Raw genomic sequence first — 140027 nt, 5'->3', positions numbered from 1 at the left:
AACTGCAACGTAGTTTCCATCGACTTCAGGAGCAGAACCAGAGGCTGATAGCAAATATTTTTAATTAAGGGGTCAGTGACCAGCCTAGCCAATAACTCACATGGAGAGGCCACCTGTAATGTATTCAAGGCTTGGTTTGAATGCACAAGAGTTTGACAATGTTAAAGTTTATTCCTTGTTTTTATATATATTTTAAACAACTTAATGCAACACATATATCAAATGACTGTTCACTTACAAAATTTTACTATGAAGTAGGTACTTTAGTAATAGAAGAAAAATATTATTTTTCATTGTTAAAATGAAAACAGAAGATTTCCAATAGAATCAAGATAACTTTTTATTACTATTTACTTATTTATGTACTTTGCGGTGGCCTTCAGACAGGTTTTATTATCATTAAGTTATTTCTGCTACCAATACCAATTTAAGTTTTAGTTAACAATGACTTCTAGAACTAGAACTATTTAAACATTTTCAGTTTGGCAGATGTTTTACAACCTCCTTATAATTGACTATAACCACATTGACTAGACACTTTATGTTTAAATAAACTTATTAAATTGCAATTACCAAAGAAATTTACTCTATTTATTTAAGAGAGCATATCTACAATCTTTTTCCTTTAGCCTAATTTCACTAATGTGAACTTACAATTTTCATTACTCTAAAGATTTTGTATATATAATGTTAATTTAGTTTATAAATTAACTATGGGAGATTACACTCAAGTTAAATAAAATTGAAACCATAATAGTTTATGCAAGGAATGTTCTCTTTTTTCCTTACAGGAAGCTAAAAACTTTTTTTCTTTAAGTTATAAAAATTAATAATTTAAAAGCATACTGACTACCAGGTTTTAAAACACATTACACAATTACTTAATTTTTTAAAATCATAACCCAGGAAAGATCTTTCCATAGTTTTTATGGACTTTACTTATTGAAATTTGTTAATAGAGCCACTAATTACCTTTATTTTGTTGGAAAGAAATCTTCTGGAAGAAAATAAGGCTCACCAGATTGTGGAGAAGAAAAGAATTTATTTTCAATCTTGCAAGAAGGGGTGCAGAGCCAGATATGGCTGGTGCCCCAGACAAAGAAAAATGACACAATTTATACCCCTAAGCCTAGCACGCAAGCTCTTCTGTTTTTCTATAGATTGGATACTTCAGAAGTTACATCTTATTTGAGATTTAACTTTCCCATGCAAAAGTTTGTGATTTAACTGCTTCCTCTATCACATTCTAACCATTTTAGTTTTTACCTGCTCCCCTTTGTCAAATAAGGAATACAGTTTAGTGCTGAAATGGCACTGACTTAGCTCCTTCTTGGGCATCCTTTCACTGCCCATAGGACTGGCCTAAACTGGTCTCCTCCACTGCTGTCCAACCCGGGAGTGGGAGACTGAGGCAGCAGGCCACGAGGTTACATTAACATTTTTCTTATGTGAAAATTAACCTAATCTTTGTTTTTTACATTTTATGGCTGACAAAAGGTTTAAACTGGGAAATTACCAGGCAAACTGATTCTTAATTTCCTAGGCTAGAAGACAGGTTTAATCTGCTACACCTAGTCTTGCCTTTAAAGCTCTTGCAAAGAGGAGGCCCTTTCCCGATTGTTTCTATAATCAGATTTCTATGACTTTTTCATCCTGCTTAGTTTAATTTGGGCTTTAAGAATATTTATTTACATATATAACTGCATATTTAATTAACAATTTGAATAGAGCTCTTTTAAGAATTTTCATTTGTTAATTTGATATTATTATCCCGATGTATGAAGACATACACTGAGCAAATGGGCAGACACAAAGAGTTAGACACAGAAACAAAACTCATTGATATTATTTATAATTTGCATTATTTTATATACTGTTTAGCTTAATTTGGGGTCCTGAAATATATATTACTTATAACTGCATATTTAACTTCAACAATTTGAGCAAATAGGCAGACATGAATAGTTTGACACAACAACATAACTTTAGTTACTTTAAACTTCTAATTCTTACAAAACAAGTGTGACTGCAAAACATTTTAAAGACTCTTGAAACTCTTAATTTGCACTATGACTGTGCAGTTTTATACTATGACTATGCAGTTTTACACAAGAATTTTCTTTTTTAATGGATTGTAACCAAAATGTTCTCAATGCTTTAGCACTATTTTTTTGTTTCAGAACTTTATATTTTACTTTGAATTTAGCAGAATTTTGGATAAGCAACAAGATTAATTTTATATATATTTACTGAGGCTATTTGAAGCCTCAGGGAGACAGACTGGTTTTCTCTCATGAATTGCCACTCTTAGGAACACTGACTGTCAAGGCAGGAGACTTCTCCCCCTCCACCCCCCTTTTTGATTTTGGAGATAATAAAACTCCAGTGGTCATTTAACCTTATTCCATCAAGCAGCAATTTATTTAGTTTACACTTGAATTCATGAGAGAAAGGGTTACTAATACCAGGAGAGGAGACAGTGATGTCCCAGCTCTTCTCTGGCCTATAGGGGCAGAAGCTATTATGAAATAACCATAGGCAAAGGCAAGGGGTGAGGTTAGACTTGAAGTAACCATAAACTAAGGAAAGGTAAAGTTTAGAGTTTACACTTAATAATTTCAAGCTAAATTCACCCAGCTATAATTTCAGTTGTTACTTTTCCACTGTTTTATAATATAAATGCATTTATAAATGATTTTAACTCTTAGTTACAGTTTTTATTAATTTTTTTAAAAAACCTATTAATTTTATAACACCTTTAAATACCTTTTATTCGACTTATAACCTATTAAATGGACTTAACCATTACTTTAATTTTTCCTTTAAAGTAAAAGAATAAATCTCTTGCAGTTAGTTTGAAATAAAAAACTATTTTTCAGGATTTGATTTCTAGAACATAAATGTTTTTTTAAAAGAGGTAAGACTCTTCTTCAAACACTGAGGAAATGATGAGGTTAAAGCACAAGAAGCTATTTTGTAAAAGATTTTCTTTGTATATTGATCTTATTCAATTTTAGTCATAAAAATTTACCTTCCACAAACCTTCTACACTTTCAGTATTCATTCAGGTTCTGTCCCACACTTTACTCTTTCCAATAATCAATCATTTTATCTTAGGACAAAATCATCTTCTGTTTCTTTAACAATAAAAGCACACTCCATATATTCCACATACTAAGTTACCAGGCAAACATCTTACAACATATAATTGCCATTAATACTAAACAAGCTTGTTAAAATAATGAACTTTTCTTCACTTTAAATACTTAGTAGCATGTAATACCAGAAACAGTTTTTTCAGAAGCAAGTTGGCAGGGGAGACTGGCTGCCGAATAAGTTTGTCATAAAATTGCCTTTTATTATTATTATTATCAATTAAGTTTTTGTTAAATAATGACCTTCTGCAATTAGCCATTTAAATACCTTAATTTAAACAATGCTTTGTAAAACTTTTATAATTATTTATACCCTTAAGACAAATTTAACCTTCACAGAACACATTCTCTTACTTAAAGTTACTACAATACCTTCTAAGAACCTGGGCAGAATGCAAAGGTTCTGCTTTTTACCCCCTTCACCACAGTCAGGTGCACAGCTTATGAACAGAAGGTGTGGACTCACTGGAAAGGGGCAAGCCACTCTCCCCTTCCCAGCTTTCAGGCCAAAATGGGCAGACAGAACCTACTTAAATTTAGCAACTCTCCCAGGGACCCAGCCACCCTGACTGGGGCAGCCTCAACAAACTTGGGTGCTTGGCGCGGACACAGATGGCCTCCAAGCCCCAGCAAAGGGCCAGACCAGAGACAAGACAGCAGAGCACAAACATCTAGACTCTGCAAATATCCAGACTCCTCAGTTTTGCCCCATAATCATTTCATTCCCTTGCCAATGGCAAGGGAGGGCTCTAGCTCAGCTGTAATTCTACTTTACATAAGGACACAACTCCAACACTAGCATTGAGCTGACACAGACAAAAGCACAAAGGTTACTAATTTGACCTACAAGTTTATATATATTTTTCCTATGGCTGCCTCCACAGCCATCACAAACCTCAGAACGCTTAACATTTGGTATAAAGTGAATTTATTCACAATTTAGCACCATAACAAAAGATTTCAGCTAGACTTTTTCCACTGTTTAAACTTTACACCCAGACCAAGCTCCACCAGAAAAGCCGATCCATTTTCTTGTAACCAAGTTTTGTTTTTCTTAATCTAGACTAATTTCCAGGACATTAGGACTTGAATCTATAAATAGCCCTTTTTACTAAAATCAAGACTTCACTCCTTTAGTGGATATAAGACTAGACAAACCCAAAACACCAGGGCTTTTTCCCGGTTTTTCTCCAGGACATTAGGACTCGAACCTATAAACAGCCCTTCCTATTAAAATCAAGACTCCACTCCTTTAGTGGATATAAGACTAGTACAAGATTCTAACATGCAGTTAGACAAACCCAAAACACCAGGGCTTTTCCCCGGTTTTTCTCCTTTTCCCAAGCCTAGAGAGAACGGCTTCCCCCCAGCCTTCTGGGGCTACTAGGGTTCTCTCGGGAGGTGATCAGCCTCCCCTTCCTACCAATTAAAGCTAGGGCTTTCCAGACTGTGCTCACCCGGGGAGTCTTACCTTCTTCCATGTTTGGAGTTCTTTTTCGTTCCCATAATCTTTCTCTTTAGACTTTCCATTGCCCTCGATTTTTGTCGGGAAGATTTTGGTGGAGCCCACATCTTTTTTGGATTAAATTTAATCCAGGGGCGCCCAGATTTGGGGTTCACCTGAGTCCTCCCGGCTTCCTCGGGGATTTGGAAGGGGCAGCAAAATGCTACCGTCTCTGGCCTTTGTTTGTTGTCCCTTCGCGGTCGCCAAAAATGTTGTAGAATTTGAGAGAAGTTTAATTACTTGCGTATAGAGAGGCCAGGACTCAGGAATGATTTTGAGAAGGAAAAATGGTTTATTAACAGCCGGCCGAACTCGGGAACTTTCTGCTTGAATCCCGAGCCCCGAACAAGATTTTTTAGTCCCTTTTATACAGAGAGGAAAGGCTAAATGATCCTTTTGTTTCAGTTCTCAATAGGCTTGAATTAGCATATATTTCCACATCTTAGTAAGCTTTTAGCATGGACCTCAGGCATTCGATAAGCTTTTAGCATAGTTGCTTTGCATTTCCCCTGAATACTTAAAGTTTATAGACCTTGCATTGTTAAACTGTTTCCTGCTTGCCAAGGGCAGGACTGCAACCTTTCATCATCCCACACCCACAAGTCACAGATAGTTTAGGCTACCTCTGGAGACAAAGAGCTTGCCACCCATAACCCACATCAGTGTGGTTATGTAAAGTGGTGGAATTTAGTTGAGCTGGAATGCTTCCTTGCCATTGGCAAGCGGGTGAGTTGATTATGGGGCAAAACTCTGGAGTCCAGATGTTTGCACATGCTCTGCTGCCTCATCCTTGGTCCGCCCTTTTGCTGGGGCTTGGAGGCCATCTGTGTCTGCACCACGCACCCAGGTTTGCTGGGGCTGCCCCAGTTAGGGTGGCTTGGCCCTGGGAAGGGTGCCAAATTTCAGTAGGTTCAAAGACTGCCCATTTTGGCAGAAAGCTGGAAAGGGGGGAGCGGCTTGCCCCTTTCCAGTGAGTCCACACCTTCTATTCATAAGCCGCACTCCTATTTGATCACTGTGCACCCTACTGCCTGGAAGGGGGCAGGTTAAGAGAATGAAAACCAGGATCAAAATAAATGCAGTAAAGTTCCTTCCCTAAGGTGCCAAAGGCTAAAATAAATTTGCATTCTGCCCAGGTTCTTCTACTTACCTGAATCTCTCTCTCTGTAAGACTGTGGAAATACTTTGAAAAGTTTTAGAACTGTAAACTTGTCTGAAGAAAGGAGGCTGTGGCTTGAAACAATAGACCTCTAATCACTTGATAGCCTTTTTAATGGTCTAACTGGGAACTTCAGGTTGTAAAACTACAGAGGAAGAAGGAAAAAAGGGAATGAAACTCCACTTTAAAAATCTGTGTTTGGCTTTTGTCAGTTGCTGGCGCCTAAGAATTTAGGTAAAAAGGTAGTTTAAAAATGAATCTTTAAATGCCAATACTCTCTTGCTCATGAATTAAATGCATAACTTGCAGATGAGAATTTGTTCAATTACTAAGAAAAGGCAGGACTTCACAGAATTGTTACTAATAAAATTCTTGTAGCTTAATAAAAGTATCCAATTCACCTTAAGGTTAAAACTTAATGAAAACTGTAAGAGTTAAGATCATTTATAGATGCATTTATATTACAAAACAGAGGAAGGATAATGACTGAAATTATAACTGGGTGAATTTAGCCTGAAAATATTATTGTAAGTGTAAATTCTAAACTAGCCTTACCTTGGTTTATGGTCACTTCAAGCCTAGCCTCACCCTTGCCTTGGCCTGTGGTTATTTCATAACTTCTACTGCCCATACGGTCCAGGGAGGAGCTGGGACATCCCTGATCCTGTCCTACTGGTATTAGTAACCCTGCTTTCTCTCATGAAATTCAAAGTAAAATATAAGGTTCTGAAACAAAAGAAAATTGTGTTAAAGCACTGGGAACATTTTGGTTACAAACCATTAGTTAAGAAACAAAATTCTTGCCCAAAACTGCATGAGCATAGTACAAATTAAAAAAAGGTTTCATGGGAAGCAGACTTGGCCCAGTGGATAGGGCGTCTGCCTACCACATGGGAGGCCCGCAGTTCAAATCCCAGGCCTCCTTGACCCGTGGGCAGCTGGCCCATGAGCGGTGCTGATGTGTGTGGGGAGTGCGGTGGCTAGCAGGAGTGTCCCCCACGCGCAAGGAGTACACCCCATAAGGAGAGCCACCCTGTGCGAAAGAAAGTGCATCCTGCCCAGGAATGGTGCCGCACACATGGAGAGCCGACACAGCAAGATGACACAACAAAAAGAAACACAGATTCCTGGTGCCGCCGGTAAGGATATAAGCGATCATGGAAGAACGTACAGTGAATGGACACAGAGAACAGACAACTGGTGGGGATGGGAGAAGGAAGAGAGATAAGTAAAAAAAAGAAATCTTTAAAAATAAATAAATAAAAATTTAAAAAGGTTTCAGGAGTCTTTGAAATGTTTTGCTGTCACACTTATTTTGTAAAAATGAAAGTTTTAAGCAACTAGGTTATGTTTCTCTGTCAAACTAGTCATGTCTTCCTATTTGCTCAAATTGTTTGGGTTAAATATACAGTTATATAAGTGATATGTATTTCTGGAATCCAATTAAACTAAATAGTATATAAAATAATGCAAATTATAAGTAACATGAATGAGTTGTGTTTCTGTGTCTAACTCTATTTGTGTCTGCCTATTTGCTCAGTGTATATCTTTGTTCATCAGGATGATAATATCAAATTAACAAATGAAAATTCTTAAAAGAGCTCTATTCAAATTGTTAAAAAAATTTTATTTATTTTTTTATTTATTTCTCTCCCCTTCCCCCACCACCCCGGTTGTCTGTTCTCTGTGTCTATTTGCTGCGTCTTCTTTTGTCCGCTTCTGTTGTTTTCAGTGGCACAGGAATCTGTGTTTCTTTTTGTTGCGTCATCTTGTTGTGTCAGCTCTCCGTATGTGCAGCACCATTCCTGGGCAGGCTGCACTTTCTTTCACGCTGGGCAGATCTCCTTATGGGGTGCACTCCTTGCACGTGGGGCTCCCCTACGCGGGGACACCCCTGTGTGGCAGAGCACTCCTTGCTCACATCAGCACTGCACATGGGCCAGCTCCACACAGGTCAAGGAGGCCTGGGGTTTGAACTGTGGACCTCCCATGTGGTAGATGGACGCCCTAACCACAGGGCTAAGTCCGCCGGCCCAAATTGTTAAAAATTAAATATGCAGTTATATATGTGAATAAATATTCCTGGAACCCAAATTAGACTAAGCAGGATGGAAAGGTCATATAGAAATCTGATTATAGGAACTATTGGGAAAGGGCCTTCTCTTTTTGCAAGAGCTTTGAGGGTGGGACTAGGTGTGGCAGATTAAACCTATCTACTAGGCTAGGGAATTAAAAATCAGTTTGCCCTGTAATTTCCCAGTTTAAACTTTTTGACAGCAATAAAATAAGGGTGGTTAGTGGTTTTGTTGCCAAATTTCAGTAAGTAAAGGAAGATCCATAAAAGCTATGGAAAGATCTTTCCTGGATTATGATTAAACAATTATGCTATTGTAATGTGTTTTGGGACCTGGTAGTCAGTATGCTTTTAAAATCATTCAGAGAGGTGGGGCAAGATGGCATCTGAGTGAGTGCACCTCATACTCTCTCCTGCAAAGAAGCGGCTGAGTAGGGTTGGAGTCCTGCTGGACCGGGCTGTTTCGGATGTTTGCAGGGCAGGAGGCGCATATATGTCGATTTGGTGGGACAGTGACAGCAGAGATTCTTGTAAGAGGTAGAATTTTGGGTCTCTTTCACGGAGGCTGGGGCTGTGCGCAGGACACTTCCCCCTGGGGCTGGCGGCCTGGTGGCAGCGATTCCTGGAGGCTTTGCTGTGCTGGGGAGTTCCCAAGCCCTGAGTGGGCTGTTTCAGGGTTTGCAGGGTGGGAGGTGCCTGGAAGTCGATTTGGTGAGACAGTGACGGAGGAGATTCTTGTGAGAGGTGGAATTTTGGGTTTCTGACTCGGAGGTCAGAGGTTCTGGCTGGAGCCCCTCCCCCTAGGGCTAGCGGCCGGGCTGCGGCGATCACTGGGATCTTTGTCCTGTGGGGGGTCCCCAAACCCTGAGCGGGCTGTTTCAGGGGATTGCAGGGCAGGAGGTGTCTGGATGTCGATTTGGTGAGACAGTAACAGAAGAGATTCTTGCAAGAGGTGGAACTTTCGGTTTCTGACACAGAGGTCAGAAGTTCTAAGAGGAATCCTTCCACCTAGGGCTGGCAGCCCATCTGTGGCGGTCCCTGAACTGTGTGTAGTGCAGCGGCACCCCCAGCAAGCTGTTTCAGGGGTTTGCAGGGCAGGGGGTGTCTGGATGTCGATTTGGTGAGACAGTGACAGAAGAGATTCTTGTGAGAGGTGGAATTTTGGGTTTCTGACACAGAGGTCAGAGTTTGTGGGCAGGACCCCTCCCCCTAGGGCTGGCGTCCAGCTGCAGGGATCCCTGAAGGCTGTGTTGTGCTGCGGTGCTCCCAGGCCCCCTGTTAACCGGATGCGTGGTTCCCAGGTCTGTGTCCCCTAAACCCTGGTGGCTCACGCTCCAGAGACACACACCTTGAGTCTGCAATATCACAGACTTCCCATCCCTGAATCCACCGCACCCTGAGGTCCATCTGAGGTCCTTGATTGTCCTAGTCCTCGGCGTTTGTGGTTTTTTTCTTTCTTTCTTTTTTTTTTTGTCTTGGTTGCTAATATTGCATTGTCTCCTGGTCTTTTCTCCCATTTTATCCCCCAAGGTCCTTTTTTGTTTATTTAGTTTTTTTTCTCCATTTCTTTTTCTTGCTTGTTTCCCTCCCTTTTCTTTGCCCACCCCCTTTTTTCTTCTCTTTTTTTAAATTTTCTCTCTTTTTCTTCTTATTTTCTTCTATTTTCTTTATATAATAGGTGCTGCAGGGAGTGCTTCACATTTGCTGTGTTTCCTCATCATCCATTTCCTCTTTTCTGTGTGAATTGATTTTGGCCACCTACACTATCCCCCATCCCCCACATCTCCTCCATCATCTACTGTCTCTTTTACATTCCACCTCCCTTTCTTTGGCCCCTAAATTGTCTGATTTTAATTTCTTATACCTTTGTTCTGTTTGCTGTCTTTTATCCACTCTTGATATTATTGTCTTTCTTTTCTCTTTCCCTCTCTCATGAAAACACTGGCTTTTTAATTCATACTATATTCCTCCCCATATTCAGTTGACTGTCTCATTATAGGTACTCTACTTACTGCTATAACTCTACACAACTTACATGAGTCTAATATCCATTCTCCTGGATCTCACATTGTTGCTCTGTTAATATTTATTACCAATACTACTTTGTACATTTCCTTTTCTTACACATTTTGCTCTCCCTGGCCCTAATATTTTCCTTCAAAGTGAACTTAGCCAGCAACAAGAAAATAGAGTAAGAAGAACAAAGTGACAAAGAGAAGACATAACACATACACAAGAACAACAAATAATTAATCCCCAAGACTAGACAAAGAAGTTAAGGAACTGATTAAACCCGTCAAGATAAAATGATGACCAGACAGCAACAAAAAACTGCAAACCAAACCAATAATCAGGAAAACATGGCTGAATCCAATGAACAAACTAAAAACCAGGAAGGGGAGCAGAATATCGGATAAGTAATTAAAGATCTCAAAACATATATTAGAGACCATCTTAATGAAGTAAAGGAAGAGTTTAACAATATGAAGAAAACCCTTGGAGAGGAAATTGCAGACATATGCAAAAAGATAACAGATATGGGAAATGGACTTTGGCCCAGTGGTTAGGGCGTCCGTCTACCACATGGGAGGCCGGCGGTTCAAGCCCCGGGCCTCCTTGACCCACGTGGAGCTGGCCCATGCGCAGTGCTGATGCGCGCAAGGAGTGCCGTGCCACACAGGGTTGTCCCCCGCGTAGGGGAGCCCCACACGCAAGGAGTGCACCCATAAGGAGAGCTGCCCAGCGCGAAGGAGGGAGCAGCCTGCCGAGGAATGGCACCGCCCACACTTCCCGTGCCTCTGATGACAACAGAAGCGGACACAGAAACAAGATGCAGCAAAAAGACACAGAAAACAGACAACCGGTAGAGGGGAGGGGAATTAAATAAATAAAAAATAAATCTTTAAAAAAAAAAAAAAAGATAACAGATATGATGGTGGTGAACACCACAGTTCAAGAAATCAAAAATACACTCTCAGCAAATAGCAGCAGATTAGAAGAGGCAGAGGAGAGAATTAGTGACATGGAGGACAGTACATCTGAAACCAAACAGATAGTAGAACTGATCGATAAAAAGATAGAAAAAATCCAGCTAGGACTTAGGGACCTGAATGACAATGCAAAATGCACAAACATACGTATTATAGGCATCCCAGAAGGAGAAGAGAAGGGAAAGGGGACCGAAGAGGTGTTGGAGGAAATAATGGCTAAAAACTTCCGAAATCTACTGAGAGAGATGGATGTACATGTCCAGGAAACACAATGCACCCCAAACACCATAAATCCCAACAGGCCTACACTAAGACATATACGTGTCAAATTATCCAATGCTCAAGACAAAGAGAAAATTCTAAAAGCAGCAAGAGAAAAGAAAACCATCACATACAAGGGAGGCTCCATAAGATTAAGTGCTGATTTCTCATCTGAAACCATGGAGGCAAGAAAGCAGTGGAATTGTATAGTCAAGGTACTAAAAGAAAAAAAAATTTCCAACCAAGAATACTTTTCCCAGCTAAACTAGCATTCAAAAATGATGGAGAGTTCAAAATATTCACAGATAAACAGAAATTGAAAGAGTATGCCAACAAGAACCTTGCCCTTCAAGAAATACTAATGGGAGTTCTGCAGGAGAAAGGAAAAAACAGGAGAGGCAGAGTTGGAGGAGAGTGTAAGAGCAACAAAAAAGACAAAAAGAGAAGGAAAAAAACAAAGAAAATATGACTAACACAAGTGCAAACAAAATATGGCTAACATAAATAATTCCTTGAAAGTAATAACACTGAATATCAATGGATTAAACTCACCTATCAAAAGATTCAGACTGGGAAATTGGATAAGGAAATATGACCCATCTATATGCTATCTACAAGAAACACATCTTAGACACAGGGATTCATGGAGGTTGAAAGTGAATTATTGGAAAACAATCTTACAAGCAAACAATAACCAAAAAAAGGCAGGAGTAGCTATATTAATATCAGACAAAATAGACTTTAAATGCAAAACAATTGTGAGAGACCAAGAAGGATACTACATATTAGTGAAAGGGACAATCTCTCAAGAAGAACAAACAATCATAAATATTTATGCTCCAAATACGCAAGGCAAACACTGGAAAAACTAAGTGAAAGAATAGATGCCTCTACAATTATAGCGGGAGATTTTAATACACCACTATCAACATTGGACCGAACATCTCAAAAGATAATCATTAAAGAAACAAAAACTTTGAACAGTATATTAGAGGAGCTGGATCTAATAGACATATACAGATCATTACACCTGAATACAGCAGGATATACATTTTTCTCAAGTGTGCATGGATCATTCTCCAAGATAGACCATATGCTAGGCCACAAAGAAAGGCTCAACGAATTCAGAAAGATCAAAATCATACAAAATAATCTCTCTGACCACAGTGGAGTGAAACTGGAAATCTGCAAGGGCCAGAGGGCCAGATTTCACACCAAGATATGGAAATTAAACAGCACACTCTCAGAAAAACAGTGAGTTAAAGTGGAAATCTCAAAATAAATTAATAACTACCTTGAAACTAATGAAAATGATGACACAATATACCAAAACTTATGGGATGCAGCAAAAGCAGTACTGAGAGGGAAATTTATAGCCATAAATTCATACATCAAAAAAGAAGAAAGAGCAAAAATTGAAGAACTAACTGTACATTTGGAGGAATTACTTAAAAAACAACAAAATAACCCCACAGGAAGAAGAAAGAAAGAACAAAGATAAGAGCAGAACTAAATGAAATAGAAAATAAGAAAGCACTTGAAAAGATAAATAAGACCAAAAGCTAGTTCTTTGAGTAGATCAATAAAATTGACAAACCCTTAGCTAGACTAACAAAGAAAAAAAGAGAGAAGATGCAAATACACAAAATAAGAAATGAGAAAGGAGATATCACCACTGACCCCACAGAAACAAAGACTATCATAAGAGGATACTTTGAAAAACTATATTCCAACAAAAATGACAATTCAGAGGAAATGGACAAACTCCTACAAACACATGAGCAGCCTATACTGACGAAAGAAGAATTGATGATCTCAACAAACCAATCACAAATTAAGAGAAGGAATCAGTCATTAAAAACCTTCCAACTAAGAAGAGCCCAGGACCAGACGGCTTCACAGGTGAATTCTACAAAACATTCCGGAAAGAACTAACACCAATCCTGCTGAAACTCTTCCAAAAAAATCAAAACAGAAGGAACATTACTGAACTCATTCTATGATGCCAACATTACCCTAGTACCAAAGCCAAACAAAGACACCACAAGAAAGGAAAATTACAGACCAATTTCTCTAATGAACCTAGATGCAAAAATCCTCAACAAAATACTTGCTAACCGTATTCAACAACACATTAAATGAATGAAACACCATGACCAAGTGGGATTCATTCCGGGTATGCAAGGATGGTTCAACATAAGAAAATCAATCAATGTAATACACCATATAAACAGACTGAAGGAAAAAAAACCACATGGTTATATCTATAGATGCAGAAAAAGCATTTGACAAATTACAGCACCCTTTCTTGATACAAACACTGCAAAAGATTGGAATACAAGGACATTTTTTGAACACGATAAAGAGTATATATGAAAAACCCATAGCCAACACCGTTTATAATGGTGAAATCCTAAAATCCTTCCCTCTAAGATCAGGAATAAGACAAGGATGCCCACTCTCACCCCTTCTATTTAACATTGTCTTAGAAGTACTTGCTCGAGCACTGAGGCAAGAACCAGATATAAAAGGCATTCAAATTGGAAAGGAAGAAGTCAAAATTTCATTATTTGCAGGTGACATGATCCTATACATAGAAAACCCTGAGAGGTCTACAACAAAGCTTCTAGAACTCATAAATGAGTTTAGTAAAGTCGCAGGTTATAAGATCAATGCACAAAAATCAGAAGCATTTCTGTACACCAATAATGAGCAAGCTCAGGAGGAAACCAAGAAACAAATACCATTTACAATAGTCAATAAAAAAATCAAATACCTAGGAATAAATTTAACTAAAGATGTAAAAAAAAACTTATACACCGAGAACCACACAAGACTGTTCAAGGAAATCAAAGAAGACCTAAATAAATGGAAGAATATTCCCTGTTCATGGATAGGAAATCTAAATATTATTAAGATGTCTATCCTATGAAAACTGATCTACACATTCAATGCAATCCCAATAAAAATCAAAACAGCATTCTTTAAGGAACTAGAAAAACTAGCTATGAAATTTATTTGGAAAGGAAAGAGGCCCCGAATAGCCAAAGACATATTGTAAAGAAAAACGAAATTGGAATCACATTACCTGACTTCAAAACATACTACAAAGCTACAGTAGTGAAAAAAGCATGGTATTGGCACAAGGAGAGACACACAGACCAGTGGAACCGAATTGAGAGTTCTGATATAGATCCTCATATACATAGTCATATAAATTCGATAAAGCCACCAAACCCTCTCAACTGGGAGAGAATGGCCTATTCAACAAATGGTGCCTGGAGAACTGGATATCCATATGTAAAAGAATGAAAGAGGATTACCATCTCACACCTTATATAAAAATCAACTCAAGATGGATCAAAGACCTAGATATAAGAGCCAAGACCATAAAGACTTTGGAAAGCAGTGTAGGGAAACATCTACAAGACCTTGTAATAGGAAATGGCTTCATGAACTTCACACCAAAAGCACGAGCAGCAAAAGAACAAATAGATAAATGGGACTTCCTCAAAATTAAATCCTTCTGCACCTGAAAGGAGTTTGTCAAGAAAGGAAAAGAGAGCCTACACAATGGGAGAAAATATTTGGTAAACATATATCAGATAGGAGACTTATAACCTGCATGTATAAAGAACTCCGATGTCTTGAAAATAAAAAGATAAGCAACCCATTTTAAAAATGGGAAAAAGATTTAAACAGACAATTCTCCAAAGAAGAAATACAAATGGCTAAAAAACACATGAAAAAATGCTCCAAATCTCTTGCTATCAGGGAAATGCAAATCAAAACTACAATGAGATACCATCTTACTCCCATAAGATTGGCAGCTATGAAAAAAACAGAAGACTACAAATGCTGGAGAGGATGTAGAGGAATGGGAACACTCATCCACTACTGGTGGGAATGCAGAAGGATCCAGCCATTCTGGAGGACAGTTTGGCGGTTTCTCAAAAAACTAGCCATAGATTTGCCATATCACCCAGCAATTCCACTGCTGGGTATATACCCAATAGAACTGAAAACAAGGACACAAACCGATATATGCACACCAATGTTCATAGCAGCATTGTTCACTATTGCCAAAAGTTGGAATCAACCCAAATGCCCATCAACAGATGAATGGATAAATAAAATGTGGTATATACATACAATGGAATACTACTCACCTTTAAGAACAAATACACTACAAACACATGTGATAACATGGATGAATCTTGAGAATCTTATGTTCAGTGAAGCAACCCAGGCATGGAAGGACAAATACTACATGACCTCGATGATATGAAATAAGTAAACCAAGCTGCCTCAGAGAGCTAGAGACTAGATGATAGGCTTACAGGAAATTGGGGGGTAGAGGAAGGATGTAAGCTGACACCTACATGGGTGAAATCTATGATAAGCTGGAGGTAAGTATTTGTACAAGGAAGGGATAAAATGGGGGCATAGGGTTACCTTTGGGTGGGGCTTTACAAGCTTGAGGGGGGCTAGGGATGGGAGGATGGGTAATATTGCCCAAGAAATTGGGGGGAGGGTGGGGTAACATACGAACATAGAAGATTGTCAGGTATTTGGTTGAGAGTATAATGCTGAGAAAACCTTTTCAAAAATATAATAAGGAAAGTTACTTGTTTAAGATGCTTAAAGGGGATAATCTAATGCAGGACAGGCTCCTAGGGAATATATGTGAATGCTCATTTTGTCGTAACGGGTTATATCATTGGATAGAGACCAATATAATGAAAGTGAAGGTATACCCACATCCTGGGGAGAACTGATGCCCTCAAACAGAGGCAACTGAATCTCTCAAGAGAAATGGTGGCTCCCAGTGCATTAGGACAGTTGAGCATGTCAAGCCCTCAACACTGTCGCAAGTATCTCTGAACATGGCCCTTCAAACAATAAAGATTGATGGTCACTGTGGGCCCTATAGGGAGGGGGAAAGAGGTATTGAATAGATGGAACCAATGTAACTGTGTGGGCAATATAAGTGTTCCACAAGAGTATGCAAGCATGGATAGAAGACATGTAAAATTACACCAAAAATATATAGGGGCTGATAGGCTAAACTGTCAATCATACTGTAAAACATAAGATAACTAAAAATTTAGAAAACTGTATAGTCTAAAATATAAACCACAATGTAAACGCAAATATTACCTTGTTTGAAAGCTATTGTCTCAATATCTATACATCAGTTTCAGTAAATATAGTATGAATATGTAAAAAGATTATTGCTGTGGAAGGGAAAAGGTTTTAGGTTGGATATGTGGGAGTACTGTATATTGTATATATGAATTACTGTGATCTAAAACTCTTGTGAAGATAAGCTTAATAATTAGAGAAAAGAAAAGAAAAAGATAGGATGTAGACACTGAGGAAAAGATGGAAGTAGTTGCCTTGCCAATTTGCATACAGGCAACACTATTGCAGTCATGGAAGGCAAAACATCAAAAACAAAGCTTTTGCATTTTTAAATTTTTTGATACCCCAATTAATTTTACCGTAATTTTTCCAAATTAATATGTATTCTATATCTAACCTTTAAACTCATCACTATATTCCATTTTACTATTAATGGAACTGGCAATATATTGGGCTTCACTTTTCAGGAAGTTTTGGATCACAGAGAGGTTCAACAATGGCAGGGGAGGAATACTGGTGTGGGATGTTATTGACGGGACACATGGTTGGCAGGGAGTTCTCCAGGGCATATATCCAGGGTCCATAAAAATGTTTGGATATTTTCATAGTGGAAACAATTAAAAACAACAACTGAGGGAATGCTGAGTTCCTAGCCAGGGGAGCTCTATCACAGTCCCTAAAGGAACAGCAACAATCCCCCAAGTGCAACGGCAAAGACCAAAAAAGAATGAAGGTCCAACAATGAGCCCTTGATACTAATGACTATGCTTGTGAGCCTGTGCACCTGAAATAAGAACAAGGCCTAGAGCTGCAGGGTGCCTAAGAGTTACCTCCTGAGAGCCTCTGTTGCTCAAATGTGGCCAGTCTCGAATCCAAACTCAGCATGTAAGTGCATTGCCTTCCCTGCAGCATGGGACATGACTCCCAGGGATGAGCCTGCCTGGCGCCAAGGGATCACTTCCAACTACCAGCTGATGATGGAACTAGAAAATGACCTTGAATAAAAGGGTCAACTTGGACCAGCAGAATATCTCAGTCTACGTATAATATCAGGAGTTAAAAATGCTTTTTGACCTGAATCAAGGCGGAAATGGAAAGGACAAATGAGCTTATATGGCTATGAGACTCCAAAAAGAGCCAGGAGGTTATCAGAGGGGTTGTCCTTATGCACACCTCAGCAGAGTCCCAGAGACAGATAAAGTAGACACAACCCCAGGTATTGGTTCTTCTGAGGGCTATAGAGACCCACAGGTTCTATGGTCATGGCAGATGGAGTTCAGTGCCATGTCAGTTGGCCTTTCTTTGGAGTTTGTGTTTCTGTGTGATGGAGCGGGACTCAGATGTGATCTTTTTTCACAAGCCTCTCCTGTTACTTTTACCGGAACTGTAGTTGGTGCTGGGGTTTAACGTATACCCAGGGTACCTGAATCTCTAGACTGACCATGTTATAGCCAGGCCCTGAGCCTCAACAGACTTCAGCTCCTACACTCTGGTTTATTGGACTTACCCCACTCAGCTAACATGGAGTTAAAGAAGGTCAACCACCACACCAGGGAGCCAAGAGTGCCTACAACTGAAAGCAGGAGAATTGCATCCTCATCCATGTGGAATCTAAGTCCCCTCTTGATATAGATGTGGAGTGGACACAACCATTCCACGGTCCACAGGATGGAGGAATAGAGTATGGATTAGAGTGGACTTACTGATATTCTATTTATGAACTATTATGATTAGTAATCGAAGAAAATGTGACATTGGTATGGAGAAAGTGGCCATGGTGGCTGCTAGGTGTGGGGAATGGGAGGAAGAGATGAGATGTGGGGGCATTTTGGGACTTGGAGTTGTCCTGGGTGATGCTGCAGGGACAGTTACCGGACATTGTATGTCCTCCCATGGCCCACTGGGTGGAACGTGGGAGAGTGTGGGCTATGATGTGGACCATTGACCGTGAAGTGCAGCGGTGCTCAGAGATGTATTCACCAAATGCAATGAATGGCTCATGATGACGGAGGAGATTGTTGTTATGGGGGGAGGAATGGGGTGAGGGGTTGGGGGGTATATGGGAACCTCATATTTTTTTAATGTAATATTAAAAAAATAAATAAAGACAAAAAATAAAATAAAATAAAGTCATTCACACTTTCAGAACTTAAACAAAAAAGGAGGTTTTGGCTTCCCGTGGAGAAAGGGGGGAGAGCATTCCTTGCATAGACTATAATGATTTCATTTTTATTTAGCTTGAGTGTAATCTCCCTTAGTTTATAATTTACCCATTAAATAAATTAACATTATATATATAAAATCTTTGTAGTAAAGAAAATTGTAAATTCATGTTAGTGAAATTAAGCTAAAAAATTGTAGGTATGCTCTCTATTATAAGCAAACTTCTTTGGTTGGTAATTGTAATTTAATAAGTTTATTTAAATGTAAAGTAACTAGTCTATGTGGTTGTGGTCAATTTTAAAAAGGTTGTAAAAACATCTTCCAAACTGAAAACGTTTAAATGGTTCTAGTTTTAGAATTCATTATTAACTAAAAACTTGGATTGATATTGGTAGCAAAGAATAACTTTGTGATAATAAAACCTGTCTAAAGGCCACCACAAAGTGCATATTTAAGTAAATGGTAATGAAAAGTTATCTTGATTCTATTAGAAATCTTCCATTTTCATTTTAACAATGAAAAATAGTTTTTTTTCTTTTATTATTAAAGTAAAATACCTACTATTGTTACCATGGTAAAATTGTATAAGTAAACAAAGTCATTTGATATATGATGTGTTGCATCAAAATGTTTAAAATATATAAAAGCAAGGAATAAACTTTAACATTGTTGAACTCTCTTGTGCATTCAAACCAGGTCTTGAATACATTGCAGTTTGCCTCTCCATGTGAGTTATTGGCTAGGCTGGTCATTGACCCCCAGATAGAAGTATTTGCTATATCAGCCTCTGGTTCTGCTCCTAAAGTTGATAGAAACTACACTGCAGTTTCAAGCTCCTGCAGCAGGCAATGATGACTTGGTACAGCCAAGCGTACAATGGATATCGCCTCCAGACTGGCACTGTTCCATAGTGCCAGAGAGCACTATTCACCAGGCTGGTAGAATACTGGAAACTCTCTCTAGGATCAACAATGCTGCGACTTGCTCACTGTGTGAAGAACATGCTAAGTGGAGCTATGATTACCAGGATACTGTGAGTAAAACTTAAACGCAATTGGCATTATGGCCTACTCCCATGGAGAGGTAACATGTAAAGTATTACAAACCTGAAACTTAAAACTATTAATTGCAACTCAGAATCCTTATGCATTAAGTAATACATTAATTAATATTAAGTGCTGTACTTTTATCCTGTACTGAATATATGCCTAATAATTAATAACGTTATCTTTTCTATTCTGGATAAGGTACAAAAGTATATTAGACATGTTAAATTCCTGGTAACTTCATTTTCTAAATAATTAATGAACATGTCTATAAAATAAGGCAGCGGTCTTAGCCAGGCCCAGTCAACTTACTATTCTACTGTACTCTACTGTGTAGCAAAAATGAGGCTTGCTTGATAATAGTGGGTCACCTATTGAACAGTCAAAATTACTGGAAATTGTACAATTAAAACCAAAAAAAAAAAAACAAACAAACTTTATTCTGTAGTTCTGATCACTCCCACAGCTAAAACTAAGAAAATTTCCAACTTGGTACACTAATCCTGAATGAAGCCAACTGCCCAAAAGGTGCCAGTTCACCAGGAGCATCTAACAGAGCACATGAGTGCCAATCATTAAACATCCTGAAATGCATCTTCAAAACAAAGCTAAGTATCTTTTGCAATTTCTCTGAAAATAAATAACTTAAAAAAAATTATATATATATATATATATATATATATATATGCTGTTCCCACCCACTTTTAAAAAGGGGTGCCATCTTTATAGGCATCTAACCTTGTCTACCTCTGTAATCCAATGTCCTCTTTTAAAACGGGTATTCCAAAATTTTAATTAAATTTGTTTCTTTCAGAATGAACATCTTATTAACCATGTGAAAACTTCATCCAGCTTTGTACAGAATGCCAGATCCATCTTCCTCCAGTTAAAATAAAAGTTTTACACCTTGTTAGGCAATGACTACAGCCCATGGCCAGCAGGAAGTAGTTACAGAAAAGAGATCATCTTCCTTCAGCACCCCTTTGAGATTAAAGGTGTAAACACTTTAAGAGTAAAACAAAATTAATAGATGGATCTGGAGCCTGACTGGAGATCCGAGTGAGCGCCGGTGGCCCCAAGGTAACTGCAGGGGGACCTGGCCCCAGGATTCTACTGTCCAGAATGAAAACTAAAAACAGCTTGAACCCCCCATGCTTTAACAGGAACTTTGTTTTTAGATCTTCACTAAAAATTGATAAATAGAGTAATCAATCAAAACAGCCACCCACCTCATACCTCCAACAATAATTATGCTGAAGCTTAAGCTTCCGCTAAGGGGGGAAATGATGTAGGCTCTGAGTGGGGGCTGTTCATACATTCACAGATAATCTGAGCGGTACGTTTTCTGTGCGGTGTGTTTGGGACAGTGAGAAACTGCAGCCCTGCCCTTGGTAACTATGACAACAACTCCAGTCCTGGAGAAACAATTTAGCAATGCAAATGCTATAAAAATGCAGACCAAATGTGCTAAGAGCTTATCTGGAATGTATGAAGTCCATGCTAAACGCTTACCTAGGATGTGGAAGATCTATGCTAATTCGAGTCTATTGAGCCTGAAACAAAAGGACCACTTGGCCCTTCCTCTCTGTATAAAAGGAACTCAAAACTCTTGTTTGGGGCTTGGGTTTGGAACAGAAACCTCCTGAGTCCAGCCAGTCTTCAATAAATCATTTTTTCCTTCTCAAGATCATTCCTGAGTCCTGGCCTTTCTATATGCAAATAATTGAACCTCTCTCATCTTCTACAAAAAGTCTTTGCTTTTTCTTGCGAACTATTTCATCTGGCTACTTCTTAGCCATTTGTTTTTTCCCTAACTTTGGACACAGCTCTTGCTATAATGCACCTAAAAATAAATACCCCTACTATTTATAGGGAATCCTAATCCCTACCCCCACCCCCTCAGTTGCAATTAATCTCTGAGGGCGCCAGGTTAATTTGAAATCCACAGGACAGCCGCTCACTGGGGCTGAAGCTAATCCCCTAGTCTGCTGTCGGGTTTTGCATCTTTCTCGAAGACGACCGGCTCGTCTGTCACACACCCCGGGCTTACAGTGACGACGTGGCCCCTCCTCCCTCTCCTGTGTGACCGTCGGGGTGAGCTGACCAGCAGAAGGGCAAGCGCCAAGAGAGGCGCCCTTCAGAGTCGATGCTGAGCAAAGGCAGAGCCGTGACCAGCCACCAAGCCGCGGGTGGCTGCGCGGCTCCCAGCCTTCCCTTCACTCTCCAGGCTGCCTTCCCGTCTTCCTGCTAAACCCCTCTCTTTTGTGTTGCAACCCAAGGCCCCAGAGGTGGAGGGCAGGCTGCACGAATGCAAGAGGAAGGGCTCCGGCCCCTGCTCCCTCCACTGACCTGCTGGTCTCCGTCCACGTCACTGAAAGAAGGGGATCTACCATGTGTGAAATCCAAATTCATGACAGCCAAGATTTCTTTCAGCCCAGAAATCTTAACACCCGGAGAATTTCAAGGACAGATTGAAAGTATCTTGAATGAAAAAGAAGATGGAAAACAAGACTTCTTTCAAAGTCGAGGGCGTGTGGGAGAGAAGAAAGGAGTCAGGATGTATTTCTACCGGAGCAGCCTCAGGGCCTGAGAATTGAAGAAAGCAGAAAAGGCAAACAGCAGCTGCTCAAAGAAAGGGCCCAGGAAGCTGCTCTGGAAGGTCCACAGAACCTGAGGCCAGCACCAAGGGGCTCCGAGGGACTCGCTGAGAAGGGGAGCCCGGCCTCAGGCACAGAACACGGAGGGGGCGTCTTAGCAACTGACTTGGCTGAAGATGGACGCTAAACTGCACCCTTGACTTCTCAGCTTTTCTAAACCTAGCATGGGGGGATGCACCCTATGTCCAGCTAACCAGACACCCAAACATAGAGCAGGAGCCTCGCCTGCAAAGAAACGGCCCTGGGGCTCGTCCTCCCTGAAGTGGGATTTGGGGTACAACATCCAGGCAGGCGGGCTGGCCTGGCCAGGGGAGGTGCTAAGAACCGGGGTGCAGCTGGGGGGCTGGCGCCATCCCAGTAAATGGGATCTGGAGAGTAATTATGGCCGTGGTCTGCAGTGCTGCTTCCTTTGTTTCCACCTATTTTCTGAGCCCGTTTCTCCAGGTTTCACAGAGGTTCTTCGGCTGCCCATAGCAGGCTCCAGGGACGGATGGGGACGTGTCATCCTGGCTCTCTGCCCGAGGTGGTGAAGACGGTCTCCCGGCTGGTGCTAAGGGAAGGGTTTCGGGGAGCCCGCGACACGCAGGGGCTAGAGGTCATCAGATTGTCATTGGGGGCTGCTCTGGAGAAGGCGGTCTGAGGACGGCAAGGCTTTGAGAGGACCAGGTGGCGACTTCCCTACGAAGAACGTGAGACTTAAAGGCTGTGGAGGGCGGCTGAGCCTTGGGGTCCTGCAGCACTGAGAGCGTCGAGCAGGACGCCTCTGTCCTCAGCCAGGGCCAGACTACACTCAGGACAGAGAGAAAAGGGAGAGAGGAAATTCATCGGGTTTTCATGTAGGTTGCCCAAGTACAATGTCGATCAATGCACAACCTTACTAAGTGACTTATGTGAAAATTGGGGTATTGACTGGGAAAGAGCGGGGCACCCAGAATTGGAATGTAAATATAGGAAGTGGTTGGGGAGACTCGGAATGCTCAGACGCCCAGGCCCCCAGAGCCCCCTTGATCTCGTGGGGGGCTGTCACCTAAAGAGGAGGAGCCCAGGCTGCGGGCCTGCCTGCACCCCACACCTGGTTACAGTAGAGATGGGTTTCAGCCAGCCCCAGTCTTTGCTAATATCAGCCAGAAAGTGGCTTGTATGTTTGGGAATACACTTGTAGGATGTTGAAGCAAGGGGAGAAAATAATTTTAACATTCTGAAAGAGCTGAATTTCTTTTTTCAAATATTTATTTTTATTTTTCTCCCCTTCCCTGCCCTCTCCCCACCCCCCCACCCCCGCCCCGTTGTCTGTTCTCTGTGTCCATTCACTGTATGTTCTTCTGCGTCCGCTTATATTCTTGTCAGCGGCACTGGGAAACTGCATCTCTTTTTTATTGCATCATCTTCCTGCATCAGCTCTCCATGTGTGTGGTGCCACTCCTGGGCAGGCTGCACTTTCTTCGTGCTGGGCGGCTCTCCTTACGGGGTGTACTCCTTGTGCGTGGGGTTCCCCTATGTGAGGGACAGCATTCCTCGTGCACATCAGCACTGCGCATAGGCCAGCTCATCACAGGGGGCAGGAGGCCCTGGGTTTGAACCTGGACCTCCCTAGTGGTAGGTGGACGCTCTATCAGTTGAGCCAAATCTGCTTCCCTGAAGGAGCTGGATTTATTGATGTGTATGCATGGCTAGGGATTCCTGGGCCTAGGGTCAATGCACTGGCTCGGCTAGCTGGGGGATCTAATTGTCCGGCTCGTTGGCTTACGCCTGGACCCAGTGGTGGCCCAAGATAAATGAAGTAGACACCACAAAGTCTTTGGTATAACGAGGAGGAAGGAATTTAAAAACCTAAGGAGAAAGAAATGGTGAAGTGCTTTTTGTTTCACTACCAACTACTCCTAACTTTTGTCTCCTGAGGGTTCAGACAGTTTATTCTCTAAGGATTTGAGATGCGCGCTGGCATGGGAGTTTCTCCGACAACACCCCAGTGGTGGTTTTACGAAGGCTGAGCTCGCCGATTGAAGGTGCTGTTACAGAAGCTGAGAGAGGCTCAATTATCTGCATATAGAAAGGCCAGGACCAGGAATGATTTTGAGAGGGAAAAAATGGTTTATTGACAGCTGGCGGGACTCTGGAGATTTCTGTTTCAACCGGAGCCTCAAACAAGATTTTCACGTTCCTTCTATACAGGGTGGGGAGTCAAATGGTGCTTTTATGAAACAAAACGACTTTCTTTGTTAGTTAAGTGTTGGCCTGAGTATCAGATAGGTTTTGTTGTTTGTGTTTTTTTAAAGATTTTATTTATTTATTTATTTCTCTCCCCTCCCCCCACCCCCCCACCCCACCCCGTTGTCTGCTCTCTGTGTCTGTTGGCTGTGTGTTCTTCTGTGACTGCTTCTATCCTTATCAGTGGCACCAGGTATCTGTGTTTCTTTTTGTTGCGTCATCTTGCTGTGTCAGCTCTCCATGTGTGCGGTGCCATTCCTGGACAGGCTGTACTTTCTTTTGTGCTGGGCGGCTCTCCTTACAGGGCGCACTCCTTGCGCATGGGGCTCCCCTGTGCGGGGGACATGCCTGCGTGGCAGGGCACTCCTTGTGCGCATCAGCACTGTGCGTGGGCCAGCTCCACATGGGTCAAGGAAGCGCGGGGTTTGAACCATGGATCTCCCATGTGATAGGCAGACGCCCTAACCACTGGGCCAAGTCTGCTTCCCCCAGATAGGTTTTGAATTAACATATCGCCCACATTTTAGGTGAGTTTGAATTAGCATCTTGCCCACATTCCGTCTGGATGCAACCTTGAATACACATTCAGTCTTACATCCTTTCTGAACATTCAAAGCCTATATCACTTAACTGGATTCCTAGAGACTAGGCACACTTGGATTTAGAATTAGATGATTTTGAATTTATGCGCAGGCTATATTATATTTCCCATTCGAGGCCAAGTCCAAGTTCCCTTAGTTTCGGCATCGCCACCATCAGAGCTTCCCTGGACTGACTGGTATGTATATAGAGTTCGCATTGCTAAATGGCCTCCCGGGACTGGGGTCGTTGCCATGGTCACCAAGGGCAGGACCTCAGCCTTTCACTGTCCCACACCCACAAGTCCGGACACAAAGGGACAAACAGCCTCCCACCCTTAGCCCCCATTGTACTACAGTTGAAAAAGTCTCCCTAATTTCAAAGAGGATGGCAAAGCCACTGGGCAGCAGCCAGGCCACGGCGCGGGGAGGCTGCGTGGGCGCGTGGCTGATGCCCGGTCTGCGTGGGCCTCGACCTGTAAATCCTCCAGCGGCGCATGACGCTCCTTCACAGGCCTCTCGGCTCCACTGTCCACCCCACCTTTGGCCTGATGAGAACTTTTCCCTACGATCAATGACTGGGAAAGGAAAGTGCTTGAACCTAGTTTACAAATCTTCCTGCCCGCGAGTCTGGCACCTGTTGGAAGGGCTGTGGGAGCGCCTCGGCCTGCTGCCGGGTCTCTGCTGGACTTGCCGAGCAGCACGTCCTTCTGTCCACTTTCCCTGGGAGTGGAGGGTTGTTTGGTCATGATCGCAGGCTGGGTGGCGAGATGGTGTGGGTGGCCCCGTGGAGCCCCTGGACAGGCTGCTTTGAGGGAACGCTGGTCAACCAAAGCTGCCCTCCCCACCGAGGCACGTCCTCACCACCCAGACGAACCAAATGACCAGCCCTGGGATGTGCCACCACCACTGCCGAGCACCCACGTTGCCAGCTGCAGCCAAAAGGGGCCTCGTCCGTGAAAGCACCCACGCGGACCAGCCCGCCGTGGAACGGCCAGTCCCTCCCTCACGGAGGGAGCAACTGTTTGCACTGTTGAATTACAGTCTTTTTTGAAGTTCTTTCTTTTTCTACCATCCTGTACTTACTGTATACTTTATACACCACCATGATTTCACATATGGGATTGCTTCTGACCTAGGAAACTGCTTTATAATGAAAGAGGTAATATAATACCTACGTAATGTGTTCGTCTCATTATGCATTCCTTTCTGAAGAAGCAATGATAACCTAACTGGTGGAGGCCATTAGCAACAGCTCTTTAGGGTCTCTAAACTGGAGGTCAGCACCTGTCCCATTTCCCCCAGGCAGAATACATGATCCAGGAGAGGGTGGGAATGGGGTGGCCTTTTGTCTTTGTCTCTGCAGCACTGGCACAGCTTTTGCTGCTGTGCTTGGAAATGATGTCACTTAAATTTCAAGCATCTTTTGAAAGATTTCTCTACTGGCCAAGCCTCTTTGGGCCACTGCCTCCTAGTCCAGGTAAGAACAGGTGTGTTTGGAGGAGCCGCGGTCCTGTACTTAGAACCGTGACTGTCGGGGGAGGGTCACTGTGCCCCAGGATTGATAGCGAGGACCCCCGAACAGGAGGCAGGGTCCCCCAGCCGTCGTGGGCGATGTGCGGCCCTGACTGGACAGGCAGGAGAGGTGGTGGCTTGTGCGGAGGGGCTGGTCCTGCCTCGGAGGGGCCTGGGTTGTGTCTGTCAGAAGAAGGAAGGTCGGAAACCGGAGACTCATCCAAGTGTTTCCCGGACTCCGTGTCCTGGAGGAAGATTCACAGGAAACTGCACTAACCCAAAACACCCGAGAGGACAGAAACAGTTCATGAGGTAGTCGCAGGAAAGGCGTTTTCTCCTCTGCTTGTTCTCTCTTGAATAGCACTTTATTTAGGACAGGTACTAGTTTACTTAGGGTGGCACTTTACCGTTTAGTCCATACATCGTGCGATATTGGGGAAAGAGCAGGGCAAAAGTAGAGAAAGAGTCGGCCTCAAGCTGAATAGAAAAACAGATGACAGATGAGCCTTGAGGGACAAGGGGAGTTTACATGACGAATGCATTGCTTAATGCTAGGCAAAACATGTTTTAAGCCTAAATGTGGAAGGAAATGTGTTACTGATACTGTCTCGCTGAAGAGAGGAACTGTGCGGGAGTGGACTCACTCAGTAGGTGAATTCCCTTTAGATTTGGGCCATTCTCTACTTTCCCCACTCCCCTGGCCATGGGCACAAACATGCTACCCCAACCTGCCAATGAGAGGCATTTCTTCTGGATTTGCATTCAGAGAAAATGAGACAAGAATCATAGACTGAGGAGAAATCTTCAGGAGGTGGTGACGGCTGGAGAAGGCAGGTTTCCAGGGGCCGCGCTGGCAGCTGTGGCACGGGGGCAGCTGGCCGAGGGGTGGCCCACGGGTGAGGCAGCATGGACCCAGGGTGCAGCAGGAATGCTTTAGGAGGCAACGGCCCCTCCCCCAGCCTGTCTCTTCCAAGCTTGGTTCCTCCTCTTTCTTGGGGATGCTCAGGATCACTCAGTCCCTTTAGACTAAGACGTTCCTATTTCAGCTCCTGTAATTACATCAAGAACCCTCATCTACAAGGCCACGGACCTCCATCCTTTCCATTCAATCAGCATTTTGTAAGCACATACACTGCTAGACGGAGTGCTGGAGAGTGGGAGCTCCTGACAAGTCAGTCATCCCATGCTAGAACGTGATGGGGAAACAAGAAACAAATAAGGAAATTAAAAAATAATGGCATGATACTTATGATGTGTGTTGGGTGTGAGGTGCAATGGACTTTCCATGAGGGAACAATTAACTATTCCGTGGAGAGGTGGGAGCTACTGATATTGCAGTGGGGTGGGAAGGACAAATAGATTTGACCAGTTTGACAAGAGCAGACATCCCGAGGAGAGTGGACTGTATGCAGCAATGTAGGAAGACCTAGAGGTTCGTGACGTTTGAGCATGGCAAGCAGGGAATGGTGAGCGTTGCAATCGTGGAGAAGGTAACTTGAAATAAGAAATATAAGAGTGCTAATCTGAGGTCTGAGTGATCATGTCTGATGATGAAGATCTGTGCATGCCGTATAAAAAGTTATTCATTCAATAAGTTGCCATCACAGCTTTTAAGCTAAGAAACTATAAGGCCAAATTGCTGCTTTAAGGCAACATCAATGGAGAACACATTTGAGAGTTTAGCTGCCAAAGTCTTTCCTATCATCCAAGCTATTGGTGGACACAACCCGCACCTCAAATCGCGGAGGCAGTAACAGACTCCCGCAGCGTACCTGCCAGCTTAGCTGGTGAGCAGCTACGTGAGCCGAGGGGAGCCACGCGCCCGAGCGTAGCCTCACTTGCTCCACGCTACTACCAGTTACAGAATAAGCTGGTGATGGGCCTGTCCTTGCAGGGCAGCTGCAAAGATCAAAACCTTGTACTAAGGGCCTATCTCAGAGCCTTACCCTCAGTTAATAAAGATGCTAAATAATGGGAGCGACTATCACTGAAAAGTGAAAAGGCTTAAAATTCTAAGACTCACAAATATAGTTTTAGTAATATTTAATACTACTAAAATATTTTTCACATTTTTAAAATGAGATAAATTGTAGGTTAACAGAAAAATCATGCATATAATGCAGAGTTCCCATATACCACCTATTAACACCTTGCATTAATGTGGTACATTTGTTACAATTGATGAAAGAATATTCTTATAATTGTATTACTAATTATAATCCATGTTTAACATTAGGGTTAACTGTGTTGTACAGTCCTATGTTTTTTTTAAAAATTTTATTCATATATACAATGTAAATTTCCCTTTAACCACATTCAAACATATAGTTCAGGTTCTTAATTATGTTCACAATGTTGTACTAACATTACCACCATCCAATAATAAAACTTTTCCATCAACCCAAATGGAAATTCGGTATCAATTAAACATTAAATCCCCATTTCCTAACCCAACCCTAGCCAATGGTAACCTATATTCTAGATTCTGACTATGAGTTTATTTATTCTAATTGTTTCAAAACAGTGAAATCATACAGTATTTGTCCTTTTGTGTCTGGCTTATTTCACTCAACATGATGTCTTCAAGGTTCATCCATGTTGTCGCATGTATCAGGACTGCATTCCTTTTAATTGCTGAATAATATTCTATCTTATGTATATACCACATTTTGTTTATTCATTCATTGGTTGATGGACACCAGTTTTGTGCCCATCTTTTGGCAACTATGAATAATGCTGCTATGAACATCAGTGTTCAAGTATCTAATGGAGTCCCTGCTTTCAGTTCTTTTCTAAATGCCTAGAAGTGGGATTGCCAGGTCATATGGTAATTCTATACGTGACCACTCTGAGGAACCACCAAACTGTCTTTCACAGCAGCTGCACCATTTTACATTCCCACTAGCAATGAATGGGTGTTTTTTTTTCTCCCCATTTTCTCCAACACTTATAATTTTCCTTTTAAAAATCTTTTTATAGTAGTCATTCTAGTGGATGTGAAATGATATCTCATGGTTGTAATTTGCATTTCCCTAAATGGCTAATGATATTGAGTAACTTCTCGTGGGCTTTTTGGCCATTTGTATATCTTTAGAGAAATATTTATTCAAGTCTTTTTCCCATTCTTTTTTTTTTTTTTTTACTTTTCATTGTTGAGTTGTAGGATTTCTTTATATATTATGAGTATTAAACCCCTGATATGTGGTTTCCAAATATTTTCTCCTGTTCCATAGGTTGTCTTTTTATATTCATGATGAAGTCCTTTGATGCACAAAAGGTTTCAATTTGGGTTAGATCCCATTTATCAATTTTTTTTCTGCTGTTTCTCCTGCTTTGGATGTGAAATCTAAGAAACCATTGCCTAACACAAGATCCTGAATATGCTTCCCCATGCTTTCTTGTAGGAGTTTGATAGTTCTGGCTCTTCTCTTTGGGTCCTTCATTCATTCTGAGTTGATAGTTTGTATATGGGGTGAGGTAGAGGTCCACCTTCATTCCCTTGCGTATGGACATCCAGTTTTCCAAGCACCATTTGTACAAGAGACTATTCTTTCCTGATTGAGTGGACTTGGCATCCATGTAAAAAAATCAGTTGGCCTTACTTGCACTTATGAACCTTATTCCTGTAATAATGAAACTAAGCCTAAGTATAATTAATGCCTAAGAGTTGCCTCCTCAGAACTCCTTGTTACACAAATGTGACCTCTCACTAAGTCAAACTCTGCAAATAAGCTCACCACCTTCCCTCCGACATTGACATGACTCTAAGGGAAGAGCCTCTCTGGCACTGGGAGACTATTACTAAGTGATAATCAGCAATGCATTTGGAGAAAGACCTTGACCGAAAGGGGGAAATAGTAAATAAAATAGACTTTTTATGGCTAAGAGATTTCAAAGTAAGTTAGGTCATTCCACAGGTTACACTTATGCAGGTCTCAGCCAGACTTCACAAACTGCCTCAAAGAAAAGTGCTCCTGAGGGCCCTAGGGATGTCCAGACACCGCAGACAAGCCACATGAAATCATGAAATCAACACCCCCTCCATGAGACCCACCAAGGAATGTATTAAAATCTGTTTCCCCAATATAACATAGTTATATTCACTTATAAATCCCCTAATCATGATTCTTCTATGCCTTTTATCTGGATGTATACTTTTCCATTTACCTGTTAAGTATATTTCTCAGAGACTTAATAGTCTTCGGATTGTTCATATGCTGGCTGAGCCCTGAAACCCAGCAGTTTCTGCCACTTCTTTGCCCTGGACAATAACAAAATGATGATGACAGACCAGCTCTAAGGCAGGTTAGTACAGGAAACAGGACGGCCGCTGAGAATCAGCAGAGAACATGCCTGACAGGCAACATGGCCAACGGACCACATGGTCATGAGACCCCGCCTGGAAACCTGACAGGAAGGCTGCTGGAAGGATCCCATGAGACCCTAACCATGAGATTCCCTTTGGAACTCTTTCTGGGGTCAAGGAGAAGTCCCAGGTAACCCCAAACAGGCCTCCTCATTGGGCCCCTAAGAGATAACAGGTGGGGCAACCAAACAGAACAGCAACAGCTGCTATGATGGGGGAGGAGGAAGTCTTAGAAAGGCCTAACTTGGGGCCCCACATGTGTGTCTCAAGCTGCAGCCCACCTGTGGGCCATGTCTAGGACTGTGTACTCTTCTTGTTTCTGAATAAACTCTTTACTCCCTTGCTTACCCTATTGTATTCTTAAATTCTTTTTTGTGACATAATCCAAGAACCTAAAGGCCCAGAACCTTCTAATAGTTCCTCCACCCAAAAGCAAGGAATATCTTCAGCTGTAAGCAAGATAATTCCATTCTGTTGCCCCATAGTATCTACCGCTCTTCTCAGCCGAGCATTCGGAGCAGACATCATCCAAATCCCTCCAGATTGAGCAATGAACAGAAATGGAGTTGGGAGAATATAACCACAGACCAAAGCAGACTTAGTGTTATTGTAGTTATATTACCTGAGTATCTTGTAACATTGCAATACAAATAAATTTTTTAAATCAAAAAGTTGTTGGCCATAAACGTGAGCTGATTTATTATGAATTCTCAATTTGATACCATTGCTGTCTGACTTTGTGCCTTGTGCCAGTATCACGCAATTTCCCTGTCTTCAAACTATCACTCATAACTTAAATTCACAAATTATTTTCTTTTTTGGAATTGCAAGTTGTAAAAATAAACAAAAGTGGGTCCTAATAAAACCTGTTAAGTCTCTTTAGAAACACATGGATTAGAAAATTTCCATCAGTTTGGAATGGTGTGTAACTTCTGTTGTCTGTGATCACGGGTTAGGCAATGATTTCCCCAATATGGCCCCCAAAGCAAACATTAAAAGGGAAGATAAATAAATTGGACTTAAAGTAAAATCTTCTGTGTGTCAAAAGATCCCATCAAAAGTGAAGACAAAGCAGACCTGGAGAAAATATTTTCCAGTCAGTTCAAGTAGTATCAACTTTTACTAAATGTATGGCCTGCCATAGGATTCACTGTGCTTCATTTATGCAATTTCGCTCAGAATTTCAAGACTCAGGATCGCCAAGCCCTTCAACCGACTTAACGCCAGCTGAAGACTCCCCGAAGCCCTCTCGGCGCATCCGCTTCCCCTGCCCGAGCCTCCCGTCCGTGCTTCCGGGAGCCGGAGCCTTCTGTGGGCGGGGCGCACGCAGCACCCTGCGCACGCGGGCAGTACGCGAGGCGCACGCGCAGCACCTGGCGCGCACGCGCAGCAAGCAGGGCGCACGCGCACGCGCACTAGGCGCGCTGCGTAGGCTGGGCCCTTGCGCTTGGCTGAGGCGTTGGGGCCTGGGGTCCGTGGTCCGGGGGCCATGGCCGAGGGCAGCGGGGAGCTGGCGGCGCTCTCGGCGTCCGGGACCGCTAACAGCCTCAGTAGTGGCGCCGGGGTCTCCGCACAGACCCACAACCCGCTGTCGCGGAAGCTGCAGAAGGTCCTTGAGACGCGGCTGGACCACGACCAGGTAAGTGAGGGCCGGCGTCCCGAGGGGCGGGGCTGGGCGGCCCAGGGGGCGGGGCCGGGCCGGGTCGGGGGCGGGGCCGAGTCGCTTCCTGGCCGCTTCCTGGCCGCTTCCTGGCCGCTTCCTGGCCGCTTCCTGGCCGCTTCCTGGCCGCTTCCTGGCCGGCTGTCCGGGCCGGCCGCCCCCGCGCCCTGCTCCCCTTCACCCCCAGCGCGGCTGCGGTCCGCCCTGACCCGCGGTCTTGGCCTCCAGCGGGGCTTGTCTTCTCGTTTCCCGCAGGTGCTTGAGTCATTTACCTGGGCAGGGGTGGGTGTGACCTACGCCGGAGTGGGAGGTTGTTCATTCGGCATTTACTCACCATTTCTGTTGTTGTTTTTAATCACAGTGCTTTTTATGTAACTTGGAAAGCATATACTCAAAATAGTACTGCTTAGCCTTTTCGTGTGTATGTGTGTGGGGTCTGTTTTTTCTTTTTCTTTTGAAATAAGCTTACAGGACAGTTACAAAAATAGTACAAATCCCACGCAGAGAATTGCAACATAATCCTACCCCTCCAGATCCCCAGAGCCATCACTTTTAACATTTTGCTACATGGGCCGTATATATCCATCAATATGTCTATAAATCCATTTTTTGAACACTTGAGTGTAGATTGTAGACATCAATCTCCTGGAATACGTAATACTGTTATGTACGCTTCTTAAGAACAAGTGTATTCACTTATGTAACCACTTCAAGTACAGTTACCCAGTTAAAGAACTTTAACCTTGATAAAGAGCTTACAGTCTATATTCCAGTTTTCCTGTGTGTCCTGATAATGACCTTTTGAGCCATCTTTTCTCCTCCTTTGCTAGAGCCACCCAAGGTCATGTATTACATTTGTCATCTCTTTAATTCCTCTATTTCTTTTTTTTTGAAGATGGGACATTGTGTGTGGGAAGCCAGAGCTCAACCACTGAGCCACACCGGCTACTTGCTTCTAGAGGCTGTCCGCATTTCTTGGCATGTGACCCCACATCACTCTGATTCCGGCTTTTCTCAAATTAAATTGTACATTAAAATTGAAATAGCATAGTGATTAGATGAGACAGCTCTGATAAGCTTAATTTAAGGAAATAGAGAACAAAAAGATATTCTGAAATGTAGCAGTCTATTTGCATGTCCTCCATTAGAATTTAAATCAGAAATATGGTAGCAGACTTAGCTTTATTTTTTTTTAGCTGAAATAAGTTTCTTCATGTTGTTTGAACATCCTAAAGTCCTGAATGTCGCAGACCCTTTTATTACTTGTCATCCTTCTCTTTCCCTTGCATGTAGTTTGACTATTGCAGAGACAGTCTAGAATTGTTCAAAATTTTTAAAATTTTATTTATGTTTATCACTAGTTAACACATTCTCATAGAAGGAAAAGCAAAGCTAACAAAGAGGTATATAATGAAATATCTCCCTCTGTGTTCAGCATCCCATTTCTTGGTTCCTCGCCTGGTGGTGCCAGCATTACTCCTTTTGTGTCACTCCAGTGGTAGTTGATGTGAAGACAGGTACATGTGCACAGAATGTTTCCTTATGTATTTTTTTCACACAATTGGCTTTATGGTTGAACTGTTTATATGCCTTGCTATTTCACTTACTTTTTTTTCCTGTAATTTTAAAAGAAGCTTTAGGTTACATAAATGTTACATCAAAAATATAGGGGATTCCTATATACCCCACCCCCTTCCCTTTCCTTCTTTCCCCCATTAACAACATCTTTCATTAGTGTGGTACATTTATTAAAATTGATGAACACATATTGAAGCATTGTACTAGCCAAGGACTGTAACTTATAGTTTATACTTTGCCCCGCAGATTTTTTACAGGTTTTGTCAAAATGTATAATGGCTTGTATCCATCATTGCAGTGTCATACAGGACAATTTCAGGGTGTCGGAAATGCCCCCATGTTGCAACTATTCTTCCCTTTCCCTCCCCTCAGAACCTCTGGTGGCTACTGCTTTTATATCAGTGATAAAAGTTCTTCCATTGGTAGAATAATCACAAGTCTACTTTAGTTCGTAGTTGCTTTCTACCCTTATGTTTGTTCATTCCTCAGTTTTGAAGATTATGGGATGGTGATGTCCACCCTGTCTCTGATTGAGAGAGGGCTTAGATCTCATGGGGCAGATGGATGGAATGGTATTGTTTGCAGTTGCAGACATTTTCTGCTTCCTGGAATGGGCATTGTCCATCATCATCCTTTTGTTAGTGGGTGAGAAGGTTTTGCAAACTCTCCTGATATTTAGGGCTCAACCAGCATAGGAATAGACACAAGATTTAAATCTGTGGAACATATACTCAACAGGTATAGTGCTAATTATTGGTCTAAATAAAAGGGGCAGAAGAGCCATGTGTAGGGAAATTATAAATAAGTTTAACTCTTTTACATTGGGGAGTATATATTCCAAAGTAAGGCCCTTTGACAGGATGCTGAATTCCCGAGATTTTCTGTCCTCCGTATAGTTTCTAGATGTCTTCTAGAACCCTCAGGAGTCCCACTGTTTGAGGCACGGTTTATGTGGCAGTCAGTAAGATCCTGCTGAGATGTGCATAAGCATAACCTCTGGAATAACCTCCCAACTCTTTTTGAAGTCTTTTAGCCATAAAAACTCATTTGTATCTAATATTTCCCCTTTTTGGTCAAGATCTTCCAGATTCATCACTATTTGGTGCTTGGTAGTAATCCCTCGGTGCCAGGGAGGCTCATCCCCGGGAGTCATGTCCCACACCAGGGGGAAGGTAGTATGTTTATTTCTCGAGTGTGGCTTAGAGAGAGGCCACATTTGAGCAACAGGGATGCCCTCAGGAGGTAACTGTTAGGAAACATAATACTAGGCTAAATTTCCATTTCATTAGAAAAGGTTCATAAGTACAATCATCAGTATCAAAGGCCTGGCATAAGGTTTGTCTTCCTTCACTAGGCACTGTACTCAGGGGATTCTTGCTGCTCTGTTAGAGAATTTAGCAGGACTTCCCAGGATGGGAATTCAATATTCTTTTGGTTATTGTGTGAGACTCCATTCACTGAGACAATGCCTCTCATACCATATTCATATACCATAGAGGCATGCCCCAGGTGCACCCTTTCCCACATATCTACTGACAGCCTGCACTGGTGAACCTCCCCTGCCGCAGTTGTGATCCTTCTGTGATCCAAAACTTTCCCAAAAACAAAGCCAAAAATAATAATAATAACAAATAAAATTGAAAAAAAATTTTCATTGTGTTTTTATTGCTGTTAGATCTGTTATCTTTTATGTACTGTGATAATTTCTTCTGTCACTCCCTGTGTGTCTTAATTTTTGACTTTATCTTCAAAGAAGCTTTAGGTTGCAGAAAAGTCACATAGAAAATATAGGGAATTCCCATATACCCAAGCTTCTACTCTTCCCCATTAAAAGCATTTTACATGTGTATGGTACATTTGTTACAATTGATGTGCAAATATTGAAGCATTGCTGCTAACCATGATCAGTGGTTTACATTATGGTTTACATTTTTCCTGTACACTCTTACAGGGTTTGACAAAATTTAAAATGGCCTGTATCCGGTCATGGCAAGGATGATGCAGAACAATTCCAAATGCCTGAAAATGCCCTATGTTCCACCTATTCTATTCTCTCCCCCTCCTCTTGGAACCTATGGTAACCAGTAAGTTTCAGTTTTTGAAGAATAAGGTTCATAGTTACATGCAGTAATATTGAGGGCTTGACATACTGGTCTGTTTTCTTTTATTAGGCACTGCCGTATGTTGTTGAAAGATTCTTACCTCTCTAATTGAGAACATAGCAGAACTCTTCAGGATAGGAGTTTAATATTTTCTTGTTTATTGTATGAGTCTCCACCCACTGAGATAACACACTAAAACAAGATGACCACTTCCATATGCCATAGAGGCATCCCCCTGTGTGCCTTAGCCCACATTATCATCCCACTCCTAGTGTCCTGCACCAGTAATCCTCCCTTGCCATATTTGCCAAAAGAACATTCCCACCATTGTAGTTTAACCACAGACATGCAAATACCCTGAGGTCACCCGTTCCTTCTTTCACCCCTCTCTCCAGTTCCATGGGTAGTTCAACCCAAGTCCCCACCCTCCTCCCCCTCACATTCCTGCACCCTGAACCCAGTCACATCCCTGTAGCCTTGTCACCCCCCTCAACTGCCCAACCACCCCCTTCCACATTATATAGGTTCTGCCAATAGTGAGCATCGGCTTACCACCCTCTACTCTCTTTATGTCTCCTGATAACCTGTATTCCAGATTCTAGCTCTGTGAGTCTGCTCACTTTGCTTAAGTCATAACAGTGATGTCGTGCGATAGTTGCCCTTCAGTTACTGGCTTACTTCACTCAACATAAGGTCTTCAAGATTCACCCATGTTGTATTTTGTGTTAATACTGTATTCCTTTTTACAGCTGAGTAATATTTCAGTGTATGTCTGTAGCATGATTTGCTCATCCTTTCATCTGTTGATGGTGTAAAATGATATCTCATTGTAGTTTTGATTTGCATTTCACTAATAGCTAGTGATATTGAGCTGTTCATTTGTTGACGGACACTTGGTTTGCTTCCACCTTTTGTCAGTAGTAAATAATGTTGCTGTGAACATAGGTGTGCATGTATCTGTTTGTGTCTCTGCTTTCAGTTCTTCTGGGTATATATCCAGCAGTGGGATTGTTTGGATCATTTGACACTTCTGTAGTTAGCTTCCTGAGGATCTTCCAAACTCTCCTCCACAATGGCTGCACCATTCTGCATTCCCACCAGCAAAGAATGAGGTTTGCCTTTCCTCCACATCCTCCCCAACACTTGCACTCCTCTGTTTTTTTAATAGCAGCCAGTCTAATAGGTATAAGATGGTATCTCATTGTAGTTTCTTGATTTGCATTTCCCTAATAGCTAGTGATGTTGAGCCTCTTTTCAGGTGCTTTTTAGCCATTTGTATTTCTTCTTTGTAGAAGTGTCTGTTTAAATTTCTTGTCCATTTTTTTAAATGGACTGTTTGTCTTTGATGTAGGTTTTCTTTATATATGCTAGATATTAGGCCCTTATTGGATAGATGGTTATCAAATATTTTCTCCCATCAAGTAGGCTGCCTTTTTGCTCTCTTGACAAACTCCTTTGAAGCCCAAAAGTTTTTAATTTTGAGGAGGTCCCATTTGTCTGTTTTATCTTTGTTGCTTGCCTTTGGGTGTAAAGTTTATGAAACCATTTCCTACTATAGGATCTTGTGGATGCTTCTCTATATTATTTTCTAGGAGCTTTATGGTCTTGGCTCCTATATTTAGGTCTTTAACCCATCTTGAGTTAATTTTGTGTAAGGTGTGAGATGTTTCTCTCTCATTCTTTCGGATGTGCATGTCCAGGTCTTGAAGAGGTCGTTTGTCCCAGCTGAAAGGGCTTGGTGGCTTGTTGAGTATCCGCTGACCATATATGCGAGCATCTACATCAGAACTCTCAATTTTGTTCCATTGGTCCAGTGTTTATCCTTTTGCCAATACATTTGGTTTTGACCACTGTAGCTTTGTACTATGCTTTAAAATCAGATAGCGTGATGTTTCCAGTTTTCTTTTTCAATGTTTGTGGCTATTTTGGGCCCCTTGCTGTTACAAATAAATTTCCTAATTTAGCTTTTCTGATTCGACTTATTATGTCTTGAAGCTCATACTATGTAAGTACATAAAGAATGTTGTCCTTTTTAAAATATGGATATGCCTTAATTTATTTAACCAGTCCTTTTCGGATATTCAGTTTGTTTTCAGTCTTTTGCACTTGCAAACAATTCTGCAGTGAACATCCTTGTATGTGTATATGCTCCTGTACGTAAGTAAGTATATCCTTAGTATGTGCCAACAGTAAGTTTACTGTTAAATAACAAAGATCATCTGTTATTTTCTGCGTTGTTTAAAAGGAGCAAATTATTTGGAAATGATTTTATTAAATTTTGGCTTGATAGAGGAAAATATTTAAAAATTGGTTCCAGTTTTCTAGATGGAAACTCATTTTTTCTGTTACCTGTTGTTTAGGAGATGTTGGAAGCTCTCAAGGCACTTTCATCCTTTTTTGTTGAAAATAGTTTAAGGACTCGAAGAAATTTACGGGGAGATATTGAACGGCGAAGTTTAGCCATTAATGAAGAATTTGTAACTATTTTCAAGGAAGTGAAGGAGGTATGTAAATTCTCTGCCTGGCACTATGCTAATTATTATTTTTATGAATTAGGTTATGATAGCTACTCATGTACCATGTACAAGTAGAAAAAGTACTAATTTTGAATTGAGGAATTTATTTGGATTAATGTGAGTTCTTAAACTGCGACCTCCACTAATGTAACATTTGTTCTAGGAGATTCTCTTGGAAGTTTTAGCTTCTTTGTGTTTTGTGTTTTTTGTTTTTTTTAAACAAATATATTCTCTGAGTGGTTTTTCAGGAGAATAAACATCCTCTTGGGTAACATCTTCTCAACTAGAGATTAATAAAGATTTGAGTTATTTTACTAGGTCCTAGATTATGAAAATTTCAAATTAATTAGGCTCAGTTACTTCAATGAATAAATAATGTTTCATTGTATTTGAGTGAGAAGTCTCCTCATCATAGGGAAAATTAATTTTATTATATGGTAGCATAATTCAGTATGAGATGCATGAAAGTGTTATACATGGTTTCATTGAGTGCTTGATAAAAATAATATTTCTAACATCTTAATATGGCATTTCTCAGTGAAGACTAATGAACTGGATGTTGAAAGGAAAGTTGGTAGTAATTCTTAAATGAAAAGGAAGACAGAGTAATGATGTGTGTGACCAGATTGTGGCCTCTAAACATCAGTTCCCACTGAAAGGAACCATCTTATCACTACCAGAGAGTAAGGACTCTGTCTAAGATTACTAAGTGTCAGAAGGACTAAAGCTAACTTGAAGAGGCTTCCATTGAACAAAGGTAGGACAGTTTAAGCATGAATAAGATTAACTGCAATTAATTAATGGACTGAGACATAACCAAATATGTTGAAGTTCTTAAATTTGTAATGATAATAACAAATAAACAGAACCTTCCCTGGATAGTTTTGGTAGATATAAGCAAACGAAACTGGTAAATAAAAGGAAAGAATCAAACATTCGTCCTGCCTTTTGGGTACTAGTGATACCTGTAAGTTACAAATAGTTGATGGGAAGTTTCTCTTTATGGCAATATCCCAGTTATTAAACAAAGGAGAAGTGGCATAAGTATTCTAAACCACTGATAAGTTTACATGAACTCTAGCTCAAAGCTTCTTGGCCTGTGTGCAGGTGGCATCTTGAGCCAGGTCACTGAGAGCCGTCCCTCTGCGCTGGGGGGTGTTAGCCGCATCCCTGGCCCTCTGGAGGCAGTTACGCCCTCTCCCCAGTTGTTTCAACCAGAGAGGTCTCCAGATCCAGCTATTGCACTCGAGTAGCTGCTAATCTCACAGCTAGAGAAACAACAAGAATAAGTACCTCCTGGTGAAGAATTCTTGCCAGAAAATTGAACTGCAATATAATCAAGGTTTTAAATCTAGTGGCTAGTTTATAGAAAATCCTGGGGATACAGAACACGATAAGGATGCAGTCAGCAAAATCCGCCGTGTTTGGTGCTCTTCGGACAAATGAACTGGTTTCTTCAAGAAATAAATTACAAGAAAAAGGAAAAGAGAAGCAAAGAATAAATGAGAATCTCGATGAAGAAAATAAATGAGACATATCAGCTGGTTGCTGTTTGTGGATTTTATTTGGCTCCTGATTTGGACAAATTATTTTTAAAAAGGTAATTGGAGAAATTTGAACACTGACTAGGTATTCGATATTAAAGGATTATTTTTGAATGTGAGCATGGTTCTTTTTTCAAGTCCTCTTAGAAGTACATACTGATATGTTTATGATAAAATGATTTGATGTCTGGACTTGCTTGAAAATAATTCAATTTGTAGGGTGGATAGGGAGGGAGGAAAAACCTGGGTAGAGTGATATATAAAGAAGAGTGTCCATGAGTTAATCATTGTTGCAGCTGGAGGATGTATGTGTTCTTATTATCTCAATTTCTTGATATTTTAAAAAATTGCCCTAGTAAAAGTTTTAACTGAGTTTAATATGTTTATTATACTGATTAGTTATGCATTTCATAGCTTATAATTTTTTTAATTGGAGAGAAAAGCAATACAAAGATCCTTGAATTACAATTCACCAAACCTCTGCATTTGTTATTGTTTAGAGGAGTAATTTCTAATATTTTACAACTCAAATCCATTCATTGTGTTGTGATAGTTTAAAGTAAATATAAGGAATAGTTCTTGATCTAGCTGACCGGTAATGATATATTGTTCTTCTGGTTTGATTGTACAGTGAAATTTAAGGGAATGGTCAGATTAGTTTGCTTAGGTATCTGCTATTGCTGATATTAATATTTTGAAGTCATTCTTTATTGTTACCTCAAAGTGCTTTAGGACTTAATTTAATGATTTGACTTAGGTCCTGTTTATAGTAAACATATGATGCTATGATTTTTATAATTCGAGGTACATTGTAGAGAGAAGGGAAAAATCTTAATTCTAGAATTGAGATTGATGTTGGTATTCTCACAGGAGACTTTATGACCAAGGTGCGTCCTCCTGGTTATGGGGTTATGGCTTTGCAGTTGCAGGTGCTTATAGCCAGTCCAACTGTCTCATCCCTTCACACAAGAGTCCTGCTTCTCTCTGGCTATGTTGACATGGCCTGTAGTAAGACCCTGTATACTGCTGGAACGCCTTCCTTTCATATCATTCTCTTGTGTGACTCTGAGTTGTACTGGGTAAGAGAAGATAATGCAGTACAAAGCTGCATGTCATGTTGTGATTGATCATCTTTTGATATTAAAGGATTGGTCTAGGAAAACGTAGAGCCTGGGAGATCTGTTGGGAGAATTTCTTGTCAGTTCATGCAGTGATAACCATTCACCTGAACTAAAGCTGGGCTGTTAGGGTAGTGAAAAGAAAGGGAGAAGATACGCACATTAAGGAGGTATAAATGGTAGGATTTTGACCACTGGAATTCCTGTGTATGTGTGTGTGTGGGGGCTGGAGGTAGAAAATACATGGGGCGAGAATGTTGCTGAGAAATTGCCAGATTTTGACATGATCTAATATGTGATGATTTTCAACAAGATAGAAGGAAGTGCTATTGTTAATTTATTGCATTTATAACTTGATTGTTTTTAATTAAAATCACAAATAATTCACATATATAAAAGATAAGGCCAGAAATTTAAAAAATTATGTATCCCATCACCTGTAAATAACTGTTGACAGTATTTTACTGAATACCCTTTTCTATGATTTTCTGTACGTAGATACTTTTTTTTCCTATAAATTTGGAATATATTACATGTGCTGTTTAATGATATTTTTGCCTTATATAGACATCTTTCTATGCCAGTGAACATTGTTAAGGTATGCAATGATTTCCATTGATGGAAACATTTCACATTTTTCATTTATTTAGGCAGTTCTGTCTTAATCATCCTCTTGTATATTGTCACATACATATCTGATTAATTCTTTAAGATAAATTCTTAGTATTGGAATTCCTAAATAAAGAGGTATTTCTATATTTAATACATTTGCCATTTTCCTATGCCCCCTTCTGAAAAGAATGTACTAGTTTTTTCACATCTTTTCTAACACTATTATCATAATTTTTAGTTACTTTAAGATCTTAAGTATGAACTCTGGTATCAGGGTATGAAAAAAAAATCATTGGACTAAAATGAAAACTTGTCCAGGAGAAGAGAAATTTCTTTAGTAATCTATATAATGTTTAATGTTATTTTTCTCCTTTTTAGGAACTTGAAAGCCTAAATGATGATATACAGGCAATGAGCAACTGTTGTCAAGATATGACAAGTCGCCTACAGGTACTGTATAGTGTGTAGATTTTAGCATAATGCACACCAAGTAAGCTCTCAAAAGTTGCTAGATAGGTCTTTGTGTCATGCCCTATAGCAAGTTTGAACATAAGTATTAATGCTTTTTTAAAAAAACTATGAATGTCTTTGTTTTCCCTTGGGTGATGGTCTACTAGTATCTAGAAGCTTTTGTATTTGGGTCAGTGCAGAGCTAAATTGTGTGGAATTTTGATAAACCGTTCAGTTTCCTATCCCAGCAGGAACGCAGTCATTAAAAGAAAGCCTTAGGAACAAGTCAAAACTGAACCTGCGCCTGATAAAGACCCAGGCTAATTCTGATTCATGGTCTACCTAAAATGGTCCCAGGAAAATATCTTTAAATTTAGGTCTGTTGATTAAATCAGCCCTAAGCCTCTCATTTAGCTACAGAATTACCCACATTCTGCTAATTCTGGAATACTTCAAGGGTTGGTCTACTGCCTTCACATTTTTATTCCAACCTTACACCTCCAAGATTCCCTGTACTGCCAGTGGCTGCAGCTATTCTAGGGAGAATCGCTCTTAGTCCATGGGTGTTCCACATTCTGACCCTCAAGCACCCCTGTGAGCTGTCAGGACTGGTCATTCCTGTATCTCTAAAACTAGCTTTCCCAGTCTTGTCTACATTTTTGTATTCTTGGTAATATCTTTGTGATGTCTTAGATCTTTGTTAATTTTCTGATTTTATGATACTTAGTGATTTAATCTTCCCCGATTATTTATTATTGCCATTTAACATGTTTGTACCTACTGATTTTGCTGCTTAATGATTGATGATCTGACTGTTTAATTACCTGTTCCTATCTGCTAGGTCCATGACCTAATACCTTTTCTCATATTACTCTAAAAGGCTTTCTATATTGTGCTCATGTTTTTATTTTGTAATATTAGTGTTGTTTTTTATTATATTGGATTACTTCCTATCCTCTGCTTTTAGTGGTAGCACTTCTTTATTTTCTAATTCTTACTCATAATTATACTGTTACTTTTCTCAAAGCTCTTTTTTTTTTATCCCCCCCCTTGCGGCTTTTTCCTTGCTGTCTGCTTTCTGTGTTCATTCGCTGTGCATTCTTCTGTATCTGTATTAATTTTTATTTTATTTGTTTCTCCCCCCTCCTTTGTGGCTTGCTTGCTCTCTGTTCTTTGTGTCCATTCGCTGCGTGTTCTTCTGCGTTTTTGCTTGTCTCCTCTTTTTGTTGTGTCGCCTTGCTGAGCCGGTACTCTGCGGTGCTTATGGGCTGCGCAGCACTCCGCTTGCGGGCTGGCGGCTCTCTGCGACGTATGGGCGAGCTTGCCTTCACAAGGAGGCCCTGGGATGTGAACCCAGGGCCTCCCATGCGATAGACGGGAGCCCAACTGATTGCACCACAGCCGCTTCCCTCATAGTTCTTTTTTAAATTTGTTTTTTATTGTGGTAGCATGTATATACCTTAATTTGCCATTTTAACCCTTGTAAAGTGTACATTTCAGTTGCATCAGTCACAGTCACAGTGTTCTGTTACCATTAGCACCATCCATCACCAAAACTTTTTACCACTCTTAAACAGATACTTTGTATCCATTAAGCAACAGCCCTCCCTTTCTCCTTCCCCAGCCCCTGAGCCGTGCTTAGAGGCTCTGCATGCGGCAGCACGCCTCAAGGCGTCCTCTTTCTCATGGCTGAGACACTGCCTTGTGCGTGTGTATCACGTTTACCTTATCCCTTCATCTCCTGGTAGACATTTGGGTCGATTCTGCATTTTGGCTGTTGTGACTCATGCTGCTGCGAACATTGTGTCCACATGTCTGTTTGGGTCCCTGTCCTCGATTCTTTTGAGTATAAACCTAGTAGATTGCTGGGGCTTATGTTAATTCCTTAATTTACTTTTTTGAGGAACCTCCAAACTGTTTTCCACAGCAGCTGCCACATTTTACATTCCCACCAGTAATGCACAAGAGTTCCAATTTCTCCACATCCTCTCCAACATTTATTTTCTCTGTGTGTGTGTGTGTGTGTGTGTGTTTAATAGTCATCCTAGAGGGTATGGTATCTTATTGTGGTTTTAATTTTTTTTTCCTAACAGTTAATGATACTGAGCATCTTTTCATGTGCTTATTGGCCATTTGTATATCATTTTTGGAGAAATGTCTATTTGAGTTCTTTGACATTTTTTAATTGGGTTGTCTGTCTTTTAGTAATTGAGTTATAGGAGTTCTTTTTGTATATTCTGGATATTAAACCCTTATCAGATACATGGTTTCCAAATATTTTCTTCCATTCTGTAGGTTGTTTTTTTTACTAGTATCCTTTGCTAGTCCTCATAACTCTTTTTAAATATAAAAAGATTAAAGTATTTTTATTCTTTCTGCTATTTTCAAAACAGTGCTTAAGTATTTAAAATTAAGCCAGTGATTAATATAACATTAGGGTGCTAATCCAAAGTGACTTCTTTTATTTAGTCCTTTATATTTTCTTTGTGCCTTGCCCATCCCATGTCCTTTATTTTTTCTTCCTGCAGTGGCATAGACCAACTGACTTCCTTTCCCCTTTCTCTCTTCCTCTCGTTTTCATATCACCAGTTCTAAGCAACTATGAAACAACTGTCAACATCAAATGGAGAATATTTGCATCACTTATATAAGATTCCCTCATAACTTTTTTTTTTAGATTTATTTTATTTGTTTACTCCCCCCTTCACCCCCTACCCCCCACTGTTTGTGCTTGCTCTCTGTTCTTTCTTTGTCTTTTTAGGAAGTACTAGGAATCAAACCTGGGACGTCCCATGTGGGAGGGAGGTACCCAATCACTTGAACTACCTCCTTACCCCCTCATAACTTTCTAATTGAATATCTAAAAGTGTTTCTTGCCCTATTGCTTACTTGCATGTTTAATGTCTGTTATCATTTCTTAGATCAACAGGGATTAGATGTGTAATTTTGTGTAATTTTGAAAATTTGGTTCACCTCTTTCAGTTTTGCTTAAACTATTTAGTTATAGCATTACTGGAATCTTAAAAGTACCCACTCATACTGGAAACTCTAGAATAATGCTTTCAATATATTCATTCATAAAGAAAAGTGTTTCTTGGAGGCTTTTTCCACCCTTTTCATTATAAGATGTTATAAGGATTAGTTAATATTTCCTATAGTGCTTTGGATATGAGATATTTTAAGAAGAATTATTACAAGATGCATTTACACATTTAATTTTACATTTGCTGCTGTTTATTCCTCTGGCTGTAGTTTTGCTTGGATAAATTTAGAAGCATATGTTTATTATAATAATAAATAGCATCCTTGATATTTAAGATAAGTTAACTGAAAACTGTCTTAGATATTAATCTTGATTATTATTATTAAACATTATTTTGGAATTATTACCATAATTTATAAATGAAGAATCAAGAAATGTGCAAAAAGTGGTTGAAAAGTTCTTATGGCATAACATTACACTTGAGTATTTTATTTTAATGATTCATAGGTGATAGTGATTGTGAGATACGCCTTCAATTTAGTAATGACTGTGTGGGACTAAAGAAGCTAGTAAATGTTTTTTTATATTTTATGGAACATTCTTTTTCCCACAAGTATTAAAATGTAAACATTTTTTGAAATTTAGAAAAAGCTGTATTTGAGAAAATTGTACAAGAATAAGGGTGGAAGTGGATCTTTAAAATAGAATGATGTTAGGAAAGACAAGTATTTGAAGTCGTGACTGGATTTAAGTACTAGTTTTTCTACAAGGATGCCTCAGGACCCACCAAGTTAGTTCTGTTCCTTAAAAGTTAACATTGTCTGAATTACCCAGATTTAGGTCTCTCCTTAAAACATCTCTATTGCTTGTTAGGGAATTGGGTTTTAAGGAACACAGTCTCAGAATAGCCTCTCTAAATGGGGTGGGGGGAGCTCTGTCACTGACAATGCATGTTGAAGCAACATCTGAGAACAGGGTGTGTGGGCGGAATCTAGACTAGATCTCAGGCAGCTCTAGAAACCTGAGCAGCAAAATCTTGGCTCTCTTCTTTAGAGTTTCAATGTTAAAATCACTCCCCATCTTCAAGTGGTTGTTCTGCTCTTTTCTTTTTAACAGCCTGACTCACCCTCCACTTCATGTGTTTTGCTTGCTTCACTTATGAATGCCTCTAACTCGTGCACCGTTCTGGCTCACGTCCCGGCCCTCCGAGTCGTGGACCTGTGTCCTTTGCTGCCCGATGGCTGCGGCGTTTGTTCTCGTGGTTGACGGCCTGACTTCTGTGGCTCCCTGGCTCAGGTCCTTGAGAGGGCCGGCTGCATTTGTCTTGTTTCAGTCCGCGCCGTGCATCCCTGACTCATCTTGGGTAGAGTGTCTCTTCATCAGGTGCTCATGCCTCACCCAACTCTGGCTTAGCATGGAGCTTGGTCGGGGCAGTTATCCCTCCAGGGCTGCTGTCAGGGTCGTCCTTGGCAGAAGAGTGGGTTCAGTCTTCCATCTCAGACATCGTGGCTCAGCTCTGCTTCAGTGGAACTCTCCTTGGCATGTCCCTGCCTGACCTAACTTTCTTTCTCCAGTGCTTCTGTCTCTGAGACGGTCCTCATTCAGCATCCTGGAGTCATCCTTGTAAGCCTCAGCCTTACAGAAGTATCGCAGACTCTGTGTGTGCTGGTTGTTAAAGGCAGGGTCTGCTGTTTCATTAGTTGGCTTTTTTTTTTTTTTTTTTAAACTTTGGAGCTCAGGACCGTGAACTCGTTTGCTTCGTCTGACCTCCTGTAAGTGGTAGTATTAGTTTTCTGAAATGTAATAAAATTGGAATATGCTGATGTTATATTTATGTTTATAATTTTAGGCAGCAAAGGAACAGACTCAAGATTTAATAGTAAAAACCACTAAGCTTCAAGGTGAAAGGTAAGTGTTTTTGTTTTCTTACCTTATAGTTTCCTCTTGGGAATTGATTGGAAAGAAAATTATAGATAACTCCCGATAAAAGTTAATATAATAGGAAACCATCATTCAAAATGATAGAGCATACAAGATTCTGTGCTGTTATCCAAAGGGTGAGGGAAACATAAGAGCAATAGTTTATAGGCACTCTTCCTTCTTTGGAATAGAGGTGATGATGTATTATTGTTTGTTATGGAATTTGAAAGTAATTACTTTCTAAGATGTAGATTTTTCCAGATTTTTCCTCAAATTCATTATCTCTTTATATACCCATTATCGATCCCTTGTCCTATAACTGGGAGGTTAACTGTAAATTCATGTTATAGTCTACATAGACAGATACACTAAGTGTTTGTTGACTGAATGAGCGCGTGGAGGTGAGTACAGTTTGGGGAAGTGTGGTCTGCTGTTGGACGTGAGCCGTCCCTTGTGCGTTGGAGTCGTTCTGCAGGGGAGAGCACCCCACTGGGAGGAGTGTACCTCTGTTCCTCTGTGGCTGCTTGTTCTGGGTGTTGGTCATCAGTGTGCAGATAAGCCACCTTAGGTGCTTTGTGGTTGCATCGTGGATCCTCAGACCATGGCCCTTTGACTAAATTCAGCCCCGCTACCTGTTTTTTCTGATACACTTGCATTTGGGGATCATTTAGATTCATGCTTGATAGATTATATAATGTAAAATTGATATATGGGGATAATGGAAGAAAGAAGCAATATTTTGTGACTATGTTTAAGAAGATTTTCTAGAGATCCTGTGCATTTTTTTATTGCAATTTGTTTTTCTGCACAGTTTTCTTGAATGGGTGAATTCAGATTTATTCCTGTTCTTTTGTCTTTTGCTAAAAGACTACCTTTTTCTAGGTCTAATTCAGATTTGGACTTGAGAATGCTCAGATGAGAACATGTAGCAGCATTGGGGTGGGGCCCTGGTCCTTGCTCGGGGAGCGCTGAGATGCATGCTGAGGTCCAGTGTGTATAATCTGCACCTGCCCCGGTGAGCGACTTCTCGGCCTTGCTGCTGAGGGCTTTAATCAGCAGGAGAGAGGGGGAAGGTAGCGCCCGCATGCCCAGAAGTGCAGTTAAGCAGCTCGGCTGGAAGGGAAGGCTTTGTGGTGGAGGGCGTGGCATATTCAGGAGCTGGGAGAGGGGAGGAGCACAAGTCGGTCAGGTGGTGCTGGGCTCAGGTGCAGGTGGGAATAAATCACAGAGGAAGGCCTGCACCGTATTGTAGAGGGAATGGAGCCAGTGGGGAGGGGGTTAGAGAGGGACGAGGAGGGCAGGAGAGAGCTGTGCTTCATCGTAGGTGCAGAATTGGCCGAGGCTAGGAGTGGGCAAGGGAGAGCTGAGGACGGTTATGCCCAACACTTGGCAGTTTACTTATAGGAAGTAAGAGTTTTGTGAGGAGATAAGGGATGGATTAGGAGAAAGTGTTTAAAAGTATAGAGTTTAAGAACAGCTGCTGGCCAGGTTGGATGGACGGTGGTGCGAAGCGCTCTACCAGTGGTGTAGTAGCCCGTGTGGCCGCAGGCTGAGTCTATTCAGAAGAGGCCTGTGTGCGCAGGTGACGGGAGGATGTTTTCATATCACAACAGCTCTTCTCACAGAGAAGTTCCCTAGAAAATAAATTCCCAGATATGGAGCCAGAACATGAATTTTTCTCTTAATATTGGCTGACCACAGAAACAAGCTCGACTCAACTGAAAATGGTGACTCAAAACCAAGGGGATCACAGATCAGTAAGCCTGTGTACAAAGTGTCCTTGAACTTCCCTGCTCTGAGCTAGCTATTTCTGTGGCCATCTTTGCTGTGGTCTGCTGGTGTTCTTGTATTTAACTGTCTTTTCCTACTTAATCAGGGGTCCTGAGAGTAGTCTCAGTTCCTTCTCTGTAAGTTTCTCCAGGGCCTGACACGTAGCTCCAGCAAGGGGTTTTTCAGTGAAGAGAAGGGGAATGCAACTGTTGCAATGCCAGAGAAGGGCCGTGGAGTAAAAGCTGAGCTGATGGCTTTGTAGAGGCGCCTGTCGCTTTCGTGGGACTCCAGTGAGTGTCCTCACGGGCGACAGCATAATGCTGTCATGACTGTACGGGTACCTCCTGCGCGTGGCGCACACTGCACACGCCATTTTAGTGGGCCTGGGAATGCTTTTGGAAGATAAGATTTGTCAAGTGAACATTGGTGTGAACATATTTTAGGAAACTTGCACAACAGGAATGATTAAAAGATCCCAGGGCGCTGGCAGAGTTGTTTTTCCATTTTTAAATATTGCCTTTTCATTTTAACCACACGCTTTGTTAAGTAAGCAGTTAGCTTAAGGAATGGAAATGCTGTGAACTTACTTGGATAACATGATATTTTTGTTTAGACGTATGTGTAAATGATACAAATGTTTTTCCATCTGGTTAGAAGGAGATCAATCCTTGTACTTCAACAGATAAAGCGCCGTGTAGAAGTGTCTTCACAGAACTTCATCTTCTTAACATTTTTCCTTAATATTTTTTGCTAGTAAGAAATGGCCTTATGTAGAAATGGGTTTCATTGATAATAGTGGTAGGAAAAGTAGATCTACATGTACATACCTCCTTTTTTAAAAAAAGGTTATTGAAATCACTATTTATTATTTATTTTATTTTAAACCAGCCGTATTTCTCTGTGGACTCAGAAAAATGGTCTCTGACAAATGTTTGTGTTTCTTTTTGAGATGCAGTATGTTAAAGTGGAAAGAACACCAGCTTTGGAGACAAAAAAACCTGAATTCTAGTCTAAATCATGGTCAAGAATATACTAGATCTTTAATTTTAGACAAGTTATTTATTTATTTAAATATCCATTACCCAGGATTTTTTAAAAAAAGATTTATTTATTTCTCTCCCCTTCCACCCTCCCCGCCCTGGTTGTCTGTTCTCTATGTCTGTCTGCTGCGTCATCGTCTTTGTCCACTTCTGTTGTCAGCGGCATGGGAATCTGTGTCTCTTCTTGTTGGCGTCATTTCGCTGTGTCAGCTCTCTGTGTGTGCGGCGCCATTTCTGGGCAGGCTGCACTTTCTTTTGCGCTGGGCGGCTCTCCTTATGGGGTGCATTCCTTGCACGTGGGGCTCCCTTACGCGGAGGACACCCCTGCGTGGCAGGGCACTCCTTGCACGCATCAGCACTGTGCGTGGGCCAGCTGCACATGGGTCAAGGAGGCCCGGAGTTTGAACCACGGACCTCCCATGTGATAGATGGATGCCCTAACTACTGGGCCAAGTCCGCTTCCCGACAAGTTATTTGTTAACTTCCCTTAACCTCGATTTTCACATCTGAAAAATGGGAACAGTGTCTTTGTTACAGGGTTATTGTGGTGATTGCATGATTTACATAAGGTGTGAAGCACATTGCCTGGCATTGGTCAAGTGTTAGGTCTCCATTTCCACCCAATCCTGCTGGCTAGGAAGCTTTAGTGCTATTTTATGCTTAATTTCAATAGCTCTTCTCAGCTGTATTACTTCTCCTCTTTCCCCTTTATTTCTTACTATTTTATGCTTTTTAAAATAATTTTAATTGTGTTACTTGTAAACTCCTTTTGAAGGTTTTGAAGTTGATGCATAAAAGTGTAAAATCATTTATTTCACACAAATATATTGGTAAAAATATATTACAGAACTGTATGTGATAGAAGTTCTTTCCATGCCTAATAAAAGGCTGTGCGAAGGAGGGGAGGCTCCTCTTTCCTCTTAGTTCCTCTTCTCTTATATTCGACTTTCCAGACGAGAATGTTGTCAGTGACGTCCAGGGGAATGGGAGGAGAGGACCTCACCAGCTGACTGCAGTCGTGCGACTGCGCTGAGAACAAAGCGAGGGTCAGGCAGAGGAGGGTTAGCTCCTTTTCTTTCCTTACAGTGGTCGCACAGTGAAGTAAACAGTATGAAGAAAAATTTAAAAATAGCCCTTGGTTCACACTTCTTAAAATTGGTTTGGGAATGGTATGGATTTAAAAAAAATTTTTTTTAAATTTAAACTCTGATCTAATCATGTTTTTTTTTCTTTTCCTAATATATACGAGCTTGCATTTTGGGGCACATACTGTTTAAACTGGTTAAAATTGCTTATTTAACTACATGTACCAATATATACTTTTTCCAAGTTCTTTATTCCTTCTACCTGAAATTCCATTTCCCAGAATTCATCTGTTGAAAACTTATTTATCTTTTAAGGTCCCACTGTTGTTTATGCCTATCATGTATTTCCAAATATTTTGCAGTTTTCAGAATTTTAGGCAACTGAATGTGTTTTTATATCTATATTATATATATTCTCAAGGAAAGTTCTTTGAAGAGCTCAGTTTATGTAAAGGTTAATGTACCTTTTTGTATTACAGTTCTGTTATATAGCTGTTTTTTGTATTCATCTAGAAAGCTTTATAATAAAGTCACCAGAAGAGAATTAGGTGTCAGCTTGTGCTCCTTCCCAAAATGCGTTCCTGTTTTGGCACTTACCTTCTGTTTTGAGGTTCCAAACCCCTTGCTGGGCGTGATGTTCTGTGGCTGTGTTTTACCTGCTCTTTGTTCCCAGTGCTTTCTACCTGACTGGCCTATTGCATTGAGTGTGCCCACATGATTGCTTAAGTTGTTATTGCTGAAATTGCCTGTGATGGTTCTTACGTATTGAGAATTATTTGTAGGAATAACTCTGATTGTGCTTATACTTAAAGGAAAACTACTAAGGAATAAAAATATCAAACTGCAAGCATGTGTTAGACCCCTTTTAAAGCTATTTTGTATCATAATTCTAAGTGCAGTTACTTGAGATATAATTCACATTCTGTAGAATTGATCCATTTAAAGTGTACAATTTGATGGCTTTTCATATATTCACAGAGTTTGTGAAACCATCACCACAATCTACGTTTAGAACATTTCCATGGCTACCAACAGGAACCTTGTGTCCCTTAGCAGGTACTCTTCATTGCCCCCGCCCCCCTCTGAGCACACTCCCAGCGGTCGGCAGCCACTAAGCGTCTCTCTGCTTCTGTAGCCTTTCCTAGGTGGCATCCTGTATAAATGAAATCATATAATATGTGTCCTTCAGCATAAAATTTCAGGGTTCTTCCGTGTCACTGTAGCACATAGCAGAACTGTGCTCCGTTTTAACGACTAGCATCCCGTGGTGGATATGCTGCAGTTCATCTGTGCACCTCTTGGTGGTCACATGGCTTGTCTACTCTTTGCTACTCAGAATAGTGCTCGTGAACATCTGTGAACAAGTCTGCATGTGGACATGAGTTTTTGTTTTCTTGCTTAGGTACAGTCGTAGGAGTGGAATTGCTGGGTCAGATGTAACTGAACTTTCTGAGGAACCCAAACTCTTTCCGCAGTGGCTGCACCATTTTGCAGTTCCACCAGCAGTAGATGAGGGTTCCGATTTCTCCACATCTTCTCCAGCACTTGTTATTGTCCTATCAGGGCTGTCATAGTGGTTATGAAGTGGTACCTCAATTTGGTTTAGATTTGCATTTCTCTAATTACTATTGATGTTCAGCATCTTTCAGTATGCTTATTGACCATTTGTAGATCTTCTTTGTGGAAATTTAAGTTTGTTGCCCATCTTTTAATTGGGTTAAATATCTTTTATTATTGCATTGTAAAGGTTCTGGATTTTGGAGACAAGTCCCTTATCAGATACAAGATTTGCACATATTTCCTCCCATTCTGTGGGTTGTCTTTTTACTTTCTCAGTGATATCATTTGAAGCACAAATTTTTATATTTTGATGTAGTTCAGTTTATCTAAATTTTGTCACTTTTCCTTGCTATATTTTTAAGAGGTGTTTTTGCATTGAAAATTATTGTTCTATTTCCTAGCTTTAAAATAACTAAAATAAAAGATTCAGGAGTGTATTTTATTTTGCAGATTTAAAAATCATAGCATGAGATTGGAAATCCTGACAAGTGAACAGCCTAGTTATAGGATTTTCTCTCTAATGACTTTTTTTCTTTTATCTCATTAAAAAAAATTATTAACTTTAAGTTTGATATATTATAGAAATATACAGTGGTCAGTTTCAGGGATTTAAAAAAAATACTGGGGAGCAGATGTAGCTTAAGTGGTTGAGCTCCTGCTTCACATTGAAGGGGTCCTGAGTTCGATCCTGGATACTTCCTAAAAACAAAACAAAAAACTTCTTAAGGATTATATAATTGACAGCCAGGTCTTTAAAAGTCCTAAAGGGCACTAGGCAGCCTATTTCACTTTGTTTCCTTTGTATAAGTTAAATAAAAGGGACTTCTAAAAGTACTTTTGCTTTCTTTAAAAAGTATTTTTTTCCCCCTGAATTATGTTAATATATATCCACTGTTTAAAATTTAGAGAGGAAAATTAAAATCAGCTGGTAATTCCACCACCCAGCTATAGCTACTCTTAACACTTCGATGTATTTATTTCCTTTCAGAGAGTGTGCATAATTACACTCCACTTTATTCACTTAATACTTATATATATTTTACCATGTCTTTTATGTCTAGAAAATATGGTTTTTAATAGTGACATTAGATTGTGTCTTGTGGATAAACATATCTTTACCATTTAAAAAATAATATTTCTATTGTTCCCATAATAATAAAAGTAATGGTTTAGTAAATATTTCTAAATCATTCTGTACTTTTAAAGTTATTTCCTTAGTATAAATTCCTAGAACTGTAATTATTGGGTCAAATGTTATAAACATTTAACGTCTTGATACATATTGCCAAATTTTGCTCCAGAAAGGTTATGCAAATTTGTATTTCCATCAGCAGTATTTGACAGTGTCTATTTTATATAAAACCTTGTCAGTACTGTCATTGAAGAAAAGCCTTTGCTGATTTCATAGATGAAAAATGGTGTCATTGTGTTTTTTTCTTTCCTGTTTTTAAATTTATTGAAGTATATCACTCATACATAATAAGCATATGGTAATAGTTGTGAGCCTGCAAAACAAACATATGTAACATCATACAGGGCTTTCATATCTCACCCTACCACCAACACCTTGCACTGTTGTGAAGCATTTTTAACTAATGATTAAAGACTGTCCTCAAAATATTACTACTAATCCAAGTATCTTACATTTGGTGGATTCTTTCCCCAACCTACCCTATTATTATTTTTTATATCATTTATATATGGTCATACATAAAGTATAACTGTATAGTAAAAGTTGTGAACTTAAAAGAGCAAACATGCGTTACATCATGTATGGGTCCCATATATCACCCCACCACTAACACCCTGCATTATTGTGAGGCATTTGTTATAAATTATGAAAGAATGTCATGAAAATTTTACAATAGTCCTTATCTTACATTTGGTGTATTTTTCCCCGAACCCACCCTCTTAGTATTTTTAAAATATATATTTATGACAAAAGTTGTAAACTTACAAAACAGTCATACACATGTGCAGAATTCCCATACAACACCCTCTATCAATATACCACACCATGGTAGAACATTTGTAACAGATTATGAGATAATATCATCAGAATATTACCAGATATATAATGTACATTTGGCACACTTTTTCCATACTCGCCCATTGTCGACACAGTATATCTTTGGCATAGATGCATGAATGTTACATTACTGTTAACCACAGTTCATAAGTCACTCCAGTTGTATTTTTCCTATGCTTCTCCACATTCTCACCACCTTGCAATAGTGACATACATCTGCCCTAGCTCACAAAGGACACTCTTGCATCTGTACCATCAATAATTCTCATCCATCTTTGGGTTTACTGTGTGACTCAGTCCCTAGATTATTCTCTACCTTTTTTCAATTGGCATTTACATCCCTAGACTACCCTTTTCAACCACACTCCCATTTATAAATCAGCATGCTACTCACTGTAATGTGTTACCATCAACTCTATACATTTTCCTACTTTTACAGTAAAGTTAATTAAAACTTCTGCATATATTAAACATCAGTAGTCCATCTCCATCCTACTCTTACCTCCTTTAAGATCCACCAGGTCTTGAAGATGTTTTCCTATATTTTCTTCTAGAAGCTTTATGGTTCTTTTATGTTTAGGTTTTTGATCCAATTTTGAATTCATTTTTATATAAGGTGTGAGATAGGAGTCCTCTTTCCTTTTGTCTATGGATATCCAGTTCTCCCAGCACCATTGTTGAATGGACTGCTCTGCTTGAGCTGGGTGGGTTTAATAGGCATGTCAAAAATCTCTTGATCATAGATGTGAGGGTCTATTTCTGAACTATCAATTTGGTTCCATTGATCTATGTATCTTTCTTTATGCCAGTACCATTCTGTTTTTACCACTTTAGCTAGGTAATATTTAAAGTCTGGAAGTCAGAGTCTTCCAACTTTGCTTTTCCTTTTTAAGATGTTTCTGGCTATTCAGTATCCCTTACCCTTCCAAATAAATTTGATAATTGTGTTTTCCATTTATTTTTTAAAATGCTGGTGGAATTTTTATTGGGTTTGCATTGAATCTGTATATCAAATTGGGTAGAATTGACATCTTAATGATATTTAGTCTTCCAATCCGTGAGCATGGAATGTTCTCCCAATTATTTAGGTCTTTTTTGATTTCCTGTAACAATGAGATGTCGTTTTCTGAATACAAGTTCTTTACATTGTTGGTTAAGTTTATTCCTCAATGTTTGATTCTTTTAGTGGCTATTGTGAATGGAATTTTTTCCCCTAACTTCCTCCTCAGATTGCATATTACTCGTGTCTTTTATTTTAAAGATTTATTTATTTATTTCTTCCTCCCCTTGTTGTTTTGTGCTTGTTGTCTGCTCTCTGTGTCCATTTGCTGTATGTTCTTCTGTGTCTGCTTGTCTTCTCTTCAGGTGGCACCAGGAACTGATCCTGAGAGCTTCCAGAGTGGGGAGAGAGGTGCTCAGTCTCTTGCACCAACTCACCTCCCTCTCCTGCAACTCTCATTACATCTCCCCCGTCTCTCTTTTTGTTGTGTCATCTTGCTGTGCCAGCACTCTACATGGGCCAGCACTCCTGCCCGGGGCAGCTCTCTGCGTGGGCCAGCACTCCTGCCCGGGGCAGCTCTCTGCGTGGGCCAGCACTCCTGCCCAGGGCAGCTCTCTGCGTGGGCCAGCACTCCTGCCTGGGGCAGCTCTCTGCGTGGGCCAGCACTCCTGCCCGGGGCAGCTCTCTGCGTGGGCCAGCACTCCTGCCCGGGGCAGCTCTCTGCGTGGGCCAGCACTCCTGCCCGGGGCAGCTCTCTGCGTGGGCCAGCACTCCTGCCCGGGGCAGCTCTCTGCGTGGGCCAGCACTCCTGCCCGGGGCAGCTCTCTGCGTGGGCCAGCACTCCTGCCCGGGGCAGCTCTCTGCGTGGGCCAGCACTCCTGCCCGGGGCAGCTCTCTGCGTGGGCCAGCACTCCTGCCCGGGGCAGCTCTCTGCGTGGGCCAGCTTGCCTTCACCAGTAGGCCCTGGGAATTGAACCCTGGGCCTCCAATATGGTATATGGGAGCCCTTAGAGCCTATTTCTCCTAATATAGCTACTCTGGCTTTTTTTTTCTTTTTTGTTAGTGCATGCATGGAATATCTTTTTCCAGCCTTTCACTTTCAATCTATTGGTATCTGTAGCAGTTTGATATGGTTATTAATTCCAAAAAATAGATATTGGATTATATTTGTAATCTGGTCTTTACCTGGGCATGATTGAGTTATGATTAGGGCTTTGATTGGGCCTCATCATTGGGGTGTTAAGGCCCCACCCCTTGATGGGTGGGGACGCACAGATAAAAGGCATGGGAAAGAACAGAGTTAGGGGTTTCTGATGTTGGAGTTTTGATGTTGGAGTTTGATGCTGAGTGTTAAGCTGGAGCCCCAGGAGTCAGCATGCAGAGGAAAGAGAAGCAAGCCCCCAGAAGAGAGGACCTGAGCCAGGAGAATAATACAGAGGAATAGAGACAGCTCCTTAGACAAGTATGAAACCCTGGGAGAGAGACAGAGCCATTTGCCTGATAGTATACAGCTAACCTTGTGGAGGAAACAGAGGAGCTGAACCCAGAGGAACCTAGGAAGCCTGAGCCCTCACAGACGCTGGCAGCCATCTTGCTCCAACACGTGAAGATAGACTTTGGTGAGGGAAGTAACTTACGCTTTATGGCCTTGTATCTGTAAGCTCCTACCCCATATAAATACCCTTTTTTAAAAACCAACCAGTTTCTGGTATTTTGCCTCAGCACCCCTTTGGCTGACTAATACAGAGTCCTTGGATCTGAGGTGAGTTCCTTGCAGACTTCATATAGATGGCTCATATTTTCTTATCCATTCTGCCAGTCTCTATCTTTTGACTGGGGCGTTTAATCCATTAACATTCAGTGTTATTACTGTAAAGGCAGTTCTTTACCCATTTTAACCTTTGGGTTTTATCTATCATATTTTATTTTCACCACTCCTTTGATACTTGTAGTTACTTTCACTAGTAAAATCTTCATTTCTAGACTCTCTTCTAGGCCTCTGTCTCCTGTCTTGTCTTTTCAGGCTATAGTACACCCTTTAGTATTTCTTACAAAGCTGGTCTCTTGGTTACAAACTCTCTCAGTTTCTGTTTATCTTTGAATATTCTAATCTCGCCTTCATTTTTGAAAGACAATCTTGCCAGATATAAGATTCTTGGCTGGAAGTTTTTCTCTTGCAGTGTCTTAATTATATCATACCACTGTCCTCGTGCTTCCATGGTTTCTGATGAGAAATCACTTAATCTTACTGGGTATCCCTTTTATGTTATGCCTTGCTTTTCTTTTCTCTTAGAATTTGGCATTTGTCATTCTGATTACTGTGTGTCTTGGAGTTGGTCTATTTGGATTTTTTCGGTGAGAGTATGATGTGCTTCTTTGACGTAGATATCTATGTCCTTCAGTAGAGTTAGGAAATTTTCTCCTATTCTTCAGATATTCTTTCTGTTCCTTTTCCCTTCTGTTTGGGACACCCATGACATGTACTTTTGTATGTCACTTGCTGTCATTTAGTTCTGTGAGACCTTGTTCAATTTTTTCCGTTCTTCATCTGTTTATATATATATATATATATATATATATATTTAATTAAAGTTAATTGATCACAAGGAACGTTACATTAAAAAACAAAAAACATAAGGGGTTCCCCACCCCCTACCACATCATTTTTGTAAATTGTATTTTTTTAAAGATACATACATCACAAAAAAAATGTTACATTGAGAAATATAAGAGGTTCCTGTATACCCCCCACCCTCTACCCCTCCACCCCACTCTTCCCACACCAACCTCCCCCCCCATCATTGTGGCACACTCATTGCACTTGGTGAACACATTTTGGGGCACTGCTGCACTACATAGATAATAGTTTATCCTATAGTTCGCACTCTTCCCCCAGTACAATCAATGGGTTATGGCAGGATATATAAAGTCCAGCATCTGACCCTGCAGTATCATTTAGGACAACTCAGAATCCCAAAAATGCCCCCACATTACATCTCTTCTTCCCTCTCCTTGCCCTCAGCAACTACTGTGGCCACTTTCTCTACCTTGATGTTAAAATTTCTTCTATTACTCATCATAGTAGTTTTATATAATAGAATATCAGTAAGTCCACTCGATTCCGTATTTTATTCCTCTCTCCTGTGGGTCCTAGGATGGTGATGTCCACTCTACCTCTAAATTGTGAGGAACCTTAGATCCCACATGGCTGATGGATGGGATTCTCCTGCTTGTAGTTATTGGCACTCTTGATTCCCTGGTGTGGTGGTTGACCATCTCTACCTCCTTGTTAGCTGACCTGGGTAAGACCAATGAACCAGAGAGTAGGAGTCGCCACTCTGCTGAGGCTCAGGGCTCAGCTGGCACATGGGCAGTCCAGAGATTCAAGTCCCCAGAGTGGACCATCCCTAGCGCCAACTACAGGTTCAGTAAAAATGAGAAGAGGCATGTGTGGAAAAGTCACATCTGAGTCCAGCTCCATCACCCTCAGGAGCACAAATTCCAAAGTAGGGCCCTCTGACATGGCACAGAGCTCCAAATCCATATGACCATATACCCCGTGGATCTCTGTAGCCTGCAGGAGAACCAGTTTCATCTGTTTTTGTATGTTCACTTTTGAAGGCCATTTCATCAAGCTCACTGGCTCTTTCTTCTGCCTCCTCAAATCTGTTATTGTATGATTCCAGTGTATTTTTTATTCATTTTTTGCACCTTTCATTCCCATAAGTTCTGCTATTTTTCTATGTATGCTTTCAAATTCTTTTTGCTCATCCATGTCTTCTTAATATCCTTAATCGCTCTAGCCATCCTATTTAATTTACCAAGGAGATTTGTTTGAACATCTATGATTACCTGTCTCAATTCCTTTATGTTATCTGGAGGCTTATCTTGTTCCTTGAGCTGTGCCATATTTTCCTGTTCCTTGGTGTGGATTGTAATTTTTTGTTAGTGTTTGGTATCTGGCTTACTAGAGTATTTATTCTGGGTGCAGTTTTTCTCTTTAGTTTAGGGCTTGCTCTTTCTCACTTGCTGGTTGTGTAGTAGTAGGAGCCAAGGATGTAGTTGGTCCTGTAAGCTGTGGAGCCTCAAGCTGCCCTCATTGTCCCAGGTACCGATGAAGCTTTTCCCAGCTTTCTTCTTTGCCAGGTGTAGGGACAGAGTCACAGCTGTGTGTAATAATCCAAGTCGTGCTGGCCCAGACTGTAGTTGCCTGGAGAGACTTAAGAACTTTCACGTCCTTTCTCCCCTCCCTGGAGCGGGGATGGAGCTGCAGATGTGGGCAGCAAGCTTTGCTGTGCAGGTCCAGAGTGACCACAGTTGCCCGGTAGACTTTCGACTGTTCAGTCTGTGGCAGCTGAATGGCCCGCCAGCCTCCTCCCTGCAGAGGTGGGGCTGGAGCCTAGGCTAGGGCTGCAGGCCGATCTGGGTGAAAGAAGCCAGTTCCTGTAGTCACTGCGATTTTAATCAGCCCTGATGCCCCTCATAGCAGGGGTGGAGTAAAAAATGGCGACTACCAGCCTCCTTCCAACTTGGACATGTTCGATTTTTAGCCGTTTTGGGGGTTTAGCCTCCTGCATTTGCTCATCAGCTGAAGTTGGTGCCCAGCTGTCTCCTCCTCCCTGCTTTTGGGAAGTGGAGCTTCCAGCTCCAGCCGCAGAGCAGCTCCCGAGGCTTGTGCCGCCAGTGGAGGACGGCACCTGCCCTTGTGGAGCGCAGCCCTCTGCGCATGGGTCTTCTCTGCTCCTCCATTCATTCAGGGACGCTGCAGGATGCTCTTGTGGTCTCCTGGAGCCCCCACACAGGTGCTTTAGAGAGCTCTGGTGATGACTACCTGCCTTGCAGCATGAATGACTCTAGGAGCGCCTTACTCTGCTGCCATCTTGCTGGTTGTTCCATATTGTGATAATTTACGTTTGTTTGAATATTGGAGAGTCAATTTTTTTCAAGTGTTTTGCCATTTATATTTTGTCACTTTCTTGGTTTGTATTTATGTACAGTTTTCTGTTAGTATTTTTCTTATTGCTTTGAGATTATTTTGCAGAGGTGAGGTCTAGGAGGTAGAGTTAAAATATGACAAATATTTCTGGGGAAAGGCAACGTAAGCTTCATAAGTGATGTTTTGGAATGGTTTGAAGGACTCATAAAGAGTAAATGGTCAATTTTATATATTCTAGTAATACATGAATACATGTGTTACAGCTTCATCTATGTGTGTATACTTTTTTTAAAAAAAATAAATTGATTTGCTATAATCTTTTTCTATAACCTCTTTTTTGTACTTATTAAATGTCTTATAAATAAATCTTTTAAAATTAATACCAATATATCTATTTCATGTTTATCTGCTGCATATTATTCCATATTATGTATGTGCCATTTTATTTACATTATAACTTCTTTATATACTAAACAGTGAGTTCATGAGCACATCTAAAAAACTCTAGAAGTTGTAATTTATATACCATCATGTATATATTTTAGGTTAACTTCTATTTCATGTAATTCTTACTTATATATTAAAGTTCCTCCAAAAGACAGCACACTTCAGTTGTGGTGTAAGATTAGGGCAGGTTCTGAATATGGTGTACTTTCTGTCACATCAGGTCCTAGCATAGGGCCCTACCCATTGAAGGTCCGCGTTAATGCAAGTTGAATGCACATATACTAAGAATAGCTTTCTAGCAGAAAGGTGGTGAAAATTCACTGGGAAAGAATATAGGAGTTAAACTCAAGGGTAGTATGATTTAAACAAATGTATTAGAATTTATTCAATCACTACAGTAAAAGCTGACATCTTGATCTGCCAAATATTTATTTTAGTAATGGGGCCCTTGTTAAAAATAGTTTTGAGCCGCCTTTTTTATAGATACAGAGGCTATGGTTCAAAGTCTTTATGTCATGGATTGAATTTTAGATACAGTCACCCATTTTTTTTGGAATGAATTTTAATGATTAAAGGATGTAATCAAGAAGGCTAATACTAGTTTTTGTTAAAACAAGATGGAACTGAAAACTGAAGAGACTAATTTTCTTCGTGCTTTTTAAATCGACTCTAAAGACAGACCTTAAAGAAGCTCCAAAAAGGTTTTAGTTGAAATGCTTAAGTTGTTTTTTAGTTAGTTTAAATCTTGTATGATAGTGATTGGAGGGGAGAGTCTAAAACAAAGCCTGTGGCGATAACACTGAAAAATGAGAAAAAGATGGTTAAGGACATATGCCATTTAACCTGTGAAAATTGTGATTTACTTTACCATTTGAGATAACTAGACTGTGACTGCCACCTGGAGGACTTTGCTTTTGTAGCTTCCTGTATTATTTGGCAGGAATGTTTGATTTAGTGAACTTAAAAACCTCACAACCAAAGAGTGCAAACAAAACCGAGAGTACAGAATCGGCTAGACAAAGGGCATTCCTGCTTCTCTGTGTTCCGTCTCGCTCGGGGATAGGCAGCTTGTATCCTTACCACCCAGAGCCCTCCTGAGGACACCGCCTGTCTGAGGTTCTGGAAGCCAGCAGCGCGAGTGTCTGCTGTGGTTTCTGACTTGCTTTAGACGGTTACATTCCAGATCAGACTTTGCCTTTTTCTAACAATCACATGGCCTAGAAGGGTCATAGAACTCATAATTATGGTTGCATAATATAATCTAAAAGATGTTTTTTATTACTCTATTATATGGAAAAAGTGGGGAAGGCAGAAGTAGAGAAGTGACTATAGATTTATGAGGAATTGGCAGATAGGTTGTTGACTTCTATTTCTAATCTAAAAAAAATGTAATAGGTCTAATTTGGGGTTGCTGTGTATGTTATATTAAAACTTCCAAGGCTTAGGGCATTTAAGAGAGAAGAAATTAGTTGAAAGCAGTGGGATATTTCTCTCCTGTAAAATAGCCTTGTTATTGCAAGTTGAACTATTCGAGTACATGAATTGGCTTGTACTTAAGTGGCTGAGGATTTGTACTGCAGGGACCATTTTAGAACTTATTTATTCTTTTGCGTAATGATCAACTCCTTTTACTATGAGTAAGACTACCAGAACATTATTAGTTAATTTTATCACCTACATGCTTGATGAGCTTCCAATTTTGAGGCAGAAATGAGGCTTTAGAAGATGTTGAGGGTCTTTCACATCTTTGTTTTAAAGAGTTATTAGCCCTGAGATTCAATTTGTTTTAAAGTTTTGTAAAGGCATAGCATGCTTGATTTTTGTTATTTACTTTTTGTTTTAGTCAGAGATTAGAAATAAGAGCACAAGTTGCAGACGCCTTCTTATCCAAGTTCCAGCTGACTTCTCTTGAAATGAGTCTTCTCCGCGGTCCAAGAGAGGGCCCCATCTCCGAGGTATGCTGTGGGCAGCTACAGATCATGGAGCAAAATAAAAACTTGATGTGAAAATATTTTTAATTTTTTATTTAATTTTTGTTTCTTTTCCCTCCCACCCTCCCAGTTGTCTGCTCTGTGTGTCCATTTGCTGTTTATGTTTCTTTGCCCACTTCTATCCTTATCAGCGGCACTGGGAATCTATGTTTCTTTTTGTTGCTTCATCTTGTTTTGTCAGCTCTCCATGTGTGCAGCGCCTTTCTTAGGCAGGCTTGCACTTTCTTTCGCGTTGGGCGGCTCTCCTTATGGGGCGCACTGCTTGCGCGTGGGGCTCCCCTCTGCAGGGACACCCCTGCGTGGCACGGCACTCCTTGCGTGCATCAGCACTCTGCATGGGCCAGCTCCACACGGGTCAAGGAGGCCCGGGGTTTGAACCGTGGGCCTCCCATGTGGTAGGCGGATGCCCTATCCATTGGACCAAGTCCGCTTCCCTATTTTTAAATTTTAAAGATGCATATTTTAAAAACTTGTTTTATTTTTATTTTTTTGTCTTAATTTTTTTAATATTACATTAAAAAAATGTGAGATCTCCATATACCCCCCACCCCCCTGACCCCACTCCTCCCCCCATAACAACAATCTCCTCCATCATCATGAGACATTCATTGCATTTGGTGAATACATCTCTGAGCACTGCTGTACCTCATGGTTAATGGTCCACTTCATAGCTCACTCTCCCATATTCCATCCAGTGGGCCATGGGAGGATGTACAGTGTCCGGTAACTGTCCCTGCAGCACCACCCAGGACAACTCCAAGTCCCGAAAACGCCCCCACATCTCATCTCTTCCTCCCAGTCCCTACCCCCAGCAGCCACCATGGCCACTTTCTCCACACCAGTGCCACATTTTCTTCAATTACTAATCACAGTAGTTCATGAATAGAATATCAGTAAGTCTACTCTAATCCATACTCTATTCCTCCATCCTGTGGACCTTAAAATGGTTGTGTCTACTCCACATCTATATCAAGAGGGGGCTTAGATTCCAGATGAATGCTGGATGCAATTCTCCTGCTTTCAGTTGCAGGCAGTCTTGGCTCCCTGGTGTGGTGGTTGACCTTCTTCACCTTCATGTTAGATGAGTGGGGTAAGTCCAGTAAACCAGAGTGTACGAGTTGCAAGTCTGTTGAGGCTCAGGGCCTGGCTATCACATGATCAGTCCAGAGATTCAGGTCCCCTGGGTATACATTAAACCCCAGCATCAACTACAGTTCCAGTAAAAGTAAAAGAGACTTGTGGACAAAGATCACATCTAAGTCCAGCTCCATTGTACAGAAACACAAACTCCAAATTAGGGCCAACTGAGATGGCACTGAACTCCATCTGCCATGACCATAGAACCTATGGGCCTTTGTAGCCCTCAGAAGAACCAGTACCTGAGGTTGTATCTACTTTTTCTGTGTCTGGGACTCTGCTCAGGTGTTCATAAGGGCGACCCCTCTGATAACCTCCTGGCTCTTTTTGGAGACTCATAGCCATATAAACTCATTTGTCCTTTCCATTTCCCCCTTTTCTTCAGGTCAAAAAGCATTTTTAACTCCTGGTATTATATGTAGACTGAGATATTCTGCTGGTCTGAGTTGACCCTTTTATTCAAGGTCATTTTCTAGTTACATCATCAGCTGGTACTTGGTAGTAATCCCTCGGCGCCAGGGAGGCTCATCCCCGGGAGTCATGTCCCATGCTGGGGGGAAGGCAACACATTTACATGCTGAGTTTGGCTTAGAAACTGGCCACATTTGAGCAACATGGAGGCTCTCAGGAGGTAACTCTTAGGCACTCTGCAGCTCTAGGCCTTGTTCTAATTTCAGGTGCACAGGCTCACAAGCATAGTCATTAGCATCAAGGGCTGGTTGTTGGACCTTCCTTCTTTTTTGGTCTTTACTGTTGGACTTGGGGAATTGTTTGCTGTTCCTTTAGGGACTGTGATACAGCTCTCCTGGCCAGGAACTCAGCCCTCCCTCAGTTGTTTTTAATTGTAACCACTATGAAAATATCCAAACATTTTTATGTACCCTGGATATATATCCAGGGTGAAAACTTATTTTAAATAAAATTCTTTTCAGAGTAATTCAACATGCTTTTTTTAAGAAATGAAACAGTACAACGAGACTTCTAATAAAACATTATCACCTCTTCTACCCCTTCTGCCTTTAAGTTCTTTGGCACCCATTTTCAGCCTTGCTAATTCCTTCTTTTGTATCTTTTGTATATACTGTATTCTAGATCTCCAGTTAAGACTATCCTTTGATTATTATGTTAAGTGTTGTCTGCTGGAAGTAGGAGAATTTAGCCTCTTACCTGCCTTCTGCGCCCTCCTCCCAACACAGACATAAATACACTCACACTTTCTTTCCTCCATTTTTTACTTTACAATTTTGTCACACTTTCTGTTTACATTATAGTACAATTATTCTATGCTTTCTTTTACAGTTTTTTGTTTTTCCTAGAGGTGGAAATTGCTTATTTTCTATTTTTCTAATTTTTTTAACCTATCACCATTCTTTCCAAACTCAGTGACAGAAGTATCAAACATCTTAATAAGGTAAATATTAGGGAAAGGTTCGTATCTTTCTTTTTTCTTTAAGGCATTCTGTTTTTCTGGAAAGCGATCCTTCAGTTTTCCTGGAAGGCGGGTGGTATAGCCTGTCCTAGTTCTGAGCCTGAGCATGAGAAGGGCCCTTGGGGAGGGGCCTCACGGGGCCTGTTTTAGTAGACCTTGCTGTTAACTTTACTTTCTACTCGATAAGAGGAGACGGGTTCTAGTTTTATTCGTCGAAAAGAACAACATCCATTATTTTCATGGGTTGGGGCCCTGTTTGTTGTTACCTGCGATCTAAGACTTCAATACGTTCTTCTAAAGGGAAAGAAAATCTTGGCATTCAGCACCAGCTCATTTATGTATTCAACAGGCATCTTTTACGTGTCCTGTTCTGTATTCGAACTTGGATGAGGGGGAAGAAAGGCTATGTGAGACATATAGCATATGTAGCATTTTTTTTTAAAGATTTATTTTTTATTTATTTCTCCCCCCCCCCCCAGTTGTCTGCTCTCTTGTGTCCATTCGCTGTATGTGTTTCTGTGCCCGCTTCTATCCTTATCAGCGGCACTGGGAATCTGTTTCTTTTTGTTATGTCATCTTGTGTCAGCTCTGTGTGTGTGTGGCGCCATTCTTGGGCAGGCTGCACTTTCTTTCGCACTGGGCGGCACTCCTTATGGGGCGCACTGCTTGCGCATGGGGCTCCCCTATGTGGGGGATACCCCTGCATGGCATGGCACTCCTTGCGCGCATCAGCAGTCTGCATGGGCCAGCTCCACATGGGTCAAGGAGGCCCGGGGTTTGAACCGCGGACCTCCCATGTGGTAGGTAGACGCCCTATCCATTGGGCCAAGTCCGCTTCCCCCACATTTTTTGCTTTGTATAATAATCCTTAGGTTTGCATTTTTCTCTCACTAGACTACATGCTTCATGAGGACAGGGGTTTTGTCTTTATAAATTTTGTATTCCTGACAACTAGCACACTATTTGACATGTGGTAGACATTGAATTAATCTATGTTTTAAGATGCGAATAAACACATATCATACTCTTTATAAGAATTTAGTATAGGAAGGCTTCATTAGAAAAAGTGAAAGAATTTGTTTTCCTCTTGTAGTGGTATTTCAGAGTAATGCATTTTTAATGAAAAATAAGAAATTTCAAAGTCACATTCTTCATTTTAAAGGACTTTTTCAAAGCGTTGAGAAGAGTAAAACAGATTCACAATGATGTCAAGGTTCTCCTGCGTACAAACCAACAAACCGCAGGGTGAGTAACCTTTTCATTGAAGTGATTACATTTCCTCCCATGTTTCTAAGGTTTTAAGGGCAGTCTAAGTTCTTTTTGAAACTGCATGACATTTTGTGAATTTTAGGAGTTTAGTATTTATTTTTGGATAAGGACAAGTTGGACCCTGATATATATAAAACAATTGGATAATGAAGGGGTGACATTTAAGTTTAACAACATTTATTTAATTGCAAAAAATTATTAAAAATAATTCCGTAAAGCAATTAGAAGTTACTATTCTGTAGCCAAATTATCCTATAATTAAACTAATTAGGTGCTTAGATGTAGCTATAGCTAAAAATTTACATTATAATAAGTCTTTAAAATTTTTTAGTTTAGAAATAATGGAACAGATGGCCTTGCTTCAAGAAACAGCTTATGAAAGACTTTACCGATGGGCTCAAAGTAAGTTAGATTGTTTTCATGTGGTCTAGATTGATGAATATAAATGATCATCTTCTTATTTCACTTGATCTTTATTTTATTCATATTTTGACTTTAGTAATCCAAACACTTTTAAAAGGTAAAACAAACTTTGCATTTGAACATAATTGTTTTTTGTGTTTGTATTGTGAGTATTTATTACCAGCCAAGCACTGTTTGATTAAGAATGGGAATTAAGAAATGAAGATAGTATTTTGCCCTGGATTATCTTAAAATAGATTAGATCTCATGTACTTCCATAATTGTATTATAAATGTTGAATTTATTTTCTCTTGCTGCCGTGACCAGTTGCTGTAAACAGGAGCTTAAAACAACACAAATTTATTGTCTTACAGCTGTAAATCAAAAATTGACCTGGGTCTCCCTGGGCTAAAATCAGCGTCAACATGGCGGCGTTCCTTTCCGGGCCCTGGCAGAGGAGCTGTTTCCTTGCCCGTTTGGGTTGTCAGCAGGGCTCATGCTTTGTGGCTCTAGCAACCTGCTGGGCTTCCCCACCTTTGAGAGGCAGCCTCAGGGCCCCTTCCTACACGGAGCCAGAGCCACCAAGCATGGGCCAGGTCCCTCGCGCCCTGATTTTTCTTCCTCTTGAGCCTCACTCTGCCTCTGCTGCCTGCCTCTTCACTTTTAGAAGGCCTTCTGAGTGCATGGGGCCCCTAGCGTCATCCAGGAGAGCCTCACTGTTACTTATGACCTCAGGGGCATCTGCAGAGCTCCTTTTGCCATGTATGGTAACTGAGCTGTGGGTGCCAGGCGTTAGGGAGTGGCATCTTTGGGGGCCAGTGTTCTGACTCCTGCACGTGCCTTACCGACTTTCAATCTTGTCTTGGAGTGTTTCATTAACCTGTTTAAAACAGAGCCTTTTAGAGCCAGAGAAGTTAGTGGAGCCAGCGAAAGGGGAAGAGGAGCACATGATTTAGGGTGTCAGTGTGACTGCAGGAGTTGGCAAGATCCAGGCCACCGACTGCACCTGTGCTGTGTCGCACCTGTGCCACGCTGCCCTGCGAAGGCCACACCTGTGTCAGGATGCATCCGGTGATCTCAAAACCCAGCTGCATTTTCCACCTCCTTTCCTGTTTGTACCGTGCTCTCCCACCTGGGCTGTTGTCTGGCTTTCTCTCTTTGTGTCCAAATGTGACCTTGACCCTCAAGGTCGCTGGTGGGTTCTGTATCTTCTGGAACTCTCTGTGACGACGTTAGATCAGAGCCTTTTCCTATCTCTTAATGTTTACCACTGGAAATAGTTATGCAGCACTCACTTGCACACTACCCCATGTTATTCTTTAACTTTTAGTATATGCACATCTTATCTTTCTAGTTAGGTTTCTGCTTTCTCAAAAGTAGAAAAGACCTTGCCTCCAATTTCTTTGTGATCCCACAGTACTAACCTGTTGGCTCCTGATGGGGCCTGGAGCCATTTTGAGATAGCTTCAGCAGATCCGTAGGCGCATAAGTTTCTTCCTCAATCAGTGCATTATAAGAATATACACAAATACAAGAGCCTCCGGAAAGTCAGGGTTTCTGAACAAGTTCTCACTTTTATTTAATGTAGTAGGCGCTTAGTAAACATTTTATGGTTAAAATTAGAACAGAAAAATAAGAAAATATGGCTGTGGAGACTTTTAAGAGTTTAAGACTACTTTGAAGTTATAATTCTACTCCCACATACCAGTTATCCATGCAGACATTTTTTGCAAACTGTTTAAACATTGCTCCCTGAGGGAAGGAACGGGTAATAAAAGCTTTAGTCCAGTCCCCATCTGCGCACAGAGACCTAGCACACTGCCGTGCGAATAGCAGTTATTCGGTAAATATTCATGGATCAGTTTCTTCAGAACGGTGGGTTTTTTTTGTAACAATAAAATAGTGATTTGGGTGTAGCAGATAGTATATATGGTCATGTAAAGTTATATAAATATTGAAGCTTAAGTTTTTGATTTGGCTGACAGCAGAAACTAAATGTTTATTGGCATGTCCTCTAGGCTATTCCAAGCATTTTTTCCTCTGATATTTGCTGTAGGATTTAGACTGCTGTGTACAGTGGACATAGTAAAGAACTGCTTTTAGTCTAAGAAGAGTAATAATGCTAATTCTTTTTCAGGTGAATGTAGAACACTGACTCAGGAATCATGTGACATATCTCCAGTATTGACTCAGGCAATGGAAGCCCTGCAGGATAGACCTGTCTTATACAAGTTAGTACAGTTTTCCTAGTTGAAATAAAACCAAACCAAAAAACCTCTTCTCTTGATAATTTACATTAATTTTTCTTATTATCAAATTCACGTTCAGTAGTGTAATATTTATGATAATTTATATTGCTGTTTCCACCTCACATTGTGTCTTTGGAGCCTCAGCTTATTTGCACGTTGCTTGTGGACTTGTGGAGGGCAGACCAAGGTGCCCTGCACTAGGCTGGCACTTGTTTATGGAGGTTAAAGGTCTTCTCCCCAGGCTGTCATCTCACTAACCATCTTGAAATTATAAGGAACTGGCAGTTGTGTATCAGCCCTACCCTGGAGAGAGGGTCACATAGGGGTCACATAGGGGACTGAGAGAGATAATTACATGGAGATGGAAAAAAACTGATTTAAAATTAGGGTTTCATTAATGGGATATGAGTTAGGGGGGCCCAGGTCTTTGGTCCCTCCACCTGTGACAGCTGAAAGAAATGTAACCCCATGCATGACTAGTTTATATGTTTTCTGTTCTGCATTTTAATTTCGTTCTTTTATTTCTCATGTAAGACAAAAATAATGCCTTTTTTCTTAAATGCCTGTAGTATGAAAATGAGCTTTATGGAGATCAGGATAAATGTGATAATTCAGGAAACAATAGCTGAGAGGAATTAAGTGCTGTCCTGAATCATCCCCCTTTCAGATGCTTCTTTGAAATACTTCTAGAGGGTTTCCCCGTTGCTCTGTTTTATGATGGAACATTCCTTCTCCTGTAATAAAGTTCCAGAACAATAGCTCTGGGACAGCTGAGTGAGCTCGTAGCATGCCGGTGCTGTTCACTGAGTAGTTCTGATGTGTAGGCGCTGTCCACTGCTGCCCTGGTGTTGCTTTGTGTTACAGATGCAAATACATCTGTGGGCCTGTGGGATTGTGCTGGAGGCTCAGGTGGCTCTCAGGAAGGGGATGGGTGAGCATCAGGGAATGTTCCCTCTGGGAGGCAGGAGGTGAGTTGAGAGGTAGAATAGGCATTTTCCAGGAACATTCCAGATTGAGCCAGACAGCAGGCCCAGGATGTGGACTGAGGAACGACAGGGTCTTGGCAGGTGAGGAGCTTGTGCTGGCTGGAGCTGGAGGCTAGGGCTGCTGGGAGCCTGGAGGCGCAGCAGGTCTCAGCTGCCTTGACAGGATGTTTTGATTATTAGAGTATTTAAAACGTGGGATGCTTGATTTAAATGATGTGTAACATCTGCAGATTTGTATTTGTTCACAGGCTAATTTTAAAAGTTTGCTGTTTGTGTTCTGGGCAAATGGAAAGGATAGCAGTCTGCCAGCATGCAAGTGAAGTCTTACTAAATTGATTCTTGATCCACACTTGGAAAGGAGCAGTGTTGTATAATGGTTAGAAGTGGGGCCCTGAACCTTTATAAGCTTCTTTCTCCTTAGCTGTCAAATGAGGGTAATAGTGGTGCCCATCGGACTGGGTGGTTGTGAAGAGTAAATTAGATTGGTTATGATGCTTGGCACATTGCTAAATATTTCTATTATTTTTATTTTGAAAGGTGGTAAACTAGAAGATTGTTAACTAAAGACAGGTGTACATCACAGCCAGGGAAAAAGATTGAAAGGCTAAGAAAAGCTACAATAGGGAACCAAAGAAAGTTTCTTTCCGAAGACCACATGCCAGGGAATTGGAGGTGATGATGCAATTTGGGAGATTATCAGAGGCATTTGGAAGTGAAGTGAAAAAGAAAGTTTCTAAGACCAGCTGATTAGAATAAAATGTATGCTTAATGAGAAAGTTGGCTTTTCATCAGGTACTCATCATCTATTTTCAAAGTTGTAGTTTCTTTAAATTTAGATGAGACAGTGTATCCTGCTAACCACCAGGTGGCACTGTACGAACTTTATTTAGATACTGTAAAGTTTCACTGCTCATTATTTTGTCTCAAAAATGTGTAGGTATTATGTGCTAGAAAAATGTCAGTTATTGAAGTCCTGGGGAAAGGTGCCATGCTTAGTTTTTCTTAGGTAGTATATAATTGGAATGCCAATGCCTTATTAACTTTTAATAAACAGTAAAAAATTTATTTAGAAAGAAATTTATCCTACATGGAAATTTAAAAAAAGAACCTGATGATTTCTTTACTTTAGTAAATCTTTGGAATATAAATTATTTAAGAATATAATAATACTGACAATGCTGGTCTCTCTTCATTGTTTATGTAATTTGTTGTATTTCTCAGATACTTCTACACTATTCTTTCAATTTGTTCTTTTTAAACAATTGGCTCTTTTGACCACATTTTTTCTTCTTTTAATTTGCTTTTTGACTAGAAATTGTTCTTATTTGAATGTAGCTAGACATAATTTAAAGAAGACACTTTTAAGTTTTTATCTTAATTGTAACTATTTTAGAATATTTACACAATTTTAACATTCACCCTTCTAAATGAATTTTGAATTTTTGATGTTTGTTGGAAGAGAATCTATTTTTGGTTAAAGAAATTTTCTTCTGTCTCTGGAAAAACATGCTCCATGTCTAGGTTTGAGAGAAGGTCCATGGAGGCTCTTTTTGTAGGGGCATTGGCAATAGTATTGGCCTCTGTTGTTGTTAGAGTCAGTTCCAGTGTGACAGGCTGGGCGCTTTTATTCTCCATTTAAAGTGCCAGCAGATTTACTAGTTCAGGTTGCCGTGATTAGTCTTAGAAGTATAAATGATGCTGTTTATTTTCATTATGAGCTGTAGCATCTTGGGAGTCAGGATTGGTTTGATATGTTTAAAAAGTTAAGTTTGTAAGTGTTGTGCTGTAGTAATAGTCGCCTGACCATATGTTAATTTCGTAGAACTGGGTGGTCATTTAAAAGATTGCCTTCTTCACGTTAAATATATTTACAATTTAAGAGCATGAGGAAAAAAATTAGAAGTGAGAATTTGCATCTAGTTTCATAAAATGGAAAGTAATGCAAGACAGTTCAGCAAACTTAGCTTGATAGTACATTTTCCTTCTCCTATGCTAGTAGGTCACTGTAGGGGATTTCAAAACCATTTCCTATTAACTTAAAAGAAAATGCAAAGAGCTACTCTGCTTAAAAGCAAACATTCTTAAAATTTTTGATTCTTAAAAATATACAGTTCCTGAACATTTTCCTATACTCTTCCTTTTATGTGAAAACATTCTCTCTTCCAGCTTTCATTTATTTTTAAAAAGGTGAATTTTTCATTAAATTAGCATACTAAAAAAGGAACCCAGTATATCTTAAGAAATTCATTCTTTTGGAGACCTTTGAGAAATTTTGGTAATTTTTTTTTTAGATAAATGGTAATCAAACAATTCCTAATATTTGGTCTTGTAGAATACTGCTTAGGGATTTAAAAGTTAATAGGTTCTAGAATCTGCTGAATTAGACTCTGAAAAAATTTTTTTTCCTCTGTATTTTTAAAATAGAACATTCAAGGGGTAGGGGGTAAGGAATGGAAGTGATAATGGGAAACAAGGGCCAATAGTTAAGAAATGGTACTCAAGGCAACTCCAACCATTCTTTCCGTACTGTTCCCCTAAATTACTCTATATCTCAATTCAAAGTTTTCTTTCCTTATCAGTTCCTTTACCTTAAAGAGCTTTTTTTCCTTAACTCCAAGAGGTGACTTCTAATTTTAGGTAAAAAATGTACTTGTTATGTATGTGTGACCAGTAAGTTTAAGGAGCAACTAATATGTGTAATATTGAAATCAAAATAAGCTTTTAGAAATGGATAGTGTCTTGTCCATCATCATCCTTGTTTGTTGCCGTGGGTGAGTCCAGTGAACTAGAGAGTAGTAGGTTTTGCAACTCTACTGAGATTCAGGACTCAATGGGCATATGAACAGACCAAAGATTTACGTCTCTAGGACATACGTTCAACAGGTATAAAGCCAGTTATAGATCCAAATAAAGGGGCAGAAGAGCCATTTAAAGGGAGATTATAAATGAGTCTCTTTCACACTGGGGAGCAAGAATTCAAAAGTAAGGCCCACTGACAGGGTGCTGAATTCTGGAGATTGTCTGCCCTGCTTATGGTGTCCAGATGTCTCTAGAGCCCTCAGGAGCCCCCCCTAGTTCAGGCACTGTTTATGGCAGTCAGTGAGATCCTGCTGAGACGTGCATAAGTGTAACCTCTGGAATGACTTTCCGATCACTTTGGAATCTCTTAGCTATAAAAACTCATTTGTATTCAATACTTCTCCTTTTGGTCAAGGTCTTTTTCCAAATGCATTGCTAGTTGGTGCTTGTTAATAATCCCTTGGTACCAGGGAGGCTCATCCCTGGGAGTTATGTCTCAGAGGTGTTTTAGTCCCAAATTCCAACATTGTTTCTTATCAGGAGCAAAAATGTGTACCATTAGATTGAATTTTTATTATGATAGTCTTCTCATAAATATTTTTTATTGTTTAAAAATAATATTGCTTGAGGGAGTACCTAAATAAGGCTTTTTGTAGAAGTCTTGCTAACTCGGAAAGGGCATGCATAGTATGATATAACTATTAGGAGGAAAAACGACTGTTTTTTATGTAACTTGCTTCTTCTAGATATACTTTAGATGAATTTGGAACAGCCAGAAGAAGTACAGTTGTTCGTGGATTCATTGATGCGCTCACGAGAGGAGGCCCAGGCGGCACCCCAAGGCCCATTGAAATGCACTCCCATGACCCTCTGAGGTATGTGGGAGATATGCTGGCCTGGCTCCATCAAGCCACCGCTTCTGAGAAGGAACATCTTGAAGCTCTCTTAAAGCAGGTGGCCGCACAAGGTGAGCCCACAGGTGGTTCTTGTTACAGTCTAACTGTAGACAGCTGCACCAGCTTCGCTTTGACAAACGCCTCACGCTTGGAAGGTGCAAGAAGTATCCTATTAAACACCTTCTCCCTCACTTTCTGTCATCTTTCTCCTCCATAAAAGTGGAGCGCACAGCTTTGTAGGGGACCCTTGTCCCTTCTGAGGCATGCCCGGGGGCAGCCTAAGATCAGCAGGATGGCACTCATCTGCAGTTTGCCTGGGGGAACTTGCCCTAATTAAGGTCATTAAGGTTCATTCTTTCATTTCTACCACCCTTCCTCATTTTCATTCTTAGGTGAATGGGCAGTTACCTCAAGGAGGAAAACTGACTTTCTGAGATTTGCCAACACCCGCTATTGGTACAATTTCTTCACCTGTTCTTTGCTGCAGGCACCTCCAGGTGTCTATGTAGAGTTTGAGGGTTTAGTAGAGAATTAGAAGATGTTCAGGGTTTGCTGGAGAAACACTGTGTTCCTTTGCTATTCTATGTAGCCACAAGGCGCCTCATCACATGACCTCCAAGAGAGCTCCACCTCCGGGTTTCAGAGGTGGGACTCCTCCTCCCTGTGCTGTTGGCTTCAGTGCCTCCCTCTGTTAAGAATGAAGGTGGTTACAGGCATTAAATGTCAAGAATGTAATATAGTGCTTGCTAAAAATGGGCGTTTCTTCTAGATTGCAAGGTGCTCTGCATTTTAATGTCCTCAGCACAACTGCCAGGAATATGGTATTTGCAGAGTGAAAGGCAGTTCTTTCAGTTAATGTGTTTGTTAATAAACTGAACACTAAGAGAAAAGTATTCAGTTTATTAACAAATGAATTAGCAAGGCTTCCTAGACTCGGGTATTAACACAAACTAGCAGTGTCTAAAAGATATTGATTTAATGAAATATTGTTATTACTTTATTATTTTAAATGTTTGCTCTGAATGCCATTAATCATATGTGCTATTGTTAGTTTCTTGGACTTAAGTGAAACAAGATATAATATGGAAAACTTAAATTATTTTATAATTAATTTTAGGTGTTGAAGAAAATATTCAGGAAATTGTGGGGCATATCACTGAGGGTGTATGCAGGCCTCTAAAGGTAAAATACTTTGTTTTTATATGTTATGTAGTATCTCGTTAAATTATTGCCATATTCTTATGAGTTCAAAGAAATCAAGCTGTAATTTGCCAAATTAACACATTAATGTAGGATAATAATTTAAAAATACTAATTGTGGTTTTCTCTCTGAGAAGAAAATTTGAAATATTTTTAGTTAGCATGTATTGAATTTTTAAAATTTATTGTTTTCCATAGTAACTTAGGTTATTAATTGACAGGAAGTTTATTAAATTGAAACAGCTGACTACAAACCCTTTCTTTTTGAGGCACTAGGTTGGGCCTGGGCCAGAGATTGAACTGAGACTTCATATGTGGGAAGCTAGCACTCACCCCGTGAGCCACACTGGCTCCCCTGGGTTGGTTTTTTCATTTGTCTGCTTGTTGTTTGGTTTTTTGGTTTTAGGAGGCATGGGAACCAAACCCAGGACCTCCCCCGTTAACATGGCGTTTTCCTGAGAACACATTCCATTTGCTTTATTGCTTACAGCATACTAAGTTTTTATGTACTTATCATAGTAATAAATAATGGTTAATCCTAGGATAAAATATTATTTATCAACAGTATTTATTGGTACTCTTTGTATTATAAAGAGCAGAATTTGGGTTAAAATTCCCACTTTGCCACTTGATTATGTTAACTTTTTCAAATTGCATAACTTTTCTTTACCTTAACTAGTTTATGCTTAGCCTGTTTATAAAAATACCCACCCATGGGTGGATGAAATGAAAGTGCCCTTTTTCTGGCACTAGTTAGGCCTGCGAGAAATCTTGTATTCCTTTATTAACATTTATAGAATGATTTGCAGTGGTTAGTTTTCTGTTTTTGTTGATTGATTTCAATTTATTATATAGAAGTTGAAATCCACAAGTTTTATGATATAGTCTTATCAAGAACTGAATTTAAAACTAAATTTTTTTCATTTCTAAGGTTTTTTTGGTGTGTGTGTGTGTATTTTATATATTTTGTCCCAGACAAGGATATCTCAGATGGCATACCTTGGGAAAATTGATTGTATTTACACATTCAATTATTATTCTAACTTGATTATCTTAGAACTCAATTGTTTATTCAGTGAATCGCAAAGTATTAAGAAATTATTTTATGTGGTTCTCCCAAATAAAATATTTACTTGTAATAGTTTGGTTTTCAGATATTAATAGATCTTATAAATATTGCCTGTTTTGTATGTTAGTAGTTAATGGAAAAATTAAACAAGGGAAAATAAAACATATTCTTGTTCTATACTTCTTATGTCTTTTTTTAAATTAAAAAATTTTTCTTTAGTTAGCCTCAAATCTTTTTAAAACTACATATAGTTGAGTGAAACATTTTAGTGAATACATTGTACTTTATCTACCTTACCGTTTTTTTTCCCTCATTTTTGTTTCTTATTACAGCTTTTCCTTTTTTTTTTTAAGTGATTGTATGAAGTATCAATATATTAGAATCTGAGGGTTGGGATGCATCTTAAAGTTTCCTGTCTTACTCTGAATAAGAAACGATATTACGTTAAAATTCTTTAAAGTAACACCCATTGTTAAAGAAGTTATACTGAAGTTTGCCCTTGTTTTAAAACATGCTTACTTAGAAATTCTCATTTCATCTTCCTTAAATGTATGTGCCCACATATGAAGTGTCAGGAAAGTGTTCAGTCAGTCGACTGTAGGGCATGGCTGTGTCCATTAAAGTCCACAGTTCACGTTGGGGCCACTTTGCCTTGTGCAGTTCTGATGCCATGTATCCCCCATTCCAGCAGCATGCAGAAGAGTTTTCACTTGTAGAAGCAGGAGAGGAAAGTTGCAGTGGTAATGGGAGATAACCTTGAGAAACTATTTGTTGATTTTACTCTATTCTGTAGCTAACCTTTTCTTTGTCTTCATAAAGTGAAATGTCATAGGTAGTAGACTAAATATTTATAAATGTATGCATTAAGATATGATCTCTAGAGCTATTTCCAGTTTAGAAAAATCCATGCTCTGAGCTTAAAATTACAAACTGATAAAATTGCATGGATGTGGAGAGCATGCTGCAGGCTGTCACCCCGAATCTGTTGCTCTCCAGGGATTGTAACCTCAAATTGTAGCTAGAAGCATCAGGATCCACAGATTAAATTTTTGTCTTACAAGTCCTTTGGGTAAAATGATCCTTCTTTTTTAGTGGATGTTTGAGATTCTGAGAGATTCTGAGCTGGCATTTGGATTTTAATAAACACTTCCGTGTGTTCTATACTTCTGGACCTACTTCAGTTATGGTGGGCCCAATGGACAGCTGTGTATCCGGAGCCTGGGCATACACTCAGAGCCTGGCACTGTGCCCGCCTGGGCCGCCAGCGCTTCCCACCACGCAGGTCTGCGGGCCCAGCTGGGGCGGGCTGGCCTGGAGTCTGGCCTGCCCTCCCTCCCAGAAGCTCCCTTGGCTCTCGCACTCCGCTGTCTCCTCTCCCAGCTCTCTCCTCCACCCCAGACTGCCTGCAGCCCATTTGCTGCCTTCCTTTCCCATCACCCTGCCACATCCAGCGGCCTGGTTGAGAGATGCCGAGTGGGTTTGTGCAGGGCCTGCCCCGAGACAGCCGCCGCGTTCAGCTCCCAGTCTCTCATGGCTGCCTCCACCTCTTCAGTCTCGTCTACCCTTTTTCCTCCTTTCTTATTTTTGTTTCTCTTACTTCTGTTCTTGTGGCGATTCTTTTGCTGAAAATGCCTGGCCCCTCTCGTGACCTGCAGAAGCCGAGCTTCCTTCCTGGCGCCTGGCCGCTCTATCGGCAGCCTCCGCGGCTCCTTGCTCTCAGGTGCTTTGAGGAGAGAACTGGAGGTTCCCTTTCCTCCGCCTCTTTGCCTCCCTCCCTCCCCTCTGTTATTTCCTTCTTCTCTCTCTTCTTAAGGGAGGTGAAATTAAGAGCGTTTTTCTTGATGTTTAAAACTCTAGAAGACAGGTTGTTGGGCAGCTGGGGTGGTGTTCTAAATCTGCTGGGGAAGAGCTGCTGGTCTGCCATGAACATCCTTATATTTTGCCCTAATGATTAGATTCAAACTCAAAATACTACCTTTTAATATAATAAATTACTTAAATCACGTTCGAGGCCTTGGACCTAAAAGAATAGTAACGTGGAAACTATGATTTTTAAGTTCAAATGCTATTTTTTACCTATAGCACTGTGGCTGTTACCCAGTCTGTTTGCCTTGTGCCAAAGACATCTTAATGTAAAGGTAAATTAGTTTCTATAATCTGAGTTTCTTTATATGCTGGTGTAAACACATCTATAAAATCTCAGTTTAGCAAATGACATTTGTTGGCATTATGACATATGCCACAATCTAAGGAAAGAGGAAACTCAACTTTCAGAAGCCTTTGCTGAACATCTGTTGTGTAGGTACTGTTCTGCCAGATGCTGCAGAGAGTAGAAGAAGCCGAAAACACAGTGTCTGTGTTTGTGTTTAGAATCTAGTTAGGAAAGCAAGATAGTATGCAAGCAGTAGCTTAAGAGCAGCCCTAGGTTGATAAGCACGTCAGCACAGGGTGCCGGAGAGGGGTTCGCTCAGAGGGAATGCCGTGCCCGGAGAGGCCGGTGAGGGGGCCGAGTGTGAGCGAGAGACGCCATGAGCCAGAGGGAGTTAATTTTGAACTAGATCTGATTTTGACCTGGCAGTCTTTTAAGTGTAGACAGATATTTTGGAGCTAATTTAAGATTTGTCTGCTTTCCTATTTTCCAGTTAATAAGAAAAGAATCTTGGTGTAATAGTTTTAAGGACAAGAATTCTTTTCATCATTTCTGAGTATTTGGTGTTGGAGCAGTGTATTTCTCTGATAATCTGTTTTGGGGGATGGAGCAGCTGCTCTTGCCATTTAGTGCTGAGCTAAATTCCATTATATACTAGTGATAAAACCTCATTGTATTGGTATTTCTAGTTACAACTGCCTTGAGCCAAATTCTGTAATGTAGGTAAGGGGTTATTATTATTATTTTTAAGGTTTTACGTTTATTTATTCCCCATCCCTCATTGCTTTGTGCTCACTGTTTGCTCTTTGTGTCTGTTCACTGCTCACCATCATTTTTTTTTTTAGGAGGCACTGGGAACTGAATCCAGGACCTCCGGAGGGAGGTGTCCAATGGCTTGAGCCACCTCTGCTCTCGGAATATTTTTTGTAGAGCATATCTGTGATCAAATGTTTCTCTTGTTTTACTATCCCCATGACTCATTCCTCAGAAATTATTTATTTAGGAGGCGTTTTGTGATTTCTGCCATAATAAAATATTATCTCTTTTTAAAATAGTATTTGTACCATATGTGATTAGTGAACAAATGTAATGCTTTTAAACAATGTTTAATGAAGAAAAGTTATGTTTCTGAAAACTGTTCAATTTCTTTTCACATGTTTTAATAGGTTCGAATTGAACAAGTAATAGTTGCTGAACCTGGGGCAGTTTTATTATATAAAATTTCTAATCTTCTCAAATTCTACCACCATACAGTTAGGTAAGTGCGTTGGTGAGATGTGCTTATTAACTCCCATGTGTTCTCTTATTTCATTGGGAACACAGTGTAAGACTTGTTCTGCTTTACTTTTCTGTATGGCTAAGTGAAACTTGGGGAGCCTTCATACCACATGAATCACCGTGTGCGTTTGTGCATGCTACATTCTGCATCTTCTCTTTTCCATTTTTCTTCCTTTTCCAAGCGTAACTACACATGTACGCACACACAGAATGGATATAGCATTCTAAGTCTGGAGCGGTGTTTTCTGAGTCTTCCTGCAGTAGTGACAGAGATGGGGAGAGGAATAGCAACCTAAATTCTTCTTTAGCATTTAGTTTTTGTTCAGTGATAAAATAGAGCCATAGCCTTACCTTCTGTAAATATAAGCTATTTTATCTAATTAGGAGTCACTTGTCTTACCTGAAACATGATATTTGACTCTAATATTTGAATTCATTTTTGCATTTCCTGTATCTGTTGGTATATACTTGAGTGTCATTATAAATGACACTGTAAGACCATGTTATATATATAACCAGATTGAAACAGTGAACTTCCAAGCTGTATTTTTAGTTGTTTCCGTATTTTTTCATCAAAAAAGTCATCCTGTGTGGCAAGATGAAGAGCTGAGGCCAAGTCTAAAGTCCAGGAAGGTTCTGCCTGCAGGCTGGTGGTGCAGGCTCCTGCTGTCCACCACTGTTCACCAGCGGTCCAGGGAGAGGCAGCCTAGGTTCAGCAGCGGGCAGACAGGAAGAGAAGAGAGTGAGAAGTAGTTGGAAAAACGAGAGCAGCTGAAACGAGCTAGTCGTAGCAGATGCTGTGGTATAAAAAGATAGTGGTAAAGCCATTTTTAAATTATCTTCTTAGTACTGCATGAGATTTATTATTTGAAGAAGATGATAACTCAGTTTCTAATGTAGAGACTGTTAGAAATAGAATCATTTGGATTCTGAAGAAAATAGTTTTATTTGGGCTCTGAGAATTATTATTTTTTCCTTGGAAGATGATATAGAGGATGACAAAATCTTCAGATAACATTTTTTGCATGTGCCCTTGGTATTCACAAATTTCCTCATTTATCCAATTTAAAAATTGACTATATGCAAGTCACTCTTCTAGGTGCCAAAGAAACAGCAGAAACAAAACAGGTGACACGGAGGCCAGGGCTGGAGCTCTAGGCCCAGGTCTAGCTGCATCATATGGTGACGTTGACGCAGCGGCCTGGATGAGCTTGCTGAGGGAGTGTAGACAAAGACGAGGAGAAATCCTCAGAGAACTGGGGCGAGTAGCCAGTGGAGGTGAGGCAAAGCCAGGAAACTTGCATGGTTTCAGAAACTTTTCTTCCTCTATATTAAAGCTCCTAGAGGCTGATTTCCACCAAGAGACAGTAGTGAACCCGAAAAAGGAAGGCGTGGGAGCCAGGAAACCGGGATCTTACACACCTGGTTTCCACTTCCTTTCCTCTAAAATTTTTTCTCCCTGGTGCCACTGATTGCTTTGTTTTTGTCCTTGTTTGTTTTCTACATGCTTATCTTTATTTCAGACCCAAGCTCTTTGGTGGGCTCTGTATTTCCTTACCTTACAGGCAAGCCCCCTGCCGCCCCTGACTTCCTCCCTCCTGGAGCCCCCTGCCTGTCCCCTGTCCTTGCTCTCTGCGCATGCCGCCTGGCCTCCCTTCTCGGCCTGCTTGCTCCCTGCCTCTTGGTCCCGTGAACCAGGGCCTCTTGGTCACCTCTGAGCAGTGTCACGTCTTCATATAGACGTCTGTGTGGCCTCAGCAGAGCCCTCTGTGGTCCCATCTCCGCCAGCCTGGGAACGCTGAAGTGGGGTGTGGTGGTGGCAGAGGAGCTCCAGCGCGCTCACCTTTCCCCTTCAGTGCCCAGCACCGAGAAGTCAGTGGAGGTTCGGCGTTTTGGGTGGAGTGAGGGAGCGAGGCATCCAGCTGTGGCTGAGTAACTGCAAAGTACAGCGGGTACTCCCCATTTTTAAAAATGAAAATATATGTATCTTGGTATTTCCACATTTTTTATTAATGTACCAGTTTCAATTTGCAATCATTCAGTTTTCTTCCTGGTACTTGATGAATGTTCTTATTCAGAGGAATACTTTTGGTTTGTTTTTAGGAGGTACCAGGGATTGAACTTGGGACCTCGTACATGGGAAGCAGGCATTCAACCACTGAGCTACACCCACTCCCCAGTTTGTTTTCGTTAGTTTGTTTTCGTTTTTAGGAGGTACTGGGGATCGAACCTGGGACCCTCCTGCATGGAAAGCAGGCGCTTAACTACTGAGCTACATCTGCTCCCCACAGAGGAATACTCATTTTAATTGCATGCATGGCATGTTTGGAAGTTCCTTCCAATTAATTTCAGTATTTGACTTATACTGATTATAATTGTAACATTTTTCTTTTTAATACAATATAATGACTGGCTACCTGTGTAGAAATTTGGGTTTTGCTGTTGGCTTTACATGTTTTTCCTTATAATTTGCTTTGTCTGCATGAACCTATAGGAAGACATACAAATTTATTTTAGTTTCAGAATTTACTGAAATATGGTATTGGTATTTGCTTTTTTAATGTATCAGATATGGTATATCATTTAGCAGTAAATTTGCTGTGTTTTAGCTTGTCTTCCACCAGTACTTATTGATGCCATTTTATTTATCTTAAGAAATTTAATTTTTTTTTCAGGCATAATAACATGCTGTGCCTTCAGAAATTATGATGTCCTCTTGGATCATAGTGTATTTTCACATGAACTAAAAATTTTCTCTTTAAAAATCATTTAAAAATCACTTTTAGTGTAGAAATTAAAAGCTTGTCTTACATCATGGCAAAAATGGGAAATTGCCTTGGATGGGGTCTAAGAAATTTGCTCATAACAGCAAATTGCAGATCATAGACTATGCAAATGTAATTGGTTATTTCATAATATCATGTTTTCCATAATTAGCCTGTTTATTGCTATTTCAGCAGCTGTGTTAAATTGAGATACTTTATCATTATGCTATTGATATGGTAAATTATTGTTTAAAAGAAAAGCTCAGAATTAGTAAAGTTTTAAATGTTTTATTTTCAAATACTTCAGCCATATTATATCAGTGTAAAATATTTTTTAAAAATTATATATACAATGAAAAGAAATATTTGATAGACCTATTGATGGAATGGTTTTCTTAAAATTAGATCTCTTTGAATAATCAAGACATATGTCTTTTGCAATAGCGAGAGAACAGAAATACAGGTTTGTATATTGTTAATATATGTTCTTACCTGCAGTTTTACTAAAAGATTGTGAAATACTGCATACACACTAGTTTTTCATTTTTCATCATGTAACTGAAAAGAAAAATAATATTTTGTATGAATTGTTTTCCATTCACAGATGATACATTTTTCTACATAGAAACTTTTATTTTTATCTAGATCTTTTAAAGCTTTATTCTGGAATGAGAACTGAATTGTTTTAGCCTCAACTTTGCACCCTGAAATATGCTTTGTTTTTAGTGGTATTGTTGGAAATAGTGCAACGACATTGCTGGCTACCATTGAGGAAATGCATTTACTAAGCAAAAAAATATTCTTCAATAGCTTGAGTCTTCATGCAAGTAAATTAATGGACAAGGTATGTTTCAAAACCATAGTTCTTATGCTGTGCAAATGTGAGTCTTTCACTTTTAAAGATGTTGTTTTAATATTTTTGCATTGCCAGTGACTTTTTCTAGTCCCTCAGGTGTTCTTCTGAATTCATTTTGAGGTCACTTACTGGACCTGGACTCAGTCTGTGTTCTTGAAACAGTATAATTAGAGGTAGAATCCTCAAGCCCTCCTTTTGTTACCATTTTCTTTTTAAGACTTATTTTGTTTATATCTCTCCTTCCTGCCTGTTGTCTGCTCTCTCTGTCCATTTGCTGTGTGTTCTTCTGTGTCCGCCTGCATTATCTGGCAGCACTGGGAATCTGTGTTCAGTGTTAGAAACCCGCAGTTCTACCTTGAGCAAGCACCAGTTCTGCTGCAGTCTCGCCAGATCGATGTCCAGACACCTCCTGCCCTGCAGGTTTCCTGAAACAGCCTGCTCCGGCAGGACTCCGTCAGCACACAGCCAGTCCTTTGTTAGAGAGATGACGACGCTGTACTTACTCTGAAGCCATCTTGCCCCACCTCCTCTCTATGTATGCTTTCAAATTCTTCTTTGTGCTCATCCAATGTCTTCTTTTAATATCCTTAATCTCTTCAACCATCTCATTGAATTTATTAAGGAGATTTGTTTGAACATCTATAAGTTGTCCCAACTCCTTTTTGTGATCTGGAGGCTTATCTAGTTCCTTTAATTGGGCCATACCTTTCTGTTTCTTGGTGTTGATTATAATTTTTTTTTGGTGTCTTGCACCTGGCTTACTAGAGTTTTTATTCTGGGTGCAGTTTTTCTTTTTAGCTTAGGACTTCTTGCCCTTTTCTCCCTTGCTGGTTGTGCAGTAGGAACAAAGGATGTAGTTGGTCCTGTAAGCTGTGGAGCCTCAAGCTGCCCTCATTGCACCAGGGACCAATGAAGCTTCTCCCGACTTTCCCCTTTGCCAGGGGTAGGGACAGAGTCACAGCTGTGTGGAGTAATCCAAGTTATAAGGTCTGTACTCTAGTTGCCCAGAGAGACTAATGAAGCTTCACACCCCTTTCTCCCCTGTGTAGGGTAGGGATGGAGCTGCAGGTGTGGGCAATAATCTGTGCATTGCAGGCCCAAGATGATTGCATTTGCCCTGGTAGACTTCCAGTTATTCATTCTGTGCCAGACAAATGTACTTGCAGTTACTTGGATAGGCTGGTGCAGGGTCCACCACCCTCCCTGCCAGAGGTGGGGCTGGCGCATAAGCTAGGGCTACAGGCCCATCTGCATGAAAGAAACCGGTTCCTACCATCACTGATTTTCTGTCAGCCTGGCTTCCCTTTATGCAGGGGGCAGAGTCAAAATGGCAGCTACCAGCCTCTTTCCAACCTGGACAAGTTCAAACTTTAGCTGTTCTTAAATTTTTGGTCTAGCCACCAGAATCCACCAATTAGTAGCTGAAATCGATGGCCAACTGTCTCCCCTTCCCGTTTTTGAAAACGAGCTTCAAATTCCAGCCACAGAATAGCTCTTGGGGCAGCTTGTGCTGCCACAGGAGGATAATTACTGGCCTCTGCAGTCTGGCCGATAATTTCCCAGAGAGGCTGGTCCACGTCCCCCCAGCTTCCCTGCCAGGGGTTGGGGCTTATGCTAGAGCTGCAGTCTGACCTGAATGGAAAGAAGCCAGTTCCTAGTAGCACTGTGATCCTCATTCTGTCCCATTTCCCTTCGTGCCAGGTGCAGATTTAAGATGGCAGCCACCAGCCTCTTTGTGGCTTGGACAGGCTCAAACTTTAGCTGTTTTCAGGTGCCCAACTGTCTCTTCCTCCCCCATTTTTGGGGAGTGGAGTTTTCAATTCCAGCCACAGAACAGCTCCTGAGGCGGCTTGTGCCTCCAGTGGAGGTCGGGCACCGGCCTCCATGGCATGGAGCCTCTACTTACGAATCTTCTCTGCACGTGGGCAGTCTCCTCCTTCCATTCCTTCAAGGATGTTGCAGGATGCCCTTCTGGTCTTCTGGAGCCCCCAGACAGGTGCTTCAGCAGCTCCAGAGAGCTCTGGGTGTTTGCTTACTGCCCCGTAGCAGGCGCTGACTCTAGGAGCTCTTACCCCGCCACCATCTTGCTTGTTCTCTGGGTTCAAGCTTTTTAAAGGATGCATCACAATCACCATGGTTGGCTTTAAAATATTTTTTTATCCTATTCTAATAGGCTAGTCCTATTAGGCACGGCTTTTGTAATACAGTTTAGAGTGGTCCATAGCAGCCCCATCCAGAGCACCTCGTCAGTCTTCACTTCCCTAGGCTCAGGGAAGTCTGCGTCCAGACCCCAAGCATGAGTGAGGTGCTTCTGGAACGGCAGCTTATATTTATGAGCTGGAGCATCTGCCTTCTGTGCTTTCCTGCTTAGAGATTTCTCTCCGTACCAGATGTTTACTGAGAAGCAGTTCTGCTTATGTATGTTCATATGAGTTCCTATTTAGACAGAATTACTTTAAAATCATTCATACATGATACAGTGTTAGCCACGGTAGAAGCCCCACGTAGAAATAAGACATATAAGTGTTCCAGAGGAGGAGACATTTGATTACTTAAGGATAACATGGCCGTCTACTTTGAAAACCCAAGAGATCCAACTGAAAAGCTATAGATCCATTGAGCGAATTTAGGAAGGTATTCATAAAATGAATGACTGTTTCACCTCTGTCCTGCCTGCCCTTAGGCAGCCTCCATTCATTATTTGCCTTACTTTTACTCATTTCCTCCAATTTACTATACTTCCTCCTACCAGAGTTGCTACCCCTTACCAACAGTGGATAATGGGCATTTTGAAAATTCTCTGCCAATATGATGAGCAAAAATTGATATCTTACTATTTTTCTCATTTGGATTTCTGTAATTATAGTGAGATTGAGCATTTAAAAATAAGCATATTGACCAGTTGTGAATTGCTTGTTCATGTCCTTTGTCTTTTTCCTACTAGATTATGTCTTGTTAAATTCTGATATTCTTTGTGCATTAAAAAGATATTATACGTATCTTTGTTTCTCATTTGTCTTTTAAATTTGCTGTAGTATATTCTGACACATCAGCTTTTAAATTTTGCATAGTACCCACAAGAAAATTTATTCAGAGTTTATTAAATGATGATGATAGTAGCTATGAGTGAAAAAATGGATTATTTAATAATTACATGCAAATGTGTTTTCGTGTGTGCGTCTGTCGTTTCACTTTTACATTGAATTTTTAATCTTTCTGAAGTTTATTTTTAACTATGCTGAGAAATAACGTGATTATTTCCCCCCAATGGTTATCCGCTTATTTTGTGTTTTTTTCCCCCTGAAAACATTAAATTCCTATTTTAGTTCTCATGTAAAAGTTAAACGGAAAGTTGCAAAAAAGTAGGAAAATAAAAGGTATAAGCATTAACTCTTCCAATTAAAAGCTTGAACAGAATATGATAAAAATAGGGTAAGGAAGTGTTTATAACAGAAATGGGAATATTTTAAGGACCGGTTAATATTGCAGCCTGTATGTGTCATAGCAGTGAATGGGAACTTTCTTCAAATTCTGATATTCCATATTCATATATTAATTGTATCTTTCCCATATTCTGGTTCTTGTAAACCATTTTACTTCATAAAAGATTCTAGTCTTATACAGAAAACAACTTATTGCAGAGTGTTCTTCATTAGCAAAGTCACCTAAATAGAGATTTTTGTTCACAGAATTTTAAGTGGGTGGTAAAATTGTTAGAAAGAGTAGCTTTTAAGATAAAAGTATTGCCAGAGATGAAGTCTTTTCATATGATTTCTTCTATGCTTTTCACAAGACATATTTGGGAGCTAATTTATTATCTATTAGGAAAGAAATATTCAAGGGCATCATTTTATTGAAAGATTTACATTTTCCTTAACAAAACAGTTTAAAGCACTTGAGTATTCAAGTATGCGTACTTCCTTATCAGGCTCTTCAGAAACGTTCATAACTGTAAATCTAGCAAAGTTTAGCAGGAAAATAGATGCTGCAAAAGATGCAGTGCCATGTTAAGTTAAGATATACTGACATTCTCTAAACTTCTATTCACCATGGTAATAATTGTACACTTTTAACTTAAAAAGATGGGCAGCAGTGTTCCAAAATGTATTCACCAAATGCAATGAATGTGCCACAATGATGAGAGAGGTTGTTGATGTAGGAGGAGTGGGGGGTTTGGGGGCTGGGATATATGGGAACCTCTTATGTATGTATTTTTTAAAAAGATTTATTTATTTCTCTCCCCTCCCCCTGCCCCAGTTGTCTGTTCTCTGTGTCTATTTGCTGCTTGTTCTTCTTTGTCCACTTCTGTTGTTGTTAGCAGCACGGGAATCTGCGTTTCTCTTTGTTGCGTCATCTTGCTGTGTCAGCTCTCCGTGTGTGCGGTGCCATTTCTGGGCAGGCTGAATTTTTTTTTGCGCTGGGGGGCTCTCCTTACAGGGCGCACTCCTTGCATGCGGGGCTCCCCTACGCGGGGGACACCCCTGTGTGGCACTGCACTCCTTGCGCATATCAGCATTGCGCGTGGGCCAGCTGCACACGGGTCAAGGAGGCCTGGGGTTTGAACTGCGAACCTCCCATGTGGTAGACAGATGCCCTAACCACTGGGCCAAGTCCACTTCCCCCTCTTATATTTTTTAATGTCACTTTTTTTGTGATTTGTGTATCCAAAAATATAAATAAATAAGTAAAAAAAAGATGTGGGATGCCATAAATGAACCCCACCTCCAGTTAATAGTAAAAAGGACTGATTTGTCTTGTCTTCTGAAATTTGGTAGCTATGTAGTGCAACTAAGTTAAAGTAAACCCACTCTAAAAGGTCCTCAAGTAGTTTAAATTCTAGCATATTTGCTCACTGCTTAGAATCTCTTTTTACTACTCAAAGTACTGTGTGGGATCAGCAGCATGTTCATCACCTGGTACTTAGCAGACGTGCAGAAATCTCAGGCCCTGCCCCTGCCGCCTCACCTGCTGACTCAGGATGTACATTTTAACAAGATTCCCAGGAACGTTGTTTGTACGTTAGAGTTCCTAGGTGAATAGTTTGGGTTCCACATTATTCATACAGATAGTTCTATCAGTCAAAATTGGTTTAAAATTTTTTTTTAAATAAAAGTAATGTAACAGTATGTGAAATAAATTGTCATACTTCCAAGTTATTACACACAAATGTTAGCTTGCACATATATCTTGGATAATTTCAAATACTAAGAAACTTTAATTCCATTTGTCAGTTACTAGAATGTGTGAATTTAGATAGAGCATAAAGCTGTTTGGTGTCAAATCTTACTGATTCATACTTAGCTAAAGATTGTACTGACTTAATTTTTATGTGAATGTCACCTGTTTAATTTATATTGTCAATACATATGCATGCATGTATATGCAGTACCTTTAAATTTTAATTAAATTTTTGAACTATAAATACATTAATTTGATTAAATATTTTAATTTATCTTAAAACACATACGAACACAATAAAAGAAGATAATGATCATGCACACCCTGCTGCCCTGAAATAACTGCTGTTAGCAGCCTTGGAAATTTCAGTTTTCAGGAATTGGGGATGACTCCATTATTTTTGTAAAACTCGTGTGTATATACTCATTACAAAGAGCTCAGACCATGCAGAAAGAACAAAAGATGAAAGTTAGGAAAAAAAAATACCCCCATTAGAAAAATATTAGTTAATCAACATTAACTTTAGTTTAATAACATTTCAGAATTGTAAATAGCACAAATGGATAGATATACTACTTTAATAAGGATATCATACTGCAGTTTACATTTCTTTTAATGTAAAAACTGAAGGAGTCGTGGAATTTGAAATGATATTTCTTTGCCTGAGGAGATATTTTCTAAAAGATCTAATTTTTTAAAAAGTAAAAGAATATAAGATTATAAAAAATTTTAGGTTTGAGTATTTGTCTTTTCCCTCCCATGTTTTAATTTAGAAGAATCCCTAATTTAGAAGTACCTCCAATTTAGAAGTATCCCTAATTTAGAACTCTCTAAAGACCACTTTCATATTTCTCCCTTTTGGTTTTATTTTGTTGTTTTTACTTTATCTGCGTTTTATAACGTTTGCATTCTGTTGTATGTTCCATAGATATTTGTACTAATCTATATTTGAATAAACTCAGCTTGTGTAACTTTTCTGTTTGGATTCATCTCATGACTGGTTGGAATTTATCCTCGAGTAGTGTTGTGTGTTTGCATTTAAGACGTGCCTGTGGGTGCTCTGTGGCCTGAGCGCTCTCTGAGACCGTGGGCCTGCCCCCTGTGTGTGAGAAGCCTGGCTGGGCTTCACGCTCTCGTGGCCGACCTTCCTGCTGGCCTTGCTCCATTTTCTGTTACTGAAGAAGCATGGACCAGCCTGGTCCCTCCCTCTCCCCCACCCCGCTGCTTAATTTGCTTTTCCTGTCACATTGTCAGAAAAATATTTTTCTATCCTTGAAATGAAATAATTTCACTAGGGTATGTCTTAGTGTTCTGCATCTGGTATTCATGTGTGTTTTCTCAGGTTGCAGATTCAGTTCTTTATTTTGGCAAAATTATTTTAAATTATGTCTTTTTTTCTAAACTTTATTTCAACTTCAAAAAATAAAACAGACAAAAGACAACAAATTGGAAGCATTACCCCCTATAATCCTATCTAAGCACATCTATCTAATTTAATCTTAAAAAACAAATTCAGTTGTTTCTCCAGTGTTAGGATAAATAAATGAGTACAGACTGGTTAAATGACCTGACCAAAGTCTCTTTGTTAATGAAGAAAATGAAATAAAAAAACAAGGCTTAATCATATTCACATCTTATAAAACTATATGTTGTATTTTTTCTTTTTTACCTTTAAGTACCTTCTTTGCCTTTACTGTGAAAATATTACAGTATTACTGTTAACTATAGTCTATTAGTTACATTAGTTGTATTTTTCCATGTGTCACCATATTCCTAACACCTTGTAATGGAGGAACTTTCTTGTATTTGTATTAATAGCCAATATCATCTTCTACTCCAGAATTACTGTATAATACAGTCCCTAAATTATCCTCTAGCTATTTTTCAATTGGCATTAACTTCTCTAGACAACTCCTTTTAGCCACAATCACGTTTATAAATCAGTGATGTTAAATTATTATAGTGTGCTACCATCAGTTCCATCTGTTTCCACATATTTACAGTCAACCTTATTAAACATTCTACATGCATTGAACATCAACCCTCCCCTTCTCAACCCATGTTCTGTCTCCTACTAACCTATCCTCTGTGGTTTAACGCCATAATTTTACTCATTGTGTTTAGTTCCTATCAGCGAGACCATACAGTAGTCATCCTTGTGAGTCTTATTTTACCCAACATAGTATCTTCATTCATGTTGTCATAGGAATGTAAGTTCATTTCTTCTTAGAGCTGAATAGTATTCCATTGTATGTATATACCACATTTTGTTTATCCATTCCTTGGTTGATGGGCACTTAGGGTGTTTCCATCTTTGAGCATTTGTGAATAATGCCACTATGAACATCAGTGTGCAAATGTCTGTGTCCTTGCTTTTAGTTCTGCTGAATATATTCCTAATAGTGGGATTGCTGGATCATATGGCAGTTCTATATTTAACTTCCTGAGGAAACCAAACTGTCTTCTGCAGAGGCTGCACCCTTGTACATTTCTACATTTTTAATAGAGAAAAGTGTAGAGAACAATATACCCATGATCACCAACAGTGACGGAATGTTCTGTTTCTCCACATCCTTTCCAGTACTTTGAAGTTTCCTGTTTTTTGTTTTGAGCTGTTTTTAAAAAAATGTCCATTCTATAAAGCATTAAAAGGTATCTTGTAATTTTGATCTTTATGATATGGGATATCCAGTTCTTCCAGCACCATTTGTTGAATAGACTGTTCTGACCCAGCTGGGTGGGTCTGGCAGCCTTATCAATCACTGCACTGTGGATTTAAGGGTCTAATTCTGAACCATCAATTCAGTTACGTTGGTCTGTATATCTGTTTTTATTCCAATACCATACTGTTTTTACCACTGTAGCTAGGGAATCTGATTAAAGTCCTGAAGTGAGAGTCCTCCAACCTTTTTCTTCTTTTTAAAGATATTTTTGGCTATTTGGGGGCCCTTAGCCTTCCAGATAAATATGATAATTGGCTTTTCCAATTCTGCAAAAAAGACTGTAGGTGTTTTTATTGTGATTGTGTTGTATCTGTCAGTTTGGGTAGAATTGATCCCATAATGATATTTAGTCTTCCAGTTCATAATCATGGTATGCCCTATCATTTATTTAGGTCTTCCTTGGTTTCTTTTAGCAATGTTTTGTAGTTTTCTGAATATAGGTTCTTTATGTCTTTGGTTAAGTTTATTCCTAAATATTTGATTCTTTTAGTCACTATTGTAAATGTAATTTTTTCCCTGACTTCCTCCTCAGATTGTGCATTATTAGTGTATAGAAACACCACTAATATTTGCATATTGATCTTGTATCCTGCCACTGTACTGAAATAGTTTATTACCTCTAGCAGCTTTGTTCTAGATTTTTTGGGATGTTCCAGGTATAGGATCATTTCATTTGTGAATAGCCAAAACTTTCTCTTCCTTTCCAATTTGGATGCCTTTTATATCTTTTTCTTGCCTGATCTAGCTAGAACCTCTAGCATTATATTGAACAACAGTGGTGACAGTGGGCATCCTTGTCTTGTTCCTGATCTCAGGATGAAGACTTTCAGTCTTTCACCATTGAGTACAGTTTTAGCTGTGGGTTTTCATATATGGCCTTTATTATGTTGAGAAAGTTTCCTTCAATTTCTATCTTTTGTAGTATTTTTATCAAGAAAGGATGCTATATTTTGTCAAATGCCTTTTCTGTGTAAACTGAGATGATCATGTGTTTTTTTTTCTTTCATTAATGTGCTATATTAGGCTGATGGATTCTCTAGTGTTGAACCACCCTGCATGCCTGGTATAAAAGCCACTTGATCATGATGATTCTTTTAGTGTGTTTGTTGGATTCGATTAGCAAGCATTTTGTTGAGGATTTTTGCATCTATATTCATTAGGAAAATCGGTCTGTAGTTTTCTTTATTTGTAATATCTTTATCTAGTCTTTGGTATTAGGGTGATATTGATTTTATAGGATGAGTTTGGTAGTATTCCTTCTTGATCAAGTTTTTGGAAGCAGTTGAGTAAGATTGGTATTAAATCTTCTCTGAATGCTTGGTAGAACTCACCTGTGAAACCATCTGGTTCTGTGCTTTTCATGTTAGGCAGTTGTTTGAATGCTGTTTGCGTCTCTTTACTTGTAATTGGTTTGTTGAGGTCTTCTATTTCTTCTGGAGTCAACAGAGATTTTTTGTACGTTCGTAGGAATTTTTCCATTTCATCTACATTCTCTAGTTTGTTGGTGTACAGTTGTTCATAGTTTCCTCTCATGATCTTTTCTATTTCTGTGGGGTCAGTAGTAATGTTCCATTTTCATTTTTATTTTGTTTACATCTTTTTTTCTTTGACAAAGGGGTTGTCAATTTTGTCAGTCTTCTCAAAGAACCAACTTTTGGTTTTCTTAATTCTGTTTTTTTGTTCTTGATTTCATTTACTTCTGCACTGATCTTTGATATTTCATTTTTCTATGTTGGGAATAGTTTGCTGTTCTTTTTCTAGTTCCTCCAGCTGTGTAGTTGGGTCATTGATTTTAGTTCTTTTTTTATATTTTTTATTTTATTCATTTTTTTAAAAAACTACATTAAAAAAATATGAGGTCTCCATTCACCCCCACCGCCCCCACCCCACCACTCCCCCCACAGTAACACTCTTCCCCCATCATCATGACACATCCATTGCATCTGGTGAATACATCTCTGGGTACACTCTCCCACGTTTCATCCAGTGGGCCATGGGAGGACATGCAATGTCCAGCAGTTGTCCCTGCAGCACCACTCAGGACAACTCCAAGTCCCGAAAATGCCTCCACATCTCATCTCTTCCTCCCATTCCCTGCACCCAGCAGCCACCATGGCCACTTTTTCCACACCAATACCACATTTTCTCGATTATTAACCACAGTAGTTCATGAATAGAATATCATTAAGTCCACTCTAATCCTTACTGTACTTCTCCTTCCTGTGGACCTTGGCTTGGTTGGTCCATTCCACATCTGTGTCAGGAGGGGGTCTTTCTTCATTTTTAATGTAGGCATTGAGGACTCTATTTCCGTCAGCACTACCTTTGCTGCATTCCGTAGGTTCTGATATGTTGATTTCTCATTTTTATGTTGCTCAAGATACTGATTTCTCTCACAGTTTCTTCTTTGCCCCCTATTATTTACGTATATTGTTTAATCTCCATATATTTGTGAGTTTTCCCTTTTTCCACCTATTGTTGATTTCCAACTTTATTCCATTATTATCAGAGAAAGTACTTTGTATAATTTCGAGCTTATTGAATTTATTAAGATCAGCTTTGTCACCCAACATATGGTCTATCCTGGAGAAAGCTCCATGAACACTTGAGAAAAATGTATATCATGCTCTTCTGGGGTGCAGTGCTCTGTATATGTCTATTAGGTTTAGTCCATTTATCATATTAACCAAGCTCTATTTCTTTATTGATTTTCTGCCCAGATGTTCTAGCCAATGCTTAGAGTGGTGTGTTGAAGTCTCCAACTATTATTTTAGAGCCATCTATTTCTCCCTTCAGTTTTGCCAGTGTTTGTCTCATGTAATTTGGGACATCCTGGTTAGGTGCATATACATTTATGATTGTTACTTCTTCCTGGTGAATTGTCCATTTTATTAATATATAATGGCCTTCCTTGTCTCTAATAACAGTTTTGCTTTTAAAGTTTATTTCATCTGATTTTAGTTGCTCTAGCTTTTTTGTTGGTTACTGCATATGCGGAATATCATTTTCCAGCTTTTCCCTTTCAATCTGTTGGTGTCCTTGGGTCGAAGGCGAGTCTCTGGTAGATAGCATATAGATGGCTCATATTTTATCCATTCTGCCAGTCTGTCTTTTGATTGGGTAATTTAATCCATTAACATTCAGTATTATTACTGTAAAGGCAGTTCGTAATTCACCCATTTTGAACTTTGGGTTTTATCTGTCATATTTTATTTTTACCACTTTCTTTACACTTTTAGTTATTTTTGCTGATGTAGTCTTCCTTTCTCAACTCTTTAACAAGCCCCTCTCTCCTGTCTTTTCGTGCCTGAAAAGAAATCACTCCCTTTACTATTGCCTGCAAAGCTGGTTTCTTGGTTACAAACTCTCTCAGTTCTGCCCTCATTTTTGCAAGACAGTCTTCCTGGATATAAGATTCCTGGTTGGCAGTTTTTCTCTTGCAGTATCTTAAATGTATCATACCACTGCCTTCTTGCCTCCATGGTTTCTGATGAGAAATTGGCACTTAATGTTATTGGGTATCCCTTTGAATGGCATGCATCATTTTTCTCTTGCTGTTCTCAGATTTCTCTCTCTGACTTTGGCATTTGACATTGTGATTAGTTTGTGTCTCGGAGTTGCCCAGATTTATTCAGATGGGAGTATGTTCTGCTTCTTGGGCATGGGTATCTATGTCCTTTAATAGGGTTGGGAAATTTTCTGCCATTATTTCTTCAAATGTTCCTTCTGCCCCAAACTTAACAAATAAGTCATGTTTAAAGAGATTGAGTCAGTTATTAAAAATCTCCCAGCAAAAAAAGTCCAGAACCAGATGGCCTCCCATGTGAATTCTACCAAGGATTTCGAGAAGAATTAGCACCGATCTTGTTTAAACTCTTCCAGAAAATTGAAGAGGAGGGAAAATTACCCAACACATATTATGAAGCTAATGTCACCCAAATACCAAAGCCAAATAAAGATACCACAAGAAAAGAAAATGAACAGAAACGCAAAAACTCTCAACAAAATAATTGCCTGTTGAATCCAACAGCATATCAAAAGACTTATACATCGTGACCAAGTGGGATTTATTCCTGATATGCAAGGCTGGTTCAAAATAAGAAAATCAATTAATGTAACACACCACATTAACAAATTGAAAGGAAAAAATGCACATGATCATCGCAATCATGTCAATGCAGAAAAGGCTTTCGGCAAAATCCAGTATACTTTCTTCATAAAAACACTTCAAAAGATAGGGTTAGAAGGAAAATTCCTCAATATTATAAAAGGCATATATGAAAAACGCACAGCCAACATCATACTCAATGGGGAAAGGTTGAAAGCTTTCCCTCCAAGATTGGGAACAAGACAAGGATGCCCAGTGTCACCATTGTTTTTCTACATTGTGCTAGAAGTTCTAGCTAGAGCAATTAGAAAAGAAAAAAAAAGCATCCAAATAGGAAAAGATGAAGTAAAACTCACTATTTGTGGGCGACATGATCCTACATTTAGAAAATTCTAACAAATTCTACATTTAGAAAATCCATGACAAGGCTATTTGAGGTAATAAATGAGTTCAGCAAAGTGGCATGATACAAAATCAACATGCAAAAATTAGTAATGTTTCTTTACATTGGTATTGAACAATCTGAAGATGAAATTGGGGGAGAAATTCTGTTTACAGCTGCAACCAATACATAGGAATCAATTTAACCAAGGAAGCGCAAGACCTAAATGCAGAAGACTACAAAAAAATGCTGAAATAAAACAAAAAAACACCTGTACAAATGAAAGATATTTCATGTTCGTAGATTTAAAGACTAAATATCATGAAGATGTCATTCCTACCCAAACTGATTTATAGATTCATTGCAATACCAATTAAAATTCAAACAGCCTACTTTACAGAAATAGATAAGGCAATTATGAAATTTATTTGGAAGGGGAAATTCACCCAAATAGCCAAAATCATTCTAAAAAAGAAGAGCAACGCAGGAGGAATTTCACTGTCTGACCTTGAAACATACTACAAAGCTACAGTGGTCAAAATAGCATGATACTGGCATAAAGGTAGACACATCGATCAGTGGAATAGAATCAGAATCCAGAATTAAATCCTATAGCCAACTGGTTTTTGACAAACCTACCATAGCCATGGTAATGGGACAAAACAGTATCTTTGTGATTCTTTGGTCATGGAGAACTAGATAACCATACCAAAGAATGAAAAAGGACCCTTATCTCATTCCCTATACAAGAATCAACTCAATGTGGATCAAAGACCTAAATGTAAACACCAGAACTATAGAACTACTAGGAGGAAATGTAGGTAAACATCTTAAAGACCTTGTGGTAGGTGGTGGTTTCTCGGACCTTATGCCCAAAGCATGACGAGTAAAAGAAAAAAATAGATAAATAGAACCTCCTCAAAATTAAACACTTTGACACTTCAAAGGACTTTGTCAAAAGGGTGAAAAGACAGCCAACTCTATTGGAGAAAATATTTGGAAATCACGTGTCTGATAAGGGTTTAATATCGATTATACATGGGGAGATTGTACAAGTCAACAGTAAAAAGACAAATGATCCAATTAAAAAATGGATAAAAAGCTGGAATAGAAATTGGTCCAAAGAAGAAATAAAAATGGCAGAAAAAGACTTAAAAAAAAGTTTCAGTGTCACTAGCTTTGGAAATGGAAATCAAAACTATAATGAGATCATATTACACCTATTTGAATGGCCACTATTAGAAAGTCAGAAATACAAGTTTTGGAGAGGATGTGGAGAGATAGGAACACTTACTGTTGGTGGGAATGCAGAATGGTACAGCCACTGTGGAGGACTGTTTGGCAGTTCCTGAAGAAGTTGCATATAGAGTTGCCATGTGACCCTGCAATAGCACTACTGGGTATGTATCCAGAAGACCTGAGAGCAGTGACATGAACAGACATCTGCACACTGATCTTCATAGCAGCAGCATTCACGATTGACAAGAGGTGGAAACAACCCAGGTGTCCATCAGCCAATGAATGGATAAACAAACTGTATATACATATGATGGAATGTTGTGCAGCTGTAAGAGGAAGTGAAGTCGTGAAGCACATGACAACATGGATGAACATGGAGGACATTATGTTTAGTGAAGCAAGCCAGACACAAAAGGACAAGTACTGTATGATTTTGCATATGAACTGAATGTATTGTGTAAACTCATGGAGCTAATAATTGGAATATAGGTCACCAGAAAATAGAATGAGATTAGAGAATGGGAAGCTGAGGGTTAGCTTACGCAGAATTGGTAACAAGGATGTGCATTTATCAATGGAAACGAATAGAAAAGATGAAAGCCCAACATAAAGTTTGTAACTAGCAGTACTGTTACGTGGGCATGAGAGGGGTTGAAAGTGAAAGTCCTTAAGGTCAAGTATGTTACTAAAAGGAAAGATAAATGTAACATGGAACTGTATAGCATAATAAAACTGTGTGAAATAAGAATATGTATAAAATTGCATATATGACTTCTTTGAAATTGAACAAATGCATGTTCATGCTACAAGATGTTAATACTAGCCAAAAAAATCCCATTATGCTAAGTTAAAGAAACCAGACACAGAGTACTATATATTGTATGATTCCATTTATATAAAAAATGTAAATATAAATCAATTTGTAAAGATGAAGTTAGATTAGTGGTTATGTAGAATTCAATAAAGACTGCCAAAGGTTGAGAAAGGCTGCTAAGGAGTGTTTTTGCAGTAATGAAATTGTAAAAATTTTTGTGGTGATGAATGTACAGCATTGTGACTGTACTAAAAGCCATTGATTATACACTTTGGGAAGACCATATAATATATGAATATATATCAGGAAACTGCTTAATAAATAAATAAGAAATTGTGTAAAAATAGCCAGAAATAACAGCTATGTACAAGGGAAGCATAGAGGTATCAAGAGGTGAAGAATTTTATTACTATTATTATTGAAATAATGACAGTGCTCTAGTGATGATTAAGTTTATGATTATATGGCTATATGATTATACCAAATACTAATGATCGCATAGTTTGGATAAATTGTATATTTTATTAATATGTATCAATAAAATTGATTCGTTTAAAAATAATCTCATTCATCAGGCTTCACACTGAGATGTCCTAGTAAGAATTTGTAGGGTATAATTAACTCACTGTTGCAAACTCTGAGAGGGGCAGGTGGGCTTCATTGTCCCACCCTGCTTCTGTTCTTTCAGAGTCTTCTGTTTCCTTCTTGGGCTGTCAGTTTTAGTGCTTATGACATAATCTTATGCTCTTCTCTTGTTTGGCTGCTGATGGTGATGTTTTTTGAGGTATTTTATTTTACTACGTATTAGGTATTAGGTAATTTATTAGATAGAAGTTTTGATTTGCCATCTTACCCCAGAAAACCTGTGTATTGCCCTTTTGATACGTTGCTGGATTTGATTTGCTAGTATTTTGTTGAGAATTTTTGCACCTATATTCCTAAGGAATATTGGTCTAGTTTTCTTTTCTTGTGACGTCTTTGTCTTGTTTGGGTATCAGGTAATACTGGTCCTGTTGAATGCATGAGAAGTGTTCCTCCTCTTCTGTATTTCTTGGAAGAGTTTCTGAAGTATTGGTGTCAATTCTTTAAACATTTGGTGGAATTTCACCAAGGAAGCCAGCTGATCCTGGGTTTTTGTGCAAAGTGTGTGTACATATGTGTGCGTGCAAAGTGTTTTTTGATACTGATTCAATCTCCTTGTTAATGGTCTGCTGAAATTTTCTTTTTTTAGTTTGGTCACTTTAATTTGTATGTTCCTGGGAATTTGTCTATTTCATTTAGGTTATCTAATTTGTTGACATAATTGTTCATAGTATTCTCACTTCTGTGAGGTCAGTTATAATGTGCTGCTTTTTATTGACCATTTTAAAGAACCAGCTTTTGGTTTTCTTGACTTTCTCTATTGTTTTTCAATTTATAACTATGAATTTCTCTCTAATGCCCTCCACCCCCCCCCCTTTTTTTTTTTTGCTGCACCCCATAAGTTTTGGTATGCTGGGTTTTCATTTTCATTTATCTCCAAGAGTGGTCTAATTTCTTTTGTGATTTTTTTTTGACAAACTGTTTAAGGGTGTATTAAATATGTTTTATTTCCTCGTATTAGTGAATTGTCACCAAATTTCCTTCTGTTACTGATTTCTAATTTTATACCTTTGTAAATGGAGAACATACTTTGTATGATTTAAATTTATTGAGGTCTGTCCTGGAGAATGAGCCATCTGTACTCGAGAAAAACTTGGATTTTCCAGTTCTTGGGTGGAGTGTTCTAGATATATATGTTAGGTTTAGTTGCTGTACAGTGTGGTTTAATTCCTGTTTCCTTTTTGATCTTTTGACTAGATATTCTATCCACTATTGGAATTTGTGTATCCATGTCTCCAACTCTTATTGTAGAATTGTCTTTTAAGTCTTTTTAATTCTATCTTTATTTATTTTGGGGTCCTTTTGTTAAGTGCATGTGTGTGTATAATTCTTCCTGAATTGACCCTTTGATCAGTATATAATGTCCTTCTTACTTTCTTGTAACAGTTTTTTGATTTAAAGTTTCTTTTGTCTGATAATAATAAGTGATTGCAACTCTCATTTGGTTACTATTGGAATGGAGTAGCTTTTTCCATCCTTTTACTTTCAACGTGTTTGTGTTTTTGAATCTGGAGTGTCCCTTGAAGACAGCATATAATTGGGTCATGTTTTTTTGTTTTGTTTTGTTTTTTAATCCAGTGATAATCTGAATCTTTTAATCCATAGTAGTTTAATCCATTGTAGTTGGGTTTATGTCTGCCGTTGTGCTAGTTTCTTTATGTCTGAAATCTTTTTTGTTCTTCCATTACTTCCTGCTTTTATGTTAGAGTCTAATGTACTGTTTTAATTCTCTTAGATTCTTTATATATTGCATACCGTTAGTACATATTTATAATTATACTTTTACAGTTGTCTTTTAAATCAGGTAGGAGGAAGAAAAGTTGCAAACAAAAATACACATGTACTTTCCTTTGTATTTAGCTGTGGAGTTGCCTTTACAGATTGCTTTATTTCTTCATGTGAATTCAAGTTACTGCCTGCTGTCCTTGCATTGCAGCCTGAAAGATTCCCTTTAGGATTTTTGTAGGGCAGGTCTGTTAGTGATGAATTTTTGTTTTTGTTTATCTGAGAATACCTTAAATACTCCTTCAGTTATTAAGAGTGCTGTTGCTGAATATAGAATTCTTGGTTGACATTGTTTTTTTTCTCCTTTTAACCCTTGGAATTTGTCATCCCACTGCTTTTGGCCTCCCTGGCTCCTGATGATTTGAGCCGTTGATGGCTTCTGATGAGAGCCCCTCGTGCATGGTGGGTGGCTTCTCTCGGTGTGTCCAGGCGTCTCTCTGTTTGTCTTTCCACGGTTGGATTCTGACGTATTTCAGTGTGGGTCTCGTGCAGTTTATCCTACGTAGAGTTCATTGAGCTTCTTAGATGTGTAGATTCGTGCTTTTCACCAAATTTGAGAAGTTTTGGGGCATTGTTTCCTATTCTCTCTTTCTCCTCTCCTTCTGGGGCTCCCATTATGTGTATGTTGATAGTGTCTTGTAGGCCTCTGGTGCTGCTCATTTCTCTCTCTCTTTTTTTTCTGTTTCTCAGACTGGATCTTCTCCATCAGCCTGTTCTTAAAGGTCACTGATTCTTATAAGCTCAGCTCTCCTGTGCTTTTCAGTCCAGAATTTCTGTTTGGTTCTTTTTCACAGTTTCTGTCTCTTTATTGGTATTTTCTGTTTGGGGAGATGTTCTCATGCTTTCCTTTACATATACACAACCATTCCTACCATCTAGTTCCAGAACATTTTCATCATCCCAAAAGGAAACCTCTTACCCGTTAAGCATTGCACCCCCTTTTCCCTGTCCCACATCTCTGCAATCACTGATCTGCTTGCTCTCTGCCGCCATGAATGTGCCTGTTCTGACCATCTGAAAGAAACAGAATTACACAGCACGTGGCCCTCAGGCCTGGCTTCTTACACTGAGCATGATGGCTTCACGGTTCTGATGTGTCAGTACCAGGACTTCATTCCTTTTTATGGCTGGATGATGCTGCATCGTATGGCTAGGCCACATTTGCTTATCCATTCTTCTCCCGGTGCACACTGGGATTGCTTCCACTTTTTGGCTGTTGTGAATGATGTGGCTGTCAGCGTTGGTGTGCAGAGCTGCCCCTCCCAACTTTCGGTGGTTTTGGGTGTTTACCTCAGGAGTAAGATTGCTGGTGGTATGAGAGCTCTCTGTTTAACTCTTTGGGGATCCACCAAACTATTTTCCCTGGCAGCTGCACCAGTTTGCATCACCACCAGCAATGTATCAGGGTTCTGATTGCTCTAAATCTTCACTTGTTACAGTCTGTCTTTTTGTGTATTGCCATCCTAGTGGGTGTGAAGTGGTTATTCTGGTTTTGGTTTGCATTTCCCTAATTGCTACTGTGTTGAGATGTTTTTATGAGCTTATTGGACCTTTGTATATATGCTTTGGAGAAAAGTCATTCAAGTCTTTTGCTCAGTTTTTAATTGTCTTTTTGTTGAGTTGTCAGAGCTCTTTATGTATTCTGGATATTAAGTCCTTTTCACATTTATGGTTCCCAAATATTTTCTCCCATTTTGTAGGTCTTTGATTCATTTGAGTTAATTTTTTATATGGTGTGAGGTGTAGTTGTCCAAGTGCATTCTTTTCCTTGTGGCTACACCTTTTGTTGATGAGACTATATTTTCTCCCCATGCATGAGGTTTCATACTCAAAACATTCTTAGTATAAATCCTCATATTTTTAAGTTCTTACACCTTTGGACCTACCTTAGAAGTCTTACATGGACTTCAGAGTCAGATGTTGCATCATTTACAAAATCTGTCCTGTTAACATTATAAATATTCTGAAAAATATGCTTCAAAAAATTCACAGGCCCCTCTCCCAGAGTAGAGTGCCCATTATGATTCCACCAAGTAGATGTAATACACTTGGCATACTGTCCAGTGAGCGAGTGCCAGGCTTAGATGGAGTAATCCTGTTTCAAACGTACAGAGCCGCTCTGAAGCTCTGAGACGAGCTTTCCTGAGGCCACACAACTGGTATATGGTATGCTAAGGGTTTGCATTTGTTCTGCTTCACTCCAGAACACGAGTTTCCATGGTGAGGCTACCCTGCTTCTGCGAGTACTTCTCAGAGTGTGCACCGTAGGCTGGGGGTGCCCACAGTCTGGACACACCCACCAAAATCTCAGAAATTTGGGACCAAGTGTAACTGGCAGTTCTTAATTATAATTTGGACAGCACTCGTCTTTGTATGCTTTTTTCCTTATGACTGTGCTCAAAACCAGTCAGCCATTTTAACTACATATCTAAATATAATTCCACAATTCTTTTGAAAATAAATTTTTCTTGTAAATTTTCGCATTGTAGAGTGCAAAGTGTGTGTTAATTCTGAGATGATCTGGCAAAAACCTTTGTGTCACTCTCTATGCTGAAATTCCTAATAAGCTTTTTGAGACATTACAGAGTTTTTAATTTATGAGCCAATACCTTACTCTTTTTGCTTTCTTTTGCTATGAACTGGCATTTATTTTGTACATTAACATTAAGGGAAAAATAGAAGCCCAGGGATAAGCAATCTCTGTTTCAGGTTGAACTCCCCCCACCTGATCTTGGACCAAGTGCTGCATTAAGTCAGACGCTCACGTTGCTGCGTGAGGTTTTGGCATCTCATGACTCTTCGGTTGTGCCCTCAGATGCTCGCCAAGCTGACTTTGTGCAGGTATGCTGTGAGTTTGTTTTTGGTGCTTGTGTTTTGCCACACTGTTGTGCATTCTGTTCAGATTCTCCTGACATTTTGTAACATATATTTTGACAATACCTTTCTTATTGTTGCTTTTTCCTTCAGAGATTGTCAATTCCCTTTAATTTAAAAAGTATTTATTCAACGGTGTCTACTTTTAAACTGTTGTGGTTATTATACCATTTAATCTTAGGTGTTTCTGTAAGTCGGCTGCCTTTGAATTAGTTTGGCCTTAATTCTGAAGTGCCATCAGCCCAGGACCATGGACCTGAGCAGACGTGATTCGTTTCCCTTGCAGGTTTTGTCCTGTGTCCTGGACCCTCTCCTCCAGATGTGCACGGTCTCCGCCAGCAACTTGGGCTCGGCCGACATGGCCACCTTCATGGTCAACTCGCTCTGCGTGATGAAGACAACGCTGGCCCTGTTTGAGTTCACCGACAGGCGCCTGGAGATACTGCAGTTTCAGGTGAGCATTGCTCTGTGGGGGCAGCTTCCTGGGATGGGGTCTTCTATCTTCATATGATAATTTTCATCACCTGGCCCCTGTAAATCCCTTGACATACTCTGATGGAATGCCGTGCACATGCACACACACAGGTATGTGCTTACCTCCATCCACCCAGCTATCCACCAGCTCCTCCCTGCTTAGTATTTCGTTTTCCAACTTTGGAGCCGCCAGGGAATATAGTGGTTAAGATATTTGATTCAGACTCTAGTACGTGATGATAGCATGAAGCTTTTCTGATGAATCTGTATGCAGATTGCACTTTCTGAACTGTGAATAATATGCTGTATTTCTCAAGCTGTGTAACTAGTGCAGAAGGTGTTAGAGAGGACAGATATATTTTTATCTATGTGTAAACTAGTGTTAGGCAAAACATTACAGTTTGTTATACCAATCGCTCTAGTCTTTTAAGCCAACGGTATCATGTAAGGGTTTGTAAGATGACTAGAACAAAGGCATTTGTAAAATCTACTAAGTACCTTATTCTGATTTTGAAATACTGATGTTTAAGGTTAGATATAAAGTTAAAAACGACGACGACAACTTTTGTATGTGCTGTGTTTTCACAAACATAGCAAGCATTTAAACAGTTTGGCAGGTGCATTCCCAATGGTTGCCCTGAGCAGGTGAGCACATGCCACTCACATCTGCTCACAGCTCTTCTTGGACAGTGCCTGCACCTGCTAACTCACTCTATCTGGTTATCAGACCTGCTTTCCCCTCAGCCCCAGGGGGTTTCTTCCGGGTTTATCCATATGGCAGATTTTATTTGTTAAGTCTGGGAGGGGGTAAGGAGATTGGGGGCATCAGGTCCTCATCTTCCCAAAATTCTTCCTAAGTATTTTATTTAATATTGTTATTAGTGTTTTTTACTTGTTTGTTTTTTGCTTATTACTAGGTTTTAAGAGCTGAGAAATACCCCAGTATTTTTGGTTACTGACTAGCCCTGGAATCCTCTTTGGTTATCACCTTTTAAAGTGAGACTTTCTCTCTCTTTGGGAGAAGAAAAAGCCTGTGTAACAGAAGCAGCCCTTTGGCCACAAAGTCTGTGTCACTCCAAGGAACAAACCCAGGGGCATCCCCCCTTCTCTCATCAGTTCTATCCTGTTTTAAAATGTTTCCTTTCTGTTGTATTCTATTAGATTGAAGCACACTTGGACACACTTATAAATGAGCAAGCATCTTATGTTCTGACCAGAGCAGGCTTGAGTTACATCTATAACACTGTGCAGCAGCACAGACCTGAGCAGGTAGGCACGTGGGTGTTCCAGGCACAGAGTGAGCTGGCACAGCGGGTGGGGGTTATAGCCAGACTTTGCATGAGAACTCAGCTCTGCCACTCAGGAGCTGTGTGGTGCTGGGAAAGTGGCTTAGTGCTCTGTCCCTGTGCCGTCATCTTTGGGCGGGTGCTGATAGTAGTATTTGTTGGTGGTTCTCAAGATTAAGGGAGATGTGCGCATAGATGAACTTGGCTTATATAGAACACCCAGCACTACTAACTGGCTTTCTTATACAAATACTCTTGGTTAAAGTAATACAAATATATAAGAATTCACATTGTAAAACATATAAAGGACACTCCTACATGTGAAGTTTCCAGAGTCCTATATTGTTATCATTTAATCTGATGAATAGATTACAGTATAAATAGCATTCTCCCCTTTTTAATTTAGGAAATTGTGGTCTCTTACTCGGGAAAAGTAATCACTTCTGGGGCCAGCATAGGATCTTGTTAAATTATGGAACTCCACTCGAGCAAACACAAGTAAATGAGGTGGGCACCTTAGAAAGCTGTGTACATGTCTGTCTTTGAAAAGCAAGGTACTCTTTTGAATGACATTAAGAAGAAGTTTGCCATTTATATTTACAGCCCAGGAACTCAAGAATGAAGTTCTCAAAAACACTAGTTCTGATTTTTTCCTTTTGCTAAGGTAGTAAGCACATTTCTACCAGTAGAAACCTATTCTGCTGCCTTTCTAGCATTATCAGAGTGAAACTCTTCAAGATTGTATGACTTGCTGGCATCTTACGAAGTGCTTCATTGCCTTCTTTTTCTTAGTCTTGAGTCCAGCTGAAATGTCATCGTGTTTCCATTATAAGTAAACGTATTTGCCCCTTCCTTCCTCCAGCAAGTATTACTCAATGCCTTCGTGCTGGTCGTACAAAAGTGAGCAAGTCACGGTTCCTTGTCTTGTTGGAGTTACATGACTTCTGTGTTTTTTGGAAATAAGCAAAATGGGTTTCCGAATTGGGGCATTCCACTAATGGTGTACACTGCATAAGTGAACTGAAATGTGCATCACCTCTTCTGCATATTGTTTTTCTTACCCATTTTTAGGGCCCGTTAGCTAATTTGCCCAGCCTGGATTCTGTGGCGCTAAAGGCTGCAATGGTGAGTACGCAAGAAACATTCGGTGTAGCTTTCTTGGGGCGTTGCTTTGAAGATTTTGCCCTGGGTGAGCATTTCTCTGCCCTAGCGTGCAGGATTTACTTAGGGTTCCCTAATGCTGACTGAGCAGGTGTGCCTCCCTTAGCTGTGGGGTGAGAACAAGGTGCCTTTCCCAGGACTGCCCTGTGCCTGACAGCCTCCTCCTCCCTTTGCTTATTCAGCAACACATACTTGTCTCCTGCTCTGTGCTCCACCGCTAGGTGCTCGCGTGTCATCAGGTAGCTCATAGTCACCTGGTAAACGTCACCTAAATCATATTTCAGAAGTAAAGATGAAGGTTGGACGATGCCTACACATTAGGTATATAGATTTGTGTTAAACCACTTTTAGGAGGTGCAGAGTCCCACCCACCACTGCACATGAGCACATTTACATATTCCAAATTCAGCTGACTCAGTTGTCCAATAGGAAAAGCTTATTAGCAGCTTTATGAAATCAGAATGTATAAGTAGATGTAGCCTGTTAGCACTGCATGGCTGAGCAGTGGAAACAGATTGTGCAGATTTACTCTTGGTCATGAAACAGTTCTTTATTAGAGTAGGTTGAAGATGTAATTGGATCAGGGGTATTTTATTGCTCGTTTACCTCTTTTCCTACTAAGGATACATCTGTCAATTTTTGATGTTGAAAGTATATGAAAAGCACTGTTGGAACTACTTGGGCATTTCAGTTAAGTTCCAAAATCATTTTTTTACTCTTCTTTGTTAAAGGCCTGTTTTCCTATTCCATTTTAAAATTTACACCAACCACTCTATTCCTGTCCTCTAAAACATATGAATTTAGAAGCATTCTCATCCCAATCTGCTCAGAAGCTTTTTTCATTATCAGAGTTTTACTGCTCATGAACAGACAAGAGTAACAACCATGAAGAAGTAGGTTGCATATCGTTATGGTCGTATCGCCATGCTCTTGCGTTCATAGTTCCTGACTTCTCCCTAAGGTGGAACTGAGGTGACAGTCCCATCTGGAATGACAGTTGACTCTTCAGTGTGGCCTCGGCGAGCCTCCAGTTGATGCCCTTCTTTTGTGAAAGTCTGGCAAGAGCACTTCCACATGAGCCCCACTGTACCTTACAGATTGCTGTGTCTCCATCTCTAGTATATATGTCTGCAAAGAAGGATGTTGAAATTTTGATTGGGATTGTGTTGGATCTGTAAATAACTTTGGTAAAACTTATATTTTAATATTTAGCCCTCCAATCCATGAACACAGAATGTATTGTACCATTTTGAGTTCCCTCTTATTTTTTCCTGCATATATTTTTCACAGATTTTCTTTGTTGTTATCATGGGGCTTAAATTTAAAATCCTAAATCCATAACAAACACATTTGATTTGATACCAACTGAACTTCAATACTTCATCAAGCTTCTTCATATGGAAATGTATATTCACGCAAAGATCAGTACATGAATGCTTGTGCCAGCACACGCGCCAACAGCCAGAAAAACCCAAACGTCCTTCACTAGTGAGTGGTTATATAGTGGAATAGTGCTCCATAATAAAAGGAGTAACTATGGATAAACATGGAACATTATCAAGCCAAGTTGAACAACCAGACCCAAAAATACTCTTGTAGGATTCCCTGTGTGTGTATACGTTCTCGTAAACTCAGAACAGTGGTTCCAGAGAGATCAGTGTTTGCCAGGGTTGTGGAAAAGGTTCATCTTGATTATGGTAGTGGTTACCTGAATCTGTACAGTTGTCAAAACTCATCAAATTGTGCACTTAAAATGGTAAATAGAAATTTTAAAAGCATAAATACATGTAAACCTCTCTGTTCTTCATCTTCCTCCTCCCTCATCTCTTCTCTCATGTTTCTTTCCTCTTCCTATTTTGTTTCAGCTTTTACACCCTGTCTCCTCCTCTTCAGTCATTCATCATTTTGACTCTTTTTCCTCTTCATCATGACCCCTGTTTTGTTCTTGCTTACCTAATACAAGTAGACTCAGTAAGCATGTGTTTCTTCCCTCTGCCGCTCCTTCCCTCCTGGCACTTACCCATAATATAAACCCACAAATATATTTAGCTCTCATTACAAATTTTTTACATGTCTGGTCTTAATTGTGAAAACAATTAAGTTAATATCTTATGCTTCTCTAGAGAAAAACAGTCTTGGTTGGGTTCAGTGTGACCCATGAGCTCTGGACGTGTGGAGTCAGTGACCTGCAGTGGTCCAATGGGTCCTGACCTCTGCTGGCTGTCACCTTCCTTTTAAGTGGCCCTTGAGCAGGAGGAAAAACCACTCAAAGAAAACAAAGCAAATGAGATGTGATCAGCTAAGATAAAGAAGACATATAGAATAGTGAAGTTAAAGGCCACTTCAAATTAGACAGCATTTAAAATTTTGAAGTTTCATTTGAACTTCTGGGGCTTGTCCTATGAAATTAAATAAAGAGAAATGTTTTCTAATAGTGCTGTAAATTGATTTATACACATCCAGAATCTGGGAGTCAGTGCTTCATCCTGTCAGCAGCCAAGTCTTGATGGTTTTACTTCCTGACTTCCCCACATGTCCACTGTGTCCGTTTCTCTGCCTCTGTCGCCTGAGGTGCTGCACTTCCTACTCTGTGTCCTTGCCTCTGTCCTTGTGTAGCCAGACTCAACTTAGAATTGAAATCCCTTCCCCTCCTTAACATCAGTAGTTCCTGCTGCTTCTGTGATAAAACCTAAAATGCTTGTAAAAGCAGTATTCTCTTTCCTACCTCAGTCCTTCGTCCATGAAAAGATGTCCATGTCCCTCTGCAGGTCGTGGCTGCTCCTCAGATGTCACCTCTGCTGCCCACTCCTCAGAGATGCGTTTGCTAAACCCACAGACTGGGCTGTGTTGCCATGTATGCTTGTATAGTATTCTGACTGTCCTTCATGGCAGTGAACACCATTTGTAATTGTGTGTTTACTTACATATTTTCATTGGCTTACTTCATCTCTCTGTAGGCTGTAAGCTCTATGACTAGGGACTGTAGTTCTTTTGTTTGCCTTTGTATTCACGTTGCCTAAGAGTCCTTCTCAATTGGTGGGTCCTCAGCAAATACGGGTTGAGTGAATGAGGGAACGAATGAATGAACAGGTGACAGTGGATGTGGGAAAGTAAGGTTGGCTTTTGAAACCTTATTGCTTACTTCTTGTAATATTATTCAGAAGCTTTGTGAGAGAGTTTTAAATGAATAGTTTGGATTTGGGGTTTTAGAAGTAGGTATTGCTAATATTGACAGTATTATAGAGTTGACAGTTTTAGTATATTCAAGAAAAACTCATTTCAGCACAAAGGGCTTGCTATTTAGAATGTTTTTCCCCCTTAAGATTTAACCTTTAAAAGAAATGGTGATGTTCTTGATGTTTGTCAGCAAATAAATATACTTTGTTTTGCATTTCTCTGTTTCATTTAGGTTCAGTTTGATCGTTATCTGTCAGCCCCAGACAACCTCTTAATGCCTCAGCTAAACTTCCTTCTAAGTGCCACAGTGAAGTAAGTATTTTTGATTCCAAGTAGTTGGTAAAGGTTCACGTATTTTTATACACCGAGTAAATTTTCTGGGAAAAACTTATTTTCAAGGATAGGAGATTTGTCATGCAGTGCTGTAGTTCTCAGCCGTTTTTCTGCTTCAGCATCCTTGAGTACAGCACAGCCCTCAGAGGTGGCTGCCAAGCGCACTCTTTTCCTGCCCCTCCCTTGTGGAGTTTAGATCCTGCAGAAATCCGACTTCAGCCCTGCCTGGGCATGGTCCAAATGCTAGTGGATAGCGAGCAGAGCCTGAAGCCAATCACCAAAACAGAGTGTCACTGTCTCTCGGTCAATGCCCAGACTTGAGCCAGTTTGCAGGCCCTGAGTCCTTGAACGAGGATGGCTGAGTCCCCCTGGGGAAGGACTCTGCTAGACTGCCCAAAGTTTGCACTGTCTCCCTGCAACACCCAGATGGGTGCTTAATTGACTAGCTGGATACTCTAGCCTAGCAAATGGCACTTAAAAGTAACCGTCCCACATCTACTACTCCCCTGGGAGGTTCTAGCCAATACCAAGATGTAGAAAAGAAAATGCCAGCTATAAATATTGAAAAGCATTTTAAACCTGTTTTTTAATGTCTGTACAAAACCCAAACAAAAAAGGCTATCAGCTGATAAGCTAATAGAACTAAAATGGAGTGCAGTTACTTGGTCAGATTCACAATTAGTACAAAAATTTTAGTACCTTTTTTTTTTTTTAAAGATTTATTTTTATTTATTTAATTACTCCCCCTCCCCCGGTTGTCTGTTCTCGGTGTCTGTTTGCTGCGTCTTGTTTCTTTGTCCGCTTCTGTTGTCATCAGCGGCACGGGAAGTGTGGGCAGTGCCATTCCTGGGCAGGCTGCTCTTTCTTTTCACGCTGGGCGGCTCTCCTCACAGGCGTACTCCTTGCACGTGGGGCTCCCCTACGCGGGGGACACCCTTGCGTGGCGCAACACTCCTTGCGCGCATCAGCACTGCGCATGGGCCAGCTCCACACGGGTCAAGGAGGCCCGGGGTTTGAACCGCGGACCTCCCATGTGGTAGACGGACGCCCTAACCACTGGGCCAAGTCCGTTTCCCAGTACCTTTCTTATATACCATCAATATCTAATTATGTAATGGGATTACTTTATCCATTAATGTACATGTACATGGCGCTGTATAATCAATGAGTTGATTGTACATTGTTTTGGAAATGGAGGGAAGTGATGGTAGTACAACTTTATGGGTGTAATTAACAGTACCAAATTCTATATGTGAATGTGGTTAAAAGGGGAAATTTTAGGTTTTATATAGAGTAGAATAAAAAGTAAAAGATAAAACATAGGATTGTACAACACAGTGAACCCTTTATAAATGATGGACTGTATTTAATATTACAAGTATGAATTATAACACATGTACCACTAGTGCACGGTGTTAATCATAGGGTAGCTACTGGGGAAAATATATATACCCTAATGAAAACTTAGGGCAATTAGAATATTCTTTCATCAGTTGTAATAAAGGTATCACAATAAGCCAAGTGTTAATGGAGGGGTATGTGGGAACTACATGATTTTTCTGTACACCTGTAACTTCTGTAATGAAAAAAACATTTTTTAAGCCTTTTAATATGCAAGGAATTTTTTCCCTAGGATTAAAGCCAATTTCTATGAAAAATTAAATGAATAAACTGAAACTTTATTGACAAATCTAAAAGAGAATCTGAATTAATAGACATGCCATGTCCTTAGATAGAAAAATTGACTTGTGGAACAGGTTGCTGTGTAAGTCAGTCTAGCTCAGTGGGAATCCCCGTGGGGGCTTTTCATTAAACCCTCCAGTAGCTGCTCAACTGGGCTCTGGTCTTGCCCGCTCTTGAACCAGAGTGGACCTTGCCTGGATTATCTTATTTCACCTTCCCAGCAGTTCTACAAATGAGGATTTCTGTGTCTCTTGCATAAAATACGTTTTAATTTCACTGTGACTGGGCAGAATGCTGAAGTCTCGTGCGAATTCTTCAGCCGAGCTATTGCTCATCAGCATGGAATATTATACCTTTTCTTCCTGGTTTTTTGGGCTTAAACTTTTAATACCTTTTTTCTCCTGTGGCACATTTGATTGCACTCTCAACTGGTGTTATAATAAAGCTCAATTTTAGTGATCATGAACCTGAATGTGGAAATGGCTATTTTTAGAAATGCTGGGTTTATGGTGGTAACAGTTGTGTCATGTTGCCATGGCAACCAAAAATCCTAAAGAACTGATTGATGACAAGCTTGATGATAGTCTGGAACTGAGCAGTTCATTTCTTATCACAACTCACGAATTTAAATATTTATTTAAAATACGGTTAATTTCTGTGAGCACATTTTAAAATGAGGCTATCATCTCCACTTAGTTATGCATTCATCTTTATTAGGTTTTTGAACAATTAATAGATAGTTGTGGTGCAGGCTGCTGGTAGTTCATGTCATTGGCAGAGTTCTCTCCTCATTCATCTGGCTCATTGGTTCTGCTTGGACTGCAGACCCACGGGTACACGCATTTCCACAGATCGTCTTACAGATGCATCGTTTTGGTCATGATCGTCAAAACAAGAATGAAATTCTAGCTTTAAGAGTACGTTCTGTTATGGTGGCTTCATGGCACCCACTTGCCTAACAACTAACATAATGTTGTTGTTAGCACCCCATGTGCCCAGAATAGAGCTTATTTTGACAGAAAGGCTTTTTTCTCCACTAGCATTCAGTCAGCCTTCACTGAACACCATCACGTTCAGTGTTCATCACGTTCAAGTGAGCATGAACAAAATCAAGTTCCTTGAAGTTGTGCTGGAGACCATTTAACATTTTGTATTCTGATTGGGATATATTTAGTGTGGAAATACTTCTTTTTCCAGCATAAAGCTATTAGGATCTGAGAATCAAGAAAATGTTGTACCTTTACTGTAAAGTAGGAAAAGGGAGTAATCGTTTATGAAGTTCAGGGAAGACTTCACGATGACAGAGAGTTGTGTTTTTTGTCACATTTGTACAACCTAAGGTTTCCCCCTTTAACCATATTCAGATACATAATTCACTTGTGTGGGTTACGTTCACAGAGTTATGCAGCTTTCACCATTATCCATAACCACCACTCTTCAGCACTCCCAGCAGAAGCTCTATGCTGATTAAGGTTTGACTCCCCCTTCCCTAACCCTCCCTTGTCCCTGGTAAAACCTGTATTGTGGATTCTAACTCTGTAAATTTGCTTATTCTAATTATATCATATCATTGCGGTCACAATATTTGGCCTTTTGTGTCTCGCTTATTTCCTTCACCATGATGTCTTCAAGGTTTGTCCATGTTGTCACGTGTCAGAACATCATTCCTTTTATGACTATGAATGATACTCCATCATATGCCTGCACCACCTTTTGTTTTTCCATTCCTCTGTTGGTGGTCACTTGGGTTGCTCCCATCTTTTTGAAAATATGAATAATGCTGCTGTGAACATGGGTGTGCGGAAGTCTCCTCAAGACCCTGCTTTCAATTCTCTTGGATTTATACCGAGTAGAGGGATTGCCAGGTCATATGGTAATTATCTGCTTAACTTTCTGAGGAACTGCCAGACTGTCTTCCACAGCAGCTCCACCTCTTTACATTCCCACCAGCAGTGAATAAGCGTTGTTATTTCTCTGTATCTTCTCTAACGCTTGTTATTTTTTGTTTTTTAAATCGCAGCCATTCTACTGTATATAAAGTGGTGTCTCAGTGCGGTTTTGGTTTATATCTCCCTAATAGCTTTATGATGTTGAGCATCTTTCATGTGCTTTTGGCCATTTGTGTATCCTCTTTGGAGAAATGCCTTTTCAAGTCTTTTGGCCATTTAAAAAATTTGGTTATTTGTCTTTTTGTTGTTGAGTTGTAGGATTTCTTTATAGATACTGGATATTAATCCTGTATTGGATATGTAGTTTCCAGATATTTCCTCCCATTCGGTAGGTTATCTTTTCACTTTTGTGATAAAGTCCTTTGCACAAAAGTTTTAAATTTTGTTGAGATCCCATTTATCTGTTTATTCTTATGCAGTGTGGGCCTTTGATATAAGGTCTGAGAATCTGTTGCCTTACATAAGATCCTGAAGATGTTTCCCTCCATTTTCTTCTGCATATTTTATAGTCTTGGTTCTTATATTTAAGTTTCTGATTCATTTTGAGTTAGTTTTTTTATATGGTGTGAGATAGGGGTCATCTTCATTCTTTTACACATAGATAGCCAATTCTCCCAGCACCATTTGTTGGAGAGATAGTTTTGTCTTAACTGAGTGGATGTGGTATCTGTAGCAGTTTGATATTATCGATGAATTCCAGAAAGAAATATTGTATTACATTTGTAAACTCGTCTTTTCCTCTGGGCGTGTTAGAATGTATTGGCTTCAGAGGTTTTATTTTTACCCCATTAAGTAATGATTAAGGCTTTGATTGGGCCACAGCAGTAGGACATTGAGTCCCGCCCTCTTTGTGGGCTGATACTCTCAGATAAAACTACACAGCAGAGCAGAGGAGTTGTTGGAGATTTGATGCTGGCCTGGGGAAGTAAAGACACAAAGAAGGAGGACCCAAGAGAGTTTTTTGAGCTGAAGCCTGGAAAGTGAACCCACAGAAGAATATAGGGGAATAGAGACAGCTCTTTAGACATGGCAGGAGTCCTGGGGAGAGAGACAGAGTCTTTCACCTGATGGTCTACATCTGGCCTTGTGGAAAGAGCAGAGGAGCTGAGCCCAGAGAGAAACAGAGCCCTGAGAAGAGAGGAACCCAGGAAGCCTGAACCCTGGCAGACGTCGGCAGCCATCTTGCTCCAACGCATGGCAAAAGACTCTGGTGACGTGAGTAACTTATGCTTTATGGCCTGGTAACTGTAAGCTTCTACCCCTTTATAAAAGCCAACAGAATTCTGGTATTTTGCATCAGCACTTCCTTGGCTAATATAGCTAACCTAGTCAAAAATCAGTTGACAATAGGTATACAGGTCTATTTCTGAACTCTCACTTTGATTCCCTTGGTTTATATATCTGCCCTTGTGCCACTACCGTGCTGCTTTGACCAGTATAACTTTGTAATAAGTTTTAAAGTCAGGTAGTGTGAGGCCTCCAACTTTATTCTTCTTTTTCAAGATGACTCTGGCTATTTGGGGCCCTGTACCCTTCCATGTAAATTTATGATTGGGGGGAGTGGATGTGGCTCAGCCAGTTGGATGCTCACTTACCAAATGTGAGACCCTGGGTTCAGGTCCTGGTGCCTCTTAAAAAAGCTGAGCAGACATGAGCCCTGCCACAATGAGCTAGACGCTGCCCCCACTGCAGCCAGCAGATGCCACAAGCCAGCAATGCCTGTGGGAAGCAGACGTGGCTCAGGCCGTTGGGCACCCGCCTCCCATGTGGGAGGTCCCAGGTTCGGTTCCCGTTGCCTCCTGGAGAAGGTGAGCAGACAGCAGACAGACAAGAGAACCATCTGGGGGGTAGGGGCATAAAGAAAGAAAAGTAAAGCAAATAAATCTTAACATTTGATGATTGGCATTTGTTTCTGCAAAGAAGAGTGTTGGAATTTTATTTGGAATTGCATCGAATCTGTATGTTAGTTTGGGTAGAAAGAACATCTTAACAATATTTAGTCCTCTAACCCATGAACACTAAATGTCCTTCGATTTATGTAGATCATCTTTGATTTCTTTTAGCACAAAAAGTTTTCTTTGTACAGGCCCTTTATGTCCTTGTTTAAATTTATTCCTAGACTTTTGATTCTTTTAGTTGCTAATGGAAATGGAAAGTTTTCCCTTAATTTCCTCCTCAGATTGTTCATTATTAAATGTTTATAAAAACACTATTGATTTTTGCATGTTGGTCTTGTATCCCAACTCTTTGGTGAATTCATGTATTAACTCTAGTAGCTTTTTTGTAGATTTCTTGGAGTTTCTATATGTAGAATAATATTATATGCAGATAGTGAAAGTTTTACTTCTTCTTTTCCAGTTTGGACACCCTTTGTTTCCTTTTCTTGCCTAATTTCTCTAGCTAGAACTTGTAGCATAATGTTAAATAAGTGGTGACATGGGGCATCCTTGTCTTGTTCCAGATATTTGAGGGAAAACTTCCAGTCTTTCACCATTGAGTATGATAAGTATTTTTATCAAAGGATGCTGTATTTTGTCAAATGCCTTTCCAGCATCAGTTTTGAGGATCAGTGGGCCACCCCCCCTTCATTCTCTTAATGTGGTATATATTACATTAATTGATTTCCTTATGTTGAGCCATGGTTACGTATCTGGGATAAATCCCACCTCATCATGGTTGTGTTAGTCGGCCAAAGGGGTGCTGATGCAAAATACCAGAAGCCTGTTGGCTTTCATAAAGGGTATTTATTTGGGGTAGGAGCTTACAGATACCAGGGCATAAAGCAAAGGTTACTTCCCTCACCAAAATCTATTTCCACATGTTGGAGCAAGATGGCTGCTGATGTCTGCCATGGTTCAGGCTTCCTGGGTTCCTCTCTTCCCAGGACTTGCTTTCTTTCTGGGGTCAGGGTTCTTTTCTTCTCGGGGCTTGCTTCTCTTTCCTCCACGTGCTTACTTCCCAGGGCTCCAGCTTAAGACTTAAGCATCAAACGCCAACCAAAACTCCAACAATAAAAACCCTCAGCATCATAAAGCTCCAACTCTGTCCTTTGCCATGCCCTTTTATCTGTGAATCCATACTCACCAAGGAATGGGGTCTCAATGCCCTACTGATGTGGCCTAATCAAAGCCTTTATCATAATTTAATCACGCCCAGGTACGGAACAGTTTACAACCATAATCCAGTATCAATTTTTGGAATTCATAACTATATCAAACTGCTACACTCCACTCTCTGAATTCCAAAAAGACATTACAATATTAAAAAAAACTTAAATCAGTAATAATACAAGTACTAAATCATATTACAATCAATTTAAAGAAATACAGTTTATCTTGGGGCAAAGTCCCATCTGCTATAGACCTCTGAAACTTAGAAAACAATTTATGTTTCCAACCCAGATGGACAAAGGATAAACATTTTCATTACAGTAAGGAGAAATTGGGAGGGAAACATGAGTAACTGGTCTTCTACATTTTAGTAAACCTGCAGGACATGCTTCATTAGATGTCAGAGTCTGAGTGTCATTCTTAAGATGATGGTTTCTTCTCCTTGGTGCCTTATGAGAACCCACCCTTTCCACATGCTTGCCCAGTGGCCATTTTCTTTGTTCCACCCTTATCAAGCATCTGGGTGTTAACCAAGCTCCAGACCTCACACCCTCGAAGAGTGTTGGGGTGATTGCCACACCTCACCCAATCTTTGGGTTAGAGTCTTAACCCCCCTAGTACAGTGGCGTGAAGACAACGTTCCCCCTCACCTTTGGCATACAGGCTCAGCCCTCTCAGAACAAGGAGTTGACCACCTGGCCTTCCCTAACCCATGGGAGGCAGATCCACCCCTCTCAGACCTGTGGAGTGCTGACCTTAACCACCCTAATCCTTGGGGAATGTGCTCCACCCTCTCTGTTCCCTGGAGCAGCAAAACTCTCCTGGAACATCAGGCAGGAACATCCACCCTCTTCAGCTGCTGAGGCAAATTCACACTCTCTCTGCACATGGGTGGGGTTCCTTTATTGGCCCATGGTGAAGTCTTAATTCCAGATCTCAGCTTCCATGGTTTTCCTCTTAAAGTCATTTCCCCTTCAGTCTCTTCTTTCCATGTCCCTTTTATTTCAGGCTGACATTGGTTTTGTTCATACAGCTCTCTCAAAAAGTCTGTTCATCTAGCATGCAGCAAGCAGGGGTCCAAGCCATGAGATAGTAAGACTTTCCACAGGTCTTTCTGACATAACTGCATCTTCAATCCTGATTTACAAGTTCCAAGTTTAGTTAAATCCTCCAATGGGAGCTTGATTTCCAGAAGCTTGGAATTTCTGGAGTCATTTTCTGTTTTCTTTGTGCCCAAGAATTGAGTCCTCAGTTTATCTCTCTCATCTAGCATTTTGCTATAAGCTGCAAGCAGAAGCCAAGCCACATTCTTTGCATTTACTTTGGAAAGTTCTTCAGCTAGATGCCCAGGCTCACCATTTTCAAATTCTGCCTTCTATAAAATACCAGGAGTTAATCTTGCTAAGTTCTCTGCATCTTTAAAACATGGATACCTTTCCTCCAGTTTCCAATAATAGTTTCATCATTTACTTCTAAGGCATCATAAAAAGTCTCTTTATCATCCATATTGTTATCACCAGTCTCTTCAAAGCACCGTAAGTCTTTTCTTCCAAGCATCTCACAAATTCCTCCAAAAAATACCCCTTACCCATTTATAAAACCTTTCCAGCATTTTGGTAATTGCAAAATCATTACCCCGCTCCTGGTACCAAAGCCTGTATTAGTCTGCCAAAGGGGTGCTGATGCAAAATAACAGAAATACTGTTGGCTTTCATGAAGTGTATTTATTTGGGGTAGGAGCTTACAGTTACCAGGCCATAAAACATTGGTTACTTTGCTCACCAAGGTCTGATTCCACGTGTTGGAGCAAGATAGCTGCTGACGTGTACGAGGGTTCAGACTTCCTGGGTTCCTCTCTTCCCAGATCTTGTTTCTCTCCATGCTCAGGGTTCCTTTCTTCCCGGGGCTTGCTTCTCTTTCTTCTGTGTGCTTGCTTCTCGGGGCTCCAGCTTAAGGCTTCAGCATCAAACTCCAACATCAAAAACCCTCAGCATCATAAAGCTCCAACTCTGTCCTTTGCCATGCCTTTTATCTGTGAGTCTCCACCCACCAACGGGTGGGTTCTCAGTGTCCTACTGACATGGCCCAATCAAGGACCTAATCAAAATTTCATCTCTCCCAGGTACGGATCAGTTTACAAACATAATCCAGTATCTGTTTTTGGAATCCATAGCTATATCCCCCCTCCAGCTCAGCAGCCTGCACGCAGGCGGCTGGGCAGGGGCGAGCGTTGCCAGCACAGCAGGCCCTGCACGGCTTGCTCTAGCCAGGTGGTCTTGGAAACATGTGCAGGACTCTCTTGTTCTACCCTGTGCTGTTGTGGACGTGTCTGAGCATGCTGTGGTTGGCTGTAGCCATGTGCCACGGGATTTTAGCCTGCTGAGGTACATACCGAGCTGAGGAGGGGGTGCAAGGTGGGTTCCAGTGAAGGGGCTGCTGGTGCAAGACAGTTTATTGTAAGGTTTTTGGGGAGAGGTGTGTTGAGAAATTTGAATATTTGTTAAGCATCTTTCTTTAAGGTTAATGTGTGATCAGTTGCTTTTGCAAAATTAGTGCCTTGATGGTGGCTCACAGTTTCTGTTTCCAGTTTTAAGAAGTATGAAAGTACTTTTATCCCCAGATCAAGGTAAGTAGCTTGTGTCATTGTGCTTTGGTTTCTGAGCAATACCTGTGACACTTAGGAAAGTGAAGCATGTTGACTGAGCGACCAGTGCATCTCCAGGGGCCTCACTTGCCGCCTGTTTGCCTAGGGAGCAGATCGTGAAGCAGTCCACAGACCTGGTGTGCAGGGCCTACGGGGAGGTCTACGCGGCCGTGATGGACCCGGCCAGCGGCTACCGGGACCCGGAGGGCCTGCTGCTGCGAACGCCGCCACAGGTGCGGGCTCTGCTCTGCTGACCGCCGAGCGTGCCGGAGCTGCCTGTGCGCCGGAGCGTCTCCGCTCTCCACCTCCACACTGCAGTGTCCTCTCTGTTCTGAAACATAAGCTGTACAAGAGAGGGTTGAAGGATTTTTTCACTAGTTCTAAATTAAAGGCAAAAAATTTGTCTAAACAGTGTTCAGGATATGACCCAATGAAATACCACTTGGCCCTGAGGTTCCTTTGCTTTCCGATTAGTAACTGAGTAGGCATCCTTACTCCCTTTTTTAATAGCATGGCCCATGTCTCTGCCCCTAAAATAGCTGCCCTAAAAAGGTTGTGAGAATAGATAAAAATAATAGCAGATTGTGCTGCTGATACACATAGCTGTGAAGCTCCATTCTAGTTTACTTTAGCAAACACAACATAATGATACACATTTTTATGCAATTTTAAATATACATTCAGCCATGAGGAAAAATGAGGGAGAAAAGTAACCTGAGCCAGGTGGGCTCCACTGTGGCCTGCCCGGGCCTGCACTCGGCGTGGTCAGGCCTTTTGGGGCTGCGGCCGTGTAGGACACCAGCGCCTGCGTTGTGTGTCGCCTGGTGTTCCGCCAGAGAAGCAGCAACCTCCTCCATCACGGGAGAAGCCGCTGGAGGTGGTGTCTGGGCAGTGGCCCCTCACAGAGAGCTGCGGGGGCTCCAGCTTCAGATTTGTCATTCAGATTGCTGGGACAGTTCTGTTTAGTGTAATTTCTTCATTTCTCGTTAGTCTATAAAAAGAGGTAATTAGTCCCTAAATTTTAAATGAGAATTCAGGCACAAGGTAGAAAGTTAATGAATTTAAAATAATTTGAAAAGTAGTAAAATAAAATCATTATTTATAGAACATGGCCATTTCTCTAGCTGCAGTTTGTAATTACTTATAGTAATATAATTCTTTTGGACCAAGAATGATTATATCTCATCTGTTTAAATCTGTATTTTTAGTCTTTACCCTTCAGTGAGTTTGTATGATGTATAAAAAATAGAATATAAAATGATGTAAATCAAAACCTTAAATTTACATAATTTGTACTGTGAATAAAAATTGATACCTTACCATTAGTGAATGCTTTTATTTTCTAGAAAAAATGAATTTTGCTTTTTAATTGGTTTTCTCAAATACAGTGTTAATTTTCAGAACAGTGATCATTGCAGTTTTTTAAATATATCTCATCAGTGTGTTTTTAGATAACGTGCTAATACAAAAGAAGTACAACCTAGGGCCAAATTGAAATAATCGGTGGACAACCGGCAGAATGTGGGACAATATGCTCTTAGAACCAAGTGGTCATGCATTAGCAGCATAACCGTTAGCTATGAGATACGCATCCTTCTTTGCATTTTTTTTTTTAAATTTATTTTATTTCTCTCCCCTTTCCCCCCCCACCATTGTCTGCTCTCTCTGTCCATTTGCTGTGTGTTCTTCTATGTCCACTTGCATTCTTGTCAGCAGCACTGGGAATCTGTGTCTCTTTTTGTTGCATCATCTTGCTGCGTCAGCCACTTCTGGGCAGGCTGCGCTTTTTTGTGTGTGGGGTAGCTCTCCTTGCGGGGCACACTCCTTGTGCGTGGGGGACACCCCTGCCTGGCACAGCACGCCTTGCACGTGGCAGCACACCACATGGGCCAGCTCACCACATGGGCCAGGAGGCCCTGGGTACTGAACCCTAGACCCTCCATATGGTAGACGGACGCTCTCTCAGTTGAGCCACAACTGCTTCCCTGTTGGCGTTTTGAACTGTTCTGATTTGGCATTAAGTGCAACCTCAGATGCTGCACGCCAGCCCCTTCAGAGAGAGCAGGCCTGCCTGGCGGTGCTCTCCTCTGTGGAACTTTGCCTTTTCTTTCCCTGTGCCTGCGCTTGAGCTGGTGAGAGCCGTGTGAGGACAGTGACCCATGTGCACCGACGGGCATCACCTTACATTAATCCTCCCTGTCCTCAGGTGAGCAGGCAGTGTGGCTCTGAGGTCTCCTCTGCTGCTTTGGTGGATTTACCTTCCCTCTTCCCATTGCAACTTTCGTGCCCACACACTGACTGCCCACCCTAATTTATTGAGGAGGTGGACATTTTCAGGCTCGTTCCTCATTTACTGACCCTCAATGTGCCCTCTTTCTCCGTCTTTGCTCTGGGTGCAGCTGGAGTTCCTCCTCCCCTGGGACTGCCCCTCCCTTGGTGCTCAGGACCCTTTTTCTCACCTTCTCTGAGTTTCTACTTCTTTCTACTTAAGCAGCAGCCTCTGCCCTCCCACCCTCATCCAGAGGGCAGAGGGGGATGTTTGCTGGCTCCATTCCCCACAAAAGCTGCAGCAGCCAGCAAGAACTGGCAGAAATGGCTTTCTCAGTGCTCCAGGAAACATTTAAAGGCCTGCAGTAACAGGGCGAGGCATGAACAAGAAAAAGGCAAAAAAAAAAAAAAAAAAAAAAAAATTGAAATAATAAAATATAATAAAAAATTTAAAAATTAAAAAAAAAAAGGCCACGTAAAAGCGGTTGGAGAATGTGTATGTAGCTCAGTGGCTGAGTGCCTGCCTCCCATACACAAGGCCCTTGTTTCAGTCCTTGGTACCTCCTAAAAAAAAAGTCTGGTAGCAGAGGTAGCTCAGTGGCTGAGTGCCTGCTTCTTGTGTACAAGGTCTCAGGTTTGATGCCTGGTACGTCCTAAAAAGAAAACCGCAACACTTTTTGGGGAGTGGATATAGCTCAGTGGTTGAGAATCTTCTTCCCATGTACAAGGTCCTGGTTCAAACTCGGTACCTCCTACAAACAAAAAATCCAGCTCTCACTGGGGAGTTGATGTAGCTCAGTGGTTGGGTGCCTGCTTCCCATTTATGAGGTCCTGGATTCTATCCCTAGTACCTCCTAAGAAAAAATGTGATTGGATGTCTTGGCCCCTTCCACCGCCCCCCTCCCCCTCCAGCTCAGCAACCTGCACTCAGGTGTTCAGAAGATAGATGCATAATAGGTGGACAGATGAATAGATAGAATGATACAGCAGGTGTGGAAAACAACACTGGTGGAATTTGGATGTCTGAGGATACAGGGTTGTGTTGGAGTTCTCTGGAATTTGTATTGTAATTGTCCTGTAAGTTTGAAAGTGTTTAAAATAAAATGAAACAGCCTCTGCCCTGTCTGGACTGTTCTCGGTGGCATGCACAGTGCTGTAGTGTTGGTGGCATTTTAAGAGCGTGTCCTCTCCCAGTTCCTTGCAGCTCAGCTTCTCTGCCTCCTTGCACTGCTGTTTCCACGTGCTGTCTCGCCGGCCTAGCCTTCCAGTCTCCTCGGTCTACCCGTCTCGCCTCGCCCTCTCACCACTGCAGAACGCATCTTGATGAGATCCCCACCACCTTGTACGTTGTCACATCCATTGGATTCTTCTCTACCTTAATTTCAATTGAACTGTCACAGCTCTCCATACTTCTCTTTGAAATACTGTGCTCTCCAGGCTCCCGTGGCACCTTGCTTTCATAGTTTTCCTTCTGCCTCACTGGCCAAACCCCTTTTTTACTTCCTCCCCTAGATATTTTCACATAACATGATTTGTCAAAGTTGACATTCCCTAGGACATGATCTTGGAAACTCATTTTTGTCTCTTTAGCCTCCCCTTGAGGGTTATTTCCTTGGCATAACCAACCTATCCTGATTGAGAATAGCCCACATGTCTTGACATATAGCCACATAATAGAACACTACAGCAGTGAAAAGATGATTTTCAAAAACAATAATGAACAATAAAAGAAAATCAGAATAATATATTTTTCCATTTATAGAAAGTTTTTATATAGATTAAAGCACAATTACACACTGTTCATGGATACGCATGTATGTGGTGAAGCTGTTGCGGATACATAAAAGGAATAATGAACACAAGCTTTATCCCTCAGGAGGGAAATACGGGATTCACTGAAGGTACTTCTAATGACTTACATTAGGTTGCTGGCATACATATGTTCATTTTCTAAATGCTTTATAGTTTATACACGTTACATGAACTGTTTATACTTCATAATTTAAAAAGATAAAAATTTGCTTAACAGAGAGCCTGTGCCAAAGTTAAAATTCAATAGATCTTAGCTATTTTCATTACTCTTATTTTTACTAGATACCTTTATTAAGTACTCGCCAGGGACCAAGCCTTGTAATAAGTACCGGGCTTAAAAGATCACTTACCATTCAACACCTTTTAATAACAACACTCAGAAAAATATTGACGGTCCCTAATAATACATAAGAAAACTACTGGAACTGAAAAATGAATCCAGCAAAGTTGCATGCTATAAGATTTAACATTCAGGAATCAGTTGTGCTTCTATACAACAGCAAAGAATATTCTGAAAAATGAAAAAAAAACCCCAAAACATTGACATTACCCTCTAAAAGAATAAAATAGGAATAAATTTAAGAAGGCCTTGAACACCGAAAACTACAAAAAGTTGATGAAAGAAAAAAATAGGTCATCCTGTGCCCACATTTAGGAAGACTTAATATGCTAATATTACCTAAACTACATTCAGATTCAATGCAATACCTACGAAAATCCCAGCAGCCTTTTTTGCAGAAAGGGAAAAGCTGATTCTCACATCCATATGGAAACAATGGGCCCTGCATAGCCAAAACAATATTGTGGAGGAACAACCAAGTTAAGGGTATAACACTTTCCAATTTCAAAACAACAACAAAGCTACAGCAATGTGGTACTGGCGTACAGACAGACATATTGACTAATGGAATAGATTGGGAATTCAGAAACAAACCCCACGTGGCTAGTTAACCGATTTTTTCACAAGGGTGCTATGGACATTAATTGGGGAAAGGATGGTCTCCAACACATGGAGCAGCAGAAACTAGAATCCCCTTGAGCCCGATGAAGTTGGACACCTATCTCACACCACATGCAATTTTTAACTCTAAATGGATCAAAGACCTGTGCATAAGAGCTAAAACTATAAAACTAGAAGAAAGTGGAGGAACCTCATCTGGGGTTTGGTAGTGATTTTGTAATATGACAAGACACGAAAACAAGCAACAAAAAATAAATACGGGCTTTATCATTTAAAAATTTTGTATGTCAGGACACTATCAAGAAAGTGAAACTCAGAATGGGAGAAAGTACTGGCAAATCATATATCTGATTAGGGTTTACTATTTGGAATATATAAAGAAATGCTACAACTCAGCAACAACAACAAAATGCTGCAATTTAAAAATGGCAAAGGACTTGAGTAAACATCTCTCTAAAGAAGACATACAAATGACCAATAAGCACATGAAAAGATGCCCAACACCACTGATAATCAGGGAAAGGCAAATTCAAAGCCACAGTGAGATGCCACTGCACACCCACTAGGATGGCTACTGAAAAAAAAAAGCAAGTACGTGCTGTGGTACTGTAGAGCTGTGCAACCACTGTAGAAATCATGTTGGTGATTCCTCAGAAAATTGAAAATAAGAATTACTATATGATCTGGCAGTATTATATATCCCCAAAAACAAAGTAGGGATTCAGACAGATATTTAGTCACTGAAGTTTATAGCATTATTCACAATAGCCAAAAGGTGGAAGCAACCCAAGTGTCTATCAACATGGGTACATATAAAAGACAAGAATAATTTGCTTTTTTTTCCCTCTCTTTTTTTTTCTTTATTTTTTAAATGTTACATTCCAAAAATATGAGGTCCCCATATACCCCCCACCCCCCTCACCCCATTCCTCCCTGCATAGCAACAACCCCCGTCATCATGGGACATTCATTGCGCTTGGTGAATACATCTTTTAGCACTGCTGCATCACATGGTCAATGGTCCACATTATAGTTTACACTCTCCCCCAGTCCACCCAGGGGGCCATGGGAGGACATACAATGTCCAGTAACGGTCCCTGCAGTACCACCCAGGACATTATTTGTAACTCCTTTTTTTCTTATCTGATTTAAATGAAGAGTGCATAAATCAATAACCATATTGTCTATCACACAATGTACAAATATGTGGTTTGTGGCAATTACAACATAAGGGAGAAGTGGAGTTATGTAGGAGCAAAGGTTTTTATACTTTTGAAATTTTGGAAAGTTGGTATTAATTTGAACTAAATTGTTATAAATGAATATATGAATTTTAATTCCTGGGAAGCCATTAAGAAAATGCTTCAAAACTGAATAGTTAAACAATAGAGGAATCAAAATAGCACACTAAACTATATCTGTTCAGCACTAAAGAAGGCAGTAATGGAAGAACTGAAAAAAAAAGGAAAGAATAGAAAGCAAATAATAAAATGACAGAAGTCCTTATAATTACTTGCATTAAATATAAGTGGGTTAAAGTACAATTAGAAGGCACAGAATGACTAAATAGATTTTTAAAATATTTACCAACAATATGCTGCCTGCAAGTGACTTATAGATTCAGAGACATGGGTTGAAATTAAATGGGCAGAAAAAGCTATTCCATACAAACAGTAATCAAAAGAGAGCAGAACTGGTTATACTGTCAGACAAAATAGACTTGAACACTAAAGGGCATTATGTAAAATGCTCAGTCTATCAAAAGGATATAACTAATATACAAACATATATCCTCCCACAACAGTACTCCAAAATACATGAAGCAAAGGCTAACATCATTGAAGGGGGAAATAAACAGTTCCACGATAATAGTTACAGACTATTGCCCACTTTCAAAAAATGGGAAGAACAATTAGAACATCAGCAAGGAAATAAGACTTGAACAACACTAAGAACCAAGTACATGTAGCAACCAGCATCAGATTACACATCACTCTACAGTATGCATGCATGCTATCCAGGATGGACCATATGTTAGGCTACAAAATGGCCTCAAAAACATTTAAAAATATTGAAATCATAGATAATATGTTCCCTGTCCATAGTGGAATGAAATTAGAAATCAATAAGAGAAAGAAATTTGGGAAATCCACTTATATGTGGAAATCAACATATTCTACAAAGAAATCACAAAAGAAATTAGAAAATACCTTGAGATGAAGAAAGTTTGGTATGAAACAAAATAACAACATAGTGAGATGCAGCAGAAGCTATGCTTAGAGGAAAATTCATAGTTTTATGTTTATTCAGAAGGAAGAAATAAACTGCTACCTAACCTTCCACCGTAAGAAACTAGAAAAAGGGAAGCGGGTGTGGCTCGAGCAGTTGAGCTCCCCTCTGCCATATGGAAGGTCCAGAGTTCAATGTCTGGGTCCTCCTGGTGAAGGCACGCTGGCTGGAATGAGCTGGCAGAGCAAGATGATACAACAAAAAGAGAGGATTGACAGTAAGAGATGCAGCAGACCAGGGAGATGAGGTGGTGCAAGAGATTATTTTAGCTAATGGTGCTGGGGAAACAGGATATCCACATGGAAAAGCATGAATTTGGATGCCTACTTCACACCACGCAGAAATTAATTTAAAATGAATCAAAGACCTAATATAAGAATTTCAACTACAAAACTTACAAGGAAACATAGGTGTTAATTTTTTTTACCTTGTATTAATCTGTGGTTGGTTAAAAATGGCAATAAAACACAAATATCCAAAGAAAAAAATTTGATAAAAGATTTTTAAAAGTTTGCATCTAAGGACATTATCAAGAAAGTGAAAAGACATTTCACATGGAAGAAAGTATTTGCAAATCATGTATCTGATAAGGGCCTACTATCCAGAATGTATAATGAACTCCTACAACACAATACATGGACAAACCACTCAAAAAATGGTCAAAGGATTTGAATAGACAGTGTTCCAAAGAAGACATACAAATGACCAATAAGCCATGAAAAGATGCTCAACATCATTAGTCATTAGGGATATGCAAATCAAAACTGCAATGAGATATCTCCTCATACCCACTAAGATAAGTATGATAATAATTTAAAGGACAACCACATGTGCTGGTGATAATGTGGAGATAGTGGAATCTTCAAGTTGCTGGCGAGGAAGTAATGGTTCAGCTGCTGTGGAAAACAATTTGGCAATTCCTCAAAAAGTTACAGGCTGCACTCCCATATGACACAGCAAATCCACTCCTAGGTATATGCCCAAAGGAATGGGTCACATATACAAGAATAAGTGTTTATAGTAGCAGTATTTATAATAACCAAAAAAGGAAAAAACCCAAATATCTGTTAACTGCTAGATAAACAAAATGTGGTCTAGCCATACAATGGACTACTATTTAGCCATGAAAAAGAAATGAGTACAGATTCATGCTACAATGTGGATGAAACTTGAAAACCTTGTACCAAGTGAAGGAAGGCAGACACAAAAGGGCACATGCTGGTTAATTCCATTTATGTGAAATTTCCTGTGGAATAGGCAAATCCATAAAGATAGGAAGTAGATCAGCGTTTTTCAGGAATTGGGAAAGGGACATCTGGACTGGCTGCTCCAGGAATGGGGTTTCTGTTTTGGGCTGTGGAAAGGTCCTGAAAGTAGAAAGTGGTGATGGTTGTACAACATTGTGAATATAATGAAATCCACTGAATTACATGCACTTCAATGGTTAAAATGGTAAATTTTATGATATATACATTTTATCACAATAGTAAGTTGCAAAAACGAATTGAATTATATTAAGTCAGTTTGCATTTCTTAAATTCTCTGGGCACATTTTTGTATCTTACTGTGATTTTTAAAAGTTAGGGATTCCATCTGACAACCTTGAAAGTCACAAGGTGAATATAATTTTCCTTGAACCGGCAGCAGTGCTGACACGTAAATATGCAGCCATAGAATACTTAGCTGTTTTTGTCTTTTATACAATATGGATTTTTAAACACCATACAAGTAGAATTCAGGGTCACATATAATGTTGAATATTCGCAGCAGATCAGGTAGTTTTTCCTATTTCGTTAAATGTGCTATTGAGATAATCTTAGAAATAGCCCTACGTATGGTTACTTTGGGGCTATGATTGTATTTAAGCACAACTTTCTGTCATTTTGAAGTTACGTATTTATTTCTCCTCAGAATGTGCTTTTGGAGGCAGGTAATTTAATTATGAACTTTCACAGATCCAAATATAAAATTGCAATAAATTACCTACACATTGAATATAATAATCATATATGTACATTGGTCCATCACGCTTCACATTCATGTCAGGGAATGTTATAAATAAAACTTTCCTGGCACTGATAATTTAGTAAGTAAAAATAAGTGGTACTAAGCTTACAAAACTGAGCTGAATTGGGGAAAATTTTTGATAAGACTAAAAGTATCCAAGTGAAACATTTGCTTGCTTTAGGAGGAATGTCACTTTTTGGAAAGTATTTTGTCATTGTTTTCTTGGAATAGTGAAACGCCAAGTCTACTAGGATTTTCAGAGTTTTGCCACCAGGAAACAGTGATTTCCTTGACTATTCTGTTTCCATCAGTGTCCTATCCTGAAATTCCACTAGAGCAAGCACGGTTTTCCACCTACTGAGAGAAAATGACAAGAAGCAGGAGTGCCTTTTCCTGTGCCAGCCAGCATGGGAAGCTGGGTTTCTGTGCTGACATACGAGCATTTCTAAGGGCGTGTGGGTCTGGTTTGTGGAAAGCTGGCAAGAGCTGCGAGTGCTTCACCGGCCCAGCCGTAGGTGGAACACAAGATGGTAATGAGGATTGAACTGAGGCAGAAGAATGCGTTTGCCTTAGGAGCGAAGCGTTTAAGGAAAACAAAGATTTGTAATAAGTATTTAATAACAGGCCAGGAATTTTTCATATTAAAAAACTGTATTCAGTTCCTTTTCATAAACGTAAGTCTAAGTGAGGCTAGCATTAAAAAGCCAAAAAGCTGCTGTGAAACAAAAAAATCACAACAGCAACGAGAATGCCCCGTGCAGGGCTAGTGCCAGCCCCCGGCTTTGTTCTGCATCTCGCAGTCTTCGTCTCTGCAGGTGGCAGGTCCCCAGCCAGGGAGCTCCTCGAGCCCCTGGGCCCTGCGGCCAGCGCGGCTGCGCCCGGCCTGACGAGGGCAGTGGCAGCGCTGGGCACGGTGACTTCAGTCAGGCTTCTCGTCCGGGATCTTTGTTATGTGCTGCTAATTGGTTTGTTTTGTGCCTGCAGCAATGAAAACGCCATCATTACCTTAGCTCCGTAATGAGTCTTGGTATCTGGTGGGATACTCTTATTTTTTCACTTAGAGCGCCTTAGCTCTTGGCCTTCTGCTAGTCTACTTAGATTTTAGAATCAACTTGTCACATTTCTCAAGCTGTTGGGAATATGACTGGGATTACTTGAGTCTATATGTCAACCTGCAGAGAATTGACATCTCTATGATAATAAATCTCCAAATCATGAATGTCTTGTTTCCTATTTAATTATGGTATATTTAGTGTCTTTCAATAAAATTTTATAATTTTCTCCATATACATCTAAGAAGACTTAGGTATATTCCTAAAAAATTTATAGTTTTTGTGAATGGTATCTATTTTTAACTTATATTTTAAAATTTTCTGTTACTGTATATGGAAATGTAATTTATTTTTGTATGTTGATTATATTCCAGGCACCTTTCTAATTCTCATTGTTTCTAATGATTTTGCTTTGGGCTTCCTATATATACATTTATATTATTTGAAACTAAATAAGTTTTGCTGCTTTCTTTGCAATCCTTATGCTGTTTATTTCTTTTTCTTATCTTATTTTGCTGGCTAGGACCTCCAGCACATGGTTATCAAAAGTAATAAGGGGAAACTTTCAGAATTCAGATTTTAAAGGAAATATGTCTAATATTTCACCATTAAGAACCCAGCACAGCTCAGAGCAGTTAGGCCAGGGGCCTCGGCTGGAGGCCCGAATGCCAGGTGGGGCAGGGGCTCAGCTGCAGGGCCAGGGCAGGGGCCCTCGAGCCCAGGGGCAGAGGCGCAGCCTGCACTGCCCGGCACATCCCACATGCTGCGTCGTGCGCCCAGCGTCCTGCAGCCACCTCCTCTGGGCCTCCGCCCTTCAGCGTGGCAGCTTGAAGGAGGCGAGCCAGGGCCATTTCAAAGCCTTGCGAGAGGCCTGCACTGGGCACACGGCATGGGGGCGTCACTCGGGTCGGACCCCCGGCCACCCGGTACTAAGGGGAAGCCTTAGTAATGCCGGGAGTTTTAAGGATGAGTTGATGCCTTGTTCTGCCATTTCCCATCCCGCCCCTTCTCCCCCCTCTGCTCTTTTCCCCCAAACCAGAGCAGTGGAAAATCTCAACCATTTGAATTTTACCAGAACGGAGGCTCTTCATTGGTAAGGGCTGAGCATTTGGCCCCAGCCTTGCTGCTTCTCTCTGTGGGACTCACATCAGCAGCCCTCCCCGAGCTCCCTGGGGGACGCAGAAGGGAACTTGGCGAGCTCGGGGAGTCAGGACTGGATGGGGGAGATGCGTTTGCCAGCCTGAACCGCTTGCCACGCAGTGGTCGTCCTCCGTTTCTGCACCCAGGAACTGACCTGAGGAGTCAGCGGAGGGTTTAATCACACCTGAAGCGAGTCGGTCCCCGGGCTGCAGCTGTGAGCCTCGCCCTGCTGCTGGGGCAGGTCCCCGTCCTTCCAGCCGCTGGACTCAGCGGGGCTCGTCGGGGACACTGGCAGGCACCGGCCACTCACGCTCACCTGCCTGAGACATGAATCAAAGGCCCGAGCTGTCAGCGCCCACACAATCGCCTGAGTGTTGAGACAGCACCGCCGGGTCTCCCGGCCTCCCGGCCTCCCCGGCCTCCTGGCCTCCCAGTCTTCCTGGCCGCCCGCGCCACGTGGCAGCCGAGGCCGAGGTGAGGCCCCGGCTCGGGGACGCGAGAAGTAACTGCTCTTGAAAGCGCCCGCAGAGGTGAGCAGCTGGTGTTCTCTCTCGAGGAGTCTCACATGGCTCTGGCGACTTGGGGTGGAGGTAGCTGACCGGTGCGAAGGCGGCGGGTGTGGACAGAGGCGCCTGAGCGCCCCTGAGGGGGTGCGGCTGCCGGGCAGTTGGCTCCTGCCCGGGTCAGGGCTGCAGCGTCAGCTCCGAGTTCTGCCCCGAAGGGAAAGGGCCGTGGGTCCCAGCCACGGGGCCCCGGACACTGCGAGGCACGGACACCGGCACGAAGGGACGCCTCCTGCCCGCCTGGCCCACGCGTCCTCTGCGGCTTCCTGCCGCACGGCTGTGCCTCCGCGCCCGGGGCTGAGCTTCCACCTCGCGTTTGAATGAGGCGGTTACACTTGACTATTACGTGCAGTTACCCTCGTCCCAGCGGGTGCCCTGGGGTCGGGGTCCCGCCCTCCCCGCACCCGGCCGCCCAGCCCCTCCTGACCTGCCCTGCGGTGCCAGCGTGCGTCTCCCGGGTCGGGCAGGTGCACACACCTGGTGTCCCCACCGTGCGCCTGGCCTGGCTCTTGTCGCCGTGCAGGCCCTGGGTGCCCGGGCGGCTGGGAGGTGCCGTCCTGCGTCTGAGCAGCCCCGGGGCTGGGGGAAGGAAGGTTTGTCCTGAGGTGTCTTCAGACCCCGGGGAGCAGGAGCCCTGTGAGCCCCCGGGGTGCTGCCCCCGACCAGCCCGGACCCCCTGGGGCGCCGCCGCCACCCGGGCTCGGATTCCCGGGGTGCTGCCCCCGCCCGGCCCGTGTGGCCGTGAGGCCCCTTGGGCCGGCCTGGGGTTCACTCCCACCCGGAGAGTCCTGGCGCCATCCTGGGGGCTCGCGTCAGAGCGTGCCTCCCCTGTAGCAGGTGCGCGGTCTCCTGCGCCACAAGAGAGCGCCCGTCGTGGCGGTGGCCGAGTGGGCCCGCGGCCCCTCTGGTGTGGACGTGGGGAGGCCGGGTGCACGCCTCTGGTCGCAGCGCTGGGTGGCTTGGGCCTGCCTGCTCTGGAAGAGCAGCCATCCGCTCCGCCTCCCCGGCCGGCAGCAGCCTGGGCTCGTCGAGAGTGAGACGCTCTGTGCCGCCCTCGCTCAGCGCCTGGTGCAGCTGCCCAGCGCCTGCCGCTGTTTCCAGACGCTAACGCGGGGCCTGGCGCCGGGGAGCCACACCCGAGCCTGAGCGCTGCGCCTGCAGCCGGCTGAGCCCCCTGCGGGGCCGGAGCAGTTAGGGGAAGGCTGCGTGCGGGCAGGGGGCGGCGGGAGACCCGAGGGGCCCGGCAGAGGTCGTTTGGGTGGCGGGGAGCCCTGGCCGCCTTCGACAGGCCTTGCACTGGCCCGAGAACTGGTGGGTGACGGGTCAGCACAGCGGGCAACGGGCTCCCCGTTAGGAGGGGCCGTGGCTCGAGGGAGCCCCCCAGGCTCGGGGCGCACCTGACCTGGGTGCGTGCTCCTGCGCTCCTGCTTCCTGCCATGGGTGCTCTTAGTTTTTCTACGTAGCAGTGAGCCCGGATCAGTGCTCCAGGGTGTTGGCTGCCTGCTGCGGTGACCAGCGACGGCGAGCTAGCCGAGCGGGGCGTGGTCAGCTCTGCGAGGCGGCAGGCGGGAGCTGGGGGCTTTATGCAATGACACCCACAGCCACCGCCACCTGCTCCGCGGCCCCTGCGGGCTCTCAGATGCGGTTGCCGGGCTCTCCTGGGCAGCTCGTGCTGCGGCCAGGCTCTTACCCCGGAGCTGTCCTTGGAGAGGGACCGCGGCGATGCTGCAGCCAGGGGTGGCACGTCCACCGAGACGGCCGTGGCCTCCTACAGCTCCTCCACGGGAGGGTCACTTGTGTCCCGTCCTGACAACTGAGCTGTCGCAGGGCTATGGGGCCAAGAGCAGGTGACCGGTGACAGGAGGAGCCACGGCCGGGCCAAGTGCAGGCGCCTCTCGAGCCTGGCTTGGAGCCTGACCCGATGCTGGCTCTTCCCCTTTCTCTCCTTGTGGCGTGGAGCTCTGTACCCCAGAAAACATGCCCTAAGCTCAGCCTGTTCCTGTGGGCACAAGCCCATTGTAAGCAGCACGTCCGGGTGAGGCCCCGGCGGGGGTGGGGGTGGCGGGCCAGGGGCTCTGAGTCCTAAGCTGAGCCGCAGAGGGACGGCACGGTGGAGAGAGCTGGAGGGAGTGGCCAGACGCACCACGTCCACGGAACCCGAGGAGGAGGGGGGCCGGGGGCCACCACGTGCCGTCCACGCAGAGCGGGGCCCAGGATCGCCTCCCGCAGCCCCAGGCCGCCTCCATCTCTGGGGAGGGCACGCCTGGGGGACGCCCGGGTTTGACTTGTAGCCGTGGGCTCTGCCGTCCAGGCCAGCCCGCCGCGGCCTCGGTTCTGGCAGCTGGGAGCCTAGAGCCCGTCTCGCTGGGCCGTGCGCCACAGCGCGTGTGTTTCCCGCCTGCTGCTTAGAGTCGCCTGTTGATTCCGCCATAAATGCTGTGGGGTGGATATTGCCCCCAGAGTCACGTCAAGTCCCACCTCTGGAGCCGCGGTGTGGCCGCGTGGGGGAGAGCGGCTTTGCTGGTCAGCTTTACCCACGTGCTAAGCGGATGGACCTTGGGCACCGTGGCAGGAGAGAGACAGGGCGCCTGAGTCGCGAAGGCCGGCCAGCCACGGCAGGACGCTGCAGACGCTGGCAGCACGGCCGCGCCACAGTTTTGGACTTGCAGCCTCTGAACCGCAGGGCAGCCAAGCGATGTGCAGGTGCCACGTGTGGCCTTAGTGGCAACAGACCCAGGCCAGGGCAGCGGGGGAGCGGCCGCCTGCTCTCGAGGGCCAGCACCCACGGTCAGAGCCGGCAGAGTGCCCCGTCCATCCGCCGGGAGAGGGAGGCTCAAGAGGGGCCTGTGGGGCGGCCGGGGCATGGGCTGGGGGCCCAGGGTGTGGACTATGGGGCGGCCAGGATGTGGGCTGTGGGGTGGGACGTGGGCTGTGGGCCCGGGGCGTGGGCTGTGGGGCGGCCGGGGCGTGGGCTGTGGGGCGGCCGGGGCGTGGGCTGTGGGGCGGCCGGGGCGTGGGCTGTGGGGTGGCCGGGGCGTGGGCTGGGGGCCCAGGGTGTGGACTGTGAGGCGGCCGGGGCGTGGGCTGGGGGGCGGCCAGGGCGTGGGCTGGGGGGTGGGCCCTGGGTGTGACTGGGGGGGTCTGCAGGGCATGGGCTGGGGGGCAGCCCTGGGGTGTGGGCTGTGGCCCCCGGGCATGGCCCGCTCCCGGGAGGCGTCCGCCCTGAGGTGTTGGGAGCAGCCTGCCCGCTGCCTGGAGCTGTCCAGAGGCCGTGGGTCCACCTCGCCCCAGAAAGCCCTCAAAAGCCACAGCTGGCCTGTGGGCCCGACAAGGCCAGCCCTGCCGGCCGCCTCGTGCCCGCAGCCCCTGAGCCCAGGGCCGGGGTCGGGAGCCGCCTGCGCCCTGAGCACAGCTGAGCCGCCTTCGCCCGCCCAGGCCCTCTGCCCGCGCCCCTGGCCTCAGCTCGTGCCCTTCGGGGAGCAGGAGGGCTGCGTGCCGAGCCCTGTCCTGGGGCAGGGGCTGCACCACTGCCCGCCTGGACCCCCTTCTCTCCGCTGCTTGCCGGTTTGGGTCACCGCTTGGGGCCAGGCCGCGGCTGGCTTGAGCCCCTCCGTGGACTCGGTGCTGCTGTGGGGGAACCAGGAGCCTCTGGCCGCGAAGGGCCGTGCCCAGGGTAGAGCAGAGGTGGGACTGCCGGGGAGGCAGCTGGCTGCCCGGGGCAGGGCGTTGGGGACGCGGCCACACTCTTGCTCCTCGGGCGGAGTTGGGCCTGGACTCAGCGGCTCTGAGGCCTTTGCAGTGGCCGCTGGGTGGGCGAGGTCGGCCCGAGAGCAAGGGCTGGGGCCGGGGTGAGGCGGGCAGCGAGCCTCAGCTCCGCATCTGCGATGGACACAGGAGGCAAGACAGCCCCGGAGCCGGGCCCCTGCGGCTTCACCGTGCAGCCCCAGAGCCCGTGCCGGCCGCTGCCGGCTGTGCTGAGGGCAGCCGCGGGGAGCGGGATGCGTGCCCAGGCGCCAGGGGCCTCCGGGGCCAGGAGCTTTGTGGAAACCGGTGACTCCCAGTGACTGAAGCTCCCTCGCAGCCCCGGGCGCGGCGAAACGACGCTCTCTGCCTTGTGGCCCGGCCTCCTGGCAGCCGTGCAGTCCCATCCCTTGGTACGTGACAAACGAGCCCAAACCCGGTGGTTCAGTCCGTCGGCCATGCCGTCTGCCTGCGGGCCCCGCAGCGCTTGGCGGGCGGCTCTGGCTCGGCGCCCTGGCCGGCTCCGGTGCTGGACATGCAGGCGGTCCGGCCCTCCCCGTGGGCTCCCACAGGCCCCCAGGGCGAGCCACCGAGCGGGCCCAGCAGGGGCGACTCGGCACGGGGAGTCCAAGAAGCCGCGCGCCGTCGCTGGTGCCACGTTCTTCTCACCGGCTCGGGTTGGAATCAAGGGGAGGAGAATTATACCCGTCGCTGCAAGGGAGGAGTTCAAAGGGTTTTGCAGAGAATTTCAAATCGTTGCACCATTAACCTTGGCAATTGAGTCTCTGTGCTCTGGACTCTTCATCAGCAAAGTGGCAAGAGTATTAGATGGAAGCGACCCAAGCCGAGGCCTTAGGGCAGGGCAGGGCGTGGGGCACTCGGGCTCCACAATCCCTGCCCCAGGCCTGGCCTGGGGACCCCTCCGGCTTCACAGATTCGCAGCACTGGCTGCTCCAAGGGCGGCGGTCGTCCCCTCTCCCCCGGGAGATTGTTTTTCTTCTTAATTCTGCAGCATAAGGAGAGAGCGGCCGGCGTGCTCCAGCTCCCGGATGCCTGCGCTTCGCCATCTCCGGGTGGAAGCCCCGCGGCTCTGCACCTGGCCGGGACCTCACCTGACAGTTCTCAGGCTGAGTCGTCGCTGGGAGGGCAGCCGCACCTGCAGCTTAGGCCCCCAGCGGACGCCCAGGAGCCGGGGGTGGGCGCTGTGAGCCCGCGGGGAGGGGCTGCGGCATGGGCTGTGCCGCGCGGCTGGGAGCATCTGTCGTGCCCACGCCCTGAGACCTGGGGGCTCCGCGGAGCGTCCATGATGGAGCAGACACGTCTCTGTGCCAAGGGCGTCGCTCCTGCTCTGTGGAGAAGACCCAGAAGCTCACATCGACTCCTCCACTGCCCTGGGCGCCGCTGCTTTCTGCTGCGTATTCGTCCTTTTACTAAATTAAGCTCTAATTGCAAACACAGTGCATTCAGGGAGTTGTGTGTCACCCTAGCGAATTATCGAAGCCACGGAGGGGATGGGAACCCCGAATTTGTAGCCATTTGGCCAGAAGTGCAGGTGGCCCGGGTCCTGACTGGCAGCTGGTGCCTGTGGCTGCCTAGAGGACGGCCCTGCGCCTGCCAGGTCAGCCCCGGTCAGCCCCAGTGGCCTGAGGCAGAGTTGGGCCATCACGCAGGCCTCACCGTTGGCGTTGGAAGCGCTGGAGGCGGCAGCTTTTGCAGCCCTTTTAGTTCCTCAGCCTCGTCGTTCCTCCTCGCCGGAGGACGTGGCCTGGAAAGGTGCTTCCCGGGCCGTGGAGGCAGCAGGAGCAGAGTGCCAGGTGCTCGTGAGTGCAGCCCGAGCCGGTTCAGGGCAAGGCGTCCCCAGGCCCTGTCCTGGGTGGCCAGGAAGGGACCAGGGCCCGGGTGGCCTCAGAGCAGCCACGGGGAGCCGCGGCCGCGCGTGTGACCCACGGCCGCACCGGAAGCTGTGCTGGGGTAAGTCCATCTGACAAATCCCAGGAGCGCATGGCTCCTAACCCAGAAGCAGCTTTCTGATGGCCAAGGAATGGCTAGAATCTCAACCCGAGCTGGGTCTTGGCATGAGCGCGAGTAATTGATGGCCAGCTGCCATGGTCAAAACCCGGCGATGCCCCCAGGCCACGCTCTGACTGGACTGTGGCGGCTGGGTCTTCCTGCGCCTCGCTGTTCAGCCTCACGCCACTGCCTTCAGCAGAGGAGAAGCAGGTTCATGGGTCAGCGCAGCGCCCGTCCTCACCAACTGGACTTGGCCTGCTGGCACGGTGCCCGGCGTGGCCAGGAGAGGCTGGCCCGTCCCTGTGGGCACTTGCGGTCTCTGCAAAGGCAGCGTCTGGGTGAAATAACTCGCCGACTTCATACAACCAATGAAAACGGCGATCCCTGGTCAGGTCTCTGACCATTTCCTGCTTACGGCATCTGAGAGTTACACGTTCGGCCAGTGCGCGGGAAGCTTAGCTCCCGGCGGGTGCTTGGCTGTGCATGCGCACGCGGTCCCTCAGGGAGGGTGAGGCTGTTTGGACCCGGCGCTCACAATCCAGCTCCTGCAGGTGGTTTCCCGGGCACCGCTGGCCTTTCTCCAGGGCCGGTGGGCCCCTCGTGCCCCTGGTGCCCACTCGCAGGAACTGACCCGGAAGAGACCGGCGGAGAAGGGTCAGAGCCTTTCCCTTGCGCTAAGTCCGCGTGGGAAGCGGCCCGGCCCAGCGGCAGATGCGGTGGGAACCGTGGGCCCCTTTCTCTCCTTGGAAAGGGCCTCACGTCAGCCTGGACGTGGGCCGAGCTGCCGCCAGCCGAGCAAGAGTCCATTTCTTGCTGCCGCAGCGAGGGCCGCCCGCCTCCCGTGCTCATGGGCTCTCCTCCTCGGAGGAGCCGCTGGGCTTCTCGGCTGCCCGGCCTCCTGCCCTTCTTGGAAGCGCAGCCCACACTGCGCGCTCACGTCCAAGGAGAGCACCAGGGCGCGGGGCTGTGGCTGCACAACACGGCGCCTCTGACGGCTGGACGGCTGTTTTCAGCAAACATAAAGTTAAGAGAAAGTTGCTGGAAAATGAAAATTCACCTGGCAGGTTAGAGACAGAGGTTTCAAAAACGACTTGTTTCCCTAAAAATATGAAATGAATGTGGGCTTTGGGGAGAAAAGGGTAGCTGAAGGGGCAGCCTTTCTAATAAGAAGCTGAGGCCTGGGACACGTGTATTTCCTGTTTTAGATGCAGGCAGCGGTCGCTGAATATCCTTATTTTGACTCGCTGCTTGCACAGTGCCAGCTTTCATCGCCCGGCAGCGCGTCAGGGCCTGCTCTGCTGTGTGTCGTGCACCCGTTTCCCACGTCTGGGTTTGGCTGAAGTGTGCTCACAGCGTGAACCCTTAGACGCGTCTTCCCCGCCTCTGCCAGGCCCCTGCGGCCAGCAGCCCGCACCCCAGGAGCTGGCTGAACCCCGGCAAACGTGTAGACGCGCTTTCACCAGCCGGGTCTAAAAGAGGATGGCAAGCCAAGCCCGTGGTACCGCAAGTTTAAATCTCCCTGCTCTTCCTCTCTCTGCGCCTGTCCTCAGGTCCCCGGCCGCCTCGGGAGGTGGGCTGCTCGGCTTCCGCCTGGGCCCGCCGCCCTCGTCCCAGCAGCAGAGGGGACGCGGCCGCGCAGCAGAGGCCCGCGCCCCATGGCGCCCCCTCCTCTGGGGCTGCAGGACGCCCTGGCAGGGGGAACGGACGCCGCCTCCTGGGAGGGGGCCCCTTGCACGGCGCTGCCGGCTGCCATCCACCGTGCCCAGCCCCTCGGCCGCGAGCCGTGTGTACCACACGAGGACATGGGCCTGGGTCCTGGCCCACGCTCGGCCGGACCGGGCTGGGCAGGCGAGGCCTGAGGCGCAGCCAATCCCGCGAGGAGATGCCGGGCCTGCACCCTCCCGACGGCTGTGCCTGGGGCAGCTCGGGGTAGCTCGGGGTAGCTCCGGCCCTGCGGGTCAGCCAGCGAGGCCCGAGGAGGGTGCAGCCCTCGGGGCATGGGCCTCCTGGCCGCCCCTCCCGGCGACACTCCTGAGCCAGCGCTGAGCACGCCCCACAGGCGCTGTCCAGCTGTGCGGCCCCAGTCTAGAGCGCCGTGCCGTGCCCCAGCTTTACGGGGCAGCTCCAGCCCCGGGCACCGCTGTCCCCTCTCATCTCAGTAGTGACCAGCGCTGCAGCCAGAGGCAGAGCGGGGCAGTCGCCCCTGGGGCTTGTGGTTCCCGCTGCCTGAGGCTGTGGAGCCTGAGCCGCGTGGCCACGGGGCGGGTGGCCGTGTCTGCAGACGCACAGACGCCCAGGAGCCGGGGGCTCCGATGACTGACGACTAGCCGCCTTGCTTTGTGTTTCCATCTCTAATGTCATAAAGGAACACGGTATTTTTAAGTGGGGCTGTTTTTGTACTGGCCTAGGGAAGGGACGAGAGGCTGGAGTGGCCCCAAAGGCCGGGAGCCTGGGGCTGACGTGTGGGCTGGGCAGTGCAGTGGCTGGGTGTGGCGTGACCTGGGGTGGCGTGGCACAGTGCGGTGTGGCACGGCGTGGCATGGTACGGCGTGGCCTGGCATGGCGTGGCACAGTGTGGAGTGGGGCTGGCTCATCTGGCCTCTCCATGCAGGACGTCCAACGTCACCCAGGGGCAAGGAGGGACTGAGGCAGGAGAGCACTGGTTCCTTCTGGGAGAGCCGCGAGCTCCTGTCCGAGGGCCTCATGGGAGACGCCTGCGGCCTTGCCGACCAGGCCAGCGGCGTGCAGGAGTGATCAGACAGGGACCCCGGCTGGAGCCCTGGAGGAGCTGCGTCACCTCCACGACCCTTCCCCCACGTCCTGAACAGCCGCCAAGAGGACGGGCCTCGGCCATGAGCCTTGGCGCACGCCCTAAGAAAGTGTGAATAATGGAGCGTCCGCCTGCTGGGTGGGACTCGGGGCTCCCGTAGCCGCCATCCAGCATCCGGCGTGGGGCTTCCAGCCTTTCCCCTGGAC

General features: G+C 42.1%; 1 protein-coding gene across 2 annotated transcripts; it reads left to right on the top strand.

The window, feature by feature from the left end:
• Positions 1–32152: 32152 nt before the first annotated feature.
• COG6 (component of oligomeric golgi complex 6) lies at positions 32153–120527 on the top strand. 2 transcript variants are annotated; one of them, XM_071208136.1, is made up of 19 exons: positions 32186–32460; positions 36011–36143; positions 38522–38665; positions 42330–42401; positions 47234–47292; positions 63015–63126; positions 66891–66973; positions 67329–67399; positions 69537–69630; positions 74180–74400; positions 75447–75511; positions 79914–80005; positions 83517–83634; positions 103227–103358; positions 103678–103845; positions 105027–105134; positions 106223–106276; positions 109722–109801; positions 119315–120527. In XM_071208136.1, the coding sequence occupies exons 3-19, from the start codon at positions 38525–38527 to the stop codon at positions 119460–119462; spliced, it is 1818 nt and encodes a 605-aa protein (XP_071064237.1). In that variant the 5' UTR covers positions 32186–32460; positions 36011–36143; positions 38522–38524; the 3' UTR covers positions 119463–120527. The 2 variants fall into 2 exon arrangements, with proteins under 2 accessions (XP_004450995.2, XP_071064237.1); XM_004450938.3 differs by lacking the exon at positions 36011–36143 and having other exon boundaries at positions 32153–32460.
• The last annotated feature ends 19500 nt before the right edge of the window (positions 120528–140027 follow it).

This window comes from Dasypus novemcinctus, chromosome 15 (assembly GCF_030445035.2).
Source record: "Dasypus novemcinctus isolate mDasNov1 chromosome 15, mDasNov1.1.hap2, whole genome shotgun sequence".
Classification (NCBI taxonomy): Eukaryota; Metazoa; Chordata; class Mammalia; order Cingulata; family Dasypodidae; genus Dasypus; species Dasypus novemcinctus.
The sequence above is the reverse complement of the archived record's forward strand: the minus strand, read 5'-3'. Positions and strand labels throughout refer to the sequence as shown.

Excerpts from the sequence above, each read along its gene's own strand:
- COG6 (XM_004450938.3), top strand. The coding sequence starts at position 32,311 with ATGGCCGAGGGCAGCGGGGAGCTGGCGGCGCTCTCGGCGTCCGGGACC. Across the intron at positions 38,666-42,329 it reads TTTTCAAGGAAGTGAAGGAG|GAACTTGAAAGCCTAAATGA; the intron begins GTATGTAAATTC and ends TCTCCTTTTTAG. Across the intron at positions 47,293-63,014 it reads ACTAAGCTTCAAGGTGAAAG|TCAGAGATTAGAAATAAGAG; the intron begins GTAAGTGTTTTT and ends TTTTTGTTTTAG.